At 38.8% G+C, this 111,644-nt stretch overlaps 1 protein-coding gene across 1 annotated transcript; it reads right to left on the reverse strand.

Moving 5' to 3' along the window:
• Positions 1 to 3,522: 3,522 nt before the first annotated feature.
• HIBCH (3-hydroxyisobutyryl-CoA hydrolase) lies at positions 3,523 to 98,732 on the reverse strand. Its single transcript, XM_055345435.1, has 14 exons — positions 98,614 to 98,732; positions 93,774 to 93,816; positions 75,354 to 75,494; positions 73,571 to 73,655; positions 71,055 to 71,135; positions 64,882 to 64,934; positions 41,865 to 41,943; positions 31,529 to 31,674; positions 29,509 to 29,595; positions 25,166 to 25,224; positions 24,386 to 24,467; positions 9,941 to 10,060; positions 6,836 to 6,869; positions 3,523 to 3,988 (listed from the first exon to the last, which is right to left on the reverse strand). The coding sequence occupies exons 1-14, from the start codon at positions 98,634 to 98,636 to the stop codon at positions 3,873 to 3,875; spliced, it is 1,149 nt and encodes a 382-aa protein (XP_055201410.1). The 5' UTR covers positions 98,637 to 98,732; the 3' UTR covers positions 3,523 to 3,872.
• Positions 98,733 to 111,644: the final 12,912 nt, after the last annotated feature.

The following is a 111,644-nucleotide window of genomic DNA, read 5'->3' on the forward strand; positions in this document are numbered from 1 at the left end:
TAAGTATGTGTGCATTAGATTCTTTTATTAAGATTCAAGAGACCCTTGTCACTGATAGCTAAAGGAAGGCAGAAGGTGACTTGTGACCTCTTTAATGAGATACATGCGTATTTGGCCTTGTAAGCAGGCAGAAATGCTACCTCTAATTTTAATACTTATACTTTGAAACCCACAATTGCATGGACAAAGGAAGTTCTTTGAAATGACTCATGTGCCATCTTTCAGTTGCCTTTGGACACCTGGTCATTCAACTTTCATTTCACTTAGTCCCAAGATCGGGACTATCCTGTTGTCCTTGCAATCTAGAAACTTACAAAGTAGAAAAACCACCACCACCACCATCCCCCGTTTATTATATAAAGATCTGAAGTCCTAAGGCTATGGAAACAAAACGTTTTCTGAAAGTCGTAAACCGTATTTCCAGCTCATGAAGAAAAAATTTAGGTTTTTGAGTATACTAATGACTCAGACAAAAGCCTACATGTTGCCATTTCTCATTCATTTTATATCTCCCATCAGGCCACTTTTGCTGCAAAGTCATTTACTATTTAAGAGATATAATCAAATATATAACATAACGTCATGGCGAGAACACGAAGCAATAGCCACGGTAACTACATACACAGGCACGTAGACTGTTGAGTTTTGTTACAGCTCAATATTTTAACCTCAGGTTCCTCCTGTCCCTGGGCCCCTAATTCCTGGGGGTGTAACAGGGATGCCAAATCCATGTCCAGCTAGAATTCTAATCTGACACCGTGACAGTATGGTTTTGTCACCAAGCATCAACCCCTTGCTTCTGAGTCATTTTAACAGAGCATAGACTTATCTCGGAAATACACACTGTTCTATGTCAAACATGGGTGAGGAACCACAAGGCTTGCATAATCGGGAGGTAGTAGGTAAACCAAGTTGGAGGCAGGCAGGAAAAGGAACTAGGTAAACAGATTTGTGCTGCATGTGATAATTATCAAGATCTAGTTTGACCTTGACGACACGACCGATGAGAACATCTCTGATAGGAGAGTTTCCTTCATGCCTTCCCATCTAAGTATTGGATTTACTTCATTTTGAACTTTCACGAACAGTAAAAGAATGGAAGATCGAACTGAGAAGGAAGGAACATAATAAAGCAGAAGACCAAAAGAGTAATTAGCTACTGGAAAGGGAAACATTTGTCCCAACTTAGATCACATAGACTGATGAAAATAAGAGTAGTGGCCAAATTGTAAGGGAAAAGAAACCAGGATAAAGAGGCCCACGAGCTCGCATTCAGGTCGGGCTCCATCAGGAGACACTGCAAAGACAAGTCTCCGATGCTCTCGACTGAGGAAAGGGACGGAGTAGCAAGTTCCCTTCTTTACCACGGTGACTCCTGCCCAACCATTGATCTTTGCCCTTGAGAACATCGAGGATAGGGCCCGATGAGCCGCCACCAGTGAGATGAAGAACTTGCAGATGGCAACTGTAGACGCAGCAGATAATGGGAGGAGATGCGCCAATTCCTCACTTAAGCCCACAAAAGTGCTTCACTGCTCCCTTCCGCAGGTAAAGGTCTCTTGTGGGCTATTACCTTCCAATTACAAGCTTCTGGTCCCAGAGTTCCCAATTTTCAGTTGCCTTACCTGTTCTTTGCAAACTACCTATGGTCGTTAGCACTCCGAGCACAATTTTGAAGGAGATGATTATCTTGGTTCCAAAGGAATAATTTGTGTCAAATTGCCTTATTAGTATTAAAAACAGACACAATGAATGAAGGAGGTAGCGTGACACTCCTATATCCTATTTAATATCATTGGCATTTTATGAGAAGAGGGAGCTATACTTTTGGATTATATAGTTTTAGAAAAAAGTTAGAGACATGTGATAATGTCAAGGAACAGTAATTTAAAAACAAAGTTCCAACAAGTATATTGTTTGCATAATCATAATGTGTGATTCATCCTGTATTTGTGTGACCAAATAGGACGTGTCTTCCCTGGAGCAGTGGCCACGGGCTCAGATGTACTCCCTATCTTAATTTGCAGAACTCAAGTTTTGTTAGCTAATTCTCTTCCCTGTAAGACTTCGCTATGAAATGGTATATTTTTGTGAAAACATTTTTTTCTAATCATTCAATAAAAGTCTAGTTGCAATTAACTAGCTGTGAGTTCTTACTAAAGCATGTTAACGCCTTTCTTTTTATTTTATTTTTTATTTTTTTATTGGAGTTCAATTTGCCAACATATAGCATATCACCCAGTGCTCATCCCATCGAGTACCCCCCTCAGTGATGTAAATGCCTTTCGATATTGAGTACTATCAAATTTTTTGACATAAAGAACATTTTCTGCATTTCTAATGAATACAAAGTTAATAAAAACCCACTGATACAATTTCTTAGATCATTCAGGTTCAATTTAAGAGCCTTAAGAATCTGAACGTAAACATGTCCATTATCATGCCATCTTTGTTCTAAATTTTTTCTTGGCATTTTTGGGGAAAAATGCTTCTTATTAAATATTTAGAAAATTCAAAGCAACTCCTAGATTGCAATTTGCTCATCTAAAAGAAGGGTTCAGAATATAATTTTTGACGTCTTTTTCAGTCCTGCCGCTTTGTTCTTAAAAGTTCAAAATTCCCAGTTTCTGAGTGGTTGGGAATGAAGGGAAAACTGGAATAAGTCATAAAACAAATTATAAGCCAACCATTAAGACTATTCTTACCTAGACTTTAATGTCCCAACTCTGGAACACCTAAACCTAAACCTAAAGTTCCTTGTGTACCTTAAGAAAAACTTATGTTGTCAACACCAATTATTGAAGGTATTTCTATTTTGAACAAAAGTCCTTGTTTTCAATTTTTTTCTCCTGATTTAAACTATGTAATGGCAAATTACTTATCACACACAAGTTTAATGTAAATTGCAGAAAGCAGGAACTAGGAAACTAATTCCTCATTCTTTAAGATTAACGAATCCTACAAAACAACCATCACTTTCACCATTGGAAGGGATTCTGGTTAACTTTGGGGAAGACCAAAGCTTGAGTCAATAGTACTAGAGAGACCACCTCATAAAACTCTTTTCGCTTTGCCTGAGATTTCTAATGTTATAAAAGGAACATTTTTTATAGTAACTTATAATTACTTTAAAACAGACTTATAGGGATGCCTGGGTGGCTCAGCAGTTTAGCACCTGCCTTTGGCCCAGGATGTGACCCCGGGGTCCCGGGATCGAGTCCCACATCTGGCTCCCTGCATGGAGCCTGCTTCTCCCTCTGCCTGTGTCTCTGCCTCTCTCTCGGTGTCTCTCATGAATAAATAAAATAAATATTTTTTAAAAACCCAGATTTATACATGCAGAAAATTCTCTGAAGCATTAACACGACAGCCAAAAACTTTCAGGGTTATTTTTTAATAATCTATACATAAATTTATTTAATCAACATACAAACTACTACCCAAAGCCAAAACACAAGATTCTCATTTCAATTAGATATTTCAACTCAATAGTCTCTTAAAGACCTTCAATTTTTTTTCCCATTTTGGAAAATGGGTTGGCAAACATTTTCTAAAAAGGATCAGATAGTAAATATTTTAGGCTTTGCAGGCCATACAATTGCTGTTGCAACTACTCAAAGCAGCCATAGATGTAAACAGAGGAGTCTATGTTCCATTAAACTTTATTTATAAACACCCATATTCAAATTTCATGTAATTTTCACATCATGTCATACTAGTCTTTGAGGTTTTTTTTCCCTCAACCATTTAAAAATGCAGAAACCATTCCTAGCTTGTGGGAAAATAAACAACAGGCAGCAGGCCGGATTTGGCCCATATACTATCCTTTGCCAACACTTGCTCCAAAACGATCCCTTGATAATCTAGTCACCTTAAAATTTCAAATCATTACTTCCCAGAGGTTTAAAGTAATTATTCAAGTCTTCATCAGTAACTTCTTTTAGATCCGCTGGTTTCCACTTTGGACTCTGGTCTTTATCTATTAAAACTGTTAAGTGAAGACATAGAAATGTTAGTACATTTCTTCCAGGTATTACCAGATTTTAATCACTGAATTGACAGAAAGTACCTTACACATGGCCTATCTTCTGTAGCACCTTTTTTTCCTGCAAAGTTTAAATTTTTGCATGTTTCCTTTTTTTTTCTTTAAATTAAGGCCCCTTAGGATTTGGACGGATAGCAATGAACTGATAATGACCCACGTGGTTCTTTCCCAACCTGCTAAGTCTGCAGCTTGAACGCAGCCTCTGAACTAATGGGGCTTAAACCTCAGCCTTCTTCAAACAAAATTGTAAATGAAATCTTCCTGTTCTAAAACAGCTAAAACCAGAGTTGGTATGGATTAGGGAAGGTAGGGGAGGGCGGAGGGCCCAGATCTGCCTTCTAACCTCCTCCACATGGAGCTGAGAGGAAAATTACTTAGAGGGAAGAGGATGCTGTTATGCATAATTAAATGTGGAGACTGCTGTTCTGCTGAATCCTCTAGCTCACACAGCCCTGAATTAAAACAGCAGAGCACATTCAGGTTATAAGAAGAAACGACTTCTCTGATTTCAGGGTAGTCATCATGTAATGTGGCCACTGAGCATCCCCAGCAGATCATGAGGATGAGGCAACTGGCAAAGCTCTCCCTTAGCAAGGAACGGGAGCGTCGCTCTCCTGCTTGTGACGTCGCTCCTGCTACATAAAGGCTGCCTTTGGGGAACATCTGATGAAGGGTACACAGGATCGCTCTGTGTCCCTGCTTACGACTGTATGTTACTCTACGATGACCTCGAAAAACTTTTTTTTTTTTAAAAAAAGACAGAGAAGGGGGCTACACTTAGTAAAGTCATGGTAGGGAATTGTAACCACGCTTAAGATGTGCAGAATTCCTGTGGATACTGGAGAGCTTTGTGTGTGTGTGTGTGTGTGTGTGTGTGTGTGTGTGTTTAAGATTTATTTGTTTGAGGGAGCGAGTGAGTGAGTGAGGAGAAGTCAAGGGAGAGGGAGAGAGAATCTCAAGGAGACTCCCTGCTGAGGGTGGGGCCCGATGCGGGGCTTGAGCTCATGGCCCTGAGATCTGACCTGAGCCAAAACCAAGAGCCAGGTGCCTTAAGGGATTGTGCCATCAATGGCCCAAGTCCATGCCTGCTGCAGGGTGCTGGCTACTATCAGATGAGGGAGAGCACTAATGTTCTGTTCCCTGCCACACTGACAGTTTTCTATTCCCTGAACAACATAAATAAAAACAATTCTGGAACCTTCTTTCAAAAATCTCTTCTGTTTTAAGCCCTTTGGCCAATGCTATCATTTTTCCCTACCTCCTTGATAGTCTGCTAAAGGGCAAAAGGAAAGAGTATTAATAAAATCTGTGTGTTCTTTTCAAAGTGACATCATTTTCTACTGAGCATAGATATAACAAGTTCCTGCCATGTAGACAGCTCAGGTTTTTTCAAGTCTCACAAGGCACCCACTCAAATTGCATTTGGTAACTCTCCAGCTCTGCTGAAATAATCGTTTTTAGTTTTTTTATAACCAGGAAGTGGCTTATTCTGGCTGTTAAGAATAAGAATTTTTTACAATCATTCCTCTAATTTACTAGTTTATTTTATCGTATTTGCTGACATATTTTATAATTAGCGAACCGCGGCAAACATTTGGTTATTAAGCAAGAACACCAAAGACTTTTACCCAGAATAGATACTTCTTGCAAAATAGGGAGGTCATAACCTCCCTAAACAATGAGGCAGTATACTTTTCTCTTCATTAAAAAGTAACATGATAAGCTCCTGCATTACGAATCAGAACTTTGATGCTGCCTGGTTCCAACTGTTACCTTAAAATAATTGACAGTATATATGAAAATAACACCTTTATTTTTTTAAGTTTAAGAGGGCTGCTATAACAACTAACAAATACATTAAAATCCAAGTAGCACACAGGTCTAGGCTCTGATCCACATGCAGCGAGAATCTGCAGGGGATCAGTGGGAAAAATGCATATCTTACTTGTTTCTATAAACATAGAGCCATCTCCTCTGATTCAACTCATGTCCTCTAAAAGGATCTGAACCCCTGCTTATTTCTGGTATTTCTCATGCCGTAAGTTAAGAGAGTTCTACGACAGTGCAGTGTTGATCAAAGCTTATAGCTCAGAGAACACAATCTTTTATTCAGATAAAGTATATGCAAAAGGAAACACATGCAAAGGGAAAACCTCATCTTATACAATATAAATAACAGCTATTTGTCGGGATATGGGCTTACACATGAACTGTTTGGCAAATTTGCTTAAAACAAAAAATAAGCCATTTCACTTGCTTGTTCTAAATATGCTGACTTCAGAGATGATGAAAACAAATTAATAAAGATGTTGCCAGAGCGTTACTAATTATGCCATATGGTTTTTCTCAATGTCAGGGTTGAACAGCTCAGGCGCAGGCAAAGAGGTGAGTAAGGTAGGGTTCAACACTTCTGGGACTTTGCAGGATGGGCAGGGGCTTGAGGGCTCCTTGCAAGGCAATAAATGCACCTTTCAAGGCTCCAGCAGCAGCAGGAGTTCTCAAGCCCAGCTCTACTCGGCAGAGACAGTCCACAGGACTGGAGAAGCAGGATTACCTCTTACATATAAATTAGGGAGCAATGACACAGGTTATATGAATTTTCCAAACAATACTAGTTTCAAAGACCGATCTTCCCTTATGTGCCCGTTGGTCATATAAAACAAGCAACGACTTTGCAATCTCTATGAAAGCCTAGTTTTCACTAATAAAACAACTATCATCTTTGATTAACAGGATATGCTCACAAATCCTAGTTCCACAATAGCCAGGAAGAAAAGAACCATCACTTACCTGCCCTAACACCTTCATGAAAGTCATGGCCTCCCTGAAAGAAAATCGAGATTAAATGATGAATTCCCAGGCACCCTTATTCCTGGTGATGATCTGTGTCCTCCCCCCACCTTAGCCTCCCACTCTGGAAACAAACACTCAGAGGTGGGGCCCCCTGTGTGACACAGCCTCTGGTCACTGCCTTGGGTTCTCATCTGCTGAGTACCTGCACTGCTGTGCCCCGATCCTACAACTCTGTCACCACTCACTTTATTGTGGCCACTTGCCCTTGGAAATGCCCTCATTTCCTTCAAGGCTTTCTCTCCCCTTGAGTCTGTCCTGGAAACTCCCAGCACCAGCTGCCCCTACCGCTTACCTCTGCCTGCCTTTGAGGAGCTAAATCCTGCTGCAGAAAAATCATACAACTGTGATTGGCTTCATTTAAAATCCAGGACCACGAATCTCAAACAGGCATGTTCAACAATGTATTGTTGCCTTGTCCAAACAAGGCATGGGCAACAATGCATGTTCTCTTCTCCACGTCCCAAGATAATGATTTTAACCGTCTTCTGCCTTCTCAGTCTCTTCCCCTAGCAAATTTTACTCTTTATTTCTCAGCTAATGACTTAACCTCCTATTTCGTTACAAAAAGAGAAGTGGCAAGACATGAACAGCCTCTTCTTCCCACCCCTAAACTACCTGTGGCCCAGCTGCACCCCTCAGTTCCATGCCTTCCCTTTCCTGATTACGGAGGGAGGGACCACCACATTCCCACTCATATCTCCCCTTCGCGAGAACGGTGCTTGAGTAGGGGGGCTATCTCTCTCTTTCCGCCCGGCGTCAGCCATGTAGGCCGCTTAATTCAGTGACTGACTGCAGTTCAAATGTGTGGGTCACCCACTGCCTCTATTACACAGTAACTACGTGACCTTGGGCTCGCAAACCCCCGATGCCGCATTTCCTCATACGAAACGGCAATATCAATATATCCATCACAGGATCATCTTCCCAGCATCCCAGTGCTGTGTGCAACACACAGTATGTCATGTGGTGGGTCAACATAGCCTTTTCTCTATTGAGTCATCCCCAATCATTTATAAACATGTTCTAGTGCCTTCCACCTTACAAAATAACAAGGAATCGCACTTGATTCCGCAGTCCCAGCTTCCACCCTATTTGTTTCCAGAAGAGAGTTGTGTACATACAGCCTACACTTCTCCGTATCCCACTCACTCACTGACTCTCCAACATACTACGCCCTACCTCTGGCCCAGCACTGCTCTGCAATGGCTTGCCCAAATCACCCGTGGTTTCAGTTTTGCCACATGCTAAAGACGCCTTCATCCTCCCCCACTGGATACTTTGGCAGTACTCCCTCCTCCTTGAGACTCTCATCTCTTGCTTTCATGACCCCCTCCCACCCTCCTGGTTCTCCTACTTCAGTCCTTTCTCTCTCCCACCACTGCTTTTTCTCCCCTACCCTACTTGGGGCTCAGGTCTGGCTCCCTCATTTTCCTTCTATATGATCTTATCCATTCTATATTTGACACATCAGCACCTGACTCACCAATTCCATTAAAATATAAGGTCATGTCACTCTTCTACTCAAAAACATCCAGTGGCTTCCCATTTTACTCAGAACAAAAGCCAAGGTTTTACAGAAACCTCCCAGGCTGTGTGTGCTCTGCACAGCCCTTCTCTACCCTGTTAACTCTCTCACTCACCAACCCCCCTCTGGCCCCTCCCGGGACAGGCAGGCACACTCCAGCCTCAGAGCTTTGCTCCTGCCTCCGCCTGGAGGCTCTTCCCCAGATACCTGCACAGCTCACTCCCTCATTTCCCTCAGGTTTTCACTCAAACCGCATCTTCTCAGTCAGGTCCTTTCCGCTCAGTCTACCCATAAGTCCAAACCCCTCGCCTCCATGCCATGTCCTCCTTCCCACTTTAGTTTTTCTCCTTAGTACTCATATGCTGTATATTTTACAATTTTATCTGTTTACAATCTATCTCCCCTGCTATAAAGTAAGTTCCATGAGGGCAGGGATTCGGTCTATTCTGTTTACCTATACATTCTTTGTGCCTCTAACAGTGTCTACCACATGTAACCATTCTTATTAAGGAAACAAAGCTCCATCTACAAAGTTTTATTTGTCTTTTTTTTTAAAGATTTTATTTATTCATGAGAGACCCACAGAGAGAGAGAGAGGCAGAGACAGAGGCAGAGGGAGAAGCAGGCTCCCTGCAGGGAGCCCAATGTGGGCTTAAGTGAGACCACCTGGGTTCACCCACCAAGTGTCTGCCACTTAATAGCTATAATACTACCTTAGGCAGATTATTTCCCTATGCCAGTTCCCACATCTGTCAAGTGGAGACAAGAATAGTGCCTATTACTCCAGAAATAGTGTAAAATTTAATGGAGAAGATACATATAAAGGGCCTTTCTCTTGAGACCTCAGCTGCTACTTACATTCTACTAGGACAGACTTTAAGATTAAAGAAGGGGCAGCCCGGGTGGCTCAGTGGTTTAGTGCTGCCTTCAGCCCAGGGTTTGATCTGGGAGTACCGGGATCGAGTTCCGCGTCAGGCTCCCTGCAGGGAGCCTAATTCTCCCTCTGCCTGTGTCTCTGCCTCTCTCTCTGTCTCTGTGTCTCTCATAAATAAATAAATAAAATCTTCTAAAAAAATATTAAAGTGACTAATTTACAATGCTAATCTATTATTTAAAACATGTAACAAACTAACAAAACCCATTCATACATTTTATATATACGTATACTCCTCATTTTACCAATAAGGGAATTCAGATTTACAGAGTTTTTACTTCTTGCCCCAAGGTCAGAGACTGTGCCTGAAAAATGTTTTTTTTCTATTTTTAATTCTACCTGAGATTAGAGGATTTCATACACTTACATGCAAATGTAACTGCTGTCTCATAAGGACTTAAGAACAATGTGAGAGTAATAGTTCCACATACCTTAAGCTAACTGGACTGTTGTGTTTCTACAGAGTAGATTTACAGGTAATTTTAAGATTTTTGTTTCTAGTTTTCTGTATTTTACAAGCTCTCCAATGAACATCAGTTGCTTTCATATATAGAAAATAAGCATATATTTTTAAAATTCTTACCACACAAGCTTGACTCAACCGATATTCCATAGTTAATACTTCCTGCAAGGTCTTTGAAGACCCCTCCATGAGTTGCCTTACTGTGATCTTTAGGGATGTTGGAGACATTTTATTAATTACCTACGAGAGAAAAAAAATGTTTTTACTAGTTTTAGCTCAAGAGTTCCTTTATATAACAAACTGACTTTTTATATAAATCTTACTAAAATTTGCTCCTTAAACAGTACTTTCACATGACAGTTTCATAAAGGTAAGATTATGCGTGATCCTGTCGAAGCACCAATCGTTTTCTAATCTACTGTAATAACAAAACAGATCATTCCACCAGTGGAATAAATGTACTCATAAATTAATAAAATAAATCTACATTTTGTAGCTGCCTGACATAAATTATGATCTCAATTAGGTAAGCAAAGAGTGATTATGCTTAAGTAAAATTAATACACATCTTACAAACAACTAATATATCAGAGAACATTTTACTTTATAATATAAAGAAGGTAGAGTAGAAATACAGTGGCTCTTTCCTTCCCATTTTGTGACTATGGAGAAATGTTTTAACTAAACGGTGGTCTTCATCTAGAAATAAATCTACTTACCTTAAAAGTAGGGAGAGAAAATAATTCAAGATACCATGAGGTGGTTTTCTACTGTATTTAAATATTTAATAAAATAAGAATTACATGCCTGACTTCTTGCCTACAGTGCTATGCACCCCTTCCTTTTGAATTTAAAGATGCTACTATCGTGTTCTGACACAGGTGTGTGGCTGTAAGCGACAGAAGCTACAAGAGGTCTCATTATATGCTCCGTAAATCTGATGCTCGCCTTTTCTTTATGATTGCAATATAGAGTTTTCAGGCTTGTTGTTGAGTGACTGTCTCAAAGCTATAAATTTCACTTTTTGAGTTAAAAGAATCTCCCACGTCAAGACTCCAGGGTCACTGTAGCATCCTCGAGGGTGGCACACAGATTCAGAGAACAGACTGAATGACTAGGGCAGTATCTTACCTTGTAAATGCTAAGACTTAAGTAGATGACTACATACAGGAGGTCAGGGAAGATCACTGTCCTACCTATAGTCACAATGCTGAAGAAAAGCTGAGAAAGGGAGAAAAGCAATGAAAGCTTTTACGCATCTAATTCATCTTCAAAAGAACTCGCCCTTCTGCCCTCGGTGCTATATTCACATGATTTCATTTAATGCTCCTGTAGCAATCCCCCTGCATGTTCTCGCCCTTCTGGTTGCAGGCCGTGGGAGGATGGCAAATGTACGACACTCTGCATGCTGTGCCAGGAGGCCCCTCCTTTACACAGGCAAGTAGACAAGGGGTCCATTTTGCTGACAAAACCACTGGTTTTCTCTAGCCAGAGCAATGCCCACATTATCACAGGTGAACATTTAGAAGAACTTCATTTACGATGCTGAAAGGTGTGCTTAAGGGAGGGATATAGCCACCTTCTAGCTTTTCTAGTCTACAAAGTCAATGAAACTATGATTCCCCTTTCAAAAGGGCTGTAGTGTATAAGCCCACAGTCATGTCCATCAGACCTACCATTATGGCTAATTGTCTGTGTCCTCTTTCTTGGTTTGTCACTTTATATGCAATCTAGAATTCTCAAAACACAAACTCTGTCTTTGCTATACCTCCTCAGTTAGCTACCAATTAATTTCATTAAAAAGGCCACCTTGGGATGCCTGGGTGGCTCAGCGGTTGAGCATCTGCCTTTGGCTCAGGGCGTGATCCTGGAGGTCTGGGATCGAGTCCTGCCTCGGGCTCCCTGCATGGAGCCTGCTTCTCCCTCTGCCTGTGTCTCTGTCTCTCTCTGTGTCTCTCACAAATAAACAAAATCTTAAAAAAAAACCAAAAACACCTAATAAGAAAATCATCCCATTTACAATTGCACCAAAAATGATGATACCTAGGAATAAACTAAACCAAGGAGGTGAAAGACCTGTACTCTGAAAACTATATAATACTGATGAAAGAAATTGAAGATGACATAAACAAGTGGAAAGATATTGCATGCTAATTGATAAGAGGAACAAATATTGTTAAAATGTCCATACCACCCAAAGCAATCTACAGATTTAATGCAATCCCTATCAAAATACCAACAGCATTTTCCACAGAACTAGAATAATACTAAAATTCATAGGGACCCACAAAAGACCTCAAATAGCCAAAGCCACATCTTGAGAAAGAATAAAGTGTGAGGTATTACATTCCCAGATTTGAAGATAATACTACAAAGCTCTAGTAATCAAAACAGTATGGTACTGGCACAAAAATAAACAGATTAATGGAAAAGAACAGAGACCCCAGAAATGAACTCACACTTATATGGTCAGTTAATCTACAAGGAAGGAGGCAAGAATATACAATGGGGAAAAGACAGGCTCTGGGAAAGCTGGACAGCCACATGCAAAATAAAGAAATTGGACTACTTTCTTAAAAATAAGCTCAAAATTAATCAAAGACCTAAATATGATACCTGAAAGCATAAAACTCATAGAAGAAAACAGGGGCAGTAAGTTTTTAAATAATTTTAAAGTAATTTAATAAATTGGAATGCAGTAAAACATAGCAGTATTAACACATTACAGAATGTTAGATGGAAATAAACTTGGAAGCTGACTTAATTTTTATCTGACAAATCATACTGAAAGAATCCCCAAATAGTAAATTTACAAAATTGATATATGAGTAGAAATATATATAAAGGCATTAAATCTTAAAAACATATTCACATGGCAAATTATATTGAGACAAAAAATTCAGTGAAAGCATGTATTTTACAAACAATTCTATTAATATAAAGCTCATGAAATTTTAAAAGTTCAAGTAAGTAAAGCCATAGGAATAAACTTTAAAGTCCTTTCGCTCAACTAAAGATATACATCAGAATGTCACAGACAGACAGGCAGGCATGTTATTGCAGAAGTGCCTATCAACACTACCATTTAATACAGTATAACTCTATCCACGTGATACCAAACACGAACATAGCCTTACCAGCTGTAGTATCCAGTAATACTATGGTATCATGAAGCAAGGACATATATACTCCTCCAAAGATGATGAAATACAGAGGTATATCATCAGGACTAAATTTTATATATGTTGGACAAAGGAATTGCTACTTCTAAAAATGGTACCATTTTATGTGCACATACCACGCAAAACTCTTATAAACACACATTTGCACTCCATCTTATAAGTAACTGTAACTGATAAATGGATTATGTTAGAATTCCTCTGGCAAATGGTGAACAAGGAGCTTTTTGTTTTTTTTCTCCCCAGCAAGCAGCTTTAATGAGGCTTACGACCCTACCCTCCGGATGAAAGTGAGTGTTTTGCCACCAGCTACAGGTCAGGTACTACTATTCCTGCTCACTAGAATTCCTGCTCCCAGATCATTAATTTTTTCCTAAATTTAAACTTTTTAACTTCCTTTGCTACTCAACAATAGGTAGACACTTTGGATATGTTATAAGAAACATTACCCTCTGCAATGAGCATTAAACATTTGCAAACACATTTTCAGAGAATCATAGAATTTTAGAGCTACAAGGAACTTTTGAAATCAAAGTGTCACATTCTATAGACTGAAGAGCTAAAGTCCTCACAGGTTAAAACATCTGCTGACAGCTATCATCCTGCTCAGGGTTAGGGTTGAGTCTGGAACCTCAGCTCCCGGTAGGCAGTAATTCTGACACTGACAGTAGAGATAGGTTTCTAGATATGTCTCCTAAGGCAAGGGAAACGAAAGCAGAAATAAATCAGTGGGACTATACCAAAATAAAAAGCTTTTGCACAATGAAAGAATGACAAGGCAACCTACTGAACCGGGGGAAAGACATCTGCAAATGATATATACAATAAGGGATGAATATTCAAAATATATAAAGAACTTATACAACTCGACACAAAAACAACCCAATTAAAAAACAGGCAAAAGACATGAACAGACATTTTTCCAAAGAAGACATACACATGGCCAACAAACACATGAAAATATACTCAACATCACCAATCAGTGGTGAAATGCAAATCAAAACCACCATGAGATATCACCATATACCTGTCAGAATGGCCAATACCAAAAAGACAAGAAATAAGTGCTGGCGAGGATGTGGAGAAAAAGGAACCCTCATGTACTGGTACAGCCATCATGGATAACATTATGGAGATTCCTCAAAAAATTAAAAATAGAATTACCATATAATCCAGTAATCCCACTACTAGGATTTACCCAAAGAAAGAAAACAAAAACACTAATTTGAAAAGACACATGCATCCCTATGTTTACTCTAGCATTATTTACAATAGCCAGTATATAGAAGCAACCCAAGGGTCCATCAGTAGATGAATGGATAAAAGACATGTGGTATGTATACACAATGGAGTGTTATCCAGCCATGAAAAAGATTGAGATCTTGACCTTTGTAACAACTTGGATGGACGTAGTGCCTATAATCCTAAATGAAATAAGTTCAGTCATAGAAAAAGAAATACCATATGATTTCACTCATGTGGAATTTAAGAAACAAAACCAGATGCTGAGTGAAATAAGTCAATTGGAGAAGGACAAACATTATATGGTCTCATTCATTTGGGGAATATAAAAAATAGTGAAAGGGAATAAAGGGGAAAGGAGAGAATATGAGTGGGAAATATAAGAAAGGGAGACAGAACATGAGAGACTCCTAACTCTGGGAAACGAACTAGGAGGGTGGAAGGGGAGGTGGGTAGGGCGGGGGGTGGGGGTGACTGGGTGACGGGCACTGAGGGGGGCACTTGATGGGATGAGCACTGGGTGTTGTTCTATATGTTAGCAAATTGAACACCAATACAAAATAAATTTATATATATATAGAAAACAACAGTAACAAAAAACAGTCTTAAATACAGAGAATTGGGGGATCCCTGGGTGTCTCAGTGGCTGAGCACCTGCCTTTGGCCTAGGGTGGATCCTGGGGTCCCGGGATCGAGTCCCACGTCGGGCTCCCTGCAAGGAGCCTGCTTCTCCCTCTGCCTGGGTCTCTGCCTCTGTGTGTGTGTGTGTGTCTCTCATGAATAAATAAATTTAAAAATCTTGAAAAAAAAATACAGAGAATTGGTGGGGAAAATCAGGGAGGAGGGTGGGTGAGGGAATGGATGAAACAGATGGGGGGCAGAGGAGAGGCCCACATAAGAGCTCCAGTTGTTTGTGCTCGTGTCACACCAGAAATACATAAAAATACACCAGAAAAAAAAAATGAAAGAAAATTTCATTTGAAAAGCTCTACTGGTTCAGACATTTCATAGTTAGTATTTACAATGTTTTTTTTTTTATTTTTATTTATTTATTTTTTTATGATAGTCACAGAGAGAGAGAGGCAGAGACACAGGCAGAGGGAGAAGCAGGCTCCATGCACCAGAGCCCGACGTGGGATTCGATCCCGGGTCTCCAGGATCGCGCCCTGGGCCAAAGGCAGGCGCTAAACCGCTGCGCCACCCAGGGATCCCTCATAGTTAGTATTTAAAGAGATTTCCTAAACAGACATCGTATTTAAAAAATAGTGCATTGCCATCCCAAAGAAAACTAGTTTCCAACAATTCTTAGTATACTGGCAATTTGGCATGGAGACGCAGGATTTGAGCTCTGGACTCCAACAACTCAGGGGTGGAATTCCAGCTTCACCACCTCCCCATGGCTGACCTTAGTTTCCTCATTTGTATAACGGAGGTTGTACTGCTACTCATCTCCTAAGTGAATAAGGCAAAGTGTTGGAAACCAAGTCAAATACGGAAGGGAAGGGATAGACTGTGCACCAAGCACGTTGCCCTTAGCTCTCAGTTACAGATGTTCTCACGCATGCACATTGCACAAATGAGGAAGCCAACCTGATACGAATTTATCCAAGGTCGCACAGAGAGGAATCCAAACCCAAGCCTGACAACTCCGAAGCTGACTTCTTTCTACACATAGCAAGGCTATAACGGTGATCAGTGCCAAAGGCTGATGAGAAGTCAAAAAGAACAAAGGTGAAGACACCACATCAGATGGTAGAAAGAAGTTAATAAAAGCTTGCTTGCATAATTTGGATGGAAAAAGGGAGGGGAAGACAAAGTCAAGATGGTAGCTTGAGGAAAAACTGTCGAAGGCTTTTTGTGAGAGCAGGAAAGCTTTTGGAAGTCACAGCAGAAGGAAATGTACACCTTCTTCACCCAAGAAGGTAAAATTTTGAAGATCACTGAAAGAGGGAGAGGACTGGTGCCAAGTAGTTCCTAAATGAGGCAGGAAAGGATGGAATGAAAGCACAGATGGGGATATTTCCCTTGGCAAGAAAGTACGACACGTTAGAGGAATCAAAAGGATGATGGAAGAGAGTTAAAGGAGCTCATATAATGTAGCCTCATTCATTAAAAGAGGAACAGAGAGACTATTCCAGAAAATTGGATAAATGATTAGGACTTGGATCTTCAACTGTGTCAGAAATGTGTATGGATATGATCCTACAACCACACAACCTAGGAAACCTATTTCTACTTCTTGGTAAAACATTGGTTAGTGTTGTAACCAAATTGTCTGACCCTTTGAAAACTAGCTGTCTCATATATACCAAAGAGCCAACTTCTTTTTTCCTTTATTTTTTTCAAATGATTCCCATTCTCAGTTCAGTATTAGTGAACATCTACTATGCGCTAAGACACTTCAGAGGAGACAACAGAGAGCAGGACATGGTCCTGGCACTCACAGAGTGTTCTCAGCATTAGAATCATTGCCTTTTGAGTAAGAAACCCACCAACCCTTCTTTCTTAAGTTTTATCAAATTCTGGGCAATTTCCAAACGCAGAAAAACCCAGGACACTGCTTCTGCCCCTCCCCTCAAAGTACCAGAATACCCAGTGACATACAGTTTGACATGCATTATCCAAGACGCCCATCTTGAGACAATTGAAAGAACAGTATTCAACAAGCCTATAATGATGCAACTAGAGGAATTCTACGAAGTAAACCTCAGGGTTCACTGAAGGGCTAATACAGACATATAAGCTCCAACTCCTTCTCTGATTTGGTGTACGTGATCTTGGCAAATGAGCTTTAGAGTTTTTTTCTTTTATTAAAAAAAAAAAGATGTCATTTATGACATTCTCTAAAAGTCTAGGCTCTGTCAGATTTAACTCCAAAAGAAGGAAACCCTAATAATTAGGAATCCATGTATATTTAGATCATTTGTATTTACTATGGTGTGAACTGTGGATACTTTTCTAAATAATCTTACATATTTTGTACTTATACCTACACATCTTTTTAGAAGTGTTCAGATTGATAATAAGCCAAAAGAAATATAAAACACCTGAACTAGAGCAGGTCAGTCTAATTCACAGTATACTGCAGTTTCACAGAAATATTTTTAAATATATTTTATCACTCTGGAGGGTCATATTATTATATAAAAAACAAATAGCACTTTAAAGGAAATGGGCACTGCTATTTCTTTTAACTAAAGCAAAGGCATAGAGCCAGTCCATCAGGAGTGCTTTTTGCAACCTTATCTAAAGGCTTTTCCAGTAATTTCTTAAAAGCCTTAACAATTTAAATAAAATGCAAAGATAATGTCTAAAGAATCAAGCACTGCTATTTCATGATACCCCAAATGCTCATGAGAGTGTTTTAGGGTCATCAGTGGACTGGAAAACTGTTTTCCCGTTTACATAAATTGATATATTTTCCCTTAAAGGTTTATTGCACTTCTTCCCCAAAGGCACAATGTATCCATAAAGACCTCCATTAAATTACCCTTACTGATAGCAATAAACAGCACAGTGTAACGGGTACCTTTAGCAGATATAATACCTACTTCTATAGGCCAAACTGCTTTTAGTATAATTTGGTATGTCATTTTTATTTTTTAATTTTTTATTTTTTTATAGTTTTTTTTAAATTTTTTTATTTATGATAGTCACACACACAGAGAGAGAGAGACAGGCAGAGGGAGAAGCAGGCTCCATGCACCGGGAGCCCGACGTGGGATTTGATCCCGGATCTCCAGGATCGCGCCCTGGGCCAAAGGCAGGCGCCAAACCGCTGCGCCACCCAGGGATCCCTATTTTTTAATTTTTTAAAGATAATTAGCCTAAGGGGTAACTTAGATATAAAATTGACTCATTTTCAGTGAAAAGTTCTGTAACTTGATAAACATATACAGTTGTGCAACTACCCCTACAATTGAGATATAAGAACATTTCCATCACCTCAAAGAGTTCTCCTTTCCCCAACTCTACCTGCAGGTAACTGATCCGTTTTCTATTCCTATAATTTTGTATTCTCTAGAATTTCATAAAAACGAAACCATAGACTAAGTAGTGCTGTGTGTCTGCTTCTGTCACTTGGCACAATGCTTCTGAGATTCATCCATGTTGTTTCATGTATCACTAACTCATCCTTCCTTGGAGTTGAGCAGTATTCCAGTTTTGGGCTATTATAATAAAGTTACTATGAACGTGTGAGTACAAGCATCTGTGTGGACATATGTTTACATTTTTCTTGGGTAAATCCATAGGGGTGGGACTGTTGGGTCTTACAGTAAATGCACATTTAACTTATAAGACACTGCCAAGCTGCTTTCCTGCCAGCAATGTGTGAGTTGTAGATGTTCCATATCCTTGGTGTCAAGCTTTTAAATTCTAGCCACTCTAATAGGTGCACAGTGACATCTCACTGTGGTTTAAATTTGCATTTTCCTAAGGATTAAAGATCCTGAGCATTTTTTCATGTGCTTAGTGGCCATTCATACATGTTCTGTGGGAAAGTGTCCAGATTCCCATTTTCTAGCTGCACTGTTTATATTCTCATTAACTTTTAAATGTTCTTTATATACAATGGACTAAAGTCCTGTTATCAGATACAAGTTTTGCAAATATATTTCTTTTCAGTCTGTGGTTTCTTTACTTTTTCTTCAGAGTGCCTTTCAAAGAAGAAAAGTATTTAATTATAATAAAGATCAATTTACCAATTTTTTTCTTTTGCAGTGCTTGCTTTTTGCATTAAAAAAATCTTGGCTAACCCAAAGTCACAAAGATTTTCTATATTTTCTTTTAGAAATGGTACTGCCTTAGCTCCTACATTTAGGTGCATAACCCATTTTGAATTGCAGATGATGGGAAGGAATTCAGAGCATGTTACCTCAAGATATGACACTTTTACATATTGATTATTTTGAGTTAAAGGCACTTGAGAAACAATATGACTCTCTTTTTCTTCCAGGAAATAAAACTCACATGTAAATGATGCCTTCCCTGTAGCAGGAGGAAGACATTCTTATCACCAGAGATAGGGAACGTGGGTTCAAGAAAGCCATACAAATAAACCTTGTTAAACTAACCCTTATCTTGCTGGTTACTTCTTCACCATTTACTACTCCTTTCTCTTGTCAATTCTTCACAAATTTGTTTGTTTAAAAGGTACAAAAGCTTCCTCCTCTGGTTATTTGTTCACATCTTCATTCCGCTTTACGTGTACATGTAGGCTCCCAATTTAGTAAAATGTGTATGTTAATTTGGCTTATGTTGGCTTCCTTCTTAGGCTGGGCTGGAGACCCTCAGAAGACAGAGGAGAATTTTCTCCTCCCCTACAGGTGCAAGGGAAGAGTCAAGTCCTTTTTTTCTCCTGCATACGGATATTCAATTGTTCCAGAACCATTTGTTGAAAAGTTTATCCTTTCCCAACTGAATTATCTCGGGAGTTCTGGGCAGCCTTTACTTGAGTATAAATTCCCCCTCACTACTCAAGTGTAAACCTTCTCAATGATGGCAACATGAACTCCTCCCAGACCTGTGTGAGTCTTGTTAACTATTCAGACTACTGCTTTCTTTTGGTCCTTTCCCTGGTCTTGTAGAGTTTTACCTAAAATATGTACACATCAATAGTCTGAAATGTTTTGCAAGAAAGAAGCCAAGTCAATCTTAGGGCCTTCCTGTTTGTTTCCTTCCTCTCAGGAATCACAGTTCTGTGCTGCCTGCATTGTCCAATGTTAACAGACACTTGTTTCATGTATTTTGTCCATGTTTCTAGTTGTTTACAACAGAGGAACAATTTCTACTTAATTTTTCATGAACATCTGCCACTTTATTTTTAAATAGTACAGCAAATGGCTAATTCTCAAAGCTTACAGAAAGATTAGTAATCTTTTAAATTTAATTTCTCTAATATTTTACACTCTTCTTTCTTAAAATCTATGCCTAATTATTCTTAGTTTTCCTTTTTCCCAAATTTTTCACATATATGATTTCTTTATAGAAGCTTGTCATATTCTTATATGTAAAACTGAGTTTGTTTTATTCTTCACAAAACAAACATTCAAAATCAAACAAATACATAAATCCCACACTGGTAATTAGAAAAAAGAAGTTTCAAAGAATTTTTATAGTTTTCTAATATTCAGAAAAGGAACTCATATGTCTTTTAGCCTTTAATAGGCTATCCTATTATATTATATTAATCATATCAGTAACTACAAAAACACCTAAAAGACAAGTCAAAAGCAACACTGGTTTTCTTGGCCATTTACCCAGGAACACCTTCCTGGACACCAATTGGACCCACTGTTCCTTGCTCTTATTTCTCTGTCTCTCTGGCCGCGGACTTCATACCCCAGCACTCCTAAGAATTAGTGACCCTACTGAAATGAAATACCTTTGCTTGGCTTAGGGTTCTTGGTGACACATTTGGGCTATAGGAGGGTGGGGTCTCAATCCTTCTATTCATATTTCTTTGATTATTGATATCACTTGCAATTCTAAAAAGACAAATACTTCTCTCATTGGCCCTGAAGAACTTTCTTTACTTTGGCAAGTCTACTAGTCTTATTACCAGAAAAGGGAGAGGAAACAGGATAGCATTTCCTACAGCTCAATCATATTTAAAAACCAAAAACCCAACTAAAAAATGGGCAAAGGACTTGAAATAGATATTTCCAAAAGAAGATAGAAACAGCCAACAAGCATACGAAAAGATATTCAGTATTCTAATCATTAGGGAAATGTAAATCAAAACCACGATGAGCTATCACCTCATAGCCCTTAGGATGGTTACCAACAAAAAGACAGAAAACGAGTCGGCAAAGATGTACAAAAATGGGGAACTTTATGCACTGCTGTTGGTGGGAATATAAAATGGTGCAACTGCTATAGAAATCAGTATGGAGGTTCTTCAAACAATTAAAAATAATTACCATATAACGCAGAAATTCCACTTCTGGGTATATATCCAAAAGGATTAAAAGCAGGGACTTGAAGAAATATTTGTATACCCATATTTATAGCAGCATTTTTCACAAAAGCAAAAAGATAGAAGCAACCCAAATTAAATGCCCATCAATGATGGATGAGCAAAATGTGTTATATACATACAATGGAATATTATTCAGCCTTAAAAAAGGAATAAATTCCTGGTACATGCTACAACATGTATGAACCTTGAAACATTATGCTAGGTGATATAGGCTAATCACAATAGGACAAATGCTGCATGATTCCACTTACGTGAGGTATCTAGAGTAGTCAAATTATAGCAACAGAAAGTAGAAGAGTGGTTGCCAGGAACTGGGGTAACAGAGAAATGAGGAATTGTTTTTTAATAGGTATAAAATTCAGTTTCGTAAGATGAAAATGTTCTGGAGATTGGCTGTACAACCATGTGTACAGTATACTCCACAAAACTGAACTATATACCTAAAAATGGTAAAGATGGAGAATTTTATGTTACATGTATTTTACCACAATTAAAATGTGCACACATGCAGGTGAGAGCCTGGCAGTTGGAGACTTTGGTTAAATTTTCCCTAATATAAGCTATGCACCACAACATTTAAATTATCCAAATAGCTTACATGGATTGTTTGGCATCATGAACAAACTATACCAAGAGAGGGATTAAAAGGAAATTAGAGGAATTCCAACCACAAACATTAAAAAAATAATAAAATAGGGGATTCCTTAGGTGGCTCAGCGGTTTAGTGCCTGCCTTTGGCCCAGGGCACGATCCTGGAGTCCCAGGATCGAGTCCCGCATCAGGCTCCCGGCATGAAGCCTGCTTCTCCCTCCTCCTGTGTCTCTGCACATCCCCCCATCATAAATCAATCAATCAATCTATCTTTAAAAAAATAAAAAATAATAAAATAATAAAATAAAAATAAAGGAAGTATTGAACTTTGAAGGAAAATCTAAAGAAAGGACACGAGAAGTCATAAAGTACTATGAAAATTGTGTCAGTTGTAAAGAATTTATGAGTTACTCAAATTTGTTATTTTTTTAACCCATGCTATCTTATGATGATTAGCAGTAAAAACTTTAGAAATTTAAAGAAAAGATTAAAAAACCACATTTTTATTTAATGATTAGCAAGCACATAGAAAAGATTACGTCCTTCCCCATGGGCAACTGTGGAAAGGAATCTTATACATGGAGCAGACGGTTGCAACTTGGAATATAAATAGACTAGGTCCTTGGGACCCACAGAAGGAAGACAGGAATCCCTGAAGAGCCCACAAGGCTTAAGAGCAATCCTGGAAGCGTACTGACACAAATATTAGAATCTTTTTTTTTAAATTGTTCAAATGTCTGATCTGCAAACCTTTCACTGGAGCACTAAAAGCTATTTTCTCCCTCAGGGCTGTTTTTCGGTCTATGTCTCTGAGTGAGATAATTAAAAGGAACCCTGTATCTTGCTCTATCAGGGAAGCCTCAGTTGGGACTTTTTGATCCTCACATCGTGTTGTTCCAGCAGAAACTAACATTCTGGAGCCACACTTGAGCTATAGATCAATGGAATAAATATGAAAACATGTTCTGACGAGCGTGCTGAGGTGATCCTAGCGTACAGTGATCCTGGCTGTGATGGGTAGCTTGCCAGGGACCCTCTTCTGGGTGCAAAATAATCACATGGCAGAAGGAAAGAAAGAAAGTTGAAAGAATATTTGAATTCCATCCCTTGGTTCTGGGGTAGACCAGTGGTTTTAAAATAACATGTCATCTTGCATAGCTGTATTACTTTAAAGTGACATCATTTAGCTTACGAGGTAATGTGCTGCATGACTATTTTCAAATGAAATAACTAAATGCTTACTTAATTGGGCCCTATTGCTGGGGTGGGGGGGTACCCAGGAATACTAGTTTCTATATTCTCTGAAAACAAGAGAACCAGCTTAACATCAGAATCCCTGAAACATACAATGATTATCTACATTTACTGGAGCATTCCTAAAAGTTAATACATTAATTTGCTTTTGTTGGTTAAGGAAACACATGACTGGTCTATCTCCTCTAATTTATGCCTCTCCTCAGAAGTTAACAGAATTCTAATTAAGACCCTAAGAGACGGATTTGGGACTCCCACCTTAAGAATATAGTAACAATGGGAGGGGCTCCCGGGTTGCTCAGTGGTTAAGCATCTGCCCTCTTTCTGCTCAGGTCACAGTGTCCTGGGATGGGGCCCTTGGGCTGTCAGGCTCCCTGCTCAGTGAACAGTCTGCTTATCCCTCTCCTCTGCCCTCCCTGCCATCCCCGCTCCATCCCTGTGTGCGAGGGTGGCTCTCAAATAAATAAAACCTTTAAAAAAGAGAGAGAGAGTATAGTAACGTGCGTTTTCATCTTCACAGGTGAAATTTTATATCTTTTGTCAGTTTATATTCCGACAACTGCAATGTGACAATGACACCTATACACTGAAAAATACTATCAGGTGAGGACAAGCTACAATCCCTCTGCTTTAAAGTAAAAGGAAACATACTTTGCCTTTCCTGTGTGTAGACATCTGCAAGCATTCCACGTCTCGTAATCATGCTATAGTTCCAAGCACATCAGTATCCAGTGTGCTCTCCTTTACACAAAAACAGCTTTTTTGCTGTTACCACTGGAGTCACATCTTAGAAAGATCAAAGTGTGCCTAACACTATGAAACACAGCTTAAAACTCAGTTATGGGTACAGATGGGGCCTCTTTCAAAAGACTCATTTTTTTTTTTAATTAAACTTACTGCTTAGAAAGACTGTTTTACTGATCTGTTGCATATTGAATTGAATTTATAGATTAATGGCACAATTACAATATATTATAAAAAGACTATTCTCCAGGAACCCAACCCTTCTAATAAAAATGTCCTTAAATGCTTCTCCACAGGGCAGGGAGGACTCCCGGGGGATGACCGCGTCTACTGAAGCCTCTCTTTTCTGCAGCCACAGGACCTAAAAACAGCTCAGCTTTGCTGTCAGCGTCCACTGGTAGACAAGGCACTTGAGTTCAGATAAAGGTTTTGTGAAAATGCTTCCTGAGACTCAAATGAGCTCGGAAAAATGCCTGCGAGCGGGCTCTGTCCCCACCTCGGAGTTCTGACACCTTCGGGGGCTTCCTTACCAAGAGCTCACCACACTTGGGTTGGGAATGGTTCGTATCTTACCTTCAACTGTTCTAAGGCAAAGGATGAGCCATCCTGCTGTAGATTTTCAATAATCTGTTCCACAGTATTGGCCGAGAACCAACTATAAAAAAAGAAACACATGATTTCACCAACCAGTAAGCGACCTCTTCTTTCCAAAATAGCGATGAATCTAGACACAGGCTTTCCCCAAACTCCACTTCTACAATGAAAAATTTTCCAGACTATTTTACAGGATGATGCAATAAAACCTTGCTTCTCTAGGTAAGTGTTTGCAGTCTACTTTTATTAATGCAAAATAAAACCTAAATTTTCTCTTAGGCTTTCTTGCATCTATTACATGTAAATAAATACCTTAACTGTGAAAAACTGCTGATTTTAAAATGTAGAGATAGTTGTCTTGTTTTCCAATAGTGTTCCTCCTCCTATGTTCCTTAAGCCAGTCTATCAATCTCTCAAATCACTGCACAAAAAAATCTTCTGATCAGCTTCGTAAGACCTTCATAAAAAATGACTTAATGAAGATAGAAGATAATTATTGTCTTCTAGCCTCTTTCCCATCAAAAAAAAAAAAGTTTGCACTAAAATGAATCAGCATGATTGATTATTTCTGTAAAATGGACTTATTTCCCCCTGAAAGAGTAGGCAAGAAGTTACTTTAAGAAATGAAAATAAAAGCACCAGGCTAGCTGATCTGAGAATTCAGTGCATTATTAAACATGATGTTAATTAGTGTTAGCAAATTCAATTTAATATCGTCCTTCCAAGAGAAGAGATGTACTGAGGCCTCTCTTTAAGTACCTGTTTATTTTGTCCATGTGTTCCTCAAGTATAAAAGACTTGTCTTGATCAATCTTGGACTGTTTGAAAAAGAAAAATCTTGTAATTAATTTGAAGTACTTGAAAAATCCCTTAAAATGTCATATTTAATCTTTGTGAAGATTATCACTTTCAAATTATATCCAACAGTTTCATAAATAGCTACCACATGTTCAAAATTCAGATGATGTTATTCCAGACTAGTGCTTAAAGTGCCAAAGGAAAAATATGTTCTTTTAATTTATATTTTATTATTATATATGCTACATCATCATTAAAGTAGGTCAATGAACTGAGGATTGTAAGGGACCTGAGAAGTCGTCCTGCCCAAATTTCCATTTGATACAGAACTCCTGCACCTCCCTGATATCTCTGTAGCACTGACCTCTAGGGAGAGAAAAAGTAGCGTGAAAGGAACTCACAGGGCTTGAATAAGTATAGTTGGGATCTTTTTTTTTTTTTAATTCTGGACCAAATCATCCCTCTCGTGTTTATAGTTCTAGTTCATCTGCTTCCACCTCCTTTCTCACAGTGTGGTTTCATGTCCCCTCACAGGCAGATCCTTCTTGTGCACAAGTCTCAGCTTATCAAGGTCCTTCCTAAAGTGTGGGATGTACACATTACCACAGGCATGACTGAATCGCAGCAAAGTGTATCGGGGCTCCATATATCCTTGTTTACTTTGAATACAATGCTTTTACTAAAAGGACTAAGTCTGAGTCCGTTTGGGGCCAGTTCTAGTATATTGCTTTTATTTATTTATTTATTTATTTATTTATTTATTTATTTATTTATTTATTTATTTATTTATTTATTTATTTATGGACCAGTGCCACCGTAGGCTACATTTCTCTTATTTTATAATAAATAAATTTATATTTGGTACTTTGGACTGAAATCCAAAATTTTCACTTATCTCTGTTGTAATTCTGTGACTTAAAATAAGAAATACAGCCGAGCCTGGCTGGCTCAATTAGTAGAGCATGTCACTCCTGATCTTGGGGTTGTAGGTTTGAGCCTCACATTGGTATAGAGATTTCTTAAAAATAAAAATCTTAAAAAATAAAATAAATACACATTTGGTCCTTGCCCATATATTTGTTCTTTGTTCTTGGCTCAAAGCTCCCCAAAACCTTGAAATTTCTTTAAGAAGAGCACCTTTTGTTATATTTGGTCTTCTGTCCTCAGTTCCTGAAATATTCCTAACAAGTCCCTTTTGATCACAGTTATGTTAATGAGATGACTTTTGGAAAGCTCACAAGAATGGGGCTGGTGCCCAGGGGAACCAACCAGTGATTCCATCACTGGGACATTCAATTCCCCCTTCCAATCAAGCCCCGCCCCAACACCACCACCACCTCCCCACCTCCCTCCCTCTGCCTCCAGTGAGAGAAAAGGGACTGGAGATTGAGTTCAATTACCAAAGCCTAACAGCCTGATCAGTAGTGACCATGTAATAAAGCTCCATCAGAATCCAAAAAGATGGAGTTTGGAGAGCGTCCAGGTTAATAATGAACACATCCACCAGAGGGGAGAGCAGTACATCCCAGCTTCATTAGGACAGAAGCTCCTGGGCTTGAGACCCTTCCAGATCTTGCCCTGTGTACCCCTCAATGGACTTTTCATTCATATCCTTTAATAATAAAACAACAAAACTCTAAGGGTTTCCTTGAGTTCTGTGAGAAATTCTAGCAAATTATTGAACCCAAGGAAGGAGTCATGAGAACGCTGATTTACGGCCAGTCAAGTACAGGTGGCAAGCTGGAACTTGCAACTGGCATCTGAAGTGGGGGCAGTCTTGTGGGACTGAGCTTTGAGACTGTGGGATCTGAGGCTCACCCCAGTGGATAGCTCACTACCAAAATGAGTTGCAGGACACCCAAGTGGTGTTGCAGAGAATTGCTCGATGTGTAGAAAACCCACACATCAGGGTCAGAGGTGTCATGGGTGTGATAGAAACGTGAGAATACTGGTAGTAGGTGGGAAACTTCCCACACATCTATTACCTTTCACATTGTTACTATTGAACAGGTCACTCTAAACTTGACGGGTTTTTTAAAACCCATATTCTTTTACCTATTTTCTTAGTTTCAAATCAATTCGATCAAAATGCTGTCAACAGTCTCATCCAACTCACTGAGAAAAAACTGAAAAAGGCCAAGATGACTTTATTTATAGACTAATACCCACACATTTAGCAGAACTCTTTGGTAGGGCCCTTCCACTCCCACCCACCACAATCCATGCTATATTTACCCAAAATGAGAGACTGTCAAACGCTTTGACAAAATGTGATGAAATCCACATGTGCTCTGCGTTCATATTCATTGCACAGATTCGGGGGCTCCATCAATCCCATATTCATGTTGTTCAGCTCTGAATAAATTTTTTATGCTATTTTTCTAAATATTTCCTCCCCTTTCCCTCCTGTAATGAATTCCTAATAATTAGATATTAGACCTCCTGGAATAATACCACTACTATTCCTTTCTCTCCATTTTCCATCTTATTATCCTTTTTGTCCTCTTACAGTTTTCCTCAAGCTTCAATTTTAATCTAATCTACTGTGCATTTTTCCCCCTTTTGTTATCACATTTATTTATTCTTTGACTATTTTATAACATCTGTTCTTATTTCACAGATGAAATATTTTCCTCTCATCTGAACAATTACAGTTTTAACAATTATAGTTTTTCTTTCTTCCTTTCTTTTTTTAAGTTTCCTCCTCCCTGCACTGTCTGCTTGCTTCAGGGGCCTTGTTTTGACCAATGTGTTTTTATGCTTGGATAAAAAAAATTTTAGCATGAAGTGCTGAAATTAAGTAGCTTTATGTGCAAAGTCAACCACAGTTATAGGATCATCAATATTCTGATACATTATAAAATGATTAGGCAAAGACCTGGATGTTTCATTGTTGGGGGAGGGCGGTATCCTCAAATGTCGACATCTACAGGTTTTTTCCTTTCTCTTCGAATATACTGTTTAGGTATGGGATGGTGCTATTGACTGTTTGTGTCACCCCAAAATTCATGTTCAAACTCTAATCCCCAAAGTGATGGTATCTGGAGGTGGAGCCTTGGGAGGTAATTATGTCAAGAGGGTAGAACCCCTATGATGGGATTAGTGCCCTTATAGAAGGGACCTGAGAGCTCACTTCACTGTGTGAGGATATGGCAAGAAGGTGTCTGTCCATCTGCAAACCAAAAATGGGGTCCTCACAAGAATCTGATGGTCTGACATCTGATCTTGGGGTTCCCAGCCTTCAGAACTGTGAAAAGTAGAGTTTCTACTGTTTAAGCCACCCAGCCTATGGTAGTTTTTTACAGTTGCCCAAACTATGATAGAGGATATTTAATAGTCTAGAAGCTAGAAAAAGAGGCTAGAGGTCTTCCTACTTGGTATGCTCTGCCTCTTTTCAGTAGAGGACCTCACTTCACTGTCCCTGCACCCAGTTAGGTCTGTCTGATTTGACCTAAAGAGTAAATTTCTACTCTTCAGCCAAGCTATGGAAGGGTAGCTGCTGCTACAGGAGAGAGACGTCTAAAGGTCTAACTGCTTCTTATACAAATGTGCAGGGATCCTCTGGTTTTTCTGCCCGCCTCCACATCCCAGACTTCAGAGAACTCTGGTACCTTACAGAGGATAGAGAGCAAGAACTGGCTTGCTTCTTACTGGCCTCCCCCGCTGAAGGATAAGATATTTCAGTGTTCCCAAATATAAAGTAGCTGCCCTCATTCTTCTCTTTTTAAGCTTCCAAAATATTGATATCTCATGCCTGCCACTGTCTCCTCTTCTGTTCTATTTGTCTTTGTGATTTTGTGCCTTTTTTATTCCTTTATTACAATTTTAGTGGGCTTTCAGAAGGGAGCATGTATTCAGCCCATCATCTTTTACTAGAAGTAACATTTTTGTAAACTTTTAGCTCCTAAAAGAAAACCTAAGTTACACAACATAAGTCAGGAATTAAAAGTGAATACTACGATATACTTTATCATTATATTGAGACATGTGCCAGAGTTTCACTGTGGCAGCTCAACAGCATCAACGCTGTAGAAGTGTCACGGTGCACCATGAGGGCCAATAACAAGGCTACACGCTCAAATTCACCAGCAGTGAGAAGATGTGTAGTTGTGCGCGAAGAAGTCATCTTCTTGGACAGCTGTCCTACCAGTCGTGAAGCTCTGATCCTTCCATCAAGCTTTCAAGTTAATAAATCCCAGCATCTTTATATTCACAAACTGTAACATTCACCAACAGCTAAGTTTTTCAATTATTTCCCCTTCCCCGTGAATTAAAATCTGAGGTTAGAGTCCTGACCAAATTACCTTTGTATGGTAAGCATCTAAGACATCTGCAATATTTTCTTTTGAAGGAGATTTTAGGGCTAACAGATCTTCTTCCAACATGTCCAACTAAAAGAGGGGGGAAAAAGGGAAAACAGATTTGAACCCCAATGCAAATACAGACTTTAAGAAACCTTATACTCTGGTTAAAAATACTTGTCTTAAAATTATGATGTGCTCTCTTCAGCTGAATCAGTGAAGGAACTTTTCTCTGAAGTTGAATGCACACACATTCCCACACAGCAAATGTTGCCTTGCAATTAGATAAAGATGGAAGAAACTAAAGAGGAGAGAGACATTTATCTTTGTTTCTATTAAACACTTGAAATGCAGTACTACCACCAAACACTTGAATTATAAATTTTATTTTAATTAATTTTAACTAAAATTTCCATGTGTGACTAATGGCTACTATAGTCAATGCACATCTCTATAATACAGCCACACTTAACTCTCCATCTATATCTCTCACATACTATTCAATGCTCAGCCAAATGGGACTTTTTATTGTTTTCAAAACATAACCAAGCTTTCCTGCCACTCACTTGCTCATTATATGTTTCCTTTATCCAGAATCGCTTGTCCTAATAATATTCATCTTAAGGCCCAGCTGAACTACAACCTCTGTAAGAAAACCTCCAGGCATTTCTTATAAGTTTTCTCCCCTTACAAGTCCACGGAGTCCTTTCTGCGTACTCTTTGTTTATACTTCTCATATTCTACTCTGTCAGATGAGTGACATGGTTATCTTTTATCTTTTGTACCCACCTCTAGTTTCATCTCCAACATTCATTACTCATTTCTATTATCCTCTACAGGCCCTGTGAATGGCAGTCTACACACTGCAGAATTTATTACTGGGCAGGTTGACAAAGAAGGGATTACACCGTGGATCAGCACTCTCCTCCATCCTTAACTAAATTCCACTCTCATCTCCAGAGTAGATAATGAAGTTCACGTTTGCCTCCTGTTACAGCTCAAGGGAAGGGTTGGACAGTCACCTACTCAATGTAACTACAGATGCCCCTAACATGGAGAAAGATCTGAAATTTCAAGCAATGTGATAGAAGGTTCTCATACTATATATATGTTATATATATATAACATTCCTTTTCCTACCCCAAAACACCCCTCCCTCAAGATCAGATATCCATTTGGAGATCTATGCACTTCCTGGAAAGCTAAGTTCACCCCATAGTTCCAGAAATGAAACACATTAGCAAGGTGAGTTAGCCAATGTAGGCTAACTGGCTCATGAGTTCACGCCAGTTCAAGGAGAGTGAACTCCCAGTTGAAGCAGAATAAATCCCAAATTTCTTGCTGAAAATTCTGAGGCAAAACCACTTTGAACTGGATTTTCTGTTACCTTTACCACAAAGAGATTCAACTACTATGGTAGCAACTGCCATCCTCATTTAGAGATGGGCAAACTAGGGGATAAAGAGACTAAATCTCAAGCTAGGATTTAAACCTAAGCTGTCTGTCTGTATGTTCTTTGCTACAATGCTATTCTGTGCTGAAAAAAAAATTGGCCACACTGTTTAAAAAAAAAAAAAAGACGAAGATAAGTAATAATACGTGTCCCTTGCAGCAGATATTCTTTAGAAAAGTTTTTAAGGCCATATTTTACAAATGTAACTCTTAAATGCACTAGTAGGGAAACTCACAACCAAGAGGACTTTTCAAAAATGTTTTTATAAAATAAAAGCCTATCTGTTTATATATAGATTTTTTTAACCAAAGTGTAATTATTCATGAAAAATATTCACTGAAGGTGCTAGGCAAAACAGCCCTGAATCCAGACATAATTATCTCCATTTTTCACATGAGGAAACATGATTGGAGAGCTTAACTACCTTCCCAAAGGTCACACAGCTTTAAACAGTAGATCCTGGATTTAGACCCATGTCTCACGAAAAGCCTATGACCTCAACCAATTATACTGCCTCCCCATGCAACGAGTTATTCCAACAACACAAAATGCAATAATCCAAGTAATTACCTTTTCAGAATCTACAAAATGTGTAGCAATTCCTGCTGCATACACATCTCTTCCTTTCAGCCTGAATCCTGTTAAGGCAAGGAAGTAACCAAGTTTTCCTTGAAGTCGTGGCAAGAAATAACCTCCACCCACATCAGGGAATAGTCCTGTAATTATATAATGAAATGAGATAACAATGATTCAAGTTAAAAAGATGAATATAATAACTCTTGAGATCAAATGGCCATTTCTTTCTGGAATTTGAATCTATACTAGAAATATTATTAAACTAAGTACTATCCAATGCAATCAATATTACAAAAGATTTGCTATTAAAATGTTCTAACTTGAGTATCTTTCAAAATTTTCATGTCTCATTTCTGTAGGAGTCAAAGTATTTGATGGCATAACTTTTTGTATTTAAGTAGTACTATTAAATATTGCCTAAAAAGTTCCTTATCACTATTTTTAATAATCTCCAAAATAGTAAAAACTGAGAAAATATTTTCTTTCCAAATAAGAAAAAATATGCATAATCTAAAGCTATATTATGTGAAAACTCATTATTACCAATCAAATCATAGTCTATTCTGTTAATCCATTATCTAATATTCAAGATATTTACAGTGATGCAATAACCTTTAGTCCTACCAAGAATAAGTTTATACCTAACAAAATCACTTGTATTTACTCTTATCTTAGCCATCTTTTTTAATTCCCTTATTCTCTCTACTGTAACAACCGAAAATAGTGTAAATGCGAATACTTGCCAGTACACTACTTTTTGATATTTAAGAGCTCCTTAAAAACTCTAGTTTTATAATAAAGATACCTATTCTAAGATTGCTTCATTTGATGAAGCTGAGATAAAAACACAAGCATTCAAATTCTTTCCAGTTCTACTTGACAAAAGTTTCCTAGACTTCAAAGAATTAGCATCATTCTACTGTAAATATCTCTTGGCACCTCTAACAAGGTAAGTCTAAAGTTGAATTCATGACATTCCCCGACTCCTGGAATGGAGTTCATCTCTTCCAGTATCACTCACCTCAATAAAGTGCACAACCATTCAGCCTTGACACCTTCTTTTCAGACCATCCCTTTAATGATCATCCTGAAAGTTCTCCATACAATAACCAGAATCTTTTGAATCTTTGAAAAGAGTTTTTTGCCTTCTACTGCTTAAAACTCTTCCATAACTCTCTTAGATTAAAACCAACACTTTATTAAAGTCTTCAAGACTCCCAATCACTTTTTCAAGTATATCTCTTACTACTCACTACATTCCAGCTGCTCTGTTCTTCTTTCAGTTCCCCAACATTCCACAGTTTACACTACTTGCCCCACAGCCTCAGCAGCACTCTGCTGTGAAAACACTGTCCTGAAGTACTTTGCTCTGTTCCAGGGTACCACATTCTCCCTTTTTGCTCCTGACTCAACAGCTGCTTCTTTCCATTCCCCCTTGCTGTCTACTTCCTTCGCTTGATCTCTACATGCTGCTGGGCCTAGGCTTGACTTCAGGCTATCCCTACATCTCTACTCATACATTTTCCTAGCACTTACAGCTCTAGATAACATCTATATGCTGATAAGTCCCTGTTATGAACTGAATTGTGGCACCCACAAAATTCTTAAACTGAAACACCGCCACCCACTCCAATGTGATAGTTTGGAGATAGGCATCTAAAAAAAAAAGAAGCAAAATACTACCCATAATGAAGTAATAATCAAAATTGACACAGAATTGACATAAACATAGGAATTTGTACAAGAGAACATTAACACAGAATAAATATATGTTCAGTTAAGAACACAGAAGATAAAAACTTAAATGATACTTCTAGAGACAAAAACTAAAATGAATATGTAAGTGGAAAACTACCTGAATGAGATTAAGGCAGATTAGACTTTGCAAAAGATTAGTGAACTTGAAGGCACAGGAATAGAAACTATCTAAAATTAAAAATGACAAAATTTTTAAGTGAACAATTCATGATCCTAATATAAGTTTAAATGGAGTTTCTGAAAAGGGAGTGAGGGGAAAGAAAAATACTTGAAGAAATCATGCCAAATTTGGAAAATTCAACAAAAACTATGAATCTAAGCTTAATAAACACAAGCATAAGAAAGATAAACTAGGGATCCCTGGGTGGCGCAGCGGTTTGGCGCCTGCCTTTGGCCCAGGGCGCGATCCTGGAGACCCGGGATCGAATCCCACATCGGGCTCCCGGTGCATGGAGCCTGCTTCTCCCTCTGCTTGTGTCTCTGCCCCTCTCTCTCTCTCTTTCTCTGTGACTATCATAAATAAATAAATTTTTAAAAAAAGAAAGATAAACTACACTAAGACACATTATAATCACATAAGCCTAAAACAAATGATCAGAAAAATCTTAAGAGCTGCAAGAGATAATAAAAACACACTTACAGAGGCACAAAGATGAAGAGGAAAGCAGATTTCTCATGGGAAACAACATGAGTGAGAAAACAGTGCAACAACATCTTTAAAGTACTAAAATTTAAAAATCAGAATAGAATAAAATTGTATACCGAGGAAGGTATACAAAGGTCAGTCAAATCACTGACCTTGGCTTTCACCTTAGGAGGTCAAAGAAGGGATGAAACCCCAAGTAGGAAAAGAAAGAAAAGAGTAGAAAACAATAAAAGAGAAAATAAATAAGACAAAGAAGATAGTTTTTGAGATCAATAAATAAACCTCTAATTAGACTGATCAGGGAAAAAATGCAATGACTCAAGAATGAAAGACAAATATCACTACAAATTCTAAACACAAATACTAAAAAGAACAGAAATTATGAAAAAACTTTATGCTAATAAATTGGACAAATTGCCTAAAAGATCCATCCCACCAAATTTTGTGCAAGAAATAGATCATTTGAATAACCCCACATGTATTAAAGTCTTTGAATTTGTAGTTGACAACCTTCCCACAAAGAAAACTTCAGGCTTTCATTCATGGATTCATTGATGAATTCTACCAAACACAGAAAAAATTCCAACTCTACAGAAACTCTTCCAGAAAATGAGGCCAGCATTACCCTTATTCCAGAAGGAAGGATATTACAAGAAAACCACAGACCAATGTCTTTCATGAACACAGATGCAAAAATTCCAAATAAAATTTTAGAATATCAAACCTGACAACATATAGAAAGGGTAACACCTCATACCACACTGAAATTTATCCTAGTAATGCAAGGGTAGTTTAATATTAAAAAAAAACAATCAGAGTTAATTCACCATTAACAAATTAAAAAGAAAAACCAATAATCATCTCAACTGATGGAGAAAAAGTTTTGGTTTTTTAGATTCAAAACCCATTCCTAATAAAAACCCTCAGCAATTTAGGAATAGAAAAAACATCTTTATCCTGATAAAGGGCACATATGAAAAAATTACACCTAACCTCTTACTTAATTGAAGGACTGAATGTTTTCCCTAAGATCAAGAAGGCAGCAAGAACGCCCACACCTAACACCTCTATTTAACATTGTTCTAGAGGTTCTATTGAGTGTAATAAGGCAAGAAAAATCAAGAGTATCCAGATTGGAAAGGAAAATGTAAAACTGACTTTATTTGTAAATGATGTAAAAATTTATACTAAAATTTATACCAATCTAATACAATCTACAAAAAAAATCTAGAATAAGTGAGTTTAGGAAGTTTGCAGGATACAAAGTCAATACAGAATCAATTGTACTTCAGATGGCAGTCCAAGATGGTGGCTTAGGAAGACCTTGAATTCACCTTCTTCCATAGACATACCAGATCTACATCTACAATATAAAATAATTCCTGCAGAAAAAGAACCAACTGAACAGCTTCTGGACAAAAAATGGTATGAGTAACCATATATAGAACAGTGGGAGGGACACAGACAGTAACAACAGGAACACCACTCCCAATGTGATGAGTTACAGTAAGGAGGGATATCACTGTGGAGCCCCTGCACAGACTTGTCCACCCTGGGCACAGCAGAAAAAGAAACCAAACAAAACAAACACAGTTGTTTAAAGAGCAACTAGCATGTAAGTGAAGGAAATCCACTTACTAACCCTACAGTATCCAGAAAATGGGCAGGGAACTACTGGAACTCTCTGGGATCAGAGGTGCCAACAAGTACCACATTTTATGGTCTCCCCTTCCTCCTCCACCATCACACTGTAAATGGGAGCATGTTCCAGTCACTGTAATCAACCTACTAGGGTTGCCCTAGCAGGTCCCAGCTTCCTAGTCCACACCAATTCCAGCTGTCCCCTGAAGGCATCCACCCCAGTCCCAGCTATCTTGTCAAGGTAACTCCAGAGCAGTGTACTCCTGGCCTATCTCTGCTCCAGCTCCAACCAGCCAAAGCTGCCAAGCATACCAGTCTACACAGAGGATGTTCTTACCCATGGCCACTCCTTCAAGACTAAGAGAGGTAAGTAGTCATTCTAATTAACAGAAACAACACAGAAAGTCAAACAAGATGAGAAGACAGAGGAATATGTTCTAAGCAAAAGAAGATAAAATCCTGGGGTTGAGGGGAACTTAATGAAACAGAGATAAGCAATTTATCAGGTAAATTACCTGATAAAGAGTTCAAAGTAATAGTCATAAAGATGCTCACTGCACTCAAGAAAAGAATGAAGGAACTTCAACAAAGAGAAAATATAAGAAGCAGAGCTGAAGAATAACTGAAATGATACAGAAAGACAGATCAGCATCTGGCAGACAGAACAGTAATTACCTAATCAGAATAGCAAAAAGAAAAAATAGTTTTAAAAAACAAGGGTAGATTTAGGAACCTCCAGGAAAACATCAAGTAACATAAATTCATATTATAGAAGTCCCAGAAGAAGAGAAAGGGGCAGAAAACTTATTTAAGAAAATAATGGCTGAAAAGTTCCCTAACCCAGGGAAGGAAACAGACATCCAGGTCCAAGAATCAAAGAAAGTCCCAAACAAGAGGAGTCCAAAGAGACCCACACCAAGACATTATAATTAAAAATAGAAAAACTTAAAAATAAAGAATCTTAAAGGCACCAAGAGAAAGATAAATAGTTACATTTGAGGGAAACTCCCTAAGACAATCAGCTGATTTTTCCCCAGAAATTCTGCAGGCCAGAAAGGAGTGGCAGGATATATTTAAAGTAACAAAAGGAAAAAATTTAAAACTAAGAATAGTCTATCCAGTTAAGGCTATCATTCAGAATTGAAGAGGAGTTAGAGTTTATCATACAAACTAAAGGAATTCATCACCATTAAACTGGCTTTACAAGTAATGTTAAGGGCTCTTTTTAGGAGAAAAAACTACAAATAAGAAAATATATGAAAGAAAATAATCTCACTGGTAAAGGCAAATATATAGTAAAGGCAGTGGGATCAGCCATTTGAAAAGCTAGTATGAAGATTAAAAGACAAAAATAGTAAAATCAACTGTAACTACAATAAATAATCAACTGATACACAAAATTAAAAAATGTAAAATATGACATCAAAAGGAGGGGAAGGAGTAAATATGTAGGGCTTTTAAATATGTTTGAACTTAAGTGACTATCAGCTTAAAACAGACTGCTATCTATATACAGGTTGATGTATGTGAACTTCATGGTAACCACAAACCAAAACCCGTAATAAATATACAAAAAATGAGGAGAAAGAAACCTAAACATAATACTAAAGAAAACCATCAAACCACAGGGAATACACCAATAAGAAAGGAACAGAGAAGAATCATAAAAACAACCAGAAAACAAAAGGACAATAAGTACTACCTATTAATAATTACTTTAAATGTAAATACCAAATGCTACGATCAAAAGATATAAGGTGGCTGGAGGGAATAAAAAAAAATTAAGACCCATCTATATGCTGCCTACTAAAGACTCACTTCAGATCTAAAGGCACACACAGACTGAAAATGAAATTCCATGCAAATGGAAAATAAGAGAAACATTGTGTAGTAATAGTCATGTAAGACAAAACAGACTTTAAAACAAAGTCTGTAACAAAAGACAAAGAAAAGCATTACATAATGATAAAGAGGTCAATCCAAGAAGTGAATATAACATGTATAAATATTTATGCACCTAACACAGAATTCTCTAAATATATAAAAAAATATTAACAAACATAAAGGCAGTAATACAGTAACAGTAAATAGTAGGGGACATTAATACACCACTTACATCAATGGATAGATAATCCACACAGAAAATCAACATATTAAACCAAATGGACTTAAAGGTGTAAACAGAATGTTTCTTTAAAAATGTACATGGAGTATTTTTCAGAATAGATCACAAGTTAGGCCACAAAACAAGTCCCAATAAATTCAAAGTGACTAGACCATAACAAGCCTTAATGGTATGAAACTTGAAATCAATTACAGGAAGAAAACAAGAAAAAAACACAAACACATAAAGACTAAACATGTTACTAAATAACCAATGGGTCAATGAAGAAATCAGAAAGGAAATTTAAAAAATACTTTGAGACAAAGTATTGGAAAGGAAAGGAAACACAACTTCACAAATCTATGGAATGCAGCAAAAGCAGAACTAAGAGGGATGTTCATAGAGATACAGGGTTACCTAAAAAAAAAAAAAAAAAAAAAAAAAAAAGAAAGAAAAGAAAAGAAAAAGAAAAATCCCCAAATAAACAGTCTACCTTTACACCTAAAGTAACTAGACTAAGAAAAAATAAAGGGCAAGGTTAGCAGAAGAAAGAAAATAATAAATATCAGAGGAGAAATAAATGAAATGCACTAAAAAAAATCAATGAAACTAAAATTTTGTTCTTTGGACAAACAAAATCGATAAAGCCATGGCCAGACTCATCAAGAAAAAAAGAAGGCTCAAATAAATAAAATCAGAAATGAAAGTAACAACTGACACCACAGAAATAAAGATTACTGTGTACATACTGTGTACATAACAGATTACTATGAACAATTATCATATGCCAACAAATTGGAAAACCTAGAAAAAAACAAGATAAATTTCTAGAAATGCACAACCCTTCAAGACTAATCACAAAAATATGAATAAACCAATTACAAGAAATGAAATTGATTCAGCATTTAAAAACTCCCAAAAAACAAGAGTCTCGAACCAGAGGACTTCACAGGTGAATTCTCTCAAACATTTAAAGAAAAGTTAATACCTATCCTTCTCAAATTACTCCAAAAAATATAACTTTCAAACTCATTTTATGAGCCTATTGTTACCCTAATATTGAAAGCAAACAAAGCCACCACTAAAACAAAAATTACAGCCCAATATCCCTGATAAATATAGATGCAAAAATCCTTAAAGTATTAGCAAACTAAATTCAACAATACAGTAAAATAATCATACACCACAATCACGTGGGATTTATTCCTGAAGTGCAAGATCAGAACAAAACAAGGATGTCTGCTCTTGATGCTTTTATTCAACATTGTACTAAAAGTCCTATCCATGGCAATAGGAAAGAAAAGGCATCCAAATTGGAAAGGAAGACAGAAAACTGTCACCTCTTGCAGATAACATGATACTATATGGAAAACAGTGAAGAGTCCACCAAAAAATTGTTAGAATAAATGAATTCAGTAAAATGCCACGATGCAAAATTAACATGCAGAAATAAACTGCTTCTACATCCTAATAAATGAGCTATCAGAAAGAGAAATTAAGAAAACAATCCAAAAAAAGAAAGAAATCCATTTACAACTGTATAAAAAATAAAATAACCTCCAAAATAACAAAAACACTAATTCAATAGGATATATGCACCCCTGCATTTACAGCAGCACTATTTACAATAGCCAAATTGTGAAGGCAGTCCTAATGCTCAACGATACAGGAATGGATAAAGAAGAGATGATACACACACACACACACACACACACACACACACACACACACACACACACGGATATTATTCAGTCATCAAAAAGAACGAAATCTCGCCATTTACAATGATGTGAATGGAGCTAGAGTATAATGCTAAGCAAAATAAGTCGCAGAAAGATAAATACCATATGATTTTTCTCCTATATGGAATTTAAGAAACAAATGGGCAAAGGAAAAAAAGCAAGAGAGACAAACCAAGAAACAGATTCTTAACTACAAAGAAGAAACTGGTAGTTACCAGAGAGGAGGTGGATGGGGGGATGGTGAAATAACCGACGAGGATTAAGGAGGATGCTTGTGATGAGTACTGGAATACTAGGTGATATATGGAAGTGTCGAATCAATATACTATATACCTATATACATTGTATGTCAATTATATTGGAATTAAAATTAAAACTTAATTTAAAAAATAAAATTTTAAAACCACAATGAGATATTACCTCACACCTTGCAGACTGGCTATTACCAGAAAGCCAAAAACTAGTATTGGCAAGGATGTGGACAAAAGGGAATCTCATGTACTGCTAGTGGAAACATAAATTGGTACAGCCACTGCGGAAAATATGGAGGTTCCTCAAAATCTTAGAAATCAGCAATTCCACTTCTGGGTATATATCAGAAAAATAAAAATAAAAACACCAATTCATGCACCCCTATGTTTGCTGCAGCATTATTTATAATAATAGCCAAGATACGAAGCAACCCAAGTGTCCATCAAGAGATGAATGGATAAAGAAGGTGTGGGAGACACACACACACACATATCCAATGGGATATTACTTTGCCATAAAAAAGAATGAAATCTTGCCATTTGTAACAGTATGGATAAACTTAGGGATATTATGCCAAGTGAAACAAATCACAGAAAGACTAATACTGTATGATTTATGTGTGCAATCTAAAAAAAAAAAAAAAAAGAAACAGACTAACACATAGAAGAAACAAACTTTTGGTTACCACAGTGGGGAGAGGTTGGGAGGCAAGCAAAATGACGGAGATTAAGAGTCACAAACTTCCATTTATAAAATAAAGACGTCACAGATATCTACAGCAGAGGAAATATAGTCAGTAATATAATAACTTTGTATGGAGACAGATGGCCACTAGACTTCTTGTTAGAATCATTCTGTGATGTATAAAATATCAGATCACTATGACGCACACCTGAAACTAAGACACTGCATGTCAATTATGCTTCATTAAAAAAATAAGAATAAACTATTTCTATATAAGGTAACTAAAAGTCAGAACTGAATTTTTTTTAATATTACTTACAATAGTAACAAACAGTATGTAATAGTTAAGGATAAATCTGACAAAGGATATGTAAAACCTATAAACTGAAAACTACAAAACCTGACTTAGAGAAATTAAAGATGCTCTAAACAAGTGGAGAGAGAGATACCTTCCTTGCTCTAAGGTCCTAAGACTCTCTATTGTTGTCAATTCTCCTTAAATTTTAGACAATCCTAGTCAAAATCCTAGCAGGCTTTTTAGTTGAAGTTGACAAGCTGACTCTAAAATCCACACAGAAATACAAAGGATCTTTATCTTGAAGAAAACAATAAAATAGGAGGTGTATTGCTACCTGATTCCTATTGTAAAGCAACAGCAATCAAGACAGTGAAGTGTTGACACCAATATAACACATAAAAAGATACAAAACCCATCAGTGGAGAAACAACAGCTCTTTCAAAATGTAGTGTGTGACCAACTATATCTCAATACGCAAAATAATAAATTTGATCTATACATTTGATCCATATTTCACATCATATATAAACATTTCAAAATGAGGGGGCATAGGTGGCTCAATCAGTTAAGTGTCTCTTGATTTTGGCTCAGGTCATGATCTCAAGGTCGTGAGACTGAGCCCTGCATCAGACTCCAAGCTGAGGATGGAGCTGGCTTGGGATTCTCTCTCTGCCCCTCTCTGCCCTTCCCCGCCCCCACTCAGGCACATTCTCTAAAAATAAAAAAAAAATAAAAATGGATCACAGATCTGAATACAAGACTATTGGGATCCCTGGGTGGCGCAGTGGTTTGGCGCCTGCCTTGGCCCAGGGCGCGATCCTGGAGACCTGGGATCGGGTCCCGCATCGGGCTCCCTGCATGGAGCCTGCTTCTCCCTCTGCCTTTGTCTCTGTCTCTCTCTCTCTCTCTCTGTGACTATCATGAATAAATAAAATCTTAAAAAAAAAAGAATACAAGACTATTTTCTCCTAATAATATTTTATCTAAAATTAACTGCTAGTGTGCTACTGTTGCCAGTTACATATCCTTGCTTTTGTGTTTTCAGATACAATTATTGAGCTAATATAACCTTCAGGCATCTTCCTATTCTAATTTCTTTGTTGTATCTCAGCAAGATTCCATCAATTCCTTTAACAGCACTGTAATCTGAAATGCATCTCAAGATAATTCTAAAAGTGACTGAGAAAAATTCAGGGCTTTTTTACCTATTGCTGTTTCTGGCATCGCAAAAAGAGATTTTTCGGTAGCCACTCGGAATTGCCCATGAACTGAGAGACCAACTCCCTAGGAAAATAAGGCAAAGAGTTGTTTAAAAATACTGTAAAAAATATAAACAAACTCATATACACACAAATATTGTAAACCAAATAAATTATCTTTATTTCTAAAATAATTTCTTTTAGGAGATACACTGTAGAAAAACCCTAAAACATATCATTTCAGGAGTACTGGACAAAAATACATATGAGTATGCCTGATATCTGGAATAGACTTGTTTTAGCTAAGATGTGTTCGATCAGTATTTTGTGTTATGCTTCATGTCCTCTTCCCCCATTCCCTGTCATTTCAAATCCGATACAGCATTATAGAAGAGGGACTGTTCCCAGAACCCCTGAGTGTTGTCATCAGTGGAACCAGTCATCAGAAGAGTGTAACGAAGCTATTCTAGCTCATTTCAGTGGCTTTGAATAGAATATTAACATATTTATTCACATATTTCATCATTTCATTTATTACATAGTTCATAAAAGTAGTAACATCATTTTTCTCAGTGTAACACTTAACAGGGCCAACTATATACCTCTTAAAAAACCAATTACTAAACATAAGTTTCATTTTTTATTTTTTTTTAAAGATTTTATTTATTTATTTATTCATGAGAGACAGAGAGAGAGAGGCAGACTCCATGCCAGGAGCCTGATGTGGGAGTCGATCCCGGGACTCCAGGACCGTGCCCTGGGCCAAAGGCAGGCGCTGAACCACTGAGCCACCCAGGGATCCCTAAACATAAGTTTTAGAAAATAAGATTTGGCTGAAAGTATCTCTAATTTGTTGAATGTCACTGAAAAGGGCAGTCACTTATATATTTGAAAAAGCAAAAAACGGGATCCCTGGGTGGAGCAGTGGTTTCGCGCCTGCCTTTGGCCCAGGGCGCGATCCTGGAGACCCGGGATCGAATCCCACGTCGGGCTCCCGGTGCATGGAGCCTGCTTCTCCCTCTGCCTGTGTCTCTGCCTCTCTCTCTCTCTCTGTGTGACTATCATAAATAAATAAAGAAAAAAATATTTAAAAAAAAAAAAGAAAAAGCAGACGTACTAAATAAAAGTAAGTATACATGTGATAACAAAGGATTCCGTTTTTATCGGTGCTCACACTATAACATATTTCCTGTGTTAGATTCTTTTCTCATTATTCAGAACTTCTGTTAGACTATTTTAGTTCCTCTCATTCTTGATCCTTTTTAATCAGTGTGCTGTATCTTTGTCAGCACAGTATTAAATGAGTTAAAACGTGAAGCATTTGGAACAACATCAGGCACTTAAGAATTCCGTAAGCATTAACTAAATAGAAAGGGCATTTCTGTCTGGTTCTTCTAATCCTTCATTACAATTTTTTAACTCTTTCAAGTGTTGTTTTTTTTTTCTTTCAAGTTTTTTCATACGTAGTTCAGCCATTTTAAAGTTCTTGAAACTTTTCCCACATCAGGTGTAGAGAATTTAAAAAACAAAATCCAAAAAAGAAAGAAAGAAAGAAAGAAAGAAAGAAAGAAAGAAAGAAAGAAAGAAAGAAAGAAAGAGAAAGAGAGAAAGAGAAAAAAAAAAAGACAGGACACGGGTGTCTGGCTGGCTCAGTCGGTAGGGCATGTGATCTTAATCTTGGGGTTGTGGGTTCAAGTCCCACGTTGGATACAGAAATTACTTAAAAATCTTTAAAAATTATGATCAAAAAATAAAAGTTCTTGAACTTTTAAACCTTAAGAAAACACTAAGAAACATATGCAATTTCTTATACATTTTACAGACTATATGCTAAGCTTAAATTTTAGAAGACCATATAAATAACATGAAAATGAATAAAATTCTTTAGCTACTACCTACATCTTTTGGTGTCAACATTTATAAGTTAAATCTACAATGTCTGATATTCCTTGTACAGGCAAATATCATGTTATGCATGTCCTATTATGACATAGTCAACTGACGTTACTGACTCAAACTCAATTGTATACATTTCAACATTATGAAATCTTACAAAATTTAATGAAAAGAGAGCATTACCATTTTTAATAACAATTTATTATTTTAGAAGTCCTTGCTTCATTGTCTATTCTCCGTTTTTTAAAATCACATTGTATCTGAAAGTTGTTAATGTTAAGGAATGTCTTGCTATCAACTTAGACTGGACTGTGTTCTCAGTTTTCTGACTGTTCTTTGGAGTCCTAGGGCTCAGAACTGCCTCCCTCTGGGGCCGCACAGTAGGTAGATCTACAGACCTCACAGACGGACTCTGCTTCAAACCACACTCCCCTGGTCACTGCCTCCTACCTCTTTTAATTAACTCTGAATTCCACAAACAGCAATGACTATATCCCTCTTTATCAAATATTTACATATTAAGGTAAAATCTGACCACAACCCCAATCCTAGTCTCCTCCCTCTTTCCAGAGAAATAGTTATTATTAATTTGATAACCCTTCAGATTTTTTCCCTATATATCTCTAATACATATTTGAACAAACATGGATACTCATCTGAGACACACACACAATTCAAACTCTGTTCCATGACATGCAACGCTCTCTGCAGTTTGGCCCAGCCTACTGGTAACTTCATCTCCCACCAGGCTTGCCATGCTTATTCCACGAAACACAAAGCCTCCAAAATTCCAAGCTTTTACAATTTCAATTAATCATATAATTTTAAAGAAAGGAAGACATACTAGAGAAAGCCACTGTCTGCGCCATCACTGCCCTTTCTCTACAGGAACCTTCTCTGCCCAAACACTTTGCCCTTCCCTGGGCAGTGGCTGAACTAGGGGTGGGCACCACAGGCAGGGCTTACGTCGAGGTAAACCAGAACTCCAAGGCCCAGGGAACAAAAGGAGAGAAAGGAAAGTGCATTAGACACGATTCTCACTCTTAGGTATTTAAACCAAAATACAGTGGGCAGCTGTGAGTTGATGACAGCCAAAGCTTAAAGGTCATTTGAAATTTAAGCCGAAGACGACATGATAGCCAAGTTAAAGCAGAAATTATAAGGAGTGATGACGAATAAACGGAGAAGGCTGCACACAGCCTGTACAGCACAGAGAAAAAAGCAAATGTACAAAAAGCAGCAGAGAGAGAGAGAAAAACAAATATGCCACTTAAAATCCTTAAGTCCATACTTGCAGTTCAATTTTGCAGGAAGACACGCTATGCTGAAAGTTTTGTCTATCAATTTCCATTTGATCCACGCATTTTTTCTAATAACTGCTCCATTCTTTTTTCTGGATCTGAGTCCATGTTCTTTTCAATTAAAAAAAAAAAAGCCTCTCACCACATTTTTAATTAGAACCATGTCTACATCCTGTCGTGCTTCAGCATCACAATATAAGCTGCCTTGTGTGACTTTTCCTGCTAACACTGCTTGTCCCCGACTAGTCACTCCCATTGTATCTTCTGAAATCCTCCTTGCTTGACAAGAGAACCACCTAACAGTCCAATTCTCTACAGAGGGCCTTTATAATCTTAAATCAACAGAGAAAGAAAGTTATGAGCCTCGTAGTCTTTGACATGGAAACTACAGATCCTGTGTTCACTGACTCCGTTCATAATTTTATTTCACCCATAGTATTAACGTGAATGAAATCAAAGACTTCAAGATTTTAAAAAGCACTAACGGCAAGCTTTCAAAATAAGAAATCCTTGATACAAGTACCATGAAGAGCCAGTTTTTAAAACCGTTCAATTAGGAGAAAGGCTGGGAAAATGCAAGCTGCCTCACTTGGAGATACTAAGAATATAAATGCTGATCAGCACTGAAAGAGATGCAGCACCTTCGTGGCAGATTCAGAACTAATTTTTTTATCTTAAAAAAAAAAAAGAATCCATTATAGGTTGCTTACAGGAAGTCTCCGTTGAAACTTTCAAAACTTACTGTTGCATACTTTTTAACCAACAACCTGCTAGACTTAAAAGGCTTCAAAGTCTTCAAATTTTATTGTATTAATGGTTATACTGTATAGCTTCATTCCCCAAACGTAAGATGTCATTCTAATTCCTAACTCTCCTCAAATACCCTCCCTGCATCCTACCAAACCCACTAGTCAGATCTCATTTCATATAACTGGTTATCTCAGTAGGGTCTCCCTACTTCAGGAAACCCTTCATTTGACTTTGAGACTCCATACTCTCTTGGTTTTCCTTCTATCTCATTAGTTGTTCTTTCTCTTCTCCTTGACATCCAACCCTAACCCTAACCCTCCCCACCATGATCACATGTCATCCCTCCACTTCATTTGCACTCTGTTCTTTCTACATTTGCTCCCTAGGTGACCTCTTCCAAGGGCTCCCGGAATTTAAGCACTGTATCATTAAAGACTGAACTTATTTCCCCATCCTGATTTCTCTAGACTTTTATTTCTAGCTGCCTAATGTCTCCACTTGAAATGTCTAATATTTTTCTCAATGTTCATACGTCCAAAGTAAATCTCTTGATATCTCCTTAAATGTGCTGTTCCCTCAGTAAATAGCACCACCACTTACCCAGCTTCTCAGGCCAAAACCTCAGTGGCATCCTTTTTCTTGCTGATCTCCCGATCTAATCTATGAACATGTCTTCACAGCTCTAACTTCAAAATATACTTTGGACTGGGTCACTGTTCACATTGCCACTGTTATGACCCTAGTTAAAGTCACTACTACCTCCTGCCTGCACTAGTCACTCTTGCTTCTGTTCTTACCACAATCCAGTCTCTACACAGCAGCCAAGTAAGCTTATTAAGTGTAATTCAGTTAAGGTTTTCTGCTGCCCAAAATTCTCCAGTGACTTCCCATTATATTAAAACATTACCAAAATTCCTCCTTCAGGTTGATAAGGCTCCTTTCTAGCTTCCTGATCTTGGAGTTTACCATTCCCCACTTTTCTCACTTTCATCCAGGTCAGCCACATCGGCTTTTAATTTTCTTAATTGACATTAATACACATTCAAAAATATACAAAATAGTAACAAATGGTAAGTATACAGGTCCAATGAACTATCTCAAAGTTAACACACCCATGTAACCAAAATGCAGATAAAAATTATCAGAAATTATTTTATGTACCCTGTCAGTCACTATTCCCTCTATCCTTCAGGCAACTACTATTCTGACTTCCAACAAAGTAAGATTTAGGTTTTCTGATTTTATTTTGATATAAATCGAATTAGTGTATATATTCATCTTTCAGTCAACACTACATGAGATTTATGTTATATACAATCTTTTTTTCATTGTACAGCATTCCTTTGTAGGAATAAACAATTTATTTATCTATTTTACTGTAAATAGCTAGTTAGGTTTTCTGGTTTGGGGCGACTGCAAACAAGGATTCAGTGACCATTCTTATGCACATGTTTTGGCGCATAAGTGCACACATATTGGTTGGGTATATACCAGGTAGTAAACTACTGGGTCAAAGTAAACTAATTCAATCAACTTTTACAAATCACAATTATTCAAAGCAGCAGTACCAGTTTTCTACTCTACCAGCATTATACGGGCTTGTTATTCCTCATCCTCATCAATACCTAAACTTATCTTTCATAATTTTAGTCATTCTAATGAGCCTGTGCTAGCATTTCACTGTGATTTCAATTTACATTTCCTTGACTAATGCAACTGAATGTTTGTTTTCTGGATATCTTTGTGATATGTCTACTCTCATCTATCGCTCATTATTCCATTGGATTATTGTATTGACAGTAGAAATTCTTTATACATTCCAGATAGGATTCCTTTGTCAGATATACGCATTTCAAGACTTATTTTCCAGTCCATGGTTTGTCTTTTCACACTTAATGATGTTGTAGAATGCACAAAAGTTCTTAGTTTTTAAGTCTAATATTTTAGTTTAGTTTATGGTGAATTTATGTACTATTTAGGTATGAATTTATGTACTATTTAGGTAATCCTTCCATGTCCACAAGATACAGCCATAAGTATATGTTCCAAACATTCAAATTTTGTTACTATTATTGATTGCTGGCTTAATTCCACTGAGGCCAGAGAACAGTCTATAAGATTAATCCTTTGAAATATGCTCAGACTGATTCTGTGGCCAATTTTGGTAAATGTTCAATGCATACATGAAATGAACATATCTGCAATTAATGAGTACATGTTAATTGAATCACTTATTGGACAATGTTCAAACCATGTATGTGTATGTGTGTGCATACACACATGCACACACTTATACTGAGTATCTGCTCCATTACTGAAAGAAGTTATGTTCACTCTTCTTGGATTATGGTTTTGTCTATTTTCCCTTTTAGGATTTTCTTATTTTTTTGCACACATCAAACTTTTTTTTTAAGATTTTATTTATTTATTTATTTATTAAAGACACGCAGAGAGAGGCAGAGACACAGGCAGAGGAAGAAGCAGGCTCCTCACAGGGAGCCCAAAGTGGAACTCCATCCCAGGACCCTGGGATCACAACCTGAGTCAAAGGCAGATGCTCAACCACTGAGCCACCCAGGCATCCCAGATCAAACATTTTTAAATGTTTGACAATATCACACCAATAAAGCTATTTCAGATAGACGTTTGTTCCCATAGTGTCTTAGTTTTAGCACTACTGTCATATTGTATGCTATAGAACTCATTAATTCAGTTCAGTTAGCTTCATATTCAGTTATAAATAGAGTTTTAATTTTTTAATTTTTAATTATTTATTTATTTATGATAGTCACAGAGAGAGACAGAGACAGAGAGAGAGACAGAGAGACAGAGACATAGGCAGAGGGAGAAGCAGGCTCCATGCACCGGGAGTCCGACCTGGGACTCAATCCCCGGTCTCCAGGATCACGCCCTGGGCCAAAGAAAGGCAGGCGCCAAACCGCTGCGCCACCCAGGGATCCCTATAAATAGAGTTTTAGACAAATATTTATAAAATATCTCTCTACAGTTGACTGAAGTCAATAGAATTTTCAGAATCTGTCCTTGGTGATCTTTTCTCTTTTCTTGGTTGGGGGGTGGGAGGAGGAGCAGAAGAAGAGGGAGAGAGAGAATCTTAAGCAAGTTCCATGCCCAGTGGGAATCCAACTCCAGTCTCTATCTCACCACCTGGAGAACATGACCTGAGCTGAAATCAAGAGTCAGATGCTTAACTGACTGAGCCACCCAGGTGCCCTGCCTCAATGATCTTAAGAGGGTGAAGATCTGAACAGAAGTAAACAGACTGAACGAAGTCCTACCTGCCCAGGGAACAAATAATGGAATTTAGGACTTGCCAAACTGGGTCACCAAATGCTACAGTCTAGGAGTTAGGATGCCCTGAATTCAGACTCCCCTTCACTTGGAGTGAAGTTCAGCTATAAATCCTTCCATTCTTGACTGGATCTAGATATCTGGAATTATTAGTGCCCTCAGCCTAGACACCTACTATAAACAAAGATTAATCTTCCTTGGAGGAAGAGATAATATCATCCTCGAGTTCAAATAATAGTCAATTAGAAATAACTAGCATCCAATTAGAAATAATCCAACATACACCACAGGTCTAACACCAAAGAGAAACAATACACAACAGACTTATAGGACATAAAAATTAGATTTATTATAACTGTTTTATAACCATGAAATGTTCTTCTATATCAAATGTTTGTCATAAAATTTACCTTATCTGTTATTAAAACATATCAGCTTTATTTTAGTTTAGTTTAGTGCTGATGTGGTATTTTTTTTCTATTTTACAATTAACCCTTCTGTGCCTTTTATTTATGATGTTCCAAGCACTCTGACATTCTTAACTTGTATTATTAGAAACAATCGTCATTGCAGTACTGAGCTGACATTGTACTGATAAAGTAAAATGAATTTAATCCATTTTTATAATCTGGTATAAAAATTCTAATATGGGTAAACAGAAAACTCCATATGAATGGAGTCAAACTCATACTATCACAAGAATGATAATGTGCTTAATTTTATAATCCTTAAAGGCAAAATTTAGGTAGTCTAAGACTGTTTTTTAATTAAGAGACATAGATGAGTTTTTAGGCTATTCAGTAAAGGGGAAAAGGCTGGCATAGCTTTATTTAAAGCTTTTAGATTTTATTACAATTAAAAAGCACAGTTAAATCTTTCAAAATGTAAATATGTTCATTAGCAACTAAAAATAAGCATCATTTCTATATTTCCAGATAAAATACTATTTGAGACAAAAAGCAACATTTCTAAAAATGGCTAATTATAAGGATTTTTTTTTTTTTTAAGATTTGAGAGAAAGAGAAAGAAAACATGAGCAGGGATAGAGGGAGAGAGAGAGAGGATCTCAAGCAGACTCCCCACAGAGCCCGATGTACAGCTCAATCCCATGACTCTGAGACCATGACCTGAGCCAAAATCAAAAGTGAGACACTTAACCTACTGAGCCACCCAGGTGCCCCAATAATTATAAGGATATTTAAAGTTAAGATATGGGGATCCCTGGGTGGCGCAGTGGTTTGGTGCCTGCCTTTGGCCCAGGGCGCGATCCTGGAATCCCGGGATCGAATCCCACGTCAGGCTCCCGGTGCATGGAGCCTGCTTCTCCCTCTGCCTGTGTCTCTGCCTCTCTCTCTCTCTCTGTATGACTATCGTAAATAAATAAATAAATAAATAAATAAATAAATAAATAAATAAATAAATAAATAAATAAAGTTAAGATATGGTCAACCACTCCATGAATTATATTAATGTCAAGATTAATCCCACACAAAACAAACAAGGACACATGTGGAAGGAACTATTTAACTTGGTGCTTAAAAAGGAAATGTCCCAGGTAATAGTATTGGATCAGTGTTAAATTTCTTGATTTTGGTGTTCTTATTCTTAGACAATACACACTGAACAATTTAGCAATAGTTATCACAACCTCAACTTTCTCTCAAATAGTTAAAAAGAAATCTTCATAGACAGATGTAGGAGAGAGGAAGAAAGAATGATAAAACAAATGTGGAAATAACAGGGAATATGAAGACTATATAGGAGTTCTCTGTACTATTATTGCATCTTTTCTGTAAATTTGAAGTTGTTTCACAAAAAGTTTTTAATTTAAAAAAAATCAATAAAAATTAAAAATAAATGTTACAAAGTAAATAGAGCTAAAATCCAGAGTTAAGAAAGCAACTAACTCAGAAAGGCATACAGTGGGGTAATGTGAGTAATGCTTACACAAAGAGTCATGGATTTAAATTTAAATTCTACTCAGGGAGAATGAGTAAGCTCCTGCCCAGAATGAACACTGTATCACAGCACCAGAGTATGTGAGAATCTTCCCTCATTGTCATTCAGGATTATAAATTGTGCTTTGAAATAGGTACATATTTTTGTAAGAAACTCAAGTAGGTTGTCAACATACATTATTTCACTATAGTATGAAAGTTAATATCATTACTATAAAATAAGTTTCATAATGTATCTCTGGGACCATATGCATTAGATTAGCAGTCTGATCAACAGTCTCCAGAGCAAGAACAAAGACTTTATTGTGTGTTTCACATTAATATTAATAGGTTAGTGTTACGTATTAATGATACTACTGTACTGATAATAAAATGTTCATGTATTTTAATAGATTGCAGAGATCAGTACTAAACAAAAATCCCCCCCCCCTTGCTTTGGATGCTTAATTCATATTATTTCTGGATGAAAATGATATTCAGTAAACAAATAATTGAGATAGAAATATTTAATTTATTTATATATTAATAGTCTACCATTCTTCAGGTATAGTTTTAAGTAAAAAAGCCAGGGGGATATTTAAAAAAATGTTAAAAGAATAAATCTTAAAAGCTCTCATCAGAAGAAAAGAAGATTTCTGTTAACCATGTGTGGTGAGATGTTAACTTATTGTGGTAATCACTTTGCAAGTATATACACATAGCAAATAATTATGTTGTATACCTAAGACTAATACAATGTTATTGGTCAATTATATTTTAATTTTTAAAACTCAGGGAATAGAAATATTCTGGTATATCATACATTAAAGCATAAATTTGAAATAACTTAAAAATACACACCTCCTAGATTCATTTTCAGGTTTGTTTGTTTTTTTTTTACTCATTGAGCACATCCTCCAATATACATGTTTATAATTATATATGTACATGTGTCCAACTATAACATATACATATCAACTATATTCAAATATATATTTAACATAAATCTTAAAAAGTTCTAAGAAGCCATTGCTTTATATCATATACTCAAACAAAAAGGGTCATTATAATAGGAGTATTCTTAATATCTGATTTACCAAAGATTTTCATTAACTCTGTATTGACTAGCTTCCTAAAAGCCATTCTCTGGCTACCTTTTTTTTTTAAAGATGTTATTTATTTATTTGCCAGAGAGAGAGAGAGAGAGAGAGAGAGAGAGAGAGAGAGAGAGAGAGAAAGGGTGCACTCGTGCACAGGCAGGGAGAAGGGCATGCTCCTCTCTTAGCAGGGAGCCCAAAGCGCGACTCGATCCCAGGACCCTGGGATCATGGGCAGACGCTTAACTGACTGAGCCACCCAGGCATCCCTCTGGCTTCTTTTTGATACAGCTTCATACTTTTCTGATCTGTTGAGTATAGAGTTTACCAAATGATACATGTATTTCCAATCCGTGCCAGTTGTACTTTTCATGGAATGTGCTTTAAATATTATTCATCATAAACTTATATGAGTATAAAAATAAGGGTTGTTTCTCTTACTGAATACTCCAGAAAAATATGAAAAGTCACTAAAAAAAATTGGTAGAGGGCAGAGAGCAATTATTTCAGTGGCTTTATCTTTAGTAATAATGCTGGTATCGTTAACCTAAAACTATTATCCACATTAGGACAAAGCAAATCTGTAACAGTGTTAATGTTATTTTTTTTTTTTTTAAAGTTTTCAACAGGGATCCCTGGGTGGCGCAGCAGTTTGGCGCCTGCCTTTGGCCCAGGGCGCGATCCTGGAGACCCGGGATCGAATCCCACGTCGGGCTCCGGGTGCATGGAGCCTGCTTCTCCCTCTGCCTGTGTCTCTGCCTCTCTCTCTCTCTCTCACTGTGTGCCTATCATAAATAAATAAAAATTAAAAAAAAAGTTTTCAACATTAAAAGATACAAATATCAAAGAAGTAAAAATCTAAATTTTAATGGGATGTATTAAACTTAGGATCTATCTTCTTTTAAAAACAAGATCTATATTCTTAGCTCTGTTCACTGAGAAGGTGTAGAAACAATTACCAAATTAACTAGTGCCTAGACTGTTATTGCTAATCACAATTTTCTACTAAAAGTAATCAGGGCTGTCTGGGAGAAACAGTGGACTTGTAGGTCTGGGGAATACAACATAGAAGAACCACCTAGGATATGTTCTTCACCACAAAGCAAAGAAACTGTCAAAGTCTTCCGGGGCACTGAAAACAACTTGAAGGTGCCCACTCTTCTGATTTGCCTCTTCTGGACCCCCTCCTACTCTGTCTTTTACAGGCTTCTTGTTCTGGCCAATAAATACTGGGTAGTTTGGGGTTTTTGTTTTTGTTTTTGGATGTTGTTGTTGTTGTTTCATTTTGTTTTTAGGATTCCATTCTGAACTTATTTTGGTTGTCACTATTTTTGTCACACTTCCTTGCATAATCTTTTCTACTGACAAATTTTCGATATAAGGCATCTCTGCTATAAGATAATGAATTCCTTAAAAAAAAAATCCTCAGGTTCTGCAAAATTGCACAGAGCTTATAGGAAAAATAGAGTTTGAGCAGTCTGCTCAAAACCTATATAATTTTGTAATCTGAATGCTAATAAAAACTATAATGGTCCCTGGCATCCAATTTAGGCCATCTAATCATGCATCTCATTATGAACAAAGGATACCACAGCAGATATTTAAAATGCATAAAAATAAAGTGGAAAGAATGGCAATACTTTAATCAGGGCAGGACCAGCATGTGCAGAGGCAAAGCAGGTAGATGTGCAGCTATAAGCCAGTGGGGTTCTGTCCTTAAGCAGGCAAGTAGCGAGTTCACCTTAGAGGTGCCCAAAGAACAGGCATTTGTTTAATTTTCTTAAAATACAGACAAGAGAATTCCTATTCATTGTACATCAACAGAGCTAAGTGCTTTCTTCCTTCCTAGTTGATCACATATTGCCACTTACCCTATCTCCCCTTGTCTAGAAAAAAATGCATATGAACCAACATTTTACATAATCCTAACATTATTTCACCATTTACCAAGCACTCAAGAGCTAATTCATGTTATAGAGGCACGCACTGTAGGGAATACTGTGCCTACATGAGTCCCAAAACTTCTTGCCCAGGCAACACCCTGAATTTCAGACTTGCATAACCAACACTTTTATTCAGATAAAACACACCGACATGGATAGTTCACAGGCATTTCACATTTAACAAACTCAAAATTAAACTCATCTCCCTTCACCCTTCCCAGCTCATACCCCCAGCCACTCTTCCTCTAAATCTAGTGAACAGTCCACCGTTCATTCCAGTGCTCAGTCTTGACCTGGAAGTCACACTTGCCTCCTTCTCCTCTTTGTCATCCATGTCCAATCCCTCATCAAACCCCAAGTTTCCTCCTAAACATCTCCCATAAACCCAATTTCTGGTACCTTCATTATCCCTACCTATTTCAAAATCACCATATTCTCTCACCTGGATCTCTGTAATAACTTCCTAAACAATCTCTAGTTTCAATCCTAAACCCCTTGAATCTGTTCTTCCCACAAAAGACATTCATTCTAAAATGCGAGTCTGTTCAAGCCATCTTCTCATCTAAAGCACTTAAAAGGCACTCTTAACTGATTTCAGGATAAACTACTAAACATATCTTATATAGGAGGACTGATCTGGTTTCTTGCTACCTTTCTGGCCTCAAACTTTAACCACTATCTCCTTCATACTCCAAAATCCAGGCATACTGAACTTTACCCAAACATGCATTCTCTCAGTTCATTTTCACATATGCCTCTACCTTCTCATTTGCACGTGGGCCTTCACACTGCATCAACCCCTTACACACTAGCAGCAAGCACATCCCATCTCTCCACAATTCCCAACTTGCTCTATCCTGGCTGCTTATATAACTTTCTCCAAGATGCTTCCCCTACACTACCCCCTTCACTCAAATACACAGTTGAGGCTGGTACTCCTTTGTGTATTTCCAGAACACCCTGTACCTGCCTCACTAGACAGGAAGCTCCATGAAGAAAGAAACATGTGCCTTGCTCACTATTTTATCCCCAGAGTCTACTCAGTATCTAGCACACAGCACGTATCTAGTAAGTTTTGATGGTTGGGTGAAACAGCTGTGAACAATCTCGAATAAGTGCTAAAATTGTAATGAACTTTTAGTTAGTATTAAACTTCTTCAGTCAATATATCTTTAGGAGAATGGGCTCATTTGAGGGGCAAGAGGAACTCCCCTCCTCCTTTCTTTTTTGTGCAATATGATGCCTCAATAAGGAAAAGAGCCCTCTAGATCACAAATTATTTAACCTGGCGTGCTGTATGGATGGCATGGTGGATGAAACAGGCAGGCTGAGGATGGCACAGGGAGGAGGTGCCTACCACTCGACCAAGAACCAAGGGGCTTTCAAAATTAAAAACAAAATGAACCCAAATCTTGACAACAAATCCACAGAAAAGGGCCCCCAAAATGGAAAATAAGTCCTTGTAGATCTAAGAATCTGCAAGTCTGAAAGTTGCCAAGAATACCCATAATCCTAGAAAGTCAAAGTTCTATTTCTCAGAACTCAACAACTTAAAATGGCAGGGGTGGGCGTGGGGGTAGGAGGAGGAGGAGGAGGCAGCAAAGCCAAGGTCCTAGTAGTAGGCAAATACAAGCACCTCCCAACTGTACTTAGTTATTCCTGGGCTCAAAGCCAAGGGGAAAAGAGTAAAGTAGAGAATCAAGAGCTCTATCTAATGAAACAGACAAGGAGTAAGATGGAGTTAAAAAGTACAGGAACATCTGTTAGAGGATAATCCATTGCAACTTCAAAAATATAACCCAATGCTTACCTATGAAAAAGGCTGAAAAACTGACCCTAAAAATTAAGTAGGGCATATGATGGAATTAGCACTGGGTATTATCACAACTAATGAATTATTGAAAGCTACATCTAAAACTAATGATACATTGGCTAATTGAATTTAAATTAAACAACCCATAAAAATAAAAATAATAAAAAATAATTTAAAAATATAAAAAATTAAAAAATAAATAAATATAAATAAAAAATAAACAACCCTAAAAATTTACTGTCAGAAATTGTGCAACTAAAAGTCATCCAACTCTCTCCTGCTAAAGCACAAGGAAATCACAGAGAGAATACCTATCAGAAGAGGGGGAGACCCTAACCCTCTCTATCAAGAAATATAACCATCCACACTTGGAAAAAATTCAACAGTGAACACAGACAAAATGAATGCAAATACACACATATTCTAAACACTTAGAAATCCAATGGAAATTTCCTCTCTAATTCTTCCTTTCACAGCTCCTGCAGTCTTACTAATATTTCAGTCTTGAAGGAGGCTCTTTTTCATATTCTCTTTTCTTTTTATTTTCCCACTCTTAGTATATTTTACTGCTTTTTCTGTAGACAAGTTCATCTGTCAATATAGTTCCTTTTATTTTTACTTCCCAGGGCAACTGCACTGCAGTACCTTTCTTTAGTCCTGATAATCATCCTTTATCTTTGCACATCAACTTCAAGCTAATTTCCTCACACCTTCAGCTGGCAGCTTCTACTTTAAACCCATGAAAGACAAGTAAGAATCAAAGAGCCCACTAGGTGATCATCCAAAGAGTACAAAAATAGTGATTCTAAGGGGCACACACACCTCAATGTTCACAATAGCTAAAATATAAGAGCCCAGATGTCTATAAACAAATGAATGGATTAAGAAGATGTGGTGTGTGTGTGTGTGTGTGTGTGTGTGTGTAATGGAATATTATTCAGCCATCACAAAGAATGAATTCTTGCCACTTGCAATGGTGTAGATGGAACTAGAGGGTATCATGCTAAGTGAAATAAGTAAGAGGAAGACAAATACCATGATTTCACTCATACATGGAATTTATGAACACAGGAACACAGGAAAACAGATGAACACAGAAAAAGGGAAGGAAAAATAAAAACAGAGAGAGGAGGAAACCATAAGAGACTCTTAACTATAGAAAACAAATTGAGGGTTTCTGGAGAAGAAATAGATAGAGAGATGGGGTAATTGGATGATGGGCTTTAAGGAGGGCATTTGACATAATGAGCAGTGAGTGTTATAATCAACTAATAAATCACTAAATTCTATCTTGAAACTAATAATATGCTATATGTTAAGTAAATTGAATTTTTAAAAACAGAGCCCAATTTGTATATGAGTTATAGTCATGTATCTGAAATCAGGTCACTTTGATGTATACAAGCAGACTTAGCAATGAGTATCATTATAAGAAAGCTACAAGAGGGATCCCTGAGTGGCGCAGCGGTTTGGCGCCTGCCTTTGGCCCAGGGCGCGATCCTGGAGAGCCCGGATCGAATCCCACGTCAGGCTCCCGGTGCATGGAGCCTGCTTCTCCCTCTGCCTGTGTCTCTGCCTCTCTCTCTCTCTCTCTCTCTCTCTCTCTCTCTGTGTGTGTGTGTGTGTGTGTGTGTGTGGGACTATCATAAATAAATAAAAAAAAAAAAGAAAGAAAGCTACAAGAAAAAAAAAAGAGGATGCTACAAGAAATGAAAATTACAAGTCAATACTTTTGATGAACAGTGCAAAAATCCTCAACAAAATATAAGCAAACTTAAATCAATATTACATTAAAAGAATCAGATACCACGATCCAGTAGGGTTTATTCCTGAGATTCAAGGATAGTTCAAAACGTGCAAATCAATCAATATGATATACCACATTAACAAAATGAAGGATAAAAATCATATGAACTCCATAGATAAAAATCTAAAAATGATCACTTCAATAGATACAGAAAAAGCATTTTGATATAATTCAACACTGTTTCATGATAAAAACCCTCAACAAATTAGGTATAGATGGAATGCACCTCAACATAATAAAGTCATACATGACAAACCCAAAGTTAACATCATACTCCACAGAGAAAAGCTCAAAGCTTTTCCTCTAAGATCAGGGACAAGACAAGGATATCCACTCTTGCCACTTTTTACTTATCACAGTATTAGAAGTCTTAACCCAAGCAATTAGGCAAGAAAAATAAATAAAAGGCATCCAAACTAGAAAGGAATAAAATTGTGTTTAAAAATGACACAATACTATATTTAGAAAACCCTAAAGACTCCTCCCTCCAAAAAGGTTGTTAGAATAAAATAATTCCATAAAGTTTCAGGATACAAAATTGATACATAAAAGTCAGTTGTGTTTATTCTACATAATAGCAAACTTTCAGAATGAGAAGAAAACAATCCCATTAAGAACAAAAAGAATAAAATACCTAGAAATAAGTTTAACCAAGAAGCCACAAGATCTATACACTGAAAACTGTAGGACATTAGCAAAAGGAATTAAGACACAAATAAATGGAATATTGTTCTGTGCTCATGGATTGGAAGAATATTGTTAAAATGTCCATACTATCCAAAGCAATGGACAGACACAATGCAATCCCTATCAAAATTCTGATGGCATTTTTCACAAAAATAGAACAATCTTAAACTTTAGAAGAATCTTAAAGAAATAGAACAATCTTAAAGAACCACAAAAAACCCTCAACAGCCAAAGTAAACTTGAGAAAGAAGGAAATGATGGAGACATCACCCTTCCTGATTTCAAACTATATTACTAAGCTGTAGTGATCAAAACACTACAATACTGTAAAAACAGCCACATAGGTCAAATGGAGAATAGAGAACCCAGAAATACAGACACATATATGATCAATTAATTTTCAACAAAGGAGCCAAAAATATACATGAAGAAAGAACAGTCACAATAAAAGGTGCTGGGAAAACTGGATAGCCAAATAGAAAAAAAAAATGAAACTGGGCCCCTATCTTACAGCATACACAAAAATTAACTCAAAATGGATTTAAAAATGTAAGATCTGAAACCATAAAACTCCTGGAAGAAAACATGGGTAAACTCCTTGATACTGATCTTGGCAAAGATTTTTTAGATGTGACACCAAAAGCAAAGGCAACGAAAGCAAAATAAATGAGTGAAATACTCAAACTAAAAGCTGCTTCTCAGCAAAGGAAACCACCAAGAAAATGAAAAGACAACCTATGGGCTGGAAGAAAATATTTGCAAACCATATATCCAATAGGGGGTTCATACCCAAAATATATAAGGAACCCCTACAACCTAACAGCAAAAAAAAAAAAAAAATCAACAATCTAATTTAAAAAACTGAAGGAGCATTTTTCCAAAGATGACATACAAAATGGCCTACAGGTACACAAAAAGGCATTCAATATCAGTAATTTCAGGAAAATACAAATCAATATCACACTGAAATATCATCTCACACCTGTTATAATGTCTATCATCAAAAAGACAAGGGATAATTAATGCTAGCAAGGATACAAGGAAAAGGGAACCCTAGTACATCGTTGGTGTGAATGCACAGGGGTACAGCCACCAAGGAAAATAGCAGAGGGGTTCCTTGAGAAGTTAAAAATAGAACTACCATATGATCCAGCAATTTCACTTCTGGACATATAGCCAAAGGAAATAAAATCATTATCCCTGAGAGTTATCTATACTCCTGTGCTCACTGCAGCATTATTCACAATAGTCAAGATATAACTCATAGACAAATGCATAAAGAAAATGTGGTTTGTGTATGTGTGTGTATATATTATATATATAATGAAATACTATTCAGACTTAAAAAGAACGAATTCCGCTATTTTTGACAACATGGTTGAAGCCTAGAGAGCATTATACTAAGTGAAATGAGCCAAACAGAAAAAGACAAATACTGAATGATATCACTTAAATGTGGAACATTTTTTTTTTTAAAAAAAAGTCTAACTCATAGAAATAGTAGAAAAGTGGTTGCTAGGGACTGGAGGAATGGGGAAAATATGAAGAGATTGGTAAAAGGGTCCAGACTTTCAGTTATAAAATGAATAAGATCTGAAGCAGGAGTCTTTTCACAATGTACTCCTATATCCAATCCTATATCCAATCATCACATCGCACACTTTAAATATACTACAACTTTACTTCTCAGTAATACTTCAATAAACCTGAAGAAAAAGAACATTAAACATCACGTCTAATCATAATAATAATTATGACTCTTACATCTATCATAAAAATATTCCCACTCACTGGACAAAGGCTGGTTCTAATATCATTCTTTCAGAGAGAGAGAGTGTAGCTTAGCACATTTATTAGCCTTTTTCCAGGCTTTGTTAATGACTTCATATTTGATCTTTTGAAAGCTTCTTGGATTTTCCATTTAAAAATGGCACGTGTATGGCTCAGTTGGTTGAGCACTGACTCTTGATTTTTGCTCAGGACATAATCTCAGGGTCATGAGAATCAAACCCCATGTTGGGCTCTGACCTGGGCATGGAGTCCACTTAAGGTTCTCCCACTGCCCCTTCTCTTTCTGCACATGCACGCTTTAAAAAAAAAAAAAAGAAAAAAAAAGGCATAGCCCATGCATGTCTCCATGTTTTCATTATATAGTGTAAACACATTAAAGAGTACTCTATTTTTTTTTTAAATCAAGAGATTTAAATGATTTTGGAGGAAGAAATATACCAAAGTAAGCTGAACTCAAAAGTCTCTTTAAAAAATCTTCTCTAACTTAGCAAATAAAATCACTGCATCTCTTCTTTCATAAGGTCTCAGTTAAGGTCTCTCTTAACTAAATAGTATTACAAAAAAATTAGTGTTATAATAAAAAATGGTTTCTTAAAATGTCACCTGTTCAATTGTCACTAAAACAGAATACTTATTAAAACTGAAGATGTAACTTTTATCTCACAGACCTTTGCAATACATTAATATAATTCAATCTTTGAGGACTGTTAATTCTTCTCATTAAAAAATGACATGTCTCAATGACATTCATCAGTGGTTAAATTTAATCTGATTCAGTAATGGAGCACTAGTCAATTTTCCATGTGGCTGGCATGTGTCCCACCAAGTCACATGGGTATTGTCTATTGACTTACTATTCCCACTCCAATGCCCACTTCTCTATTCATTAGAACATAGTCCTTTCTAAAGTATGCCTTAAAACTTTAAATTTTCCATTATTTTGATCACAAAACCTTTTGCTAGCACCATGTTAGGACACGTTGAGAAACACAACAATACCATATTGCACCCATATTCTGAGGTTGCTTGAGGGACCATTTATGTCTATTATAAAACGCATTGTAGGCAGAGAAGAGAAAAGAACTAAGGAAGAAAAGGAGAAGGAAGGAAGGGAGAAAAAAATTTGAAAGTTCTTTAAATCCAATTCAGTTGAGAGGGAGATAAGGGTGGTTTTACACATACAGAATAAAAATTTAAAAATTGTTCTGTTGTATATATCTACTTAAAATTAATATCAATTTTTAAGTATTTGTCTTTCTATATACATTAACTTTAGAAAATATGAATTCAGATATTTAAAAATAAAAGAGAAAAGAAAAATCTATCTTTCTGGGAACAGAATGAGATATTCTTTCACATTTTTATTCATAAAAAATTTTTCTCTTGCAGAAACACTGGAATGACATAACCTTAAATAATTTTGATCAACCAAATGAAGAAGCACTCAGAAACATTCATTTTTATTTTACCAAAAACCAAATTATTGAGTAATTAAATGTACAAATTTTTGAAATCTGAAACATAATGGAATATAGCCATCCCTTCTACCAAGTTCTGTGCTACTTACTCTTTATGATAGATAACAAAAGATGGCAAAACTGTTATTTTCCTGGATAGGGAAAAAAAAAAAAAACAAGCTCCGTGGTGCCATTTTTTGGACTGCTCAAGGTTTCCTAACACAATTCCTTCTTAAAATATAAGAAACAATTTATTGATCAGTATCAAGATAAAAACAGTTACTATTTGTACACCTTAAACCATATTTGCTGTATCTTGTTCTATACTTCCGTACTAGGATTTAAAATATATTTATATTAAACAATTTTATATAATACTAAAATTCTACTAACAATTCTGAAAATAAAGGCTTTTGAATAATAAACTACATGTTCTTAACACCTGATAGTGGTTCCTAAGGTAAGGTCCCCCCACTATCACCAGCAGGCAGCCTCCAGGAACTTGTTAGAATTGCAAATTCTTGGACTACACTTCAAACTGACTAAACTGGAATGAAGGTGGGAGGAGTCTGCATTTTAACAAGCCCTCCAAGTGAGTCAGATACAAGTTAACCTGTGAAAATAGGTGATTTCAGGGGATTCTGAAAAAGGTCCACAGGAAACACTGAACCACACTCTAGCTCAGAATCACTAGTAGATCAACAATTCATAACCCCTTAGCTACACAGTGGGATCAACAAAGAGCTTTGAAAATACCTGGGTCCCATTCCAGCACCTGTTTTAATAGTTCTGTGAGGTGAGTAAGCCTGGGCCCTGGGACTTTTAAGTCTCCCAGGTGATTCTAAAATGCAGCCAAGGTTGAATGCCAATATCCAGAGGATTATATTTTCAAAAGAAACAGTACACTAAGAGTCTTAGATTAAGCACAGTTTGAAATGAGACATGAAAAGATGAAAGTTAGCCTTCAAAACCAAGATACATTCAAAATATCATTACAAAAAAAGAGAGAGAACTGGTTCACTTCAAGTCTGTAAATTTTACACTTTCAAAGGCTACACAAAATGTTCATTATATAGAGTGGAATTGTTTTAATAAATACATAATGTAGTTATGAGAGAGTAAAAAAAAAAGAGGATGTGATAGCCTTTGCCCTTATAGACCATCTAATATATTTAGGCATATTTCATAATAAGTAACAATAAAGTATAAATCTCAAATTTGGAGTACAGATTGAATGCAGAAGTCAATGGAGTAAGAAATCACATCTAATCATAGTCGTATTTAAGACTGTCAAAAAAAATAAGTTAGAACTTCAGTCTTTAAGAATCAATTACATATAAAGTATATGTGAGGCATATACATGGGTAGACCTAATGGGAGAAAAGACACACAGAGATCGTTGGAATTTTTGGAGGGAAGAGGGGACTGATAACATGTAATATAAAAGAACTTGGCTCATTGAGGGACTTCTCATGATTTGACTATTTTGACAATTTTCCCAAGGATGGTACATAACTGGTATCATTATAGAAACACAAGACAGATGTGAGAGAAGTTAATTCATTATATACACTGGATGCCTTGTGGCATGGGTCTCACCCTTAACATGACCCAGAGTCACCTGGAGGGCTTGTTAAGACAACCTGCTGGGCCTCACCCTTAGGTTCGGACCTTGGGTTAGGGCCCCAGAATGTGTAATTCTAATAGATTTTTACATGCTGCTGATACTGCTAGTGTAAAAACAACACCTTGAAAACCACTGCCTTGGGGCACTAAGACTCAATTCTCTGGTAGGATTCTCATGAAGGCTCACATAAAGTATATTCTCATTTTTATTTTGAAAGTCGTTCATACATTTAAGTAAATACAGAAAACAGACCAGTAGAAGCAGCAGCATCACCCTTACTCCCTCTACTCAAGACATTATCTTGGTTTGTTTTACCGCAGTCTTCCCTTTAGAAATAAATGGAGTATTCTTAACTATAAATACATAGGAACGTATGCAAACATAACCAACTGATACATGTCATGGAGGCCAAAAGGCGCAGCCAGTTCCTCAGATGTAGTATACTAGGGCAATAATTCTTCTCAGGCTCCTATGAAAAGATGGAATTTCTGCTGAGAGTACAAAAGGCTGTTCACAATCCTTTCATATCAAAATTAGTCTTGTGTATTAAACTTCAATGATCTGGCCTGACCACTTACAGTTTTGTTTTGTTTTTTTTTTTTCTTAAAGCTTGTAATTTAGGGGCACCTGGGTGGTTCAGTAGGTTAAGAGACTGCCTTTGGCTCAGGTCATGATCCCAGGGTCCTGGGAGTAGGCCCCACTTCGGGCTCCCTGCTCGGTGGGGAGCCTACTTCTCCCTCTCCCCCTGCTTGTGCTCTCTGTCAAATGAATAAATAAAATGTTTTTAAATTTTTTTTAAAAGCTTGTAATTTAGAAAAATTTACCAGCTTTTATCTAAATGTGAATCTCTTTTCAATGATTTTATCTGAAAGAGTAATTTCAGGTAAAATCTTGATTATACATATTGCAGGTTTGAGAATTTTTTGTTTTTAATAAAAGAAAGTCATCTTTAACTATATTGGACCATTATTTTTGTTCCGAGTGTTTGATTTACTCTCCATGAAATATCATTCCTTTGTTGGGTTCCCAGTATCCTTCTTTTGCATTCATTACCTCAAAATGTTTCTTCTCATCATTAAAGACTTCTTTGTAATTACACAGACATAAAAGATATATTTGTCAATTGATAGGAGATGTAGTTTCAGAGAACTTCATAAAGTATCCAAACACTTTCCTTAAGGTGAGATTTTGAGCAACAGATACAATTTAGGCAAACACATCCCCAAGACTCAGTCTAAAAATCCCTTAACATTCCAGTTTCTTTTCTGAATCTGTTGAAAGCAATCAGTTCATTTATAAGTAGAAAAAGAGCTCCATGTAACAACAGTAACAAAAAATCCAATCCGTTCTGTTGGTTAAAAAGGTTTGCTAATTCAAGAAACTAAAATAGTATATATCGTAATTAAGAACATATTCCTTTGGGTGGAGATAGTCTAAAAGTGTACAAGCACATGCTATATTCTAAACCTGCAAGGCTCCAAAATCTAAAGAGGATTTCATTTCAATGAGTTTTGCTAAATCACTTTCATTGCCTCACTTCTGATTGACAATGATTAACTTATTTTTAAAAAACTCACATATCAATGATGGGAGTAACAGTCTACTTACTCCACCCATTGTAATTCCATGAATAAGTGCAACATATGGTTTCCGGCAAGAATCTAAAGAAGAAGAAGAAGAAAATTATGATGTTTAAGATACATTCACTTTTTCTAAATATCACATTACATGAACACTTAATATTTTCCTCAAGAAATTTTTGTAAGAAATATCAAACTAGTGATGCCTGGGTGGCTCAGTGGTTGAACATCTATCTGCCTTTGGCTCAGGGCATAATCCCAGGTCCCAGAGCAAGTCACATCGGGCTCCCCATGGGGAGCCTGCTTCTCCCTCTGCCTGTGTCTCTGCCTTTCTTTCTGTGTCTCTCATGAATAAATAAATAAAATCTTTTTTTTAAAAAAAGAAAAATATCAAAGTAGCTAAATATATGGCTTGTAAAATGTGTTCTTTTTAAAACGTTGATCTGTACACAATCCGATCATGTATTTATCATTTAACAACTCAACATTTCAATTTGAAACATATGAAAGCCTTTTATAGATCAGCTATGAAAAATATAATTAAAATTTACTTTCTAAACCATGGATGTTTATGTACACAGTTGTATTTTTAAGGAACGTAATTCGTTTTCAATATGTCTAAAGCATTTGGATACAAAGAGAAGTGCAGCATACAGTAAAAAGTAAGGACTGGGAGTTAGAAGACCCAGATTCTAGTCTCATATTTGTCATTAACTGGCAAATCAACTATATTCAATATACATACTAGCATTAGATACACACACACACCCCAATAATGCAAATTCAACATTTATCCTAGCATTAGGTATACGTACACATTTAAACATACCTGAGTCATGTGCATGTCATATATATGTGTAGGATATATAAGTAAGTTTCCTCAGCAATTAAATAACGAGATTTAATATATGGCCTCAGAAGTCCCTTTCATCTAAAAAACTCTATAAAATTTTACTCTGTTCCTTTCCTTTTTTCCTTTCTCCTCTGAGAAGGGGAGTTGCTTATAACAAAACAAAAATGTAAATCACTGAGCTTCTGTTACTGCTTGTTGTTGCCAATATTACTTCCTTACCAAAGACCAATATAAAAACTCAGTTTTTTTGGCTTCTGTTTTAGACCCTTTTTTGATTACAGTATTATAGACTGTAACAATACAATGTTACATTAGTTTCAGGTGTACAACACAGTGATTCAACAGGTTTATGTACATTATGTTACGCTCACCACAGTGTAGCTCTCATCTGTCACGATACAACACCATTACAATGCCATTGACTATATTCCCTGTGCTGTACCCTTTTATTCCTGCAAGTTATTCGTTCCATAACTGGAAAACTATTGTTCACACCCCCTTTCACCCAATTTACTTCTACCTCCACTCCCCTCCCCTCTGGCAACCATCAGTTTGTTCTCTGTATTTATGGGTATATTTCTGCTGTTTGTTTATTCATTTGTTTCCTAGATTCCACATATAAGTGAAATCATATAGTATTTGTATTTCTCTGATTTATTTTTTTTAAGATTTTATTTATTTATTCATGAGAGACACAGAGACAGAGAGAGAGAGGCAGAGACACAGGCAGAGGGAGAAGCAGGCTCCCTATGAGGACCCTGATGTGGGACTCGATCCCAGGACCCCATGATCACGCCCTGAGCCAAAGGCAGACGCTCAACCACTGAGCCACCCAGGTGTCCCTCTCTGACTTATTTTATTTAGCACAATACCCTCCAGGGTCCATCCATATTGTCACAAATGACAAGATCTCATTCTTTTTTATAGCTGAGTAACATTCCATGCAACGTGGAAGGATAAAACTGCAGTTTCAACCCATCTAGCAGTTCTATAAGTATTTCTAATTTGCCAAATAAGCCATCAAGGCACAACTCTAGAGTTTCATTCTAATTTCATATTTGCAAGAACTTACATAGCCTTCAATCTTGAACTATAATTACCTTCAATCTTGAACTGTAAACTATAGGATACTATAATTCTCTAGAAACTATAAAAAAGAAATTTCTCGGGGCACCTGGGTGGCTCAGTGGTTGAGTGTCTGCCTTTGGCTCAGGGCGTGACCTCGGGGTCCTGAGATCAAGTCCGCATTGGGCTCCTACAAGGAGCCTGCTTCTCTTTCTGCCTGTGTCTCTGCCTCTCTCTGTGTATCTCTCATGAATAAAATAAAATAAAATCTTTTAAAAAATTTCTCTATTGATTGGGATGGAGATACACACACACACTCCATTTCAGCTGTATGTGTATATATATATATATATATATATATATATATATATATACACACACACACACATAAAATCACTATATATATATATATATATATATATATATATATATATATATATATATATATATATATATTTCAGCTATGTAATATTAGAAGCTACCTGATGCAGGGCATAAAGCCAGAATCTGTCAAATTCCTTACTAAACAAAATACATCATTACAATGTATTGATATTACACCTTGAAGGTTTTCTCTCTGTATATTAATATTTTACCAAACTCTTTAAACTGTTTAGAGATTTTCTCTCATATCCTTTTATTTAGTATAGAACTGCACTAATACAGTAGCCACTAGCCAAAAGCAGCTATTGAAATTATAATTAAGTAAAATTTAAAATTCAGGTTCTTGCTCACACCATTCCAAGTTCTCATTAGCCACAGGTGGCTCATGGCAATCGCACTGGACTGCACAGATATGAAATATTTTCATCACTGCAGAGGCCCTGGTATAAATTTTCAAAATGAATAAGCCATTCTAAGTAAATCTGATACACAGAAGTTCAGACTCAAAGAAGTGAGAGATGTCCATTCAACCTGGCTCACTAAGCTCAATCAAGAAATAGCCTTTTTTCCCCTACTCCTACTTTAAAGACATAGTAATTCCAGGGGTAAAAAAAAAAAAAAAAAAAAAAATGTACTCCAAATTCAAAGCCAAACAAAGGAAATCCACCAGTGCCAGAATAAGCTCAAAATCAATAGCTGAGTGAAGCTATAGCCAGTGATTGTAGTGAATATATATTTGAGTCAGAAATAAATTCTGGCCCACATATCTTATGAAATGGACTAACTGCATAAAAGCTCATCTTTATTAGTTTCACAAAATATGACTAGGAAAACTATCTGCTGGGCCAGGAAGTCAATAAATTCCTTCCAAGAAAGGAAGAGAAAAAGCCAGAGAAAGTGGATGCTCAAGCCCTAGATAATAAGGATTACCACTACCACTGAACAAAAACAAAACAAAACACCCCTAACAAATTTGTAATAGAACTAATACCTGTAACTTGGTTTTCAAAAGTGTCTACAAAAAGACTACACTAAAAATTAAAAGTTTAAATGCTTTCCCACGGACATCAGAAATAAGACAACACTATAATCATGCAATATTTTAATAGAGCTCCCAGCCAAAATATGAGAAAAATCATAACATAAAGACTGGAAAGATAGAGGTGAAAAAAATTATGTGCAGATGGTATAATTGCCTATGTAGAAAAGCCAAGAGAATCTACAGAAATATTAGAATAACAGATTTCAGCAGAGTTGGATATAAGAACCAAATTTAAAATCCAAAGCACTTTAATATACTAAAAATAGTAAATTACAAAAAATGTAACAGTAAAATTACCATTAATGTACTAATAATAATAAAAAAAAAGCATGCTACCTAAGAAAAAACTTTAAGAAATAAAAAAAAGGCACCAACATCTTTATGGGAAAGTTATAAAATATCATTAAAGGACATAAAAAGTGAAATCTGGGCAGCCCCGGTGGCTCAGTGGTTTAGCGCCGCCTTCGGCCCAGGGCCTGATTCTGGAGAACCGGGATCGAGTCCCACGTCGGGCTCCTTGCATGGAGCCTGCTTCTCCCTCTGCTGGTTTCTCTCTCTCTCTCTCTCTCTCTCTCTCTCTCCCTCTCTGTCTGTCTCTAATAAATAAAAAAATCTTTAAAAAAAAAAAAAGTGAAATCTGATGAAAAGTTCCAAACTGATTTAGAGTGATAGTTACACAAGTTTACTAAAAGTTACTGATTATATATTTGAAATGCATGAGTTTTATGGTATGTAATTATCATTCTGCAAGTTTTTAGGTCTGCATAAATAAGGAGATATGCCATATGCATAGATGGGAGGACTCAATATGAAAGGTGGTAGTTCACCCTAAATTAATCTATAATTGTCATTCAATCAAAACCTCAGTGGAATCTTCTGTGGAGCCAGACAAAATAATTTAAAAACTCATATGGAAGATCAAAAACCCAAGAGCAGCCAAGACAATTCTAAAAGAAAACTAGGGCAACTTATACTATCAGATAGAAACATACCTTAAAGCTGTAATAATTTTGACATTGTAGTCTCATAAGTATAAATAGACCAGTAAACAAAGTAGCCCAGAAACAGACCAGGTCACACATAAGAACTTGATATATGACAAAGGTATCATTAAAATCAGTGAAATAGGCATGAACTTTACAATAAAAGGCATTACAACATATCTGGCTTTCTAGCTGAAAAGTAAAAGTTAAATGATGTCACATGCAAAAAAGCAATTCCAACTACATTAAAGACAAGTATAAAGAAAACACTGAAGCTATTAAAAGAAAATATGAGAACATCTTAATAACATCAGTGTTATTAAGTGGATTTTTTAAATGCAAAAAAGCAGAAATCATATAAGAAAACAATGGATACATTTCAACTCATCAAATAAAAACTTGTGTATACCAAAAGATAAAGTAGCAGAGGGAAGTGTTCTTGCAGTATGTATAATCTACTGAGTAAGGAATCCAGAACATATAAAGACCTACACCATCAGTAAAAAAAAATCTAACAGAAAGATGAACAAAGAAAGGAAGAGAAGAAAACTTAAATGATTATTTATTTATTTTTAGAGATTTATTTATTTATGAGAGAGAGAGAGAGAGAGAGAGAGAGAGAGAGAGAGAGAGAGAGAGAGGCAGAGACACAGGAGGAAGGAGAAGCAGGCTCCATGCCGGGAGCCTGACGCGGGACTCGATCCCCGGACTCCAGGATCGCGCCCTGGGCCAAAGGCAGGCGCTAAACTGCTGAGCCACCCAGGGATCCCCCCTAAATGATTATTTAACACAAGAAAACACCTTCTATTTCACCAATATTCAATGAAATACAAACTAAAGTCACAATAAGATATCAGACATGCAAAGTTTAACACAAAAAAATGATGGAAAGGACATACAGAAAATAAGGTCTTATACTTTAGAATCTAGAAACAACTGAAGACATATAAACTATGATTCATCCATTCTGCTTCTATTATTTCTAGAGAAACTATTGTATATTCACTAAGGGAACATACATAACAATCTGTATTAGTAAAAATTTGAAATAAAATATCAATTAATGTAGAACAAATAAGTCCTGAGGAGATATTCATAATACTATGGAACAGTTACATTTCATGTTATTAAAAACTTTGAGTGATATATACAGTAAAATATTACTTACATCAATTTCAAAAACACAAAGTAATAACATTTGTGTTCATAAGTATGTAGTAAAAATATTAAGTATGGTCTAGTAAGATACACTAAAATTAAAAAAAAGTTAAAAAAAGACACTAAAAATTAATAACAATGGTTGCTTCTGGGGAGAGAAAAAAATGACACTGAGGAAGCAACAAACTGGACTAAAGTTTAAAACCTGTAGTATTCTTTTTCTTTCAAATAAATCTTAAAACAAGCAAAAATAAAATATTAATGTCTGTTAATCCTAGAAAGTGGGTATATAATTATATTATCCCCTGCAATTTAATAATTGAAACACATGTTTGATCAAAGTACTGCTTTCACTTCCAGTGAAATCTGGAACATCAACTATGAAGACACTTTCATCCCAGAGTTCCTTAAGAATTAAGAAATGGTACTTTATTTTATGTAGAAAACTGAAACCCAAGTTTTTTGTTTTCCAGAAAAGCCAATCATATGATCAGAATCCATGTGTTCATATTGGTCATAGGACAAATAGTAATTAAATACAGCTTACTAATATTAAAGTGTGAATTGTCCTGGAACGAGCAGAGTAGTTTAAGCAGCTTTATTTATGCCTGATATACAGTATATAAAAGAGTAAATAAGTGTCTACTGATACATCTTAACAATACTGTGCAGCTTATTTCTTGATTCCATTTTCAAAGCTCTCAGAGCATACCTACCAATGGCATTGTTCAGCACATATTCTTCTCTAAAGAAATCTTGAGCTATCTTCTGGTTTGCCTTTCCACCTTCGGAGATCACTACAAAAAAATTTTTTTTAATTTTAAAAACCTTTTGAAATTTTTAAAAAGTGCTTTCTAGTGGGGCACCTGTCTGGCTTAGTTAGTAGAGCATGAGATTCTTGATCTCAGGGTGTGAGTTCAAGCCCTACATTGGGCATAGGGATTACTTAAAAATTAAAAGAAAACTTTAAAAAAGTGTTTTCTAGTTAATAAAGCCAAAGAGAATAAATTTAAAATATTGTGATATTAAGTACTAGGGAAACTCTAGAATGGTTTATTAAGGTTTTGAACAGTCCTTGCCACAGGCACAATTAGTCCCAGATCTATGGGCCAATGTCAAAACTTAAAGGCAAAAATTCTTAAATACTTCTTACAAAGCGTTATACTTAATTTAGAACTTACTTATTGCTACAAAATTCATTTTGACTTTTTTCTGTAGCACCTGAATAAACAGTTGTTGGATATACATTTCCAATGGTAATATGTCTTAAAACAAGGTACATTATTCATACAAACAGAAATATAAGCACATGCATGCATGTACATACACAGTTCTAAAATATATACCATCTATTCAAATATTTCTGCCACATTCATTTCACCATGAAACATTTATTGAGCATCTACTGTACTCCTATTCCAGTCAATGGTAAGACTACCAAACCATTCTCTTCCATATATTGCAAGTTCATATGTCTTTCCTGTCTTTAAGTCTTATGAGACAATCTATTGTCTATTCAAATTCAAATTCAAATATAAACATATCTCTTCTTCTATGGGAAAGAGTTACATAAAAAGTATTGACTATAGATTTTTAGATTAATTTCAGAACTTTGATATATCTGCCTTCAAAATGTTTCAAATGTTCACTTCTTTTCCTGGTTTTTAAAAGAAAGATTTGGTGTCTATTTTTGTCATTCTGGGGCTTTCACTGATATATACCCACCTCCAAGCCCTCATCTATTGTTTCTTAGTCAATCCTTACCATTACTTAGCAGTTCTAAAAGGACAAGAGTACGAATTATATTGCCTATGGAATAAAGCTCTTTTACCTCAAAAGTCATCTTTGATTTCCTCTTTATTTTATTCTAATCAATTGCTAAGCTAAAATTAAATGACATTTATAATAGCATTTAATAAATTTTTTTCTAAGTGCCCACTTATCATTTTGGACTATGATCTTTAAAACAACTAAATTTCCTAGAATTGAAGATCACACCTTTATACATGTAAACTAAAATAAATCTGTCATTTATAACTGTATTTCCAAACATCAACATAAAGTTAGGCCTATATGCAAAAACAGTTCACAGTTAGAAGAAGCTAAAAATAATACATAAGGCTATGCCCATCTGTAAAATGACAAGACCACATGCCCAACTCCAGAAGATAGGTTAGCTCCATGCTGGAAAACAGTATTTTAAAAATATTCATGTTGCGGGCAAAACAAACACAATTCAGTTAACAAATCTATCTAAGCAACTGAAAAATTTAACAATTAAAAATAGAATAAAAACTAACAGAATTTAAAATTAAAATTAAGATTCAGACTTTAAATTTACTAGATATCTAAAATTATGCCCTAAATCGAGCTTGTTTCTTTCCATTCCAAATATAACGGTTTATGTAAACTTGCAAATTTGGTAAATAAATCAATCCGATAGCACTGCCTTTAACATAATACAAAAAACATATATATATGTATATATACACATATACACATAAAATAAAAACCCAAAGGAAAAACCATCCCTGGACTCCACCATTTCCATAACAAACAAAATACAAAATATGAAAACAGTTTTTCAGTATATATAAAATACTGACAACCAGTGGGGATAAGTACATGACTTTGATCCTGAGACCAAACATTTCTTCTCTTTAGTCTTTAATTGTTAACTATATACAGACAGAATAACTCAAAGAATTAGAAAGGAGAATTAATCTTTTTATCCTATCTCAGCATATTTATTTAAACACCTATAAAAATATATTGACAACTGGATAAATTCTATTAAGTATATTCTTGCTTTGGGATCATGAACTGGGGAAAAGCACAGGCAGTCAAGGTAAAATGTCAGAAAATGTCATATTTGGAGAATGACAAGTCACTCAACATGGCCAGATTGTCAGGCTATATGACGAACTGAACTGCTGAATATCAGCTAACCTAAAGTAAAAAAGTGGACTCCCACTGGACATTACCACAACTGGACATTTTATTTAGAATAATTCAGGAAGAAAAATAGGATATATGAAGAGTACATATGTAGTTTTTTTTAAAAAATGCTATTTTCATTTTTCTAATATTAGCTACAATAGCTAAGTTACAATATCAAAAAAAATTCTAAGATGAAAGCAAATTACGAAGTATTACAAAAATTTCCTATGAGTTTTATCAGTCTACTGGGGGGAGGAAGCATTTAGATTAGTTGGGGGGGATTAGTTTTTACCTCTGATATCACCCCCAGCACAGAAAGCCTTTCCACCAGCTCCTTTTATAATGATCAGGAAAGTTTCAGGATCTTGTTCCCAATTCTATCCAAATGCAAAAGAAGATGGTAAAAGCATATTATAAATACAAACTATAAAAAAAATCTATATGCATATATATGCATATACATACATATATACATCTGTACAACTAGATACGTATCAATACATATATAAAGCACAAGCTTTATAAAGTACATCCAAAAGAATGGATCCCAACTTCATTTTCCTTTCTGACATAAATTAGAGACTATTTCAACAAAGTTGCTAGATGAATACATTTTGTGATCCAAATTGCATGATGGGAAAAAAAAAACAAATTGCATGATGGCATCTGCAATCTTTGTCGTGACAACTCTGAGACCAAGATGAAAAAGTATGGGCTTAAAAATATGTTACAGAAGCTTATAAATCTGGTGAAAAAATAGAGCAAAACTTTTCTATTGTGGTGATATAAGGCTCTGTCCTGACACATTGATAAGCAATTGAGTGAAACCACTTGTAGTGATCAAATCTTGAAATGATTTGAGGTGGGTAAGGACAGCCAATAAATAAGATGAAAGAATCAAGAACCAACGGAAATTTAAAAAACAAAAATAGACTAAAAACTCAGTTAACCAGAGACAGAAAAATTAACAGGAGCTCTATAAATTCTACACATTTTAATCTTGAGTTTAAAAATATAAACACACGATGAAAGATGTAGCTGGACAGACATGGCTGCCCAAAAAGCTAATGCAGTATTGGACTACAATAATAGAAATATGGCATTCTAACATAGAAGATTCTACTTTCTTCCATTCTAGTCCAATTCCAATCTGAAACACTTGGTTTATCTCTTTTTATTAGAAATGTATTATACAGTGTCCCAAATAGATACAACAGTATAGAAGAGAGACTGATCAAATGAAAAATTAAGGAGCTGGTAACCAGGGGAGGATTAGTCTCTGTGGCTGACCATGTGAGGCACACTATTTAACTTCATCTCCACCGCAATCCTGTGAGATACTATCATCCCCATTTCACAGCGAGGAAAATGAAGGACAGAGAGATTACCACTGCCAGGCTACACAGTCAATAAACAGAAATCCAAGTTTCAAACAAAGTAGTTGGACTGTAAGTCATGCTTTTCCACTGCACCATGCATTCTAAAATAGAAAAGCTTAGGATGGGTGCCTGAGTAGCTCAGGGGTTGAGCGTCTGCCTTCAGCTTGGGTCGTGATCTGAGGGTCCCGGGATCGGGTCCCACGTCGGGCTCCCTGCGTGGAGCCTGCTTCTCCCTCTGCCTGTGTCTCTGCCTCTCTCTCTGTGTGTCTCATGAATGAATAAATAAAATCTAGAAAAAAAAAACTATTAACAAAAAATAGAAAAGCTTATGGCCTTCTCTAAGAATAGGCTAGCCAAGCAGCTCAAAAACAGTTGTCAAAACGCTGTCACATGTAAGATTAGACTTATATACTCCTATCCCAAGAGGTTCAAGGAGTACCCCTGCTTAAAGGTCAGAGAAGCGGAGTGGTAAAACACACCAGCCTAGAGGTATGTAAAAGTGGAAGGGGCTATCCCAGGAGGCCATGAACTCCTCGCCACTAGAAATGCTCCAGGATAATCGAATAGGGAAGACTCAAGAAATCAATGGGGCTTGGGTGCTGGTCCCATAGATTCTGCAGAAGAGAATACCAAAAATGCTCTTTTGAGATACGCTTTTAAAAGGATCCAGAAAATTTGTTTAAGGAAATTACAAACCTTTAGCTGTGGGTAAATGTGCCTAATCATATTAAGATTCAGTGCATTTAGGAACTTTGGTCTGTTTAGTGTTATCACTCCTGCACAACCTCTTCTTTCCAATAGTACTTCTCCTGCTGCATCTGTGTGCTTAGACATTCCCTGTATTAAAAAAAAATAAAAATAAAAATAAAAAATAACTTTAGGATAAAACTCATTAAGGTTTTGTCACAAGCCAACATAAACCACATACAGGTATACCTCAGAGTGGATTCAGTTTCAGACACCACAATAAAAGAAATATTGCAATAAAGTCAAACAATTTTTGTTTTGTTTTCCCAACGCATGTAACAGTTACTTTCACGCTATCCTGTAGTCTATTAGGTGTGGGACAGCATTATGTCTGAAAAGTCAACGTATGTATCTTCATTAAAAAGTAATTTATGGGGATCCCTGGGGGGGCTCAGTGGTTTAGTGCTGCCTTCAGCCCGGGGTGTGATCCTGGAGTCCCGGGATCGAGTCCCGCGTCGGGCCCCCTGCATGGAGCCTGCTTCTCCCTCTGCCTGGGTCTCTGCCTCTCGCTCTATCTCTGTGTCTCTCATGAATAAATAAATAAAATCTTATTTAAAAAAAAAAGTAACTTATGGAGGTCTTGGTGGTGCAGCAGGAGGGCCCTAGGCTCATCTTGTCCCACAAACATAACTAGATGACTATGAAATCATTCTAAACACCCCAGAAACCAACCTGACGACTGAATTCTACAACTAAGAGGCCACAATGAAGAAGCCAAGTTAAATACGTGGTAAAATGTCATTGACCGGGGATCCCTGGGTGGCTCAGCGGTTTTGCAACTGCCTTTGGCCCAGGGCGTGATCCTGGAGACCCGGGATCGAGTCCCGCGTCGGGCTCCTGGCATGCCTGCTTCTCCCTCTGCCTGTGTCTCTGCCTCTCTCTCTCTATCATAAATAAATAAATCTTTAAAAAAAATGCCATTGATCTTGGAAGCCTGGACCTGCTTGGTAATCATGTTAACCTCGCTTTTTTATGACTGAATAAAGCTGACATTGTGCAAAGAAAAAAAAACCTGTAATTTATTGCTAATAAGCGCTAAACACCATCTGCACTTTGAGTGAGTCGGGTTCTTTCTGCTGGTGGAGAGCTTGACTCCATGTTGATGGCTGCTGACTGGTTAGGGTGGAAGATGCTGAAGGTTGGGGTGGCTGTGGCAGCTTCTTAAAATAAGACAACAGTCAAGTTTGCTGTATCAATTGGCTCTTCCTTTCACAGTTTCTCTGCAGCATGCGACGCTGTTTGACAGCATTGTACCCACAGCAGAACTTCCAAAATTAGAGTCAAATCACTCAAAATGCTGCTGCTTTATCTACTAAGTTCACGTAGCAGTCTAGATCCTTGGTCATTCCAGCAATCCTCACGGGTAGACTCCATCTCAAGAAATCCCTTTCTTCGCTCATTCATAAGAAGCAACTTCTCACTTGCTAAAGTTTTATCACAAAATTACCAGCAATTCAGTCACATCCTCAGGTTCTACTTCTAATTCTAGCTCTCTTGCAATTTCCACCATCTCTGCAGTTACTTACTCCACTGAAGTCTTGAACCTTTCCAGTCATCCATGAGGGTTAGATGACTAACCCTCAACTTCTTCCAAATTCCTGTGAACGTTGATATTTTGACTTCTCCCCTGAATCACAAATGTTCTTAATGGGATCTATAGTGGTGAATCTTTTCCAGAAGCGTTTCAATTTCCTTTGCCTAGATCCATCAAAGAAATCACTCTCTGGGGGCACCTGGGTGGCTCAATGGTTGAGCATCTGCCTTTGGCTCAGGTCGTGATCCCGGGGTCCTGGGATGGAGTCCTGCGTTGGGCTCTCCGCAGGGAGCCTGCTTCTCCCTCTGCCTGTGTCTCTGCCTCTCTCTGGGTCTCTCATGAATAAATAAATAAAATCTTTCAAAAAAAATAGAAAAAGAAATCACTCTCTATACCAGCTATATAGCTGTATGAAATGTGTGTCTTAAATAGTAAGACTTGAAAATCAAAATTGCTCCTTGATCCAGGGTTGTAGAATAGACGCTGTGTGAGCAAGCTCCATGAGAGCTCTTGGCTGACCAAGTACATTGTCAGTTGGCAATACTTTGAAACACATCTTTTTTTCTGAGCAGTAGGTTTCAACAGTAGGCTTAAAATATTCAGTAAACCATATTGTAAGCAGATAAACTGTCATCGGGCTTTGTTATTCCATTTATAAAGCATAATTCTTTTTTTAAGATTTTATTTATTTATCCATGAGAGACAGAGAGAGAGAGGCAGAGACACAGGCAGACGGAGAAGCAGGCTCCATGCAGGGAGCCCAACGTGGGACTTGATCCCGGGTCTCCAGGATCAGACCCTGGGCTGAAGGCGGCGCTAAACCCTGAGCCACCCGGGCTGCCCTCTAGCTTTTGATTTAAAGTGAGAGGCATAGGATTCTTCTGTTCACTTGAGGCCATGGTAGATTAGTAACTGGCCTAATTTTAACACTGTTGGACCTAAGGGAGGCCTACAGAGAGGGGGACAAGAGAACAGCGGGTCGATGGCGCAGTCAGAACAGATATAACATTTACCAACTAAGTTCACCATCTTATATGGGCACAGTTCATGGTGCTCCCAAAACAACTAAACAGTAACATCAAAGATCACTGATCATTGTTCACCAAAACAATAGTGAAATTTTTTTAATCATTGTGAGAATTACTAAAATGTGACACAGAGACAGTGAGCAAATGCTGTTGGAAAAATAGCACCAATAGATTTGCTCTACTGATGCAGGGTCCCCACAAAACTTCAATTTGTAAAAAACAAAAACAAAAACAAAAAAAATACAGTATCTGCAAAATGCAATAATATGAGGTATGCCTGTACATCAATGCAAATCTTTCACACAATGGTAACTATCAAATGGATTACTAGGTACATGTGACAAAGCTTTCTAAAATTACTGAGGTTCGGGGGTCCTGGGATCAAGTCCTGCGTCGGGCTCCCTGCTCAGTGGGGAACCTGCTTCTGCCTCTCCCTATGTCTCTGCCTGTGTCTCTGTTCTGTGTCTCTCATGAATAAAAAAAATCTTTTTAAAAAATTACTGAGGTTCAGTAGATAAGCAAAATGTACATACCAAAAGCACATACGCAGTATATACAAATGTACATACCAAAAGCACATACACAGTAATTAAGTCTTTTAATTTTTAAGTGGAGTCAAGTGATTTAAATAGAACCTAGCCCTAGAGTTACTTGGGCCATGAACAGTGTGTTTATTTTTTAAAAAATATTTTTTAAAGATTTATTTATTTATGATAGACAGAGAGAGAGAGAGAGAAGCAGTGACACAGGCAGAGGAATAAGCAGGCTCCGTGCCAGGAGCCCAACGCGGGACTCGATCCTGGGACTCCAGGATCGCACCCTGGGCCAAAGGCAGGTGCTAAACCACTGAGCCACCCAGGGATCCCCCAATCAGTGTGTTTACAATACCACCCACCCACTCTGTACATGGACACATATATATTTATACATAGAATGTATCTCTAGATTGATACACAAGACAGCTAAAATGGTTGCCTCCAGGAATGAAAATCAGACATTTGAGAGAGGGGTGGAAAGAATTTTTGCTGTGTGGCCCCTTTGAACTCTTTCAATTTTGTACCATACATATTTACTACCTATTCAAACCAATATTTTAAGTAATTTTTTTTTAAAAAATAAGAATAATAGATTAGGTTTAAAAGGTGCTAAGCCTGGGATCCCTGGGTGGCGCAGCAGTTTGGCGCCTGCCTTTGGCCCAAGGCGTGGTCCTGGAGACCCGGGATCGAATCCCACGTCAGGCTCCCGGTGCATGGAGCCTGCTTCTCCCTCTGCCTGTGTCTCTGCCTCTCTCTCTCTGTGTGTGTGACTATCATAAAAAAAAAAAAAAAAAAAAAAAAAAAAAGGTGCTAAGCCATCTCCAGAAGGGAACTTCATTAATACACTTTATTCCAGAGGACTTTCTTGTTTGACTGTCCATCAGTCACCTGGACCCCAGTAATGATCCCATATGTGGAAGAATTGGGAAGACAGGACAACATGCATATATGTGTGCACGGACAGCAGCCCCTATTTCCTGCTAAAACCATACACTGACTTCATGGAGCGCTCCAGAAGGGTTTTAAGGAAGAGTTTTCATGAAAGAAGGGCCAGAGAGCCATGAGCATTTTTGTTCTCCCACTGGAAATTCAACTGGATATAAGGAAGAGCAAATGTTAAATCATTTAAAGAGAGCTATTTTTTGTAGTTTCCAGTATGTAAATGTTTTGGTACATGATATTGTAAAATAGTGTTTCTCCTTACATTCTTACACATCTGTTGTGGTGTTTACTCATCCTCTAAGTTCTGCCTTTTAGAAATAGCAATACATTTTTTTAATCTCAAAAAAAGTATTAAGTCATATGACTTGTTTTCATACCTTGTTGGTACTAAAAAAAAATTATGGTAAAAGAAAACTATACATAAAAATCACAAAAGAAAGCAGACCAAAAGGGATGCCAAGTCCACAAGCAGACACAGCCCTCCCCAGACTTCAGCTACTGCCTCTCCTTCGCAGTCTGACTCTAGCAGCTGGAAGTGCCCGGCTTCTCAGATTTTCTTCCAAGTACCTACTGATCCACTTGTGTTAGTAGGTGAGAAGGTAGATGGTGAGTAACTTTTCTGACCCTCCAACTCCTCCTCTAGGCCCTTTCATAGCTTCTGTCAGTACTGTGGAAGTTCTTATTCCCATAATCTTTTTATTTCACAAAACTGCAGGGGAGGAAAAATAATTTTCCCTCTACCCTTCCAGATTCTTAGCTAAGACTAATATAGACAGATTAACAGTAGAAAATTTTCATTTCTTACGGGGGCTCCACAAAGATGTGAGACCCAAAGGCAGCCAGGTAACTAAGGCTCATAAACCATCCTGACATTAGGAAAGAAACTGGGTCTGGTACTTCAAATGGGAAGGACAGCAATTCACCCGGAAGTAAAAAGAGCAAATGTCTGGTAAGCAAGTGTTTGCCCTGCCATGCAGATAAGTCTCAAATATAAGAAGTTATACTCCACGTATCTCTGCTCTGTTCCTAGTACAATCCTCCTTTCTAGTTTCTTTCAGGCAGTTGAGAGGGAGGTAAAAAGCTCTTCCTGAGGCTCCTGGATCTTGACTGCCTTCAGCTCAAAATAATTCACATGTCAATGTGATGTTTTTAAAGGTGGTATATTCTGCTCCCCTTTGACACTTTTCTCGCTTCCTGAGGTAGGCCTATATACTTCTCTCTTATGACCTCTTTTGCTGTACCCAAAGGTTTTGGACTGTCATGTTTTCATTTTCATTTGTTTCCATGTATTTTTCTTTATTTCTTCTTTAATTTCCTAGTTAACCCATTCATTATTTAGTAGGCTGTTCTTTAACCTTCATGTATTTGTGGTCTTTCCAAATTTTTTTCTTGTGGCTGACATCAAGTTTCACAGCATTATGGTTGGAAAATATGCATAGGATGGTCTCAGACTTTTTTGTACTTGTTGAGGCCTGATTCGTGACCCAGTATGTGATCGATTCTGGACAATGTTCCATGTGTGCTCAAAAAGAATGTGTATTCTGCTGCTTTGGGATAAAATGTTCTGAATATATCTGTTAGGTCCATCTGGCCCAGTGTGTCATTCAAAGTCCTTGAATGATTTTCCTTGTTGATTTTCTGCTTAGATGATCTGTCTATTGCTGTAAGGGTGTGTTAAAGTCTAGTATTGTATTATTATCAATGAGTTTATATTTGTTATTAATTGATTTACATATTTGGCTGCTCCCAAGTTGGGGCATAAATATTTGTTGTTAGATCATCTTGTTGGCCCATTTATTATGATATAATGTTCTTCTTCATCTCCCGTTACAGTGTTTGGTTTAAAATCTAGTCTGTCTGATATAAGTGGCTTTCTAATGTCCATTAGTGGGACAGATGGTTTTCTATCCCCTCACTTCCAATCTGCAAATGTCTTTAGGTCTAAAATGAGTCTCTTATAGGCAGTATGTAGGTGGGTCTTGGGTTTTTTTTTTTTTAATCCATTTTGATATCCTATGTCTGATTGGAGCATTTAGTCCATTTATATTCAGAGTGATTATTGATGGATATGAATTTAATGCCATTTTATTACCTGTAAAGTTGGTGTTTCTGGAGATTTTCTCTGTTCCTTTCCAGTCTTAGTTGCTTTTGGTCTTTCTTTCCCACTCAAAGAGTCCCGTTTAATATTTCTTACAGGGCTGGTCTAGTGGTCATGAATATCTTTAGTGTTTGGGAAACTCTTTATCTCTCCTTCTATTCTGAATGACAGCTTGGCTGGATGAAGTATTCCTGGCTGCATATTTTTCCCATTCAGCATATTGAATATATGCTGCCACTCCCTTCTGGCCTGCCAAATTTCTGTGGAGAGATCTGCTGCCCACCTTGTCTTCCAATGTAGGTTTGGGATTTCTTTTCTCTTGCTGCTTTCAGCATTCTTTCCTTATCTCTGTATTTTGCAAATTTTACTATGACATGTTTTGATGTTGGCCTACTTTTGATTTTGATGGGAGTTCTCTATATGTCCTGGATTTGGATGTCTGTTTCCTTCCCCAAATTAGGGAAACTTTCAGCTATATTTGCTCAAATAAACTCACTGATAATAATACAATAATAGGAGACTTTACACACCAGTTACAGAAACAGATAGATTAAGCAGAAAATCAACAAGGAAACAAGGGCTTTGAATGACACACTGGACCAGATGGACTTAATAGATATATTCAGAACACTTCACCCTAAAGAATACACATTCTTTTTGAGTGCACATGAACATTCTCCAGATAAACTTTTTTTTAATCTCTTTTCCCCTCTTCTTCTTCTTCTGGGACTCGTATGATACAAATGTTATTACCCTTTTGGGATTCGCTAAGTTCCCTAAATCTACACTTATGATCCAATATTTTTCTTTCCCTGAGTTCTTTTCAGCTTCATTCTTCTAAGATTTTATTTGAGAGAGAGAGGGTGAAGAGAGAGCATGCACACAACTGGGGTAAGGGCAGAGGCAGAGGGAGAAGTCTGAGGCAGGCCTGATCCCAGGGCCGGGAGATCATGACCTAAGCAGAAGGCAGCCACTTAAACAACTGAGCCACAAGGCATCTCTCAGCTTCATTATTTTCCATAATTTTATCTTGCAAATCTCTTATTTATTCCTCTGCCTCTTCTATCCTTTTGGTTATTACATCTACATCAGTTTTGCATCTTGGTTATGGCATTTTTTTTATACTGGCCTAACTAGTTTTTAGGCCTTTTATCTCTGTGGCAAGGGACTCCCTGGTGTCTTCTATACTTTTCTCAAACCCAGCTAATATCCTTATGATTGTTGTTTTAAATTCTGGTTCAGGCATATTACTTATATATGTTTTGATTAGATCCCTGGCCATGACCTCTTCTTGTTCTTTCTTTTGGGATGAATTCCTCCATCTTGGCATTTTGCCTAGGTATCTGTGTCAGGAAAGCCTGCTCTGTTTCCTGCTCCTGAGAGTAATGGCTTTATTAAGAAGAGGGCATAGACTGCCCAGGGCCTGACATTTCAGGAAGGATTTCTGGTGTACCCTGTCTGCAATCTGCTGTTGTGTTTTCACTGCTCTTTCCCTCAGGTCAATCCTCTGCAGAGTTTCTCCCTACCTGCAGTGGGAAATATCTGGACTTGTCCACTGTGTGGCAAGTTTTAACTCAATGTGTTTTGGTCAGCTTGTTAAAAAGAGGTGGGATCCTATTTCCCCTAGAGCTGAAGCTTTGCAGCACCCTATGGTCAGTGGAGGAGAGGGAGAGGTTGTGCTGGTCTTCTAGGGAAGGGGCTTGCTGCTGCTCTTTCAGGCACATTTGCCCTAGGAAAAAACAATAACACTGTACAGGGAGGCGAGGCTTGGTGTATGTGGCTCAAGCCCGACTGTGGGCATTGTGCTGCTCACAGAAGACCGTCTGTGCTGATGGGTGGGGGTAAAAATAATATCAGCCAGCTCTCTTGTCCCCAGAGAGCAGAGTTTCTGTCTGCCACTGCTCAGCAAGCCCTCACAAAAGAAAAAACAATCTCTCATTTGTCCCAGGCTTCTCTCAGATCCCTGACTTCATCCTGTCTCTGTCTGAGTTGTCTGCCCACCCGGTGGCTTAGTGCTTCTGTGTTTTATTTCAAGCACACTGGCTGGGTTTCAAAACTCCACATTTTAGGGACACATGGCACCAAACTGCACTGATCCTCTGGGGGAAGGTCTCACCAGGCTGTGGCTGGTGCCAGTTTGTCCCAGAAGGGCAGCTACACAAATGCACAGGGGCTTGGAGTTTATGGTAAAGCACAGCAAAAGGCTAGCATCTAGGTTAGCTGCCCTCAGCAGCTGCCTCTACTCCTATGATAATGAATAGGGTAACTGAATGGCACCCACTGGCTCTTTTGTTCCTGAAGAGGCAGTGCCATGTCTCCCAAATACTCTCCAAGAAGGGGAACTGCCTCTCCCAGTGCAACCCAGGGGATCCTCAGACCACGCTGTCGACTTCCAGGCTCCTGCCCTTCTTCTCTACAAAGCACCTCTATACATGCCAGGCTCCACCCCAGTACAGGCAGGGACTTCTAACATTTCAGACTTTGAGCTCTGCTGCTTGTAAAAACTTGCGATTATCAGCCCCTCTTGTTTTGGGGAAGTGCTCTTCTTGTGCATTGCCCTGCACTCTGTGTGCACAGTTGCATTTGCCCTTTGTCTCTTTCCTTTCTCTCTGATCAGGGCTCCCTCCTCTCTGAAGCACTCGTGATTCTTTATTCCTCCAAATGAGGTATCCACATCTCCTACATGACCTCTTTTCTCCCTCTAGTTGTGCAATTTGTTCTTCAGTCTTCAGATCGACTTCTGGGCACTCAGAACGATTTGATATTTATCTAGCTGTGTTCAAAGGACCAGACAACTGCTCCTCTTCAATACCCACAGTGGTTCTACTTCCTGGATGAACCCTTACTCAAATGAAAAGACAGATGATAGACTAAAAAAAGCCACAGTTTTAGATCCCCACATCATTCTAAATTTTAAAATACAAACATAAGTTTTAATATCATACAAACATGTTAAGTATTATTAAAATTTCTCCCCATACTAAATTTCTGTCTGAACCAAGTCAGGTTTACCAGCACCTACAAAACAATTTCATGATGATTTTCACTGAACAGATAATATAAATTATATAAAATACATAAATTAGCACCCAACACCAGAGGCCATCCTTCAAAACTTTAGTATTTGGTTTCAGCTCAGAGATGTTGAGAGCTGAAAAGATGCTCATCCTGACCTTGTAACAAGAAAGAAGGATGAGCAGATTGCAAAGTAATGGCTTCTGATAAGCTCAGATAACAGAGGTCACATGGCTGCAATAAAATCTGGAGAATAACAGGTGCTTCAATGAGACACAAGACCAGAATATTTGCTTATTTCAGGCAAAAGCTTTCAGGAAGATTAATTAGAATTTTTGATGACTTGCTAGAGGCCAAGTGTGGGCAAATCAAATAGTATGAAGCTCATGGGGGGGTTACAGTCATGCAGGGATTTCCATTCTGGCTAGCTTTTCCTCCTGGAACCCAACCAGGCTCTCTCAAGGAAGACTGGAGAAAGCTCCCCTGTGTGGTGCTGGCTGGAGTAGGGAAACAGCAAGTACACTAAATCCTTTCCTCTCATCTTCCATACAAAACAAAAGGCTAAATCTACAGAAGAGTGAGGAAGGACTTCTAAGCCTGCAGCCCAGGGTTCTGGTGGAGCCTCACTACAGTGGGGGAAGGAAATAGAGGCCTACATAATTAAAGCCTTAATCTCAAAGCCAAGGATTTCAGTGTTAACCAACCACAACTGGGGAAAAGACACGAGGGGAAAGGAAAAGGAGGAAAAAGCAGCCTATCCTTGGGGGAGGGACGAGAACACTTCTGAGAGTCACATCCCTTAAACTCTGGTTCACAGTGCTTCCCAAACATTAAGGTTTAATGAGATACAATATCAAAAGCATGATCCTTAAAAGAAAAACATTGATAAACATTAAAAATTTCTATTCTGCAAAAGAGACTATTAAGAAAATGAAAGGCCAGGAAGGGGAGGAGGGCGGGGGGTGGGGGTGAGTGGGTGACGGGTACTGAGGGGGACACTTGACGGGATGAGCACTGGGTGTTATTCTGTATGTTGGTAAATTGAACACCAATAAAAAATTAATTTATTAAAAAAAAACAAATAGAAAAAATCAAAAAAAAAAGAAAGAAAATGAAAGGCCAGAAATTGGAAGAAAATATTTGCATATTAACTGATAAAGGACTCACATCAAAAATATAAAACAACTCTTAAAACTCAGTAAGAAAAGGGCACCCAGGTGACTCAGGTAGACTTACCTGACATACCTAACATGGACTTACCACCCAACCAAGCTGTTGCATCCCTATGTATCCCATGATCTCAGGATCAAGAAATTGAGCCCCTTGCTGGGCTCCATGCTGAGCATGAAGACTGCTTAAGATTCTCTCTTCCTCTCCCTCTGCCCCTCCCCACAACCCACCCACACTCTCTCTCTCTCAAAACAAACAATAACAACAAAATCCTCAGTAAGAAAAATAATCCAATATTAAACTGGGCAAAAAAAATTTGAGTATCTTCACCAAAGACAGAGGGATGATAAACACAGGAAACGGTCAAAATCATCAGAAGATCATTACACCAAAATGCAAACCAAAACCACAACGAGAGGGACGCCTGGGTGGCTCAGCACTGGAGCATCTGCCTTCGGCCCAGGGCCGGATCCTGGAGTCCCAGGATCGCGTCCCACATCGGGCTCCCTGCATGGGGCCTGCTTCTCCCTCTGCCTGTGTCTCTGCCTCTCTCTCTCTCTCTCTCTCATGAATAAATAAATAAAATCTTAAAAAAAAAAAACCCACAATGAGATATCACTAAACATATTAAAATGGCTAAAATCCAAAAACAGATAATAACATGCTGCCAAAAAAACAGAACAACAGATTCTCATTATTTGTTGGTGAGAATGTAAAATGATATGACCACTTTGGGAGACAATTTAGCAAAATTTTTTTTGTCTTTATTTTTTTTTAAATTTATTTATGATAGACACACACAGAGAGAGGCAGAAGCAGACTCCATGCAGGGAGCCCGACGTGGGACTCGACCCCGGGACTCCAGGGTCATGCACTAGGCCAAAGGCAGGCGTTAAACCACTGAGCCACCCAGGGATCCCCGGCAAATTTTTATAAAGTTAAACATAGACTTACCATCCAACCCAGCTGTTGCATCCCTATGTATTTACCTAAGTGAATTAAAATTTTACTTTTATATAGAAACCTGTGGACAGAAGAGCCAAAATAAAGGAATTCCTAATGGGCAAAGCTAGTAGAATCTGAGTAACAACATAATGTAACATCAGAGTATAACCCAAAGTATAAAATAAGTGAGTCCACTCTGATATAAATAACTGAATAAATGCAGAATGATCTACCCTACAGAATAGGGACAGAACTTGCTTCCAAAGAATAGAATGTGAAAAGGAGAAAATGATAACTTTAGAGAGGAGAAACTCAACAAACACAACTTTAACCAAGTGATAAAGGTCAGCATCACCAGCTATGTTGTGTGACTGCCATGTATCGCTGGTGCATTTGTCAAAACCCACAGATATTCTCTGTTACAGCGTGATGAGAAGGGGGCTTTTCCTTTGCATTATTCTCTCCAAAAATAATTTTAACTGCAGTTTAATTATTAAAAACAAAACAAAAACACCCGACACCCCCCAGATTAGAGGATACGCTATAGGCTACCTGGCCAATACTCCCCAAATTTTCAAGGTCATAAAAAATAAGACTCAAACTATCATAGACCAGAAGAGACTAAGGAGACATGACAAGGAGATGCAATATAATATCCTGGATTGGATCCTGGAACAGAAAGTTAATGGAAAAATCCAGATAAGGTTTAAAATGAATAGTAATATATCAATGTTCTTAATTTTGAGGAAAGTACCACCGAAATTGTATTCATTTGCTAGGACTTTGTAACAAAGTACCACAAACTAAGTAGCTTCAACAACAGAAGCCTATTGTCTCACAGGTCTGGAGGCCAGAAGCCTGAGATGGAGATATCAGCAGGACCACACTTCCTTTAAAGGTAGCTATAGGGGAAGGATCTGTTCCAGGCTGGTGTAGCTTCGGGGTGTTCCTTGGCTTCTAGCGGCCCAGTTCCACTCTTCACGTGGCATTCTCCCGGTATACCTGTCTCCAAATTTTCCCTTTATACAAGGACAACAGTCATATTAGGTTGGTTCAGTAATCCCTAGTCAAGTATGACCTCGTTTTAATGATTTATGTCTGCAATGACCCTATTCCAACTTGGCTGTTAGAAGAAGCTATCTGCATGGGCCCTGCGGACTCCTTGCACCTTCATGCTGTCTATGCCATGAGCCTCACCCCTCTCTTTGCCTGGGTCATTTTCAGGGTTGCTACAAGCCAGCAGATGCCCCGTAGTCAACACTGCTGTCGTGTAATGCAACCCACCACATATGCAAGCATTCATCTGGGCCTCCCATGTCACCCCTGTGGAACGTGGGGAGCCAGGGAAACCAATACAAACGTGATGCTCAAGGCTGCTCAGTATGCCACTAATAACAGAATCCTTCATCTCTAACTCAAGAGTCTCTTATCTTCCACCAGCATCCATGAAATAGTAAAAGGCTAACTATTAGCTTGTAATTGGGGTAAAAATCAAATCCCAAACCCAGCGTTGTCCAGCCAGCCCCAAAAGCCCTTGGCCCTCCATCACAGCCTCTCCATCTCTATAAAAATATAACTATCCTGGTTTTTATAGTAAAAAAGAAAGCGTACATGCAGAAACACACTGTTTTTTTTTTTTAATGAATAGATTTTTCAAGTCTTTTTTTTTTTTTTAAGAGGAGATGGGGGGGTGGGGCGCAGAAGGAGCTGGGGAGAAAGAATCTTAAGCAGGCTCCGTGCCCAACACTGAGCCAAATGCAGGGCTTGATCTCACAACCCTGAGATCATGGCCTGAAACAAAATCAAGAGTCAGACATTTAACCAACTGAGCTGTCCAGGTACCCCTGTTTTCCAAGTCTTTTAATCCACAAAGTTCTCCCCTTATCCCTTTCTTTTCATTACAATTTCTGAAAACAACAGGCCACTTAACCTATAAAATTTCCCAAGATTTTGCTGATTGTGCATCCATGGTACCTACTTGCTTTTAACAGCTGTGCATTCTTACATATCAACTTCATCAGTCCCCTATTGATAAACATGGAGTAATTTTCGATTTTTGTTCTTACAGTGATGTGGGAACATTTTTAAGGCAAGAGTTTTTGTAGGACATTTACAGAGGATCAGATTTTGAGCAAAGAATATTATAGAATCTCTTGTTAATGCCACTGGAATGATGTAAATGAATGGATAGTTTTTTTTTTCCTACCTGAAAAATTCATAGCCTTCTCAAAACCTGAAAACAACTATTAGTCATTAATCAAAATTATTCAAGCAAAAGGGTGAAAGAAAAAAAGATGAAGTTTCCACTATTAGCATAATTTATGTACATAAAAAATTAAATCCCTTTTCCAAAAATGTCAAAAATTTTTACCTAAGTCCTAGAAAAGGTTTCTATGAAGAAAAATTTATCATTATAGAAAACATTATAGGGATCCCTGGGTGGCGCAGTGGTTTGGCGCCTGCCTTTGGCCCAGGGCGTGATCCTGGAGATCCGGGATCGAATCCCACGTCGGGCTTCCCGTGCATGGAGCCTGCTTCTCCCTCTGCCTGTGTCTCTGCCTCTCTCTCTGTGTGTGTGACTATCATAAATAAATAAAAATTAAAAAAAAAAAAAAAGAAAACATTATAGAGGCTAGAATCAGAAATGAAATTCTCATATAACCCAAAGTTGGGAGGGGAAAGGGGGAGACAAAAGAGATAAAGAGGAACAGAGAAGAGAAAGAAAAATGTTTCCAGCCAGAGCCATTATAAAGGAGGAAAAGTGATTTAAACCTTTTAAATGTTCTTAAACCTTTATGGTATATCTAGAAAAGACAAGAGGTTCACATTTACTTTTATTTTCAAATATTTTCTTAGGCAATCAGCAAAAGCTGTTCCTTATGGTTATCGTTTGCTATATAAAGTTTTCCGTGGAGACTAAATACTTGACTAAACTCTTCACTTAATCCTCAAAACTCCCCTAATGAGTTATATACTAAGAACTCCTTTCCACAGATAAGGAAGCTGAGGCCCAGAGAAGTTAGAACATTTGCCTAGAGTCACACAGCTCTGGGGCAGGACCAATATTCAAATCCAGGTTTATCTCATTCTAGAACGAAAGCTCTAACCATTATACCCCCTGAACTGACTCGGCCAATCATCTTCTTCAGATGACATATCATCTCGCCCACTTAAAACCACTCCACAGAACTTTTTCCACTCCTGTAAGGCCTACGTGACCCATTATTTACATCTGTTCAAAAGAGAAATGTGAAGGAAACTGGCTAAAATGTATGAACACCATCAACACACAGCTCTGTGCTGAATTGAATACATGAAGTCTCCCAAAATAAAACCCCTAAGACATTTACAACTTTAGAATATCTACTCTACTGGAACATGGAACTGTTCTGGTGAAATCCATAGTAGCAACATTTCCCAAGGTGTGCAAAAGGATGATTACTGCTACTATGTGGACTCAAAGTAGTTTGGGAAAAAACTTAAGCCAATGTAAATAAGTTTCATTCCTATAATACATTTTAGTATATACCATGCAAATATTAAACGTAAACTTTTAAAATACAATGAGCAGTTTTCTCGCTTGATTAAAAAAAAATTTTCACGGAATATTTGCCTCTTGGGACTTGTATTTTGCAGGCTACATTTTGGAAAACACGTTACAGCCTTCAAAAACATTGTGGGAGGGATGCACGGGTGGCTCAGAGGTTGAGCATCTGCCTTCGGCTCAGGGCATGACCCTGGGGTCCCTGAATTGAGTCCCATAACGGGCTCCCTGCATGGAGCCTGCTTCACCCTCTGCCTGTGTCTCTACCTCTCTCTGTGTCTCTCATGAATGAATAAATAAAATCTTTTTAAAAAATGGCCAATGATTCCCTATTAACTTTAAAGACATCCAAGTTACTTGGCATGGCCTTCAAGTCTCCCCACCCCCGATCCCAGGTACATAAGGCCCACCACTGCTCAGCACTCCTTATAATAGATACTCAGAAAGCCCTGAATGTAACCTCCATTCTCCTGTTTCACCATTCTTGCCACTTAGAACAAGCATATTGTGCAACAGAAAACAGATTTTAGAGTCTCAAACATTAGAGACTAAATAGTTGAGACTTTACAGACCCAAACATTAGTTTAGCCACTCAATACTGTACATCCAGTTATTCAAGGCAAGTTATTCTCAGAGCCTCAGAGTCTGCATTGTAAAACGGAGACAACAGAATCACCACAGCGTTACTATATGAACTTTCACTTACTCCCATCTCTATGTGTTGAAACCATAATTGTTCTTCAAAGCCCAGATGAAATGACTTTCCTCCAGTAAGCTTTCATTGGTTATAAAGTCAACATCAACCTATTCCACCTTTGTTCACACCTCTAATTTATTTGGCCTTTTTATCCCACTTTGTTAGTAAATATTTCTGTCTCTTTTTATTAGACTATTAATTTCTTGAGGTCAGGAATGGTCTTTTTCATAACAGTATCTCAAAGTACTGAGTTCTTTCATACAAAGGCAAGCAATAATGTACATCTGCTCAAGAAGCACAGACTATAAATTGGTTGACATGGATTCTAGATCATCTAAATAGAATAGGACCTGATTGCTGTCATGAAAATGAAATGTGTTGCATCATTTCATGCAGTCCAACCGGTATACCTTCATAGAGAAAAGAACTACTTTCAGAAAGAAAACCACAGTTTTCTCCATATCCAGGTCAAAATTATATGGAAGAAATGAGCTTCTGCACATAAACTGCTGTGTAAGAGTTTAAAATAGAACATTATGAAAAAATAAAATAAAATAAAATAGAACATTATGGAGGAAGAAAGAAAAAATCTTTGAATAGTTTTGCAAAAATACATCCACATCAGCCAATGGATGCAAATGAGACCTCATTAATAGGTTCCCCTAGTTTGCATTAGGTTGATAAACCCTACCTGCAGAAATGCAGAACTTTGCCCTCCTTTCCAGGTTCAGGTCTCCAACTAGAATCTTTGAAGAGTTACTAGGAATGTCATACTATTATCACAAATCAATCCTGTACACCTCTTATAACTCTGCCAACAGTTCTGCTATAATGGCATGTTTCCATTCCTTCATAATGAAATAATAAGGGCTCTTGTTCTACTGGCTTTCTTAGAGGGTCACAGAAGGCCTGCTTGGGATACAGCCTATCTCTGAAGCACATCTAAAAGCCAACACTGGGAGCGAAAACCATTCAGCCCTCAGACAGTGATGAAAGTTCAGTTTACCTTCCTTCCCTCAATGTGGTTTATGCCTTAAGTCGTGTCTTTCTGTTCTTCCTGTGGACATATGTGTAAATATGAATCAGCAACACTGTTTTAATTTTAACTCCTCAGCTCCCGTGTATATGGCTGACTAAAATAATTAAGGGTAGGAGGGGATACTCCAGTCTTCATTTGCCCATCTCTACTTAGGCTTAACTGAGACACATTCTGCAATAATTACTTAATGCCCACTCTGCCTTGGGCTGTATTGTGCAATAGCAAAGTCTGTGGAGCCAGACTGCATTCAAATGCCACCTTCTATTTACCAGCATATTACATAGTCTCTCTGTCCCTCAATTTCTGGCCCATTAAATAGGGATAAGGCCATAATCCCTTAACCAAAATCCCTTGGGTCCAGATGTGTTTTGAAATGCAGAAAATTTTCTAGATTTTAGAAAGGTAACACAATACATATGAGTACTATAAAAAACATCCCAAGTGGAATCTGATCAGTACATTGCAATAAAATGCTTTAACACTTCTGCACCAAACTATGAATATTTGTACTTGTTAGGTTAAAGAAAAATGAGCTTCAAGTACATTCAGGTCAGATTTTTTTTAAAAGATTTTATTCATTTATTCATGAGAGATACAGAGAAAGAGGGAGAGACACAGGCAGAGGGAGAAGCAGGCTCCATGCAGGGAGCCCGATATGGGACTAGATCCCAGGACTCTAGGATCATCACCTGAGCTAAAGGCAGACACTCAACCACTGAGCCACCCAAGTGTCCCTCAGGTCAGAGTTTTGTCACAAAATGCACTTATCACAAACTAATCACAAACATGGTTTTTGAGGTTTCAGAATTACAGATAAAAGATCTGTAGTATTACTCTGTAGGACCATAAGAAGAATCAACTGAGCTAATATGTATCAAGTAGTTGCAAGAGCACCTGGCATACAGGAAGTGCTATATCAGAGTGACTTATTTTTATGTGCAAGGTACTTGTCAGGCTATACAAGAGTATTTTAATCCATTTGGGCTGCTCTAACAAAAATATCACAGACCAGGTGGCTTATACAACACTTCTCACAACTCTAGAGTCCAAGATCAAGGCACAGGCAAATTCAGTGTCTCGTTAAGTCCCTTTTCCTGGTTCACAGAAGGCTGTCTTCTTGCTGTGTCCTCCCTCACAAGGCAAAAGAGATAAGAAAGCTCTCTGCAGTATCTCTCATAGGGACACTGATCCCATTCATAAGAATAGCACCTTCCTGACCTAATCATCCCTTAAAGGCCCCACCTCCAAACAGCATCACACTGGGGATTAGACTTCAATATATGAATTTTGGGATGATATAGAGATTCAGTCCATAGCACAGAGATACAAAAATGAATAAAAATTATTTCTTCCTTGCAAAATGGTAAACTAAAGACATCTAAGCTCTGAAAGAGTACTAAGGGCATCTAAGCTTTGGAAGCGTACTATTAGAGGTACAAACAGCAGCTAGCAAGTATAAAATGATTATATGCTAAGCACTGGTGCTACATTTTTGAATTATTTATTATTAATAAGCACTCTGAGATAGATGCTATTATCCCCCATTTTGCAATGTCTAAAAGGAAGCTGAGAGAGATGATGTAATCTACCCAAGATTAAGTAGTAGATTCACTACTGAAACCCAAGCATTCTGACTTAAAGGTCCATGCTCTAACTCATAACCTTAAACCATCTCCTACAAGTTGTGTCACTCTAAGATGGGGAACCGTGTTGCATGAAGGTCCCACAAAATCTGCCAGTATTCCTCTATTTCCTTAATAATGATGCTTTACATTACACGTCACAACCTAATAATGCCAACAAAACAAAATCCAAACTTACCAAATGTTGCAGTATGACATTAGTCCTTCTGAATGAATTAAACCTGAAACAGACGTAGAATACAATGAACACAGGAATGTGGGCAGTTAGGTCTCAATGTATAAATATCAAATTTCTTTCCTTTTATTTTAGCCTCTTCTTAAAGGTATTAGAAAAGAAGAGGTTTTCTTAAAGGTTTAATTCTCATTCATTGTGGTAAGAACACGAAATAGTACAGCCACTTTGAAAGACAATTTGACAGTTTCTTACGAAACTAAACATATTTTACCATATAATCCAGCAACTGCACTCCCTGGTATTTACCCAAGTGAATTGAAAATTTATGTACACAGAAAGCCGTGCACATGAATTTTTATGGAACTTTATTTATAATAGGCCAAAAGTGGAAGTAATCAGAGGTCCTCCAACAGGTGAGTGAACAAACTGGTGGTGTGCCCACATACTGGGATACCGCTCAGCAACAAAAAGAAAGCATCTATCATTCCACAAAAAGACATACAGAAATCTTAAATGCTGAGCAAAAGATGCCAATCTGAAAATTACATAAATGGTATGATTCCAACTACAGGACATTTTGAAAATGGCAAAACTGTGGAGACAAGACAGTAAAATGATGAGTGGTACCAGGGGCTTGGAAGTGGGAGAGAAGCACCGGCAGGACACGTGGGACGTTTAAAGTAGTGAAACTAGTCTGTGTGACTGTAACGGTAGAGACACGTCACACATTTGCCAATTTTCTGCTCAATATTTTGGTAAACCTAAAACTGCTCTAAAAAATAAAGTCTATTAATTTAAAAAAATGTGGGTAAAAATGAACAAGCATCCTCAGATAGTGCTGTGAAATATATAATTAGGACTGCCTTTCCAGCAGGCAATCTGTAAGTATACAGTTCCACAACCTTTAAAATGACCTTTCACCCAGTAATTTCAAAAGCATTTGTATAAGGATGTCACAGAGATTTGATCAAAGTTTGATTCATAAAAATGTTCATGACTATTTACATAAGGGAAAAACTGGAAATGAAGTAAATAATCTAATTGTGCACGTGCACATATTTAGTTTTCCTATAAGAAAACTACTTTGTACACTTTTAAAACTTTAAAACTGACAATCATCTTTCCTTTCCAGTAAAAATAAAAATAAACAAAAATGACAATAGAGAACGTCAATTCCAAATAAGGTCCTACAGGTTCTTCTAATTTTCCCATCAAGTGGCAGACCTCAGGTCATCATGGGAGAGAATTTTATTTTAAAAGCATTATCTTCAACTGCAAAGATGTCCATTAAACATCACAGGCATACCAAAGGAGAAGCCACGCTGTCAAAATGCCCACTTAACTCACCCAAACGTCTCAAACCCACCCTTTGCTGACCTTCTATAACCCTATTTTAAGTTTTTTTTCCTTTAAACGAGAAAATAGATATGTGTTGGGAGATGCTAACTTTCCATACAGAGACAGTGTATTTTCTAAGCCCAATATACAGAAAACAGAGGAAAAAAGCTAAAATTCTATGGACTACACTGGGGCCCAGCACCCTCCAGCTTCCAGCAGTGCTAGGGAGCTCAGGGTTTTTCTTTCCTCCCCCCACAGAACATGGCCGTGTTGATTCCATAAAGTTATAACAGGAAAGGATAAAAATGAATTTGGAACAAAAAGCGTTGGAGATTCTTTCCCCCACCATATTTTTCTCAAGTAGTTCCCTCCCAAATAAATCGACAACCATGGTATAAAGGAGAAGGGACCTCAAAAAACAGGGCAACTGAACCCGGGAAGACTGCAATTTGCCCCCAGGAGCTTGAGAAAAACCTAAGTACAACGAAGTTTCTTACCAGACTTTATATAATCATGTTAATTTTCTTTGTTCCAATTTCTACTCAACCATTATTTAAAATCTGCTGTTAACTTTTACATCTCAAAAATGTATTGTAGTATTCAGAGTCCCCAAATAATTCTGAATTGAAGGTCTCTCTCCTTCCTGTTGGCTCCAGAACTGCCACCTGGTGGAGGGGAAGAGGACACGCACATTCCAGCTATTGCTCATTTACTAAATCACTTTACCAGACTTCCTTCCTTCAGATGATGGTCAATTTATCTGCTTGGGACACCTGTTCTCAAAGTGTGGGTCCTGGACCAGCACCATCCACATCCCAGGGGCACGTGTTAGAAATGCAAGCTCCTGGCCCCGCCCCAGACCTACTGAACTAGGAACTGTGGAGTGAGCCCAGAAACCTGTGCTTAGCAAATCCTCCAGGCGATCCGGATACATGCTCAAGTTAAAAACAACGGTCTTAGAAGAGAACATTAGCATTTAGGAGTTATCCAATCCATCACACACGAGTTGACAAAACTAAATGACTTTTCATGGAACTGTCTGAAATAATGAAAATAGTGCTTAATGAAGATTACAGCAGAAGTAGGCAACGAAGAAGGTGAATAGAGCAGAAAATCAAGCCCAAGGTCAAGTAGTTCAGGCATGAACTGGTGAACAGCAGGTATAGAATCAAAGGAATGACTTATCAGGAGATATTATGAAGTTAAAACTCAATGGAAAAGAAAAGAACTTTGTCAACGACTCCAAGAGTTCAGGCTAGGATAGCTACGAGAATACAGGCAAGGAAAGGCTCCCGGCAAGGAAACTAGTTGGTTTGTACGACGCGATGGGAAGTCCATTTTCAGTTTCTTGAGCCTGTATCGGCATTAGTGGAGACGTTCAGCAGCAAGGAGAGAGGTTGGGGTCTGAAAGAAAAGTTAAAACTGAAGATATGGTACAAAGCCACATGCGAGACAATCACGGAGGCCTGAGACCCTCCTAGCCGTCCTCGAGGAACGAAGAAGCTGCACTAGAAAACCAGCGACCTGAGAGCTGCTGGATCTACCCATGTGTGCTGTCTGGCTGGCACTGGTTTAAAACTAGACATTTAAGGGCAACCTGGGGGGCTCGGCGGTTTCGGGCTGCCTTCAGCCCAGGGCGTGATCCTGGAGACCCAGGATCTCTCTCTCTCTCCTGTGTATTCTCATGAATAAATAAATAAAATCTTAAAAAAAATAAAATCAAGAAATTTCACCCAAAAATTCACTTTCCCAAAAAGACGTGTAATCATGGAAACTCGGGGCCTCCATTCTACAACGGCAGCAATGCCTGCCTGGGCTGCAGAGCCAGCTCCTGTGGACCGAGCACAGGCCCCACTGCTGCCATTTGGCCTGCGCTACTCCATGCTTCCTTCTTGGCCTCTGCCTTCTTGGCCTTGGGTCTGTGTTTCCTAACACAGAAAAATTTAACAGAGAAATAGTGAGTCTTTTGAAACAACTATGTAGCAAGAACAGAAACCCTAGGTCAGCCGAGTGTAGAGATGGAGAAGGCCGGGAGTACTACTAACAACTTGAAAGATCAGCCTATTTGAAGAGCCTCCCTGACCCCTCTCTCTTTCCTTCTAAATCTCTCTCCTACTTGAAGTTTCCCTTTAAGACACTTATCAGAGTTTGCAACTAAGTATTACTTGTTTGAATATTTGTTTCTTATCTGCTTTCCTTTGGGACTTCAAGGGCCTTAATAAGAAAACGTATCAAGATGTCCAGGTCAGCTACAGGGTAACAAGAGTGCCTAGAGCTCCCACAAGCTAGAATGTGACACTGAGTATTGTAGGACGCACCCAGCAAATTAGGGCCAAATCTTTGAAACTGGGAGGGGAAATTTTTATTCAATTCCGTAAGTAGGAAGACACCTTTAAGAACTTCTGGGCAGAAGAATGGCAGGCCCGGGAGTGAATTTAGCAAGACTAACCCTGCGGCCGCCTGCAGAAGCCATGCCCATGAGGAAGGAGGCAGCCAATCATATTTCTGCAAAATGAGCAACTGAAATATTTGGGGAGGAATATCCAACCTCTGAAGCAGCAGGAAGAGATACGGACTGGAGAGCATTAAAAATCTAGAAGAATGAGAGTTCCAAGGAGTTGGAAGTGCGGATGAGTACCGGTTACACTTAGGTGCAAATTGACAGGTGATGTGCAAAGAAGACGTCCAGGCGGTTGGGACCACACTAGCGTTTAGGATGAGTCAAGGTGAGGCACGCGCGTTGAAGGGTCATCTCCGGGGAGGTGCTTTACTTGGAAGGCCCCCTCTAAGGTGCCCAAGGGCCGTCAGGGAAGCCAAGGAGGCCGGAGCTCAAGAGGGCCCGTCCGGCCGGGCCAGCCACCACCCAGAGGCCCCCGCCCATCACCCGGAGGCCCCCGCGGCACCCTGCTCCTGAACGCACCTGCAGGTTAGGCTACCGCGGACCGGGTGACGCGGCCCCGGGCCCCTGCCCCGCTGGGGCGAGGGGGCTGCGGGCCCTGGAGAGGACCTCCGGCCAGAGCCCCAGCGAGCCGGGGCCACCCTGGCCAGCCTGCGCCTTGACCGAGGGGCGCAAGGGCGCCCTCCTGGGCTCTGGGGCGGCCATTCCGTTGGCGAACGGGCCTTCCCGAGCGGCGTCTCAGCCAGGGGGCAAGCAGGCCGGTGGCCGCCCGAGGGGTCGCAGCCGCCCCAGCCACGTGCGGCCGCAGCCCGCTTCCCGAGGCCGCGGCGGCCACAGTCCCTTGGCACGGCCCGAGCTGCGCTCCGCACACCGGCAGGGACCCCGCGGCCCCCAGGCGCCCCGCAGGTGCAGCGAGCGCCAGCCCCGGCGCCCGGCCGCGCACACGAGCCCCGAGGTCCCTCCGGGCTGGCCCCGCGCCAGCGGCCGCACGCAGACCCACGGCCCGCTCGGCTCCGCGGCGCCCCGGGTCGCTGCAAGCCTCAAGCCCGCAGGCCCCGCGCGCGACCCCGGCCGCCGCGCAGCCCGCCCGCTCACCCCGCCACGAACCTCCACACCTGCTGCAGCCCCATCGCGGCGACCGGGGCACGAGCCGCCGGGCACGCGAGACAGTCCTCCCGGCGGCCGGAGCGGCCCGCGACCGAGGCCTCCGCGCGGCGGACGCTGAGGGGCGGGGCGAGAACCCGCTGGAGGGCGGGGGCGGGGTGGGCGGGGCCTGAGCGGGGGCGGGGCTGAGAAGGCCGGGGGGCGGGGCTGGCGGGGAGGCCGAGCGGGAGGGGGCGGGGCTGACGGAGGAGGCCGAGGGTGAGGGGGCGGGGCTGACGGGGAGGCCGAGGGTGAGGGGGCGGGGCTGACGGGGGAGGCCGAGAGGGCGGGGCTGACGGACGAGGCCGAGGGTGAGGAGGCGGGGCTGACGGGGGAGGCCGAGGGTGAGGGGGCGGGGCGGACGGGGGAGGCCGAGCGGGAGGGGGCGGGGCTGACGGAGGAGGCCGAGGGTGACGGGGCGGGGCTGACGGAGGAGGCCGAGGGTGACGGGGCGGGGCTGACGGAGTTGGGGGCGGAAGCGGGGGCGGAAGCGGGGGCGGAAGCGGGAGCGGCGCTGACGGAGAAGGGTGAGGGCGGGGCGTTTGGAGTTGGGGGCGGAGCGGGGCGGAAGCGGGGCAGAGCGGGGAGGAAGCGGGGCGGAAGCGGGAGCGGCGCTGACGCAGAAGGCCGAGGGCGGGGCACGTGGAGCTGCGAGCGGAGCGGGCGGAGCGGGGCGGACGGGGCGGGGCCGGCGCGTGGCAGGGCAGAGCCCGCGGCGGGCGGGGAGCGGTTCGGTCCGAGGGGCGCTGGCGGCTCGTGGGCGCAACGTCCGAGTCCCGGTGGGGCGGTGCGGTCGCCCCCGCTGGGCTCCGGCTCGGGGTCCTCCCTCCTGGTTTTCCGTCTCCTCTGCCCTCAAATAAATGAGTAAACCCTTAACGTGGATAGACATGAAAGGCTGCATGAATTTTAAGGGTTTTTTACAGATTTTATTTACTTATTCCTGAGAGCCCCAGGCAGAGGGAGAGGCAGCTCCGTGCAGGGAGCCCGACGCGGGACTCGAACCCAGGACCCCGGGGTCACGCCCTGGGCCGGAGGCAGCTGCTCCACCGCCGAGCCCCCCGGGGCGTCCGAGATTTTAAGACTTTTGATTAAAAATATGAACTTAGTGTTCTCTTCTTTGAGACTCGGATCGGCACTTGGTAGCAGGCCGCTAACGTAGTTCAGTCCTAAGCTCGCTGCAGCAGAAGCTCCTTCCCCCCGGGACTGGAGTATTTCGGGGTTTGGGGAAAGGCTGTGGATTGGCCCCGTCTTCCTCAAGGGCGGACCTTCGCCTCGCGGACAGGCAGTGGCTGCGTCTTTGCGGACGAAGCTGAAGGTCACTGCTCCCACGAGGGCGGGACCCCATGCGGAAGGTGCCCCCAGGGCGACTCGGGGGTGCTGCCCTGTGCCCAGATGCATGCGGAAGTCCTCCTTGAAGGACTGACACATGGGTCACAAAGAAGGAATTTTAAAAAAATTTTAAAAGGGAGGTATTTCAGAGCGAGGCAAGTTCAAGGACTCAGTCTTAGCAACTTAGCGTCTAAGAAGATGCTATTATCAAGCCTTTGGTCGAGACTCACTTTTCTAACTTTGGTCCAATATAAGTACCAAGTGCTCCCCCGAATAGAAGACAAAGGGGCATCACCCGAGGTCACCACTAACTCCTGGCCTGTTTTTAAGCAGCTCTAGCACAGCAACATCTGATACTACCTCTGACCTCGCCGCCCTGCCTGGTGCCCTGGGGCACAAAGAATGGGCCCATTGTTCAGCCCCGTAGGGTTTTACAGTTTATTGGAAAGCATGAGCTTTTCCTGTTCTACAGTCTGAGATCCCACTCGGCCCTATTGCCACAGCCTCCTGAGCCTGCAGCCCATGTCTCACACAAGGCCTCATGCCTACAGGGGCCCTGCTCTTGGTTTCATGCTCTACTTTTAACAATTTTTAAACAAGATGCCCCACATTTTCCTTTTGCTGTAGGCAAGTCTCCTCATTACATAGTCAGTCTTGTCCGTAGCATCCTAATAGCTTGGAGCCTTGGGCGAGTTATGGAACCCAAGATGTTTTTCAAAAGTGTTCATATCATTTAGGACTAAGGAGTCTAGTTGCAGACAACCCACAGGATAGGGAAAAAAATTTTTTACAAATGGTATATTTATTTTTTTTAATTTTTATTTATTTATGATAGTCATACACACACAGAGAGAGGCAGAGACACAGGCAGAGGGAGAAGCAGGCTCCATGCACCGGGAGCCCGACGTGGGATTCGATCCCGGGTCTCCAGGATCATGCTCTGGGCCAAAGGCAGGCGCTAAACCGCTGCACCACCCAGGAATCCCTACAAATGGTATATTTAATAAGGATTTTGTACCTAGGGATCCCTGGGTGGCGCAGCGGTTTAGCGCCTGCCTTTGGCTCAGGGCACAATCCTGGAGACCCGGGATCGAATCCCACGTCGGGCTCCCGGTGCATGGAGCCTGCTTCTCCCTCTGCCTGTGTCTCTGCCTCTCTCTCTCTCTCTCTCTCTCTGTGACTATCATAAATAAATTAATTTTTTAAAAAAGGATTTTGTACCTAGAATATGTAAAGGACTACTACAACTTAATAATGATTTTTTAAAAATCATTCCAGGGCAGCCCAGGTGGCTCAGCAGTTTAGCGCCGCCTTCAGCCCAGGGCCTGATCCTGGAGGCAAGGGATCAAGGCCCAGGTCGGGCTCCCTGCATGGAGCCTGCTTCTCCTTCTGCCTGTGTCTCTGCCCCCCCTCCCCCCGTGTCTCTCATGAATAAATAAAATCTTTTTAAAAAATAAAATAAAAAAATAATAAACATCATTCCATTTAAAAGTGAGCAACGGATCTTAAGAGTTCTCCAAAGAAGATCTACAAATGATCAATAATCACATGAAAAGATACTCAACATGATTAGCCATCAAGGAAGTGCAAATCAAAACCATAATGAGATATGACTTCCTACCCGTGAAGATGGTTATAATCAAAAAGACAGAACATAACAAGTGTTGGTGAAGATGTAGAGAAATAGGGATTGTTATACACGGCTGGTGGGAATGTGAAATTTTATGGCCATTTTGGAAAAAATCTGGCAATCCTTCAACCGGTTAAATATATAGAGTCATCACGAGGCCTAGTAATTCCACTCCTATGTATTTACCCAAAAGTATAGTCCACACAAATGTTTATAGCTACTTACAATAACCAAAAAGTGGAAACAACTCAAATGTGGATCAACTGATGGATTTAAGAAAAGCCATATATCCATGTAATGAACAGTATTGGGCAATAAAAAAAAATGACATGCTGATACATGCTACAACATGGAAGAACCTCGAAAACACTGTGCTAAATGAGAGAAACCAAGCACAAAAGACCCCAGGTTGTATAATTTCACTAATATGAGTGTCCAGAATAAGCAAATATATAGACATAGAAAGTGGATGGGGTTCAGAGAGGCAGTGGAGTAATTGGAGGGAGCCAGCTAAGACGTACCGGATTTATTTTCGGAGTAATACAAATATTTTTAAATGTAGCAGTGGTTGCACTATACTAAAGCCATTGAATTGTGTACTTTCAGTGGATGAACTGCATGGTACATGGACTACATCTCAGTTTTAAAATAAAAAATTCTGGGGATCCCTGGGTGGCGCAGCGGTTTAGCGCCTGCCTTTGGCCCAGGGTGTGATCCTGGAGACCCGGGATCGAGTCCCACGTCGGGCTCCCGGTGCACAGAGCCTGCTTCTCCCTCTGCCTGTGTCTCTGCCTCTCTCTCTCTCTCTAACTGTGTGCCTATCATAAAAAAAAAAAAGAAAAAAAAAATTCTGGTAGCTCCACAACCTCATCAACCTTTTGTGCTGCCTGTCTTTAATTCCAGCCTGCTGACGGGTGTGTAGTTAGCTCCTGTGGGTTTAATTTGTATTTCCCAGGTGTCTAATGATGTTGAGCACTTGTTTGTATGCTTAGTACCTGCCTTGGCAAAGCGGCTATTCAATTATCTTGCCTATTTTAAATTCGGTTATCTTATTATTGTTCGATGCAGTCATCACCTAATGCCATTACAAATTCAGTAGCTTAAAACAAACATTTTCTGAGACTCAGGAATCAGGGAGAGGCCGAGTAGGGGTCCTGGCTGAGCCTCCCCCGAGGTCACAGTCATGGTGTTTGCCGGGGCCTAGTCATCCGACTGCTAGAGCAGGGCAGGAGGACCCCTTCCTTCCAGACTCACTCATGGGCTTGTTGGCAGGCTTTGGTTCCCGCCACGTGGTCCCCTCCATAAGGCTGCTCACGGTGTAGGGGCTCCATGTCTCCAGGGTCAATGATCCAAGAGAAAGAGCCACCAAGACATCTTTTTATAACCTAATCTTGGAAGTGACGAACCACCACTACACCCTTACTCTTTTTTTTTTTTTGTATTTTTTTTATTGGAGTTCCATTTGCCAACATATAGCATAACACCCAGTGCTCATCCCATCAAGTGCCCCCCTCAGTGCCCGTCACCCAGTCACCCCAACCCCCCACCCACCTTCCCTTCCACCACCCCTGTTCGTTTCCCAGAGTTAGGAGTCTCTCCTGGTTTGTCTCCATCTCTGATATTTCCCACTCATTTTCTCTTCTTTCCCTTTATTCCCTTTCATTATTTCTTATATTCTCCGATGAATGAGACCATATGTTTGTCCTTCTCCAACTGATTTACTTCACTCAGCATCATACCCTCCAGTTCTATCCATGTCGAAGCAAATGGTGGGTATTTGTCATTTCTAATGGCTGAGGAATATTCCATTGTATACATAGACCACAGCTTCTCTATCCATCATCTGTCGATGGACACTGAGGCTCCTCTCCCAGTGTGGCTATTGTGGACATTGCTGCTATAAACATCCGGGTGCAGGTGTTCCGGCGTTTCATTGCATCTGTATCTTTGGGGTAAATCCCCAGCAGTGCAATTGCTGGGTCATAGGGCAGGTCTATTTTCAACTCTTTGAGGAACCTCCACACAGTTTTCCAGAGTGACTGCACCAGTTCACATTCCAACCAACAGTGCAGAGGGCTCCCCTTTCTCCACATCCTCTCCGACATTTGTGGTTCCCCGTGTTGTTAATTTTGCCCATTCTCACTGGGGTGAGGTGACTACCCCCTTATTCTATCGGTCACACGCACCACACCTGGTACAGTGTGGGAGGGGACTGCACCAGGATGTGAACACTGGTAGCCAGGATCATTGAGAGCTGCTGGGAATCTGGCTACCACTCTTGAATATTCTTTCTTGTCTCATTTCCAATCACTCGACAAGGCACATCAGTTACTTCTTTGGAGCATCCCTCAGATTTGCCCTATCCTCTTAACACCCCACTGCTACCATTCTACTCCTTGCATGAGACTCTTTGCAGATCTCACTTCTCTCTTCTCCCACAATCACACCCTTCAATTCACTTTGCATTTCACTGAAAACAAATTGTCCTATGATAACACTTATCTTTGACTTATTACTCAGCTGCTAAATAATCTCACAGTTGTCTATGGTCATGTTGTCCAATGCTGGACACATGTGGCTGTTGAGCATTTGAAATGTGGTCCATGCAACTGGAGAACTAAATTTTACTTTATTTTAAATTTAACAACTGAAGCAGTGTAAGATTTTTTTTAATATTGATTACATGTCAAAATGGTAATATTTTAGATATATTGGGTTAGGGAAAATATTAAAATTAACTTCGCCCGTTTCATTTTATTTTTTTAGTGCGGCATAGGAAGTTTTAGATCACACACGTGGCATTATGATTGAGCAGCAGTGGTCTATACAGAATATTGAGTTCAGTCTGACCTTTGAGGAGAGAATCAGGGCTCCGCCTTAACTACCCATATTTATTTCCCATGTACCTACCCTCCTCATTCCTGTCACAACCTCTCCTGGATGTCCCTGAGCACATGGGATTGACTTCCTGCCTCTGGGCCTTGGCTCATGTGACTCTTCATGTCAGGAAAGCTGTTCTTGCGCTATCCCCTTTTAACATTTTTCTGTCCTGAAGACCTATCTTGAGTCTTCTCTTCCTGCAATAGTCTCTTATTCTAACTCGTACTGGGCTTTATTCCCCCCTGAATCTGAGTTATTCTTCTAATCAGCATCATAGTTCATCGCTCGTTTCTTGCTTAATTATCTGTTGAATGCTAATTTTCTCTCTCGAATTATACATTCCTCGAGGATAGAAACTGAATCTTATATGTTGTCTGAATTTTTCAAAAACCTAGTGTTGGAAACATGATAAACAGCCATACAAATTTGATATACTAATTAACTAATTAGGAGAGAGATTTTGCATACAAATAACTCTGTGTGTATTTTAATCAGTGTAAACCTGGCATTGGTATGGAAAAATAAGGTTGTAAAATGTATTTGTCAAAACACAGATGCTCTTTGAATTAAGTACCCACAACATGTGAAAGACTATCCAGAAGCCAACAGCAGGACCCAATGGCGGGGAAGGGACTCCTCCTGCTTCTCCCTGTTAGAAATCAGGGCCCCGCAATGTAGAGGGGCCCTGAAAAGCCAGCCACGAGGTCATCACTGTGGGGGTAGGGGCCCTCCCGTGCCCAGCCCCGCGCCTCGCCCCGGGCTCCCCACTAGTGCCAGGGATGAGCCGCTTCTAGGACTGTCCCAGGAGCCACTTGGGGAAAAGCCTCTGCGGCTGGGCCTTGTGTTCGCTGTCACCAGCCTGAGGCTGGCCGCCCAGCACCATCACCAGGGAGCGGGGGAGGAAGTCCTAAGGCTGAAACCTCCTCTCCCTTCTATCAGACCTCTTGGAACAGTACTGGAACCCATGAATTTCACCCTGTTTTTATACCTGAATTTCCCAAAATTCTGCAAAGCAGCCTTTGGTGGGAAGAGTGTTTTGAGCCAATTTGTTTTTGGTTTTGTTTTTATTTTTTGCCAAGCCCCAGGGGAAAAGCCTTACTTAGAATGATCTCATTGATCCTAACCCAAGGCTGTGTAAGTAGTGATCTCAGTATACCCCTTTGGCCAGCACCGACCACGGGATGCATAGAGCATAGACCACCTGCCCCGTCTCAGGTAATGTTCCCAAACAAAAGGAATTGAGTCATCCAACTGGAGGCCAAAAAGCAAAACATTACTCAACCATTACTAACAAGCAGAGCAGAAAACAGACTTTGATCCAATGATAATGTTGGTCTTATCCGTCCCCAAAAGGGTTTTAACACTCTGTCTTATATGTGGCTAGGTGAGCAGCATGAGATACAGTAGAGCCTGTGGCCCAAGAGCACATCTCTTAAGGTATTTACCATTTTCTGCCTTGTACTACAGGCAGAGCGAGTGGCCTTCTAGCCCCAGAGTTATGCAGATGCCCAAGGTTGAATAATGAAATCTGGATCCCTTCCATTTCCTCTTGCTCAGTGCCCAGGGCAAGTTAAAGAAACCCTTCTGCAGGGCTAATCAGTAAATAAGCATCAATATGGCCACATGATTGTTAAGATGTTGAAATACTTCTAAAGCAATCAAGAAATACCCACTGTCTGTGTCAGCCTGTCTGGTCAATCTGGCCCCAAGAAACCTAGGTGGGCACCACGGAGGAAACCAAGTTGGCTCCTGCCAGCGGGCAGGCCACAGCTGTCTACACTAGGCCACACTGCGATATGTTCATAGAGGACCAAGTCCTTTTAGGGAAGATAACCCTTCTGGCAACAGTCCTTGTACCAGAAGGCATGTGCCTGATGCCTATCAGGCTGCCCCTCCCTTGGTTGAGACCACATGCTGCAGGCCAACCCCAGGGATGCCCTCACAGCACTGCCTTGCACCATAGCTGTTCAATATTTTTTTAAAGACTTTATTTATTTAGTCATGAGAGACACACAGAGAGAGAGGCAGAGACACAGGCAGAGGGAGAAGCAGGCTCCGTGCAGGAGCCCAACGTGGGACTCGATCCTGGGTCTCCAGGGTCACACCCCAGGCCAAAGGCAGTGCTAAACCGCTGAGCTACCGGGGCTGCCCCAAAATTTTGAATATTACCCTCGCCCCTTTGTATGTTTGTGCTACTCACTGGGCGCCACCCAACCAACAGGGCTGGACTACATGCATTACGGTGCTGTTCCTGAAAGAACCACATACACCAAAGCTGGATCAGAAGAATCTCAGAAGTGGAAGCACATCTGGGTGCCCCTTCTTCTCTAGCTCCCTCTTTTCTCAGCCACGTGCAATCTCAGGCAGACTCGCAAAAAGCCTGCTTCGCTCTTCTCTTGGTGCTCTGTCTGGTGGTGGAGGCCCTATTATATAATCTGGGTACTATGTTAGGTGTTGGGCTCCGCAGCCTTGGAGCTTACCTGGTGCTACGGAAGCACAGAGCAAGGCCACCTGTCATAATCTAGAAATTAGAAGTGACTGTTTTGGACATAGGAAAACTCGCCTAGATAGAACGGAGCGTAGGACTCCGGTATTCTGAGAGTGGCACCAGAGAGGTAGGGTGGGATCAGATCACCAAGGGCCCACAAAGCCCCTCTTCAAGAGTATTTAGGTGGAAATATGACATAATCAGATTTTAATTCTATTAATATCACTTTGAAGTACAGCCAGTGGATCAGAGAAAATATGTCTGGCTCCCCACACCCCTCCCTATAGATTTCCTGCACGTTCATACTTACTTGCACAAAGTTTTGATTTGCCCTGGCTTGTCTGATCCCATCTGTATTTCATGACATCATCTCACAATATGGCTTTTAATAGTTATTTATTTAGATATTCCTTTTGCTTTTGTCATTTTTGCTAACTAGTCAATCTGGTTTTCATTTTCTGAACTCAGCAGAGCAAGCTACGTAGCCTACCTTAACTTTCCTGAGCTATGAATGTGCCACCTTGGATTAAGGGGCCATGGAGTTGAATCGTCTATTTGAACACTGGGGATTTTCATGTCTTCCAAGATTATGTGGGTTTGGCAGGGATGGATGGCTTATTTCTCAGATCATCAACCCGTATCCATGCCCAGAGTAGTGATTCAAATAGCAGCCCATAAAGATAGGAGCATTTATAAAATAGAAAAACCCCAAAACAAAAATGGTTCTGTAAGAAAAAAAATGTACACGGAAACTTTTCAGAAGAATATCTACCCCAAATGTTAAAGGCTATTATCCTTAGGTGGTGGTGAAAATATGGATGACTCAGTACTTCTCTATAGTTATTTCCATTTTCTATGGTTTCTCATTAGAATAGTTGTTTTGTTTTTAAAAAGTGCTTTTAAGGAAATAACAAATATTGCATAAAACCTACCATATTTTTCTTTATAAGTAATTCTCAAAATATTTTCTGGACAAGTTTTCTTTTTACTACATGCACTGGATTTTTAGTGAGTTGCCACCAGGTGGTGAATGTACCACATCAAAGAAGACTCAAAGGCTTAAAAAAAAATGCTGAAAGGCTTATGTTTTCTCCATAAAATAATCTCTCCAAATACAATTCTTAGCAAAGCTTTAATACACTGGGTCCAAAGATAGTGCATTATCCTGACTGTTTATAACCAAGTTACAAATCAAACTCTTTGTTTTACTCCTTCCCCCTCTTCTCATTACTGCATTTGACTAAAAAAAAGAGAAAAAAATTTAAAAAGAAGAAAAAGCTTTAAAATATTTCTTGATGCTGATATAGTGCATGTCAAATTATATCTCTAATTAAAAATACATGAGACACTAACTCTGGGAAACAAACAAAGGGTAGTGGAAGGGGAGGTGGGTGGGGGGATGGGGTGACTGGGGGATGGGCACTGAGGGGGGCACTTGATGGGATGAGCACGGGATGTTATACTGTAGTTGGCAAATTGAATTTAAATTTTTAAAAATGTAAAATAAATAAATAAATAAATAAATAAATAAATAAATAAATAAATAAAGGGCCTGGCCACTCTGATTAAAAGTTGGGATTGGCAGATTCGATTAAAAAAAATACATAAGACACATACAACATAAGCTGCAATACTAACATTGTAAAGGCTGCAAAAAACCTAGGCCTTGATACACAGGGATAGTACAGTGTCTGCTCGTAGATTTCTAACAACTGGCAATTCTTAATATGCAATGTCAAATTATCTTCATTATTTAAAAACATGTATATTATATAGGTCCGATCTTGAGTACCTGAGTTTAGCAATATATATTTAAAATTACATCCTCAAATGTGTAAATGAGTAAACCGATCTGTCCTACCAAGTTTGGTAAGTTGGGTTACAAATTCTGTGATGTTAGCAAGTCCCACAGGGAACTGTGTAATCAGGAAGATCTTTTGTAATAATTATGGCCTTTAAACTCTTCCGGATCTCCCTAAAACTGTTTGTGTGTATGTATATATAGCAATAACAATTACAAAAATGTAAATAGATTAAAATTTATTTTAAAGTATGCATAGACTTTCCTCTGATGAACATTAGATTCCTTAATATATGGTAGCTCTTTAAGGAGAAAAAATAAAATCGAATGAATGTCAAAGTAATATGCCACTCATACAGAAAAGCTTTGAGTCCTTTTCAGAGTCACTTTTGTGTTGTTCTGGTGCTCAATTGTTGAGACTTTCTATGTTCTTAATGCTACATTCACTTTCCCTAAAAGAGCTAAGGAAAGAAAATTGTAATTATCAGTACCCCGTGCAGCTACAATGCTCAAAAACCCTCCTTTGAGCCTCTTTCCTCCAAATCCCAAATCAAAAAAAACCAAAAATAACTCATCCCATGATATCAGGGGTAAAATCAATCAAACTGTGTGAAATTTCTGCCTATCTTTAGGAGCAAAAGAGCTGCTTAGAGCAAAAAGATAGTGGAAGGCAAGACAGCAATGTCCCGTGTGTGTTTTTAAGATTCTGAGTGGATGAATAGGAAATAATTTACAGCTGATCAAAGATTGGTGGAAAATGGCAATATGAAAGATTCCTTTTTTTTTTTTTTCGACTTTTAACTTGTGACTTCAAGGACAACAACAGCTGCTGCTGTGCGCTGAGCTCCTCCCGGACTCGAGGGTGGTGAGGACGGAACCTCCACGCTCGCTCTGAAGGGAAGATGAATAAAAGGTTGGAGAGCAGAGGCCAGAAATGGCTGGAGAAGTGCCCAGCGACTGGGAGTTCACTTCCTTTTCCTTATCTTGGTGTCAAGCAATGGTCTGCATCTTCCATTTAACTTATTGGTCCTCAAGGAAGCATTTGTTGAACTGGATTTACTATTATTTCCAAGATAAAATCTAACTGTGTTTGTCAGGTAATCTACATAACTTGTGGGAAAAGAGGGGAAAAAAACCTGTATGAAGAAAGAAACTGTGAAATAAATACAAAAAAAAAAAAAAAAGGAGACAATTTCTGACAAATTCCTGATTTTCCCAGGTTTTCTTTCCATTTGTAACATCTCTTTTGTGGAAACCCAAGATTCATCACAATAATCAAACATTTCGGTGTCAGCACATTCTGTAAAAACACTCGTGAAAGTCATTTGGGGTCAGATTTAATACTTGTGAAGGCATTTTAAAAGCTAAGATTATTTTTTTAAGTTGCAAGGTATTAGGAGTAATACCACAGTCCCAAGGACCAGATAGATGTCTCCAAATATTACCTAAATAATGAGGCACTTTAATATAAGAGAAAGAAGTTACTTAACAAATTAAAAACCCAGTATAATCAGCATATGACAGGATCCACTTCTTGTCTCCTTTGGTCTTTCCAGTTTCTCACTGGCTTAAGTTTTTACCAGAACGATTTGGTTATATGATGAATGGAACCGATAATATGGGTGTGGTTTAGGAAGAAGAACTTGATTCTCTGTGTTAGACATTTTAAAGAAGCCCCTTAAAGTTCTATTATGGAATGCCAAAGAAATTAAAAGATTTTTAATGTCTTATTATTCCCTATGAAATGAATGCCATAGTCATACTTGTCATGCAGTATCCAAAAGACAGATTATGAAATTGTTAGCAGTTCTAAAAATGAAGCTAAGCAAACTTATTCCAAAGTAAAATACACAAAAGGAATAAGCAATCAGGATGTAAATATTCTAAGATAACAACGTACGCCACAACATGATTTTACAAAGTGAAGAGTATCAGGGAGAATCCAACAATAAGTTGATTTTAGGGTCTTTTCTGGATAACTAAAGGAAACAGGAACATATCCAGGAAAGGCTAAAAATGGGAGGAAATGACTCATTGATAATATGCGTGCTCCGGGGAGCAACCTTTGTGCTGAACAGCAGAACCCTCTACACCTAATCAGCAGGCCTGGGCTGGGCAGTTTACTAAGAAATGTTCAGAGGCAGCCCAGTGTCCCTTCCCTGAACTTTTTGCTCTCAGATTCCAGCGTTTAATTTAATTTAATTTAATTTAATTTAATTTAATTTAATTTAATCCAGCATTAATTGAGACAGAAGGGAGCTCAGACCCTAAGGATCCACATACCTCAAGACTTGGGCATTTACTATATTTTACATCTAGGAACTCAGTAAGCAACATGTCTGCAGAAAAGTAAGTGGAAAAACATATAATTCCCATTTTATGAAGATATATATATACGCACACACACTCTGTGTGTGTGTGTGTGTGCAGTGTGATAGAATAAAGATAAATCCCTAACCCACTAGCATTGTGCCCAGATCCATTATAAGGAGTTAATCTGTATTGAATGAATAAAGAAATGGCCAAACATGCAAAGGTGGCTAAAGAAAGGGGGAAGGCAGAGGAGAAAAGGAAACACAAATGGTAAATGGACGCGAAACAATTCTCTCAGCAATACAATACAAAAAATGCAATTAAGACTATGATTAGAAATGAGGAAGGGCTCTTTGTGTGTATTTGGTGATAGACGCGGTACTGAGACAGGCAACGCGGCTCACAGGAGGAGTTGGGAGGGCTGAAGCCGTCCGTGGGCTGTGGGATTCTAGGCGTCTAACCAGAGAAGTCCACTAGGCACTGGAGATCTGTGAGGGCTCTCTCATCTAGGACTCTTGGACTTTGTATTTTATTTTGTTTTTTAAAAATATTTT

This window comes from Nyctereutes procyonoides, unplaced genomic scaffold (genome assembly GCF_905146905.1).
Source record: "Nyctereutes procyonoides isolate TBG_1078 unplaced genomic scaffold, NYPRO_anot_genome, whole genome shotgun sequence".
In the NCBI taxonomy this organism is placed as follows: domain Eukaryota; kingdom Metazoa; phylum Chordata; class Mammalia; order Carnivora; family Canidae; genus Nyctereutes; species Nyctereutes procyonoides.

Bases quoted from the DNA above. Each gene is read 5' to 3' on its own strand.
- HIBCH (XM_055345435.1), bottom strand. From the start codon at position 98,636: ATGGGGCTGCAGCAGGTGTGGAG. The intron at 31,675-41,864 runs GTAAAAAAGCCC...ATATAATTACAG, and splicing joins GATGCCAGAAACAGCAATAG to GACTATTCCCTGATGTGGGT. The intron at 3,989-6,835 runs GTAAGTGATGGT...TTCACTTAACAG, and splicing joins TCATGAAGGTGTTAGGGCAG to TTTTAATAGATAAAGACCAG.